This window comes from Alnus glutinosa, chromosome 2 (assembly GCF_958979055.1).
Source record: "Alnus glutinosa chromosome 2, dhAlnGlut1.1, whole genome shotgun sequence".
NCBI classification, from domain to species: Eukaryota; Viridiplantae; Streptophyta; class Magnoliopsida; order Fagales; family Betulaceae; genus Alnus; species Alnus glutinosa.
Genome location: NC_084887.1, coordinates 33,787,199 through 33,922,897, shown reverse-complemented (window position 1 = coordinate 33,922,897; position 135,699 = coordinate 33,787,199). Strand labels below are relative to the sequence as shown.

The 135,699-nt window shown below is 37.2% G+C and overlaps 19 protein-coding genes across 24 annotated transcripts; 12 read left to right on the top strand and 7 right to left on the bottom strand.

Annotated features, from left to right (window-relative positions):
- Nucleotides 1-6,368: 6,368 nt before the first annotated feature.
- On the top strand, nt 6,369-8,573 carry LOC133859655 (pentatricopeptide repeat-containing protein At3g29230). Its single transcript, XM_062295136.1, has one exon. The coding sequence runs from the start codon at nt 6,474-6,476 to the stop codon at nt 8,283-8,285; it is 1,812 nt and encodes a 603-aa protein (XP_062151120.1). The 5' UTR covers nt 6,369-6,473; the 3' UTR covers nt 8,286-8,573.
- Nucleotides 8,574-9,157: 584 nt separating this feature from the next.
- On the top strand, nt 9,158-10,437 carry LOC133859654 (uncharacterized). The gene is made up of 2 exons (XM_062295135.1): nt 9,158-9,404; nt 9,502-10,437. The coding sequence occupies exons 1-2, from the start codon at nt 9,257-9,259 to the stop codon at nt 10,266-10,268; spliced, it is 915 nt and encodes a 304-aa protein (XP_062151119.1). The 5' UTR covers nt 9,158-9,256; the 3' UTR covers nt 10,269-10,437.
- A 4,822-nt stretch (nt 10,438-15,259) lies between these two features.
- LOC133859652 (uncharacterized) lies at nt 15,260-21,560 on the top strand. The gene is made up of 4 exons (XM_062295134.1): nt 15,260-15,933; nt 17,130-17,365; nt 17,515-18,265; nt 19,099-21,560. Exons 2-4 carry the CDS (start codon nt 17,132-17,134, stop codon nt 21,261-21,263), a joined length of 3,150 nt encoding a protein of 1,049 aa, XP_062151118.1. The 5' UTR covers nt 15,260-15,933; nt 17,130-17,131; the 3' UTR covers nt 21,264-21,560.
- A 687-nt stretch (nt 21,561-22,247) lies between these two features.
- Nucleotides 22,248-25,042, top strand: LOC133861230 (pentatricopeptide repeat-containing protein At3g63370, chloroplastic). Its single transcript, XM_062296966.1, has one exon. The coding sequence runs from the start codon at nt 22,354-22,356 to the stop codon at nt 24,784-24,786; it is 2,433 nt and encodes an 810-aa protein (XP_062152950.1). The 5' UTR covers nt 22,248-22,353; the 3' UTR covers nt 24,787-25,042.
- A 2,275-nt stretch (nt 25,043-27,317) lies between these two features.
- Nucleotides 27,318-30,000, top strand: LOC133859651 (probable mitochondrial saccharopine dehydrogenase-like oxidoreductase At5g39410). The gene is made up of 2 exons (XM_062295133.1): nt 27,318-28,028; nt 29,095-30,000. Exons 1-2 carry the CDS (start codon nt 27,357-27,359, stop codon nt 29,785-29,787), a joined length of 1,365 nt encoding a protein of 454 aa, XP_062151117.1. The 5' UTR covers nt 27,318-27,356; the 3' UTR covers nt 29,788-30,000.
- Nucleotides 30,001-30,284: 284 nt separating this feature from the next.
- Nucleotides 30,285-34,686, top strand: LOC133859650 (uncharacterized). The gene is made up of 6 exons (XM_062295132.1): nt 30,285-30,584; nt 30,694-31,183; nt 32,194-32,332; nt 32,458-32,519; nt 33,442-33,580; nt 34,145-34,686. The coding sequence occupies exons 1-6, from the start codon at nt 30,287-30,289 to the stop codon at nt 34,280-34,282; spliced, it is 1,266 nt and encodes a 421-aa protein (XP_062151116.1). The 5' UTR covers nt 30,285-30,286; the 3' UTR covers nt 34,283-34,686.
- A 1,189-nt stretch (nt 34,687-35,875) lies between these two features.
- LOC133859649 (probable ubiquitin conjugation factor E4) lies at nt 35,876-44,850 on the bottom strand. Its single transcript, XM_062295131.1, has 16 exons — nt 43,553-44,850; nt 41,893-42,097; nt 41,581-41,732; nt 41,220-41,490; nt 40,891-41,043; nt 39,857-40,060; nt 39,646-39,758; nt 39,419-39,533; nt 38,932-39,021; nt 38,617-38,820; nt 38,404-38,499; nt 38,120-38,242; nt 36,960-37,052; nt 36,650-36,814; nt 36,337-36,426; nt 35,876-36,248 (listed from the first exon to the last, which is right to left on the bottom strand). Exons 1-16 carry the CDS (start codon nt 44,404-44,406, stop codon nt 36,069-36,071), a joined length of 3,108 nt encoding a protein of 1,035 aa, XP_062151115.1. The 5' UTR covers nt 44,407-44,850; the 3' UTR covers nt 35,876-36,068.
- A 678-nt stretch (nt 44,851-45,528) lies between these two features.
- Nucleotides 45,529-52,849, bottom strand: LOC133861397 (phosphatidylinositol 3,4,5-trisphosphate 3-phosphatase and protein-tyrosine-phosphatase PTEN1). Its single transcript, XM_062297184.1, has 8 exons — nt 52,454-52,849; nt 51,087-51,404; nt 50,068-50,244; nt 49,307-49,420; nt 47,729-47,917; nt 46,989-47,225; nt 46,464-46,565; nt 45,529-45,802 (listed from the first exon to the last, which is right to left on the bottom strand). The coding sequence occupies exons 2-8, from the start codon at nt 51,363-51,365 to the stop codon at nt 45,650-45,652; spliced, it is 1,251 nt and encodes a 416-aa protein (XP_062153168.1). The 5' UTR covers nt 51,366-51,404; nt 52,454-52,849; the 3' UTR covers nt 45,529-45,649.
- Nucleotides 52,850-53,650: 801 nt separating this feature from the next.
- On the bottom strand, nt 53,651-59,727 carry LOC133860946 (cyclic nucleotide-gated ion channel 2). Its single transcript, XM_062296626.1, has 8 exons — nt 59,564-59,727; nt 58,705-59,359; nt 56,551-56,766; nt 56,091-56,407; nt 55,169-55,280; nt 54,767-55,003; nt 54,234-54,320; nt 53,651-54,153 (listed from the first exon to the last, which is right to left on the bottom strand). The coding sequence occupies exons 1-8, from the start codon at nt 59,599-59,601 to the stop codon at nt 53,665-53,667; spliced, it is 2,151 nt and encodes a 716-aa protein (XP_062152610.1). The 5' UTR covers nt 59,602-59,727; the 3' UTR covers nt 53,651-53,664.
- A 14,126-nt stretch (nt 59,728-73,853) lies between these two features.
- On the top strand, nt 73,854-77,348 carry LOC133859648 (uncharacterized). Of its 3 annotated transcripts, none has more exons than XM_062295129.1 (3): nt 73,854-74,071; nt 74,773-74,802; nt 75,975-77,348. In XM_062295129.1, exon 3 carries the CDS (start codon nt 76,088-76,090, stop codon nt 76,892-76,894), a length of 807 nt encoding a protein of 268 aa, XP_062151113.1. In that variant the 5' UTR covers nt 73,854-74,071; nt 74,773-74,802; nt 75,975-76,087; the 3' UTR covers nt 76,895-77,348. The 3 variants fall into 3 exon arrangements, with proteins under 3 accessions (XP_062151113.1, XP_062151114.1, XP_062151112.1); XM_062295130.1 differs by having other exon boundaries at nt 74,741-74,802; XM_062295128.1 differs by lacking the exon at nt 74,773-74,802 and having other exon boundaries at nt 73,855-74,071.
- Nucleotides 77,349-78,755: 1,407 nt separating this feature from the next.
- Nucleotides 78,756-83,453, top strand: LOC133859647 (uncharacterized). The gene is made up of 6 exons (XM_062295127.1): nt 78,756-79,276; nt 80,279-80,428; nt 81,305-81,563; nt 81,651-81,869; nt 81,962-82,104; nt 82,955-83,453. The coding sequence occupies exons 1-6, from the start codon at nt 78,995-78,997 to the stop codon at nt 83,252-83,254; spliced, it is 1,353 nt and encodes a 450-aa protein (XP_062151111.1). The 5' UTR covers nt 78,756-78,994; the 3' UTR covers nt 83,255-83,453.
- A 5,890-nt stretch (nt 83,454-89,343) lies between these two features.
- LOC133859646 (uncharacterized) lies at nt 89,344-93,423 on the top strand. Of its 4 annotated transcripts, none has more exons than XM_062295126.1 (3): nt 89,344-89,510; nt 91,024-91,092; nt 91,246-93,423. In XM_062295126.1, exon 3 carries the CDS (start codon nt 91,293-91,295, stop codon nt 93,060-93,062), a length of 1,770 nt encoding a protein of 589 aa, XP_062151110.1. In that variant the 5' UTR covers nt 89,344-89,510; nt 91,024-91,092; nt 91,246-91,292; the 3' UTR covers nt 93,063-93,423. The 4 variants fall into 4 exon arrangements, with proteins under 4 accessions (XP_062151110.1, XP_062151107.1, XP_062151109.1 ...); XM_062295123.1 differs by having other exon boundaries at nt 89,344-89,756; XM_062295125.1 differs by having other exon boundaries at nt 89,344-89,870.
- Nucleotides 93,424-98,044: 4,621 nt separating this feature from the next.
- On the top strand, nt 98,045-101,655 carry LOC133859645 (EID1-like F-box protein 2). The gene is made up of 4 exons (XM_062295122.1): nt 98,045-98,203; nt 98,312-98,368; nt 99,651-100,417; nt 101,318-101,655. Exons 1-3 carry the CDS (start codon nt 98,190-98,192, stop codon nt 100,396-100,398), a joined length of 819 nt encoding a protein of 272 aa, XP_062151106.1. The 5' UTR covers nt 98,045-98,189; the 3' UTR covers nt 100,399-100,417; nt 101,318-101,655.
- Nucleotides 101,656-101,904: 249 nt separating this feature from the next.
- On the bottom strand, nt 101,905-104,328 carry LOC133860549 (cell division cycle protein 48 homolog). The gene has a single exon (XM_062296134.1). The coding sequence runs from the start codon at nt 104,326-104,328 to the stop codon at nt 101,905-101,907; it is 2,424 nt and encodes an 807-aa protein (XP_062152118.1).
- Nucleotides 104,329-106,134: 1,806 nt separating this feature from the next.
- On the bottom strand, nt 106,135-109,706 carry LOC133861669 (uncharacterized). The gene is made up of 4 exons (XM_062297454.1): nt 109,560-109,706; nt 108,216-108,283; nt 106,505-106,988; nt 106,135-106,397 (listed from the first exon to the last, which is right to left on the bottom strand). Exons 1-4 carry the CDS (start codon nt 109,687-109,689, stop codon nt 106,225-106,227), a joined length of 855 nt encoding a protein of 284 aa, XP_062153438.1. The 5' UTR covers nt 109,690-109,706; the 3' UTR covers nt 106,135-106,224.
- Nucleotides 109,707-115,069: 5,363 nt separating this feature from the next.
- LOC133860548 (uncharacterized) lies at nt 115,070-117,720 on the top strand. The gene is made up of 2 exons (XM_062296133.1): nt 115,070-115,075; nt 116,047-117,720. The coding sequence occupies exons 1-2, from the start codon at nt 115,070-115,072 to the stop codon at nt 117,718-117,720; spliced, it is 1,680 nt and encodes a 559-aa protein (XP_062152117.1).
- A 4,278-nt stretch (nt 117,721-121,998) lies between these two features.
- LOC133859643 (EID1-like F-box protein 2) lies at nt 121,999-125,615 on the top strand. The gene is made up of 4 exons (XM_062295120.1): nt 121,999-122,157; nt 122,266-122,322; nt 123,605-124,380; nt 125,278-125,615. The coding sequence occupies exons 1-3, from the start codon at nt 122,144-122,146 to the stop codon at nt 124,359-124,361; spliced, it is 828 nt and encodes a 275-aa protein (XP_062151104.1). The 5' UTR covers nt 121,999-122,143; the 3' UTR covers nt 124,362-124,380; nt 125,278-125,615.
- A 249-nt stretch (nt 125,616-125,864) lies between these two features.
- Nucleotides 125,865-128,288, bottom strand: LOC133860547 (cell division cycle protein 48 homolog). Its single transcript, XM_062296132.1, has one exon. The coding sequence runs from the start codon at nt 128,286-128,288 to the stop codon at nt 125,865-125,867; it is 2,424 nt and encodes an 807-aa protein (XP_062152116.1).
- Nucleotides 128,289-130,066: 1,778 nt separating this feature from the next.
- Nucleotides 130,067-133,667, bottom strand: LOC133861769 (uncharacterized). The gene is made up of 4 exons (XM_062297572.1): nt 133,521-133,667; nt 132,177-132,244; nt 130,466-130,949; nt 130,067-130,358 (listed from the first exon to the last, which is right to left on the bottom strand). Exons 1-4 carry the CDS (start codon nt 133,648-133,650, stop codon nt 130,186-130,188), a joined length of 855 nt encoding a protein of 284 aa, XP_062153556.1. The 5' UTR covers nt 133,651-133,667; the 3' UTR covers nt 130,067-130,185.
- Between the last annotated feature and the right edge of the window lie 2,032 nt (nt 133,668-135,699).

Below are 135,699 nucleotides of genomic sequence, written 5' to 3'. Positions count from 1 at the left end.
AAACTATACTACCTATTATGTTATAATTTTTATTTTTATTTTTTTGAGAATTTTACCTAAGGGTACCGAACTTTCACAATTTTTTAAAGAAGATACTTAAACTTCAAAACGTCTTAATTTAGGATATCAATTTTTTTGAAAGTCTCAATTAGGGGTCATCCGTTAAGATTTTTCGTTAAATCCTATCAAATTCTCAAAATTCTAATCCAACACCTAAATTTTAATTTTTTTTTTATAAAAAAAATGAGAGATATTTTGAAAATTTTGATAAAATTTAACTGAAAATCATAATGGAGGACTCCTAAATAAGACTTTTCAAAAGATGAATATCCTAAATTGAGACGTTTTGAAGTTCAAGTACCTTCTTTTAAAAAAAAAAAAAAAAGTGAAAAATTAGAAATAATTTTTCACTTCTTTCAAAAATATCAAATCAAAAACATTATTGTTATGAATGCATTCATGCATTTGGTGGATGACCATTTAGTTTCATCTATTGGAATTCTACACATTCATGTTATCTTTTAGAATTCCATAACATTCATATAATACATTGATGTAGCCTTTTAATTCATGTCCTATCCTTTCCTATTCCTTAAACCTCCCACTATGATTTTATGTCTATAAAAGGAAGTATTGGATACTTTGTAAAACACACAATTATAGAGAAGAATCATACATAGTTCCTGAAGAACTAGTTTCATATTTACAATCTCTTTATCTTGTCTTGTTATTTTCATTAATTTTACAACACGTTATCAGCACGAAGCTCTAGCCAGTTGTTGTGTTCTTTTGATCTTCAACATCAAAAGCTATCCGTGGGATATTCTTCAATCATTGTAAGCATCTTTAAGATTTAGAATCTTATTATCTATTTTGTTAATTAACATTCTAACATATGCTTAGAAATTTTTATTGTTTTAAGAATCATATTAAAACATATGAATCTTATGATCCATGTGCGATTAATATGAACTAAAATGTTATCATTTTATAATGCTATGAATATTGATGTTATGAATTTTAGAAATACTATTAAGAATGAAAATCAAATATCCCAGCAGGATCGTGATAAAGCAATGAATGAAAATCAAGCATCCCTGCAGGATCGCGCTAAAGCAATAATTTTTCTTCGCCATCATCTACATGATGAATTAAATAAAAATGAGTACCTTATAATAAAAGATTCATTGACCTTGTGGAATAATTTGAGGGAGAGATACAAGTACCAGAAGACAGTTATCCTCCCAAAAAGCTCATTATTGTTGGATGCACCTGAAGTTGCACTCTTTAAAATCAGCTCACAGTTAAAACTGTGCACTTATGATGATATATACCATATTTCATGCCTCGAATGTGCTCCTGCAGCAGCAATATCGAGAGTGTAATTTTACAAGATATTCTGAACTAATATCTTGTCTTCTAGTGGCTGAGCAAAACACGAGCTATTAATGAAAAATCACCAATCTCGTCCAACGAGTTCTACACCATTTCCTGAAGCAAATGGAACCTCATTTTGTGGTAATAAAGGAAACCATTATCGTGGACGTGGACGTGGTAGAATATATATATATATATATTATAGAGGTCAATGGGAACGTACTCATAATTCTTACAAAAGAAATTTTCATTTCCACCAGAAGTGGAACCACACTGAGGCGAAAGAATATAAAAACAAAGGTTTACAGAATAAGCCTACAAAGAACTATTAAGATTGATAAATGTTACAGGTGTAATATGAAAAGACATTTGTCGCGTACCTGCCGTACGCCTAAACATCTGATCGACCTATATCAAGCATCCATAAAAGAGAAAGAAAAGTGGATTAAAATGAATTTTGTTAATCACAGTAATCTTGTAGTAATATATATATATATATGTTTTCATTATGTTGTCAATTTTAATTTTATTTTGTTATTTTATTTTGATTAATGAAATTTAATATTTATTTTATTATGTATGGAGGTATGGGCCATACTAATGGAATGATTAATTCCAAAATGATTGGTGAAGATTTGTGTCTAGCAGACAGTTGTACAACGCACACAATTCTTAGAGATAAGAAATATTTTCAATACTTAATATTAAACAAAGCTAGTGTCAATACAATATCAGGTTCATCAAACCTAATTGAAGGCTCTGGAAGAGCAAATATTATATTGCCAAAAGGAACAAAATTTTGTATTGATGATGCTTTGTATTCTTCTAAATCTATAAGAAATTTAATCAGTTTTAAAGATATTCGTTTAAATGGTTATCATGTTGAAACCACTAATGAAGGCAGTGACGAATATCTTTATATTACTTCAATAATTTCGGGCCAGAAGCTCATATTGGAAAAACTGCCTGCTTTCTCTTCCGGGTTGTATTATACAACAATAAGAACAATTGAATCACATGTTGTGATGCACCAGAAGTGCTCTAATCCAAAAATGTTTATGCTTTGGCATGATCGTCTTGGACATCCGGGAACAATTATGATGCGTCGAATAATTGAGAACTCTCATGGGCATCCCTTAAAGAACCAGAAGATTCTTTTACAAAGTGATTATCCTTGTGCTGCATGTTCTTAAGGTAAACTTGTAATAAAACCATCCCCATCTAAGGTAATTCTTGAATCTCCATCATTTTTACAAAGAATTCAATGGGATATATGTGGGCCAATTCACCCTCCATGTGGGCCATTTAGATATTTTATGGTTTTAATAGATGCATCAACTAGATGGTCACATGTTTGTCTACTTTCTACTCGTAATGTTGCATTTGCTAGACTTCTTGCCCAAATAATTAGATTACGGGCACAATTTCCTGATCATCCAATTCAATCTATTCGGATGGATAATGCTGGTGAATTTACATCTCAAGCATTTTATGATTATTGCATGTCAATCGGTATTAATGTTGAGCATCCTGTTGCTCATACACACACTCAAAATGGTTTAGCTGAATCGTTTATTAAACGACTTCAGTTAATTGCTCGACCTTTGCTTATGAAATCAAAACTACCTATTTCTGCTTGGGGACATGCAATATTACATGCTGCATCATTAGTTCGGATCAGACCAACATCTTACCAAAAATATTCTCCTTTACAACTTGCATTTGGTCAACCACCAAATATTTTTCATTTTCGCATTTTTGGTTGTGCTGTATATGTTCCAATTGCTCCACCTCAGCGCACTAAAATGGGACCTCAACGTAGACTTGGGATTTATATTGGTTTTGACTCTCCATCTATTATTAGATACCTTGAGCCTTTAACTGGTGATATTTTTAAAGCACGTTTTGAAGACTGTCATTTTGATGAAAATATATTCCCATCATTAGGGAAAGAAAAGTCGTTGCCAGAAGCACGACAAGAAATCACTTGGAATAATTCGACGTTATCACATTTTGATCCTCGTACAAATCAATGTGAACTAGAAGTTCAGAGGATCATTCATTTACAGAGTATTGCAAATCAATTGCCGGATGCATTTACTGACAACAAGAAAATAATTAAGTCTCACATTCCAGCTGCTAATACTCCAGCAAAGATAGAAGTCCCTGTAGGACAATTAACTAATACAGCAGCAAATGAGTCTAAGGCACGCCTGAAGCGTGGAAGACCGATTGGTGCAAAGGATAAGATTCCCCGGAAGAGAAAAGCACAAGGAAATGAAATCGGCGCTCCTGAAGAGGCCTTACCCACAAAACAGGCAACGGAAATTGATCCATCCAAACTTTCTGTACAAAATTCTCCTGGAAAGAAATCCCCTGAAGAGGAACCTCTTGAAGAGGAATCTCCTGAAGAGTTACCCCCTGAAGAGGAACAGGTACCTGAAAATAATGAGATCTCAATAAATTATATAAGTACAGGAGAAATATTTGATAGAAATAAAATTGTTGTCGACAACATCTTTTCATTTAAAGTTGCATTTGACATTACCAAAAGTAATGATGATATTGAACCACAATCCGTCGAAGAATGTCGACGTAGAAATGATTGGCCAATGTGAAAGGAAGCAATTCAGGCAGAATTGAACTCACTAGCAAAACGTGAAGTATTTGGACCTGTAGTCCAAACACCAGAAGGTGTGTCGCCTGTTGGATACAAGTGGGTATTTGTACGAAAACGTAATGAGAAAAATGAAATTGTGAGATATAAAGCAAGACTTGTTGCACAAGGTTTCCTGCAGAAACCAGGTATTGATTATGAAGAAACATATTCCCCTGTAGTGGATGCAATTACATTTAGATTTTTGATTAGCTTGGTAGTTACAGAAAGTTTGGATATGCGTTTAATGGATGTGGTTACAGCATATTTATATGGATCACTTGATAATGATATATACATGAAAATCCCTGAAGGATACAAAATGCCTGAAGCATGTAATTCAAAATCCCGAAGTATTTATTCTATCAAGCTACAAAGATCTTTATACGGGTTAAAGCAATCCGGACGCATGTGGTACAATCGTCTTAGTGAATATCTATTGAAAGAAGGATTTGAGAATAATCCAATTTGTCCATGCGTTTTCATTAAGAAAACAGAATCTGGATTTGCTATCATTGCAGTTTATGTAGATGATTTAAATCTTGTCGGGACTCCAGAAGAGCTCACAAAAACTGCCACTTATCTAAAAAATGAGTTTGAGATGAAAGATCTTGGGAAGACAAAATTTTGTCTTGGCTTACAGATTGAACATTTTCATAATGGAATTCTTGTTCATCAATCAACATACACAGAAAAAGTCCTGAAGCACTTTTACATGGAGAAAGCTCATCCTTTGAGCACTCCAATGGTTGTTCGTTCGCTTGATGTGAAAAAAGACCCTTTTCGCCCTCGAGAAGATGACGAAGAAATTCTTGGTCCTGAAGTACCATATCTTAGTGCAATTGGCGCACTCATGTATCTTGCAAATTGTACACGACCTGATATAGCATTTTCAGTTAATTTACTAGCAAGATACAGTTCTGCACCAACTCGAAGGCATTGGAATGGGGTTAAACATGTTCTACGCTATCTTCGTGGAACAACTGACATGGGATTATTTTATCCAAAAGGTTCAAATTCACAATTAGTTGGATATGCAGATGCGGGTTTTCTTTCTGATCCGCATAAAGGTAGATCTCAAACAGGATATCTATTTACATGTGGAAGTACTGCTATTTCATGGAGATCTGTCAAGCAAACACTTGTTGCTACTTCTTCAAATCACTCAGAAATTATAGCAATTCATGAAGCAAGTCGGGAATGCATATGGCTAAGATCAGTAATTCAATACATTCGAGAAAAGTGTGGTTTATCCACAATCAAAGATAGCCCGACAATATTATATGAAGATAATGCTGCTTGTATCACACAGATCAGAGGAGGATACATTAAAGGTGATAGAACAAAACATATTTCACCAAAATTCTTTTATACACATGAGCTCCAGAAGAGTGGTGATATTGATGTGAAGCAGATACGATCAAGTGACAATTTAGCAGATTTATTTACCAAAACATTACCAACTGCAACATTTAAGAAGTTGGTGAATAACATTGGAATGCGCCGACTCAAGGATATTTCATCATAAACAATTGAAGCTCTTCATCCTGATGAGGGGGAGTAAAATGATTATGCTGATTGTACTCTTTTTCCTTCGCTAAGGTTTTTCCCACTGGGTTTTCCTTTGCAAGGTTTTAATGAGGCAATCCTAAAGCATACGATGACACACAAGAATAGTGTACTATTTTTCCTTCGCCACAGGTTTTTTTTCCCACTGGGTTTTCCTTGGCAAGGTTTTAACGAGGCATATTCTTAGTGTATGGTCATCCAAGGGGGAGTGTTATGAATGCATTCATGCATTTGGTGGATGACCATTTAGTTTCATCTATTGGAATTCTACACATTCATGTCATCTTTTAGAATTCCATAACATTCATGTAATACATTGATGTAGCCTTTTAATTCATGTCCTATCCTTTCCTATTCCTTAAACCTCCCACTATGATTCTATGTCTATAAAATGGAGTATTGGATACTTTGTAAAACACACAATTATAGAGAAGAATCATACATAGTTCCTGAAGAACTAGTTTCATATTTACAATCTCTTTATCTTGTCTTGTTATTTTCATTAATTTTACAACAATTATAACTTTTTTACACTTTTTATATCACATCAATAATTTTTTATTATTATTCAAATAAAAAAATTAACTACAAAACAAAACTTTTTCATTTTTCTATAAAATATTCTCAAATTTTATATCCATCATTATCAATCATTTTTTACTATATAACACAATTACTTACCAAACAAGCCCCTAATTTTTTTAAAATCACCTATAAATGCAGGATACATTAAAACGGCACTTCAATTCAAAATATGAAGCGCCGCCAACAACCAGAAACCGCCATATTTTCTCGCGTTTTTGTAAATATTTTGCCATATCCTATCTTCTATGCCAGCCCCAAAGTCTCAGTTACCCTTTTCTTGTAGTGTATGAACCCAATGCAAGTTTCCACGCCAATCCGAAGCCCAACATGGGTTTCGAGACGAAGACTCTTGGAAGAAAAGCTCTCAGACCTCCACAAGTGGAGCAACCTGAACCAGATAAAGCAAGTCCACGCCCAAATTCTCAAAGCCCATCTCCACCAGGACCTCTTTGTAGCACCCAAGCTCATAGCGGCTTTCTCTTTGTGCCGCCAAATGGTGTTGGCAGTCAATGCTTTCAATCAGATACAAGAACCCAATGTGCATTTGTATAATACTTTGATCAGAGCGCATTGTCAGAACTCTCAGCCCTTACAGGCCTTCGCCACTTTCTTTGAAATGCAGAGTAGTGGGATTTATCCTGATAATTTCACATACCCATTTCTTCTTAAAGCGTGTTCTGGGCAATCTTGGTTGCCTATGGTCCAAATGATTCATAGCCATATTGAGAAGTTTGGGTTTTGTTCAGATATTTTTGTGCCGAATTCGCTCCTTGATAGCTATTCTAAGTGTGGATCGGCGGGTGTTAATGCAGCGAGGAAGTTGTTTCAGGTGATGGGGGAGAGAGATGTTGTGTCTTGGAATTCTATGATTGGTGGCCTGGCGAAAGCGGGGGAATTGGGGGAGGCTCGCCGGTTGTTTGCTGAAATGCCTGAGAGGGATACGGTTAGTTGGAATACAATATTGGACGGCTATGCGAAGGTGGGAGAAATGAACAAGGCGTTTGAATTGTTTGAGAAAATGCCTGGGAGGAATGTGGTGTCTTGGTCTACCATGGTTTGGGGCTATTGTAAAGCTGGGGATATGGATATGGCAAAAATGTTGTTTGATAAGATGCCCGTTAAGAACTTGGTTCCTTGGACTATAATTATATCTGGGTATGCTCAAAGGGGGCTTGCAAATGAGGCGATTAGCTTGTATGATAAAATGGAGGAGTCTGGGTTGAAGTCTGATGATGGGGCTGTTATTAGTATTTTGGCTGCTTGTGCAGAGTCTGGTTTGCTTGGATTGGGTCAGAAAGTTCATGCCTCTATTAAGAGGACTAGATTTAAGTGTAGTACTCAAGTGTCAAATGCATTGATTGATATGTATGCAAAATGTGGTAGCTTAGACAAGGCATATATTGTCTTTGATGGGATAGCAAAGAGGGATGTAGTATCCTGGAATGCCATGCTCCAAGGGTTAGCGACGCATGGACATGGAGAGAAAGCACTTAAGCTTTTCTCTAGAATGAAACAAGAAGGGTTTAAGCCTGATAAAGTTACCTTAGTTGGTGTGTTATGTGCTTGCACCCACGCTGGCTTTGTGGAGGAGGGTATTCAATACTTCTACACGATGGAGAGTAACTATGGGATAGTTCCCCAAGTTGAGCATTATGGTTGCATGATTGACCTTTTGGGTCGTGGGGGGCGTCTGAAGGAAGCTTTTAGGCTTGTGCATAGCATGCCAATGGAACCAAATGCCATTATTTGGGGAACCCTTTTGGGGGCATGCCGCATGCATAATGATGTGGATCTTGCTGGGCAGGTTGTGGATCACCTGGTTAAATTAGAGCCATCAGATCCTGGAAATTTGTCTATGTTGTCAAATATATATGCTTCAGCTGGAGATTGGGATAGTGTTTCCAATGTAAGGCTGCAAATGAGGAATACAGGAATCCAAAAACCATCAGGGGCTAGTTCCATAGAAGTCGATGATGAGGTCCATGAGTTTACTGTTTCTGATAGATCACATCCTAAATCGGATAAAATTTATCAGATGGTTGGCAGATTGGTTGAGGACCTTAAGCAGGTTGGATACGTCCCAAAAGCATACCAGTAGGAGTCGGTGCAGATTATGGTTTCGGTACACTGTTAAATTGGTGCTTATATTGCTAGCATTCTCACTTTATGGGGCAGGGCACTTGTGTAAAGCCTCGTTTTGGGTAACATTTCCCCTTGAAGGTCCTGAAAGCTCTTCTATTTACCGGATGTATTTTGGCATGGATTGGTTGTACTTGCTAAGAAAACAATGAATGGTATGGTTGATTGTTCATATATGTAAATGCCATCTATTTTTATCCAGTTTTAGATATTCAAAATTGCTACTGATCATGCAAGATTCTTCTTCTTCTTCATACTGTTAAAATTCAAACCGTTTTAGATTAGTGCGTTCACTTCCTTATAAGCAGCATGAATGGCTGTACAAGATGACTCCTTGCATCACAGTGTAGCTCTAGCTGTAGGTGCTTAAATGATTTATGATGCTACTACATTTGAATTTTAAAAACGATTCCATTATAGCATTCATCTTTCACTTGTATTTAATTAATTTTTAACACTTGTGGACCGAAAGTAGACCCTTATCTTTTTTATTTTTTGCCTTTATCCTAACTCAGTCAGTACTGTAGTGGCCCCGGTAGACTGCCATGTGTAATAACATGAAATTTTTGCTTATTTTATTGAAAATTATACCATTCAGAAAGTTGGTGCATCAGTCGACAAGTAATTGAACAAGAAATTAGTAACTGGCTATGAGATTGACAGATCATCCGGATAGTGTTTGATTGATAATAAGGCTCACGCGTCATGATGTACACCTTTCTCCTGTTCAGCCATGTGTCGTTTTATCCACTGGCCCATACTTTGGAATCAGAAAGAGTACTATCCAACTTGGATGAGATTGAAGAACAGTACCCTGTGGTGCATACTAATCCTCCTTCCACACACATATATATAGATATTTGTCTAGCAACTTCTCTTATCCTCCACCATCTTTGTCCATAATTGAGTCTGACAGAAAGAAGTGAGGCCATGGAAGCTTGTTTTCTCAACTCAAATTCCTTCACCAAAACCCTAGAACTTTTTCCCCCAATCAAAGCTAGAATATGGGATCACCCAACGAGATACGCTAGGCAGCTTAAGGGCAGGAAATTTGGCACTACTCCATTTTCAATATCATGTAAGTTGTTCAATTTCTTGGATCCCGATCCGTGTAATAAAGCTGTCATATAATATTGATCTAGGTTTGTTTACATATATTGTTTGATTCTCCATAGGTTGTCGCATGGAATCGTCATCCTGGTCATCCCCAGATGACAGCAATTCTCTTATCAATGCTGACTGGCGGTCGTTTAGAGCAAAACTGGTAGCTGAAGACAGAGCATCAAGGTCCCAAGAGCCTCCCTCGTACGTTGATCCAGATAGTGTGGTGGATCATCATCCTCCTCCACCCATCACAATTGGAGACAAATGGGCCCACGCCATCCACGAGCCCGAGAAGGGCTGCTTGCTGATTGCCACTGCAAAGCTCGATGGTGTCCACATTTTCGAACGAACGGTTGTCCTGGTCTTGTCAATGGGGCCACTGGGCCCATCCGGGATCATTCTAAATCGACCGTCGCTTATGTCCATCAAGGAAACGAGATCAACGGTGGTGGATGTTGCTGGCACTTTCTCCGATAGGCCACTGTTCTTTGGAGGGCCTCTGGAGGAAAGTTTGTTTTTGGTGAGCACTAAAGGTAAAGGGGGGGATGTGGAGAGAAGTGGGGTTTTTCAAGAAGTAATGAAGGGGTTGTATTATGGGAGTAAGGAGAGTGTTGGGTGTGCAGCTGAAATGGTGAAGAGGAATATGGTTGGGGTTGGAGAGTTTAGGTTCTTTGATGGGTATTGTGGGTGGGAGAAGGAGCAGCTGAGAGATGAAATAAGAGGTGGTTATTGGACTGTGGCAGCTTGCAGTCCAAGTGTAATTGGGTTGGGTAGCCCAGCAGGTGTTGGGCTGTGGGAGGAGGTTCTTGGGCTTATGGGTCCTAGAAAAGTTTGGTGAACACCTCACCTACCATTCAGAATAATGGTTATGTGGCTCACAAGTCACACCCCAAAATAGGAGGGTTTGTCAGCATCTATCTTACTTTAGACATCACTGGTTTGTGTAAAGAAGAATGTGCAATAGCAGTTCCAAATAGATTGATATCCTGCTCAATTTGCTGACCAAATTGCAGTACATATGAGAGACTTGTTTATGAAATCTATCTGGTCGAACTTTCTCATAATACTGTTCAATTTGCTAAGATTTAATCGGTACCAAATACCCTTTGAAGAAGAAAATTGCTTTTCATCCAATGATTTTTTTAAAAAAAATAAAAAATTCTATTGACCATATGTATGATTAGCTATATCCTTCAATCTGAGATGCCAATTCACTTTCTTTTCTTTTAATACGACTTGTACCTAACTATGTAATTTACAGTTGGAAACCTGCAACTTGCTCATAAGTCATAAGTCATAATAAAAACAAGGCATTCAATGTCAAAAAGTAAATGACCTCCTCCACCACCCTAAGATTTGCCAATATGCAATACAATAAAGCGACAGGAGAGGAGTGGGGTTAATTATAACATTATAATAGGAGACACCCTCATGTTATAATGAACCGGCTCCTCTCCAGTTGTTTTCAATTGAAAATGATTCTGATCTAAGTTACCCCACGCCTTGCAGCTCATATAAAGTTTTTTTAAGAAAATTTTCTAATTCAATATATTAAATTGTTGTGTAGGTCCAAGACATTTGATTCTAAATCACATATTTTGTTAGTTATATACATACGAGAATCTTATTATATTTTGTGGAGTTGAAAACTCTGTTTTCGGATACGAACACAACAAAGAGGGAATCATCAGCAGAGTTAGTTGATAATGCGATCTTGCTAATAAGATGAAAGACGTCGCCTTCATGTTGTTTTAATGCTAAGTATGAGGAAAGAAAGAAGAGGAAAGTGATTCAAGAAATGCTAAAAATTATACTTTTATCTAATTATTTTTTCACCTTACTGACGTTGCAGTGCCAATTATCTATTTAAAAAATATATATATATAATAATAAGACTGTCACGCTAGAAAGATGAAATAATAGTGAAATAAAAAAGTAATTTTTAATATTATTATAATAAATTAAGTTAAAACAATTTTTTTCAACCCGATTTAAATAAAAACTTTATCCTATGTTGACCCTTACGAGGAAAGCAACAATCAGCGATTCAGCGTGCATCATGACATACAATGACAACTAAAGTAAAAGAAGTATAATATATAATTTTCAACTTTAAAAGTGAACAACTTCATCACCATGCACCAAAAATAAAGTGAACTACTTCATCACCACGCACCAAAAATTTAGTTAAGGCATTCAAACAGAAGTTTAATTAATTGGAATATAGAGTGGTTAATTCTTCTACGTTTATAAATAATTAAAAGAATGAGTAATTAATATAATATTGTTACGTCTAAGCCTACATGTTTAACTTTTGAATTAGTAATGTCCCAACATGTTATATCAATATGTTAGGTTCATATGCCTCCAGTGACGATAGTTTAACGGTCTCAAGAAATTTTTTATGAGTTTAAGCAAGAACTACCGACTACGAAGTGAGTTTAAATCTCGCAATGAGAATCACTTATTCCTTATTAGTATTAGCCACATTGATCTCATTGATGCTGTGGTATGGCTGGATTAGGTTATGACTCAATTGATCTTGGGAGAGCGTCTGTGGTTCTTTGCCATCTAGGTCCCTCCTGAGCAATTCTTACTGAGTATGTGCTACCATTGTAACACCCAAGTAGAGTAGCCACAATTGACCACCCCCCTTAGGATTTGACCCTTGATATTAATTAGAATGAATTATACATAACCTAAGGTTAAGCTACACAAGAGTAGTTTTTAAGTTTTTGTTTAAAAATTATTTAATTTTTACAAGCTGTTCATTAGCGTTTGAACAATATAATATATCCTCAAATAGAGTGATTGATAGTGAAAAGGGGTGATGGGCTAAAGAAGTATGCAATAATCATGATATAATTTGTATGTAATGATTTTATTATTGAAAAATGGTAGCTAGACATTATATACTCATGATATTATTATTATTACTATTTATTTTATTTATGAGGTGGATTTGATTTGTGTTATACTATGCATTTATGGAGACCCTATCTTGTATGCAATAATCATTATGGATCATTGCATTTATGCATCACACGTGGTAGATCAATTTTCATAATAATTATGCTTGTTTTTGTTCATTGACATTTTGGATTAAAATAGACAACTTACAAAAAATATAAGGATTCATTAGTTTATTTAATTGGACCAATTAACTCCCCCTTAGAGTTTAGATCCAGTAGGTTGTTACTTGTGTAGTCGGACTTTCCTCACACAAAATATCTCCTAAATTTCTTATTTGAATTGCATGATTTTAGGGATTTCAGTCTGTTCTAAATAAAAACATGAAAAAAAAATCATATTTAGTCCTTAAGTTTTTACATAATTTGAATTTAGTTCTTAAGTTTATAATTTCAAGAATAAGGTTCCTAGATTTTGCCAATATTTTAAATAGGTCTTTCTATAACCTTTTTTTCAAAATGAATGGTTATCATTCTTCACGTGTGTTTCAATTGACACACTAGTGTTCATATCAACATTTAACACCCAATAACAATGTCTATTATTAAGCTTTATTAAAGCAGATAAATCCTAAGTGATATCTATCACAGTTTATAGTTATCAAAGTAGCTTTGTATTTATCAAGAGTCCTACTTAGAGTTTATATTTGACTGTAGTTCTATAATAACAGTATATCTCGGTTGTATATCTGATCAGCTATCATAGCTATAGAGTTTCATTAGGATAGTATCTTAGTGTTCTATTAGGTTGCTATTACCTTGACAGCAACGCATGTAGAGTTAATCTCCTATAAGGACTGTGCTTGTATTTCCTATATATATGAATATAAACCACATTCAGTGGTAAGGAACAAAAGAGGTTTTTACACAGAAATTACTATAGTTCTATTAAGCTTCAAATCATCCGCTAAAAAAAAAACTTTTTTGTCATCTTAATCTACTAGATTTGTAGTGTTAGAGAAAAATCCATTAACTTTGATATTGAGATAGATTATGACGTGTCAAATGAGACACACGTGACAAATAGAGAATTGTTAACTTTGACGGTAAAATGATAGAGTACCAATTTAAAACTTGAGTAAAACTTAAGGACATTATTCTTAAATTGAAAAACTCAAGAACTAAATTCAAATAAGATGAAAACTTAGGGGTTAAATATGAATTTTTTTTCTAAAAAGATTAACAAATAACCCAAAGCGGGCACCAAAAAAAAATCTAAATTTTTTTTATTTTTTTATTTTTACGTCACATTAAAACAATTTCTTTTTAAAAATAAAAAATAAAAAAACTCCAAAACACATTATCAAATAGAAAAATGGAGGATATAGTTGAGTCAAAGGATGGGTAGAGAGAGAGAGAGAGACAGGAGAGAAGTGGGAATGAGTCTGGTGGAGGCAGACCCACCACGAAGGAATCACTTCAACTTAGGCCTCCCTTCTTCATCTTCATGCTTTTTTGTTCTTTTCTTACCTTTTTTTCTATTTTTTCTTTTCTTTTTTTCATTTCAATTTGATAAATGCTATAAATTATATTTTTATTTCGCAACTATCACACAATGGTGACGTGATAATTTCAATCAACAATTGAATCATTTTCGAGATTAGAAAAATGTTAGATTTACAACACCAATACAACAACTGCACAACAACCCCTCACACGAGGGTGGGTCCCATACACTGGGGCCCACCCTCATGTGAAGGGTTGTTGTTCAGTTGTTGTGATGATTTTGTATAAGAATCAAATCCCGATAAATATTTCGTTTAATAAAAAAATAAAATAAAATAATAAATATAAATGTTTTTTGGGTTTTAAAAACACAAGACCTCTATTGTAAAACTTAGCTGTCCAATTACAATTCCTTTGACTAATCCTTTCATTGTTTTCTTAAAAAAAAGGACGTGACAACATTTGATTTAACAAAAAGAAAGGATTTTAATTGCCCACCAACAAACCCATCAATTGAATGAAAAAAAAAAAAAAAAACCCCATCAATCATTAAACTAATTGTTTATTCATTTGATAATTATATATAAAATTCAGACGATTGAAAAGATTACTAAATCAAACATCAAATACAATTTAAAACACAAACGACAATCCAATTGTTTATTCACTTGATAATTACATCTAAATTAACGTTGACAGATGCTTCCTAATCCTAATCCTAATCCTAATCCTAATCTCAACCTTCCTCGGAGCATCTTTTTTATTTCTACATTTTTTTTTTCCCTCACAAATAAAACAAAATACACTGTGAATCCAAGAAGAACCCACTGGCACGCGCCACCAACCTTGAATAGCTCACGTCATGTAACATAGGTTACATAGGAACCTCAAAATCAAGATATTTAAAGATGACTATTCACCTGGATCGTCAGGTCAGTCATTTCAACCTTAATACAGTAAGTGTCAGTGACACGACTCGACTTGTATAACATATTCAATAAAACATTTAGTGTTGAGTTGACCTAACCCGACCAGCAGAAAAATGTCATTTTATACAAAGAAAAAAGAATTACACTACCAAAATTATATCTTATCTTCACAATTAAGGATGGGATTGAGGGTAATTTTTTTTAAAAAAATAAATAAAAAAATTTAGCATTTTAATTTATGAGGGTCATATCTTCACATGTGGGCTAGGTGGGTTGATTCAAAATTAACCTGTTTGTTAATCGTGTCAATTCGGTTCGACTCGAATCCTATTTTATTTAATCTTAACATATTAATTTAATATTGAGTTCGTATATTTATAAATCGTGTTAAAAATTATCAACACTTCGAAGAATGGTGGAGAATAATTGGCATGCTACACGCGCGTGGCTTTGAACGCTGACCGAAAAAATCCGAAGCAACGAGAGGGGTCAGCTACTTTCGGAAACTGTTAGGTTGTTGCTGGAGTAAACCCAGGTGCCAACATTTTCTAATGTACTTTCCCAATCTATCTATCTAATGCCGTGCCCAAAAAGCACGGAAGTGGAGAGAATCTAGAAATGTGAAAAAAGAATATAAAATGGCCATATCTTTCACATCCTCAAAAATTCAGAAAAAAGAGAAGTAATAATTAAATGCGAAATAAATCATTGCACTAAAGCCATTAGGTGAAGCAAAGCACGTTAGAATAATGGCGGAACACAAGTTGACAAATTTAGAAGTCATTGTTGTTGTTGAAGAGGTGTCATGTGTTGTTGTTGCTTTTGTGTAGAGAAGATCTCCTATCTGGGATGTGGGTTCTCTATATTTTCTTAACGGATTCTGGCCCAGCAGATCTGAATTCCTGTTTACTCTTTTGTCTGGAAATGATCTAAGCTTCTTCAATGGCTGAACACAGAGACCCTGCTTGTGTTATTGGCTCTATGGGGAGGTTACCTTTGTTTGTTGGTTCATGGGCTTTCTGGGTCATTCTGGTTTGGGATTACTTTGTCTTCTGTACTTTGGCTGTGCAAAATCATGGAGCTGGTTCGTTTTGTGGGTTGCTGTCCTGAATTTGGTGAATTATGGGCAATCTTTGAGAAGGGGTAGAAGAGGATACAGGTATCATTGGTTGTTCTTATTTATTTATTCTTTCTTTGATTTAATTGGGATAATTGGTATCGTTAATTTGCTATCACTGATTCACTGGGTTTTCATTTGTCTAGACTCTGGAATTTGATAGTGTTATTTTTTCTTTTTTCGATTTCATGGCTGACCCATTCTCTCTCGCTCTAAAATCTAAATTATCATTTTTTTTTCCCCTTTTTGGAGTTAAATTTCATTTTTTGATTTTTTTTTCTCCCTTCTAGGCTTCTATTATGTAGACTAGCCATTTCCGCAATATTCATGCTTTAGTCTTTCTTCATTGGGATTGAAAGGGTCTGTTTACTTTTCATTTTCGGGTGTGGCTTGATGTGTTATTAGCTAACTTTTTCATTTTCAAATGGGAATTAGACTCTTTCCATGGAATTTGATTATAAGAATTTGGATGACTCACATTGTGGTTTCTCATTGCAAATTAGAGCATTTTTGAATTTCTATGAATCGAGTTATCATGAACTATGGGTCCTGTTTACCACAAAAAAAAAAAAAGAAAAGAAAAAAAGAAAAAGAAAAAGTGAAACATGGCTCGAGCAGTTTGTTTATTGGGATTTCTCCATGAACACTTTCTGTTGGTGCTAGCTTTTTGGACATCAAGCTCTTCTTAACGAGTGCATGTTGTTCTCATTAAATGTAATACCATGATTCCCATCTTGTTCATTAACAACAGTAGTTCGGAACAACATTGAGTAAGATAATAGATTTTTCTTTTCTTTTCTTTTGTGGAAGATAGAGAGATTATCACGGAGCCTTTGTTTGAAGTTCTGTTAGTTAAAGAACCGTTGTATTCGATGGATGAATTTTCCATTTTTTTTTTTGTTTGAAGTGCATGCTCAAACTTTGGGCGGTGCCATTATTGTATAAGGTACTCTTATTTATTATCTGATCCATCGAATTACTAGTCTAAGTTGAAATAAGTTAAAAAGCTGATTATTACTAACGTTTTGTCAAACTTATATTCTTTTTGAAATGGATAAGTATATCCGAGTTGCAGTATGCACCTAATCTGACAAAGCAGTTCTGCTGGTTGTGTTGGCAAAACTGAGAATTTGGTTCTGTGGCTTCTTTTTTTTTTTTTTTTTTTGTAATTGGTATTTGGTAGTCAATTATTTCCTTGTTTCAAAGTTGATTAATGATCTTTCTTGAGTTTATTGCAGAAATGGGAACTGAAGTACAATCTAAGATGTTTCTGCAAGGATATTATTCCTTGAGGGATCTAAACAACAATGCTGGCAAAGGGAGCTGGCCTCTACATCATGAACAGAAAACATTGAGAAGTGGACAGTACCATGAAATATTCTTGAGAAGGCCAGAAATGGATGGATATGATGGACATGATAAGGAACTACTGAGGCAAACTATATTGAAGCATGAAACCATATTCAGGCAGCAGGTATGCCTTTCTAAACCCTTTTCTTTTGAGTTTTGAGCTGTGAAGTTTACATGTGATGCTTTTTGACTAATTTGAGAAAGGGTCAAAATATTAGTATCCATGCAGTATTGTTATATTTCAACTTATTTGTATGTCATGTTGTTGTCTAGCTCTGTGAGCTCCATCGTCTTTACAAAATACAAAGGGACTTGATGAATGGTATCAAAAGCGAGCCGCACAAACATCTGATACCAGCAGGGACATCACAATCAAATTCTTTTCTATCTGAAGATGAGAAAAAGAGGTGGCATGTTTCCACTTTGTCCTTGGATTCTAGTTATGGTAGAGCGTCCACAATAGGTGTGGATAGCATTCCATCTCATTTTAATTCTGAGAAAGGGAAGATCACGCAATCCAATTGTGGTCCTACCCAAAGTGGAGTAAGGCCGAAGCTTCAGAGAAGATTATTTGACCTGGAAATTCCAGCTGATGAATACATTGACAATGAAGGGGAAGAGCAAAAAGTTTCTGGAGACTTGGGAGTGCAAAGTTATCCTCCCAATGGGCCTATTGTTCATAAGAGGGATGGAAATTTGTCTATTTGCATTGGGGAGAGCACTTGCTGTAGTGTTGACGCTTTTAGTTCCAATGTGCATTTGAGGAAAGCCCCTGGCTTGACCGATCTGAATGAAAAAATTCAGGTTGAGGAATCATATGCTTCAGCTATTCTAGCCAATAATACCTGCTCCAAAGAGGAGATGCAAAGGCAGGATTCATCTGCCAGTGCATATTCAGGCTTCCAGTGTTTGGCTAAGGAATTCTCTCAAAATCTGCATAATGGAAGGGGTGGAGCAGTTAGCAATCTGCGTTTTGAGAATAAAAGCAAGCAACAAGATCAGTTATTTTGTACGTTTGAAGCTGGTAGGAACTTATACTTTGCTTTGAATTTGCTGTGTTGTTTTAATTTAATAGAAATCTTTACTAAGATCTGATTTTCTTGTTTAAGCATATTACACCTCATTTACAAGCTTCTTAATCTTTTCAAGTTATTGACTACTTGTGATACCCTTTTTTTCTTTTGAACTGATAATAAAGCAATCAACTGGTTCTTCATCTCCATATTAATCGGAAAAAAAAAGGACACCAAATAGTTGATAGAACAATGGAAGAAAGGAACACAGAAAAATAAGGTACATAGAACTCATACCTGAAAAATGATCTTCATTATTTTCCCATGTATGAGCAAAGAATTTATTGAGCATGATCATTTGTATTCTAGGAATGTGATTTAATATTAAGAGTCCTGGTTTGGCGATAATCTTAACTTACATGGACATGTTTGTACAAGAGTCATCGTGTGGTCACAATGCACTAAAATTCAATTTTCATGTGCTTTTGAGGCTCCCAACCGTTGTAAAAGAAAACTTCTTTGAGTGAGTTACCTTATTGAAGAAGTTGATTTAATGACAGCTAAAAGTTTTTCAACAGGAAAGTATGTTTGAGAGTATGTCTTGTTTATTGTCAATTTGAGGAAACTGGGTGGATGGCTTTTCATGTTTAAAGCCACCGTTCTTTCTTTCTTTCTTCTTCTTCTTCTTTTTTTTTTTTTTAATTTATTTTTTAAAAAAAAAGTATGAAAAAAGAATTTCCAATGCATGACTCCTTCATACAAATAGACAACAAATACAGAGGCCAGCAAAAGTTACTCTGTAAGATTCCAATTTAAACTAATGATTGATAGGCTCCCTTTTCAGGGAACACTGGAAGCAACAGAAGCTCGCTCGGTGGAAGTTTTCGTCCTGAAGATTTTCCTAAGCCTTGTGAATCATCACAAGTTGACACTATGAAAGCTCGTGACCCTGCAGCGTGTTTCCTTTCTGGTCAGAGTAAGACAGAGCAAAAGATAAAGAGGACAATTTTTGGTGTAGAAATCTCTGACACAAATCATGATTCATCTGTTGTGGCTTCCCCTTCACTTGGTCTGCAGACCTCACTAGGTCCTAAATCTGATGTGGCTAATTCTAAGTCATTTACTATTTCACCTTGGACAAAGCCTCCAGGTAGCTTGAGCCAGCACTTAACATCAACTCAAGGAAACCCTTGCTACAATACCTCTCCTCAGTCAAATAAGAGTTCGGTAACATTGATGCGAGGCCCTGAAGTTACTGGGGAGTTACTTATAGATAATTCGAAATCAATTCCAGATATAAGAGGTGAAGTATCCTACCAAAATGATGTCTACCTTGGTTCACAGTCAGTGTCCAGCGAATTACATGGTTGCCGGCCATCAGGTCAGCTTGGCTTTCCAAATGGTATCAATGATCTTGCTCTTGAGCAATTTCAGCAACACGAGCCTCAAAAATACCTTTGGGGTTCAGGCAGTATCATGGATGTGAAGTCTGCAAAGAAAATGAATATGGATGCAGTAGCTCCGAATGATCAATACAAAGTGATTTGTGAACAAAATCTTGTTTCAGTCGACTGGCCAAGGACCCAGGAGAATTCACAGGGAGCATCTTCTTGGCTAAGACCAATGTCAAACTTTAATGGTAAATATTCCAGAGAAAATGAGGGCTCTGGTCACAATAATTTGGGTTCCTGGCAAAACTATTCTCTGCAATCTGTCAACAAAACTGAAATGATTAATGGTCCATCTCAGAGGTTTACTCAGGACTCCTCATCAGCAACATGTGCTGATGATGCTGAGCATGGAAAAATTGATAAAGGTATCTGCTCAAGCAATATGAAGATTCTTGGGTTTCCTATTATTGACAAGCCTCATATATTGAAGGATCTTTCTTCTCATAGCTCCCCCTCAAAGCGTAGTTGTCTTGCTTCTGCAATTGATACTGTAAATGCTGGGTTAGTTATAACTGATTTGGCTCATGATCCCATGTCACCCAGATCTGGAGAGCAACTGAAAGAGAAGGATCAGGTCGTAGCAAAGGGATTGGATAACCATGGTGCCCCTTCTAGACATCAGATTGACTTGAATATTTGTGTAACTGAAGAAGAGGTTCTATCTACACCCTCTTCTCCCATTGCAACTCAGATAGATTTGGAGGTACCAGTAGTCATTGACACAAAAATAGTTATTACTCCTGCAGAAGGATCTCCAGAAAGCAAAACTAGATTTGCAACATTACAAGATGAATCTAGGGTGCCTTGTGAGGGACTTATCAGAGTGGCAGCAGAGGCTCTACTTTCCATCTCGTCATCTCATGTGCATAATCTTCCAGGCCATGCTGTAGATAATCTTCAAGAAAATGCTACTTGTCACCAGTCAGAAGCTTCACTCACCGATTCCCTCCATTGGCTTGCAGAAATAATTTCTTCATACAAGGCTGATGCTGAGAATGAGCCTGTAGAAGTTTCGATGGGTAAAGACAATTCTTTGCAAGAAGAGCTTATACCTGATGGGATTGATTTCTTTGAGTTCATGACATTAAATTTGACTGAAAGCAAGGTAGAGGACTACTGTTATAAACCTGAGACTTTGGAAAGCCAAAAAGATGAAAACACATTGCAAAGAAGGCCTAGTAGACGTCAAACGAGGAGAGGAAGGCAACGGAAAGATTTTCAAAGAGATATACTTAATAGTATCACCTCTCTTTCGAGGAATGAGGTGACTGAGGATCTCCAGATAATCGAAGGGTTGATTAAGGCAACTGGTGGCACTTGGCAGTCAGGTTTGGCACGCAAAAATTCCGTTAAGGGTGGTGGTGGAAGGGGGCGGAGGCGTTCAGCGGCTTCTAATTCCCCTTCTATTGCAACTGCAGTTTGCCTGCCCCAGGTTCAGCAACCTAAATGTATAGTGCTCGGACTTGAGGAAAGAAGCCTAACAGGATGGGGAAAGAGGACAAGGCGTCCCGCTCGACAGAGATGTCTGATTAATAATCCTCCTCTCTGCCTAAAATAAGTAAGAGGGAGATGCCTGTGTTATTAGGAAGTGCACTTGAGAAGGACTTGAGGCTTTTGCCATCAGCTTTCTAAGCTATGGCCCATGGGGATTTTACATTGTACATGTCTTCTTGGTCCTAATTATCTATATTCTGAGTGAGTTGTATGATTCAGCATAAATACTTTTGCATTGATTTTTTAGTGACAGATAGAGTTTGATAAGTCAAAATTGTAACGTAACCGAAAGGATTTTGTGAAAGATTATGGATGGATGTCTGCATACCTCCAGTTCAAGATTTTTAGAGTTGTCCAGATATTTTCTTTCAAATATTCAAGGTTGTTCCCTCGCTTCTCTTCTCCTTTCACTGCCTTCAATTTTCTACATAAACTACATTATGTTATTTTGTGTGCGCTTAAAAAGGTTCACTTGCTTAATGGACCATGGATGCTAAATAATACAGAAATTCGGTACCCTCAGAGAGGGGCTTGTGGAGCCCTCTTGTCCTGCCGGATAGATAAGTTTTACATTTTAAGCTGTTCGAAATAGGTAAATCTTGAAACTCTTTTTTTTTTTTTTAACTTTCCAAATTTTTATGTTATTCGGACAACCTAATAACATATCTTTATCTTATAAAACGCTTGTGGAATACAATAATATTTTCCTACTTCCTCTCATACCTGTTTCTACGGCCACCTTATCAATATCAACAACATTATAATCTAGAATTTTGCTTCTTGTCCTCCTAAAAGCTAATGACAAGAGTTCTTTGTTACTTTTCATTGCCAATAATACTTTGTTTTTAAAATTATCATTACATTTGATACGACCATTATTAATTTTAATTCCAATAATAATTTTAAAAATTAATGACATTTGCGAGAACTGTTTTAGCATTACTCTTTCAAAACAGTGACTGTGGTTGAATTAATCTTATTTCTAAATCCGTGCAGCATTTTTAGTCGCTGAATATCGACATTTGTACCTACAATACACCCTTTTCAGCCTACCCAAAATGCGCCTATTGACATTTGTACCTACAGACTACAGTGGTTCCAGAACATGGGACAAACCCAAATGGTAGCTTTCCCATCTGGGATTTATTTTCTCAATGCAGGAAGCCCTTCCCTCATTGATTATGAAAGTTTTTACATCTGGGTTTCGTTCACTGGTCCACAGCAACAACCCAATACTATCTACCAAAGCCCAAACCAGATTTTTCGTTAACACGAGTAGCAAAGAGAAACTCTCTCAATCTCCGCCTATATCAGAGAAATTTGCTTCTTTCTTGGATAATTGTTCAGTTGTTTTCACTTTAAGAAAACTCCATGCTTGCATTTTCGCTAAGGGACTGGGAGACAGTATTTTTCTGGGCTCTAAGCTCCTGAATTGCTATGCAAAGTTTGGTCTTCTAGCTGAATCTAGATGGGTATTCGACAGAATTATAAATAACAACCTGTCTCTTTGGAATTCAATCCTTGTTGGGTATTTCCGGACCGGTCATTTTGGTGAAGTTCTTAGGCGGTACTCGTATTTGAGAGAAAGGAAGATTGGTTTAGATAGTTCGGCCATTACATTTAGTTTGAAGAGTTGTATTGAGCTGGGAAGTTTAGAATTTGGGAGAGGGGTTCATGTGGATGCTTTCAAGTTTGGGTTAAATGCGTATAGGTTTGTGGGTTCGTCGCTCATAGGTTTGTATTGTAGGCATGGAGATATTGAAGACGCATCTAGAGTGTTTGATGAAATAGCTGACAAAGATGTTGTTGTTTATACGTCGATGATCACTGGGTATGCTCAATGCAGCGATCACCGTGGGTATGGGGCTTTCTGTGTCGCTCGTCGTATGCAGAATCAACAATTGGTTCCTAATCGGGTGACTTTGGTGAGCTTACTTCAAGCTGCGGCACACTTGGAAGCACTTGAAGTGGGTCGTTCCATCCATGCTTATAGTATTAGAAGAAGCATTGTTTGTTCAGATGAAGTCTTTGAAACTAGTCTTATGGACATGTATATCAAATGTGGGGCCCTAAGAACGGCTGCCTGCATTTTTGGGAAAATGGATTCAAAAACAATTGGTTCTTGGAATGCTATGATTGCTGGTCATCTTCAAATGGAGCAGCCCTTTGAAGCTTTCAACCTTTTCTGTCAAATGGTGCAAGAAGACCTCATGCCTGATTTGATAACTTTAGCCAATGGGATTTTGTGCTGTGCTACCTTGAAGTGTTTGCTTCAAGGCAAGAGCATTCATGGTTACATCATTCGAACTGGAGTCGACCTGGATCTAGTAGCCATAACTGCTCTGGTCGATTTGTATTGTAAATGCAATAGCTTAATCCAAGCCAGGGGATTGTTTGATAGTATGGAGAAAAGAGATGCTATTTCATATAATGTGATGATGACTGGTTATCTCCAAAACGAATTTGCTTTTGAAGCTATGATGACCTTTATTGAAATGGTTAAAGCAGGTATCAAACCAAATATAAGTTCCATTGTAAGTGTGCTTTCTGCATCCTCTGATCTGAAAGACATTAAAAGTGGTAGGTGTCTTCATGGATACATATTAAGACATGGGTTAGATTGGAACACTGAAATTGCCAACCAAACCATCTATATGTATGCAAAATGCGGTTGTATGGATTTTGCAAGGCAAGTATTTAACGGGATAAAATATAAAGACCTGGTCTCTTGGACTTCAATGATGATGAGTTATGTTTTTCATGGGCATGCGGATGAAGCCATTATCTTGTTCCGGCTGATGCAAAGAGAAAAACTGGAACATGACTTGGTCACTGTAATTAGTCTGCTTCAGGCATTTTCTCAGCTTGCATGTGTAAATTTAGCAAGGGAAGTTCAGTGTCACTTGTATCGAGTTCATATGGTCAGAGAGATACCTGTTATCAATTCTCTGATCACTACTTATGCCAAGTGTGGCAGATTAGATATGGCCAGAGAAGTGTTTGAGCACATGAGCAAGCGGTGCCTGACATCATGGAACACAATGATAGCTGCATATGCTATGCATGGCAGCTCTGCAGAGGTACTAAAACTATTTGATCGAATGAAAGGAGAAAAGGTCGAGCCTGATGAGGTAACCTTTACGTCAATACTCACTGCTTGCAGTCATTCAGGCTTGGTAGAAGAGGGTCTGCAAGTTTTCAGGTCCATGAAAGAAGAATATGCAATGATTCCATGTGAAGTACATTATAGTTGTATGGTAGATTTATTAAGCCGGGCAGGACAGCTTGATGAAGCGTATGCCATGGTTAAGCGCCTGCCATCCGGAAAAAGTACTTCTTCACTGGGTGCTTTGCTCGCTGCTTGTATAGTATATAGAAATACAGAGATCGGGGAGGTTGTAGGGAGGCAACTGCTGGAACTGGTACCTGAGAACTCAAGCGCTTATTCTTTGGTGTCAAATTTATATGCAGAAGGTGGGAAATGGGATGAAGTAGCCAGAATAAGAGCCATTGTCAAGGATAAAGGTTTGAAAAGGACTCCTGGGTGTAGTCTGATAGAGCTAGATAAGCAGGAACGTGCAATGTGAATCCGTCCTGAAAGAGATTAACCTTTAAATCTTCATTTTTTCAGATATGAGGCTGAATATCATTGATAAGTTTTTTTTTGATAAGAGGCTGAATATCATTGATTCTGATTTTTCATGGTAATTGGTATACAGTTGACATGTGAAGTTAATAGGTACAAACAAGCTAGTGATGAGAGTTCTTGTTGTTTGTAATCTAGCTGTCACAAGTCATTTTTATACAATTTTTCTCCTAAACTTGAAAAAGAGGAGGCAGCTCAAGTTTTCAATAATTATCTTCTTTCTCTGTCAAATCTTTGAGAGGAATGGCTGCCTCTGTTTCTTTGAGACATGTCTCGAAATTGTTGACCTTTATGTTACACATCCACATAAAAAATTTGAGAACCGTAGCATTTCTCAATTGTAAATAGAGGGGGTTAAAAAAAAAAAAAAAAAAAAAAAAAATTGAATAGATGGGGTGAATAACAACTATCCCCCCTAAACTATGGGTACATTTTGGTCCGCTCTAATTCATAATCTTTTACAATGAAGGCCTAAATTCGAGGGTTTTTTTTGTTTTAAATAATAATAATAATTTGTAATATCCAACTTCTTAAGAGTATCAAGATTAGCAGATTAATAGATGGATTGGATGAGTCAATGAAAATTATGAGATTGGTGTAAATTAATGGGAAATGTCGATCCAACCATACAAATCAATCAAAATTAGTGCACATTAATTTACAATATCTATCCCTTCCCAACTTACAAATTAATCATGAAATATTGTGTTGATGGTAAAAATTGGTAGTTTAAGGAGAACAATATAGATGAATGCTACACTTATACATTTTTTATTTTTACTTTTTAAATAAATAAATAAAACATATAGCAAACCACCCATTTCTTAGGTGACCGCGACCGCGAGCCAGGGAGGCCACCCCCAAGAGATGGTGGCTGGCCACCCTAGTCAAAGGGGCTGACTTGCGCCCATCCTGTTTGTTTTGTATTTAATTGAACGACATAAAATTATTTTCACATATTTTTGTTATTTATTTAAAAGAAAAATGGACAAAAGTTTTAGATTTAAATATTCATAAACTCAGATCTTAAATTGGACAAATTGAAAACTAAAGTCTAAACAGGTATGTTTTAAAATATTTTCTTTAAAAATAACAAAACTCAAGTAAATTATATATTGAGGCCTATCTAAAACTAAAACATTCAAAGATGTTCACATGAATACTTAATAATATTTTCGATAAACACCCCCCCCCCCCCCCCCCAAAACCGTGATCTTTACACTTACATGGTTTAGATCATTTAAGATATGACTATAGTCCATGTGATTAACTTTTATCATTAAATTATATATTATATTGATACTTATAAATATAATTATTTAATTATAGTTTATACTTCATAGATGTAGTTATATGTTGTATACCATCAAGTATTGTTACTTAATAATTAATATTGAATTTATACATATACATATATACTATATAAAATCACAATGACTATTTTTAAATTGTTACTTAATAAGTAATATACTACATAAGTTATTTTTTAATAATTAATATATTATATATACATATATTTATTAATTAGTATGTATATATATAAATATATACGAGCCGTTATACGAGTATGTTCACGAACTTTAAACAAGCCAACTGAATTTTATACGGATACGTATCGTTTTATGATATAATATTCTTGAAAAACAAAGTAGTAGTATAAATAATGAGAGTCCCGATTATATTTAGAGTTTCAGTGATTCTCTCTATTATCTCTCCGATTCTTTATTTTGATTCGTACTCTATTTTCCATTGGTGTTCTAATATATTTATTGAAATTTTTAAATATGAGTTTTCTTGGTACCGAAATATCATTTGCCATTCATATAAAGGATTTGTTTTTTGTTTATTAAAAAAGGATGTGCTTTTAAAGATCCAACAAGGGACGAGTTGAAAAATACAATAAAAAATAGCCAAAGCAAATTTTTTAACATGGTTATTTTGTTATAGTTCAAAATTGTAGTCATTTTTCTTTTGTCATTTGATTATTTCCCTGTGTTAATTTCTTTATTAGCCACCAAAGAGAGAAACTTGGGTAAAGATTAACGAAAATTAAAAAGGGATTTTGAGGTAGGAATTTTGAAGAAAGTTCATCGTAAAGAGTCATCGGAGAGCAAAGGTAGTAGTTGGCCGAAAGAAAATAGTGATAGTGAATAATTAAAATGATGAGGCTGCTGGAATAATTTTAAAAAAGTGGTTCACCAAAATAAAATAAAAAAAAAAAGTAAATTTTAATTATTTTGATAAATAAAATTTGATAAAACTATTAAAAATACTTATCAAACTATATCAAACTAAATAAATAAAGCGGTTCGGTTACTTATCAAAATAAATAAATAAGGCCGTTTGGTCGGTCCTTAAAAAAAAAAAAAAAAAAAAAACGTTTCCAATCCAAAATCTGCAAAACGGCACGCGCGTCAATACGTTTCAAAACCTTTTTCCTCAACATATATAAACCATTTCTGAAACCCCTTCTTTCCCAGTCACTCCTCAAAACTCTCGCAAGTCGCAACAATGGAAGAAAATCAAGACCCAAAACCCAACACTCCCCACTACGACCTGATCATTCTGGGAGCCTCAGGCTTCACAGGCAAGTACGTAGTCAAAGAAGCCCTCAGGTTCCTCTCCCACCCACCTCTCAGAACCATAGCCCTGGCCGGGCGCAACCCTACCAAACTCACCCACACCCTCCAATGGGCCTCGCACCCCAATTCCCCACCACCCATTCCCATCCTCACCTTCGACACCTCCGACCCACGATCCCTCCTCTCGCTCTGCGCGCAGACCAGCCTCGTACTCAACTGCGTCGGGCCCTTCCGCCTCTACGGCGAGCCCGTCGTCGCCGCGTGCGTCGAGACTGGCTGCGATTACTTGGACATTTGCGGGGAGCCCGAGTTCATGGAGAGGATGGAGGCTAAGTACGGCGAGAAGGCGGCCGAGACGGGGTCTTTGATCGTTTCGGCATGTGGGTTCGACTCGGTTCCGGCTGAACTGGGCTTGATGTTCAATTCGAGGCAGTGGGTGACGCGGGCAGTGCCGAACCGGGTCGAGGCGTACCTGAGCTTGGAGTCGGAGAGGAGGATGGTTGGGAATTTGGGGACGTTCGAGTCGGCGGTTCTGGGCGTGGCCAATGCGGATAGTTTGCAGGCCCTGAGGCGGTCGAGGCCGAGACGAGCTAGGCCGGCGGTAAGAGAATTTATCTTCTCAATTCTCATCTTGGTTTGTGGAATTCGATATGTGTAATGTTGTTAATGGTTATAAGTGTTAGCGTGGTTTCATTGCAGATCTGTTTGATGTTTAGCGGTTTGAGTTTATTGGCCTTCTTGGTTTTGATTGTTGGGTTCTTTTGGGGCTAGTTGTCGTAATTTGATTGAAATTAAATTGCATCAGATGATTATGAAATTAGACAAAATTGTTTACAGTGTTGAGATGCATTATCTGCTATTAAATTGATGTGTGGAGATTGCGATCTAACTGAATCATGTGTGTAGTTATGTACTTCATATGGCATTTGGTAAGGTCGCTAAAAAATAGTCTAGTATTGCATTAATTATAGGAGCATTCCTTGAAAAATGGCAGACACGGTGATGGCGAGTGCTGCAGGATTTTAGTGGCTTTGGAAGTGTGAACTTCTAAGAGAGGTTGGAGTAGCGGTAATGGTGGTCGTAGTGTTGAAGCTTTTGTTGGTAGAGGTAGTGGATGAAATGAAGCCATGAGCATTGATGGCTGTGGAAGTGATAAAATTGTGCCACCACTGCTGACACCATTGTACTGTGTAATTTGCTGACTTCACCACCGCCATTGCAAGTGGTAGTTATGGCAAAAGCTGTGGTGCAGCAATAGTAGTAGCTCCATGGTGGTAGTCTTGGTGCTTGTTTGGTGGCCATAGTGGCAGATAAGACTATAGTGATCACAGTTGTAAAGGTCTACGTTGTGATGGATATACTCATGAATTCTGCCTAGGAGTTTTTGAGTGGCATGGGACAATTGTAGTTTGAAATTCTCTCTCTCTCTCTCTCTCTCTCTCTCCAATCCTCGGTGAAGATAGCTGATAGTATTGGAGTAATCTGAAGATACCCAGCTAGAAATGATATAATTATTCTATCAATAAGCTTTTTTGACTGGAAATGACAGTCATTTTTCATTTCATTATGTAATATGTTTGTAAAACCATATGATGTAGATTTTTATCTCTTATTCTTTAAATTTAAGAAATGATGTACAGACTTCTGAATCACTTTACCGGTTGTAGGTACCTGGTCCCGCACCTCCCAAAGGACCTCTTATAGAGCACCAGAAAAAGATTGGGCTCTGGGCGGTAAAACTACCTTCAGCAGATTCTATTGTCGTTCGAAGAACACTTGCAACTCTAACAGAAAACCCCCACGGACTTCCAGGTGTTAATGAGGGTGTTGAACAGATTGAAAAGAGGAAGGCCTTCTGGTCAACTGTGAAGCCAGCTCATTTTGGGGTGAAGATAGGCTCCAAATCTTTGTTGGGTGTCTTCCGATTCATCACTGTTGGGATGTTTATTGGGCTTCTGGGTAAAACTGGTTTTGGGAGGTGGCTTCTCTTAACATTTCCCTCATTTTTCAGCGTTGGATGGTTCAGGAAGAAGGGCCCCTCTGAGGATGAGGTTAGAAGTGCTTCATTTAAGATGTGGTTTGTTGGGCATGGTTTTAGCAACAGCAGTCTCGTTTCACAGGGAAACATGAAACCTGATATGGAAATAATAACAAGAGTAATGGGACCTGAGATCGGCTATCTGACCACCCCAATAATCCTGCTTCAGTGTGCTCTTATTGTTCTAAGCCAACGACACAACCTACCAAAGGGAGGAGTTTTACCTCCGGGGATTGTATTTGGCCCAACCGATCTCCAAGAACGGCTTCAAGAGAATGGAATATCTTTTGATGTCATTTCAAAGGGTGCTCTTTCTTCTTGACCGGTGAAGTCTTCGTAACAAGACATGGAGCTTTTCTCATACATACGCTAGCCCGTAAAATAAATCGAAAATTATGCTCACCTTTCTCCTTTTGTTTATTATGATTATAGGTTTGGATGAAATCATGGCTCGTTTGTATCTTCATTGTTTTAGGACAATAATGTTTGAAAGATAAAAATAATATAATATCTAATTGAAAAAATAAAAATGAAATGAAGTGATATATCGTTTGCAAAGAATATCTTGCTTCTATTTTGTTAATGAAACTTAATTATGCCCATTGAAAAAAGCGTTGAGTTCACCATAAAATATTATGGATGGAACTGGTTGAAGAAGATAAGGATTCTCTCCCTTTCAAGTAAAATGGAGATGAAGATGAGTTATTTTATTATTAAGATTTTATTTTGTTATATTTAGATGCTGAGTAATTTTAGACGTATTAAAAAAAATAAAAAAAATAAAAAAAAATAAAAAAATAAAAAAAAAAACCTCTGCCATCATGGCTCAGAAAGGGCCAATAAAAACTCTGCCGTCAAAACGTCGTCGTTTTTACTATAGCACCAGTAAAGGCTCTATCCGGATAGCCCTCCTCGACCTTCCTGAGCCCCTCGCTCTGCTACTCTCATCTCCAACTTCTTGGCGCCAAACTCTCTGTGTCTCTGTGGTGCAAGCAATGAGCGCCGGCAAAACTTTAGCCCGTACATCTCTCTTCTCGCTCGAATGCAAGCTTCGAAGCACTCGCCCAACCTACTCCTCAGTCTCCATTCCGCCGCTCACTTCCTTCTCTCATCCTCAAGGTACTCTCTCTCTCTCTCTCTCTCTCTCTCTCTCTCTCTCTGTATATATATACACATATAGTTGGCATATTTTTGGTCTAATTCGTTTTCTACAATTTGGAAAAACTAGGGCTCAGAATCGCACCGTACAGAGTTCCTTCAAGATCTCATGCTTCTTTCACCGAAGGAGCTGCGCTTCAAATAGAAGCCACAAATCCAACCCTAGAACTACCCGATGAGGGCCTCTCAAACGACACCGTCGAGCACCTCCTGGCGAACCCCGACGACGTCGGGCGGCTCATGAAGATGGACCGCCTCTCCGTCACTCTCGACGGAAGAGGCGACTCCGTGCGGTCTGACCGCGGGTGGTTCCCGTACCTCGACCGTTACAGGTGCGGGACCGGTGAGTGCTTGAGCAGTAGCGAGGTGCTGGAGGCGATGAGTCCGCACATATTAGACGTGAGGAAGGAGAGGTTTCGGAATGTGGTGCGGAATCGGAGCTACTCCGTCTGCTTGGTCGTCGAAGGGCTGTGCGATTTCGGGAACGTATCCGCCGTGTGCCGGTCTGCGGATGCGCTCGGGTTTCAGTCGCTTCACGTCGTCTCGTGCGACTCGAAAAGGTGCAACGAGAATTGAGGTGAAATGAGAAAAGATAAAAAAGACTCGTTTCTAAATGATAATTTATTTATCTTTGGCAATTTTAAATGTTTAGTGCATTGAATTTTTTTTTTGTTAGCTGCGTTTTAAGTATAGTGGTGAGTTTAGGTAAGTGATTGTTGACGGTTTTGCGTATACAATATTTTTTGTTATTTGCTTTTGAATGAGAGAGAGAAATGAAAAGGGTTAAAAGCTTCAATTAAGCCAAGATTTAGGATGGGTTTGGATTTTTGTGTATTTCAAAAAGTGCGATTTGACGGCTTGAATTTAAAAGCGCACTCCTTTATTTGTGATTTGAAAAAAGCAAATTTTTTCACGTTTTCAAACCGTAATTTTCTAAAAAAACACTTCTAAACAATAGAGTTTTGCAATTTTGTTTAAGATCGCACTTTTGGCATGCGAAATCACAGGGTCAAACGGACTCTTATTCTCTTTCTGGGTTTATTTGTTTAGTGAGAATTTTTTAGACAAGTTATTTTTATAGCATTGATTGGATATTGTTTTCAGTGGGGGAAAAAAAAAAAATAGAAAGAAAGTGAAGCTTCGCTTCAATTGTATATTATGGTGTTAGTAGTTCTGGGCTGCATTCAAGTATCTCATGGAGATTGAGTCCTCAATTGTGTTTTTGTAGTTTTAGTTTTCGTTGTTTTGGATTTAAATCTTTAATATGTATTTGGGTATCCCATGACAGTATGATGGTTTGTTGTGTTTTATGTGGATTTTGATTGTAAAATTTGATCATTTAGAATGTGACCATTTGGAAAACTGGTAACCTTGAGCACTGATGCTGTGGTTTCATTCATTGAGTGGGTTGTGTGAACTGGTGCCTGTTTTAGATTTGAACTTCCTTTTGTTTAGATGACTGCCATTATCTTGTCGTGGTAGCCTCTTGTCAATTACATTTAATTATTGACTTTTTTGATCCAAAAATGTTTCTTTTTCTTTGCCAACACAATCTGCATTCTCATTGCAGGTATAGAGATAACCGCCATGTTAGCATGGGCGCAGAGAAATGGTTGGATATTGAACTTTGGAACTCCACCCAAGAGTGCTTTAAAGTTCTTAAATCGCGTGGTTATCGAATAGCAACCACACATGTGGGAATGGATGCGGTATTGATCAATCTTTTTCCTTTTGTGCTCTTTTTGTCGATGAAAAAGGTGCTTTGAGTAAATACTGTTAGTAGAGAAATCTGAGCCCATGTTGTGTTTGGCTGACTCTTTGGTGCTATGCCTAGGTATCCATATACGACATGGACTGGTCATGCCCAACTGCAATAGTAGTTGGGAATGAGAACAGGTAATTACCTTCTTTCCTATTAGCTGTTGTTCTCAAAATTAGGATGCGTATTATGATTTCATTTGGTTTTTTGGTTGTTCTCATGCTCATTATGATCAGCTAATGTTCTCTAGTTGATAACTACAAGTTGTATTGTGTTTCATGTTTTTATGCCCTCTGGAAGAATTTGAACCATCTAAAATAAACAAAAAAAAAAAAAAGAAGGAAAATTGATAATTACTAGAGTTTTATGTGATCTCTTATCTTCATAATTTAGTTAAAGCCTGTAGTCTTTTTTAAATGTATTTGTAGATTTGTGATAAAACTAATATCTACTCTCACAAAATATGAAAATATCTACTATGGCATTCTGGTGCCAGCCTGCAAAAAGAAAGATGACCTGCAAAAGATTTCTGCCTGACCTAGAGATAGTCATTTGTTACTTATATTTCTTGAAAATTGTAGAACTTGTTTGGTAACGTTTTTGGAAAGTATCTCTTTAAAAACAAAAATACACTCTTAGAAACCAAGCCTCATGAAATGGAGGTTATCAATTCAAATCTCCCATTCGTCCTTCCTTTGGGGCCAATTAATTATAAAAAATTAAAAAGTTAAAAGTTAACGAACGAAACACTTTTCAAATAATAAAACACTCAACACTTTTCAAAAAGCAAAAAACAAATCACACATTTTAGAAAGCATCCCATACCTTACAGGAATATTTTGAGAAAACACATGCTTATTTTTTCTTTGAAAACACTAAACATTAAAAAGTTTACCAAAAAATTTTCTTTTGTAGACCCCATAGACAACTCTTTTCAAATGTGGATCCCACCGGAAACACTTTCTCAGTTTTCTATCACATCAAAAACTCTTTTCAAATCAAAACGCTTACCTAATATACACGCAGTTTTCTAAATTTTGTGGCTAATCTCTCTTGCAGGGGGATAACTGATGAAGCCCTGGAGTTGTCAGAGTTGCATTGCAGTATTCCAATGAAAGGCATGGTGGACTCTTTCAATGTGTCAGTTGCAGCAGGCATCCTCATGCACCATGCTGTTTGTGACAGAACTTCACGCCTGGTAATGACTATTGCCTGCAGTACATTAAAGAAATTTAAACTGTATCTTCTTTTGGAAAATGATTCATGACTGCTATTTTCCTCTGTTTATTATCGTTGTATTCAATTCTATTCAACTTAAAGGAACCCAAAGGTTGATGCCTTGGCTATTGGTATTTTGTAAAGCTTCCAAACTGAAAAGTTGAAAACTCAATGCCTCATACAGGCTATTTGACCTGGTTAAAAGTTGTAATAAATTTGTTGCATCCAAAGGAGAAGCCTAATTCAGTTTTCTTCCTGTTTTAAATGGGTTTATGTTTGTACCTCTTACCAGAGCTTGCTGGAGTTGTTGCATTGTATGTCTTTTTAAAGTTTAAACACACTAGGGAGTGCTCAATGCTATATTAATCTGTTGGGATCATCACTAAGGGACAAATAAGAAGTTCATATTGGACACTAGTCAAAATAATTTTTTTTTTTTTTATGTCATCTAGTTACATACTAGCAAATTTTAAGTTTGCAGATTTTGCATATGCACCCTGTTTTCGATTTGCAGAAATTAATAAATGTTGCACGATATTTACAGGGCTATCATGGTGATCTGACATTGGAAGAAAGCCAAATCCTACTTGCAGAGTTCTCTCTGCGTCATAGCAAGAGTGCAATTAGCATTGCCCAGGAGTTTGCGAAGCGTAAGGCTACCATGTTTACACCTAAGCTTTGATAGAGAATCGGCAGTTCAACCATTTGCGAGTTTAAGAATTTATGCAGAAAATGGCTTCAAAAAGTGACACGAAATACGAAAAGAAGTCCTCTATAAGCCACCCACGGAAACAGAAGTGATTTGCTTGATTTATTTTTGTTTCGGTCAGCTGTCGAAACCCAGGTGAGACAAGGCTGTATGGCGGCAAACTTACTGGGAAAGCTTTGCCTTTAGTGCGTACTGCGAAAGATTCTGAGCGTGGGTCGAGGATTGCCCACTTCGGTTATGAATTTGTTTACAAGAAATGCATTTGTTGTTAATTGACTTCCTCCTATTTTCTTTAACAAATGGTAAATTGCATGTTTGGTGGTATGTGTTACACATTTAGTTATAATAATGCTAGATACTATATTTTTATCCTACAATTATGCAACAATATTGTAGTGGCCTTTCAAATCAACCATCGGATCTTTTTTGTTATTTAACAAGGATTAATCAAAGGATTAATTGAGAATGTCATGTCAGTCTTGTTAGATGAATGTCGGATTGAACGGTAGTATTTAGCATTTCTTATTTTTCAAACCAACCTAGGCGGCTACAAGCCCAAAACTCAGAGAAATGCTAAATATTAAGTAAAATTTAACGAATTGGTCTTGCGCGCTGATATGGCTGTGGGACAAATGAATGCTCCCTCTTTTATCGTCCATTTCAAAAAATTTAAGATATTGAAACCCTATCCATCTCCTTCTCTGTTAATCGATGCTACCTCCAACCACTACGTAGGGTGATCGTGACCACTGGATTTGGTGTGAAACAAGCCAATGACTTCGTTTTTGTGCATACTAGATTTGCAACTTCACTCTCGTGCATATTAAATTTGGTGTAGTCAGTTCTACACCAGATTGGAGTGATCGTGGCTACAAAATCTTATTAGCGGGAGGTGTCTCTTGGAGCAGTATGACTACCCTTAAAGTTTAATGGGTGATAGGTGGCTTTCGGAGTAGTACGACTACCTTCTCAAAGTGTAAAACAAATGGGTGGTCTAACCATGCCGAAATAATTTGGATTTTTTTTTTTTTACCTTGCGCGTTACATCACATGAACTGTCGCCTCAATTTAGCTCATGTAACAATCACATCGCACTGTCAAATCAGCTCGTAAGACCTTGAAGTAAAATAGAAAGTTCGTTTAGCATTTCTCAATCCCAAAACAGGAAGGAGTACAATAAGGGAAATGATTTGTGGGAGACGAAAAACCGTCCCCCACCCCCCTTTTGTGTTTTTAAATAAAAAAAGATAAAAAAGTGTCCTTAAATTAAAAAGAGGGAGTTGGAGGATGTTTTTTCGTCCCCATGTATCGGCTCTCGTACAATAATGGATCCACTATCGTGGTTGCAACGAGTATATATGTTCACAAAGCCTGTAACATGAAAGTGTTGAGAGTTGGCATCATCCCCAACAATTTAAACCGTCTTCATTTGGCTTTTTGAACAAAAAATTAACTATGACAAAGGAGAAGTGATTTTGGAAGAAATGGTTGTCAAAGCAAGGTTACCTCAGAATATGGTGCACAGACAAAACTTGTTCTCTGACCCCAAACCCACCAAGAGCCAACTTTCAGAAACTAAAATATTATCATGAAATCCATAATCGGCTTTTCTTACATTGAATTTTTACAAAAAAATAATGTTAAAACTCTAAACATATAAATGCTGTGACTGGCATTGAGATAATTACAAATCCACTTTTCCACCGTCTCGATCCCATCATAGGAATCTCCAAAATTCAGAATCCTACACCACTCTGTCCTAATCGATTAACATTTCACTATTCGTGGTTTGTATTGTCGCCTTGGTGCTCTCCTTGCTAAGGCGTTTCCCATGCTGCTTCATTTCCTGGGACCTGATGAACTCTTCAATTCTTCCCTTCAATTCATTGTTTGGAATCAGCATGTCCGCAGTAAGGTGGGAACGGTTGAAAGGGTCAGTCTGCACATCACATCAAACATATCACCATACACATTATATATATATATATATGAGAGAGAGAGAGAGAGAGATATGCAGATATACATACATTATCACTAAGAAGATGCCTTTGAATGACAGGTCGGTCTACCGTCATCCCTGAAGAAGGTAACTTAACTGGATCCTTCATCAAAGTGTACTGCCACAAAACAAAAACAAAAAAACATAATCACATATCAACAAGTGGTGGTTGGGGGAGGGGGGGGGGGGGGGGGGGGGGGGGGGGTGGGTGTTGGCGGCTTGGGTTCAAAAAATGGATCACATGTGCAATTGCATTTCAAATCCTGATATGATAATCGTGTATTACCCATCAAGTTGTCAAAAGAATGACAGAAATCTAACGCAAAAATAAGTAGACATACTTGAATTGGGTCAAGGAATTCATCAGGTATCTCTCCAAGAGTAGCTTCAGTGTCCATTGCCTCAGAAGCTGCAACTTCGGCCTTGGCACCTAGCTCAATAAATTCCTGTATTACTCTCCCATCTTCACCAATTCTTCGAAGAACATCTGCTGCCGCACTAAATAACTGGAGCAAGCGCCAATTGTCAAATTATTTTCAGCCAACCATATGATTCAGAAGAGATGGAGAACCAAAAACATCTCTTACCGAGTCTAAACAATAACTGTCAAATAAAGAGTAGTTAATGAACTCTTTGCCGCAGCTGAATTACCTGTTCATTGTATGATCGACCATCTTTTGATATAGCAGCAGGGAAAATATTTTCCGTATCACCCTTCGCAAGATGAACATATATGTCGACAATCTACAAATAAACCATTAAAAGTCGGTGCATGAATTTCTGGCCGGCTATAAAGCATTATTACGTAAACATTTTTGTTCAAAATGGGAGTTGAGTGGCTGACAGAACAATGTCATTCCCAGTCAGCCTGTATATCAGCTTTCCATCACAGGACTAAGAATTCACAAAGTCTGCCATATTGGACACTAATCATTACACTAAATTTGATGTTCCAACAAAACACAACACAAAAATTAGTGTCAGATGACATGTCTACTACAGCTTCATTACCAAACTTGTATTTTTTACTTCTCATCTTTTTGTTTTATTCAAACCACCATGAGATTGCTAATCCAACTGTCCAATCCACATGGAGAGGAAAAGAAACAAAATAACTGATATCCCTATTCATACCCAAGAAAAGAAAAAGCTACTGATATCCAATTTTTTGACACAGTCAAGCTCAATCTCTTTCAGTCCCACCCAACTTCTGCATATATCAACAATGACAACCATGTTGCCTTGTCTATAGATTTGAAGGTCAACCAGAAAAATTCAAAACCAATAAAGGGCCTATACATATATTAATTTGCACACATAGAAATCAGTTTACAGCAAGCTCAAAAGTTTAAACCACGTTTCACTTTACACAAAAGCTTCAAAACACAAGATGGTGATCACAACGTTAATTGGTAATCACCATTCTAGAATTCACTGATCTGTTGAGCCCGCTAAATTCAATCTTGGATGCAATTCAAATTAAAGTTAAAAAAGAAAACCGATTTACCCTTCGAAAATTGAGATTAATCAAACCCATGATACAACGGGTTCTTTACTGCATACCTATATTAGATTTAATTTAAGGTAAGGTCAGACCATGCCAGGTTTTATTATTGTCCGAGTTTAACCTAACCAGACACCTTAAACACCTTAATAAGCACAAGCAGTCAGACCTCATTCTGTCAAATTGGTATTAAAACTACAAATCCACCGAGTATAACCCAATTATTTGGCTTCAAATATATATCTCCACTTAATAAGATAAATTAAGTTTAACAGAAGAGGAAACTTAAAATCTACTTGATACCAACCTGCTTAAGCAACTGTTTTGGACGGAATTCATATTTTTCAGGATCTTTCAGAGTAAGAGATTTTCTTTGGGGACCCACAAGTTGAAACAAAAAATAATTGAGCATGCTGGCCACTCTCTCAACCTGGAGAGAGAGAGAGAGAGAGAGAGAGAGAGAGAGAGAGAGAGAGGGTCAGCAATTGCTGTAAAGAATTAAGAACGCAAAACTTGACAGAAACACAATTTTGGCCACTGAAACCATTGGGGATAACATACATAGGTAGTAAAGAAAGGAAAAGTTGTTACCATCTCAGGAAGTAGGAAAGGAACTGTAATCTGCTCCGAAGTAAATGCCAGCATACTCACATCCTCATTTGCCAACTTCATATCAATCCGGATAATCTAACAATAACAATACCCAGGAATATCCATTTGTTAGGTACTCTAGGTTCATGACTTATGCATATAAATACATACGTATGTGTTATGTATATCATAGAAGAAAAAAGTCAAACTGACATTCTCTTGGGAGTGGAATAGTCGGGTTCTCTCCTGCCTCTCTTGGGCTGGTCTTCGCTCCCATTCTGCAGTATTTGACATCTCGGCTTCCAACTCTTTCAGTTCAAGAATTTTGTTAAGACTTTCATCAAGAAGATAGATGCTATCATTAATCAGGAAGTTTAAGAAAGTCAAGTAGACACCCTTTTCCTCCTCCTTGGCAATCTGATATGGTATAAATTTAAACCAGCAGTCAAAGACAGACACATACATGTGCGTGCACACAAGCAGAGAGAGAGAAAGAGAGAGTATATCAGTCCATGAAGAAGGCTCTACCTGTCTCCAAGCATTACGATGACTAGGGACCTGCCACAGGTATTCGAGAAGTTCGGCAATATTGTGACGGATGTTAAACTTGTCATAGAACTGCACAGGATAAAAAACAAACAGGTCAATCAACAACAGCTTCCTGTACTCCACAACAGCGAAAGATGGATGAGACTATGAATGCACAAGAAAAGGTAAATGTGGGCCTCCAAAAGCTAGAATGAGGAAAGGATCTTTAGCCATTGGTCAGAGCTGGCTTTGTGACACAGTCCCCAAAGCTTTCTAACGATACATTTTCATCAATCTACCCTTCTTGGCCAGGTAATAGTTTGGGAAGGCCGAGCTGGACTGGAATTTGTTTAGGGGGCCACTACTAATAAAATGACAAGAAAGCCTATAGTTTTTTTTTTTTTTTTTTGCTCAGTTTTTTGGACCCCTTGCAATTGTCGCTCCAACTACCTCTATACCCTTAAAACATGAATTAAGTGGCAATCACCTGCGTGTGAGAACCAGTGAACTCAATGTCAACATAGAGCTTCAGAAGATTCTTCACAAGATACTCAAGGGACAGTTGGTGCCCTTCAAATAGAGTAGCTGTAACAGATGAGCCACTGCACATGGAATAGACGAAATGCCACAGACATCATTATTAAGTTAGAAAATTTAAGGGGCACTTAATAATCTCTCTTTCAATTAAAAAAAAAATGAAAGATGACAAATGACCTTCTACGTGGCATCCAGCAGTTAAGCACTTCAACCATCTTTGCTCTGAGATAAGGGTTTCTAATAAAATTTGGACTTGCCATGAACATGATAATAAAGTTCATGAAGTCATCCTGCCAGGCAACAACGAATACTTTATTATCGAGCGGAAAACCTTCTGGAGAGAAGGTAGAGAATAAGTCAGAATAAAACTTTTCAACTAGAAGTCTACCAGCAAGACCCCATCCAAAGCTTTCGGAATCCGGGAAGCAAAAATAAGCAATTCCATGGCATCTTCCAGAAAATGCTCTGGCATACACGCAAACTCCATTGGGCAAGTGGATGGCAGAGGCATCTTAAATCCACCAACCAGGCCAACCAACCAAATCACCACTAACCGGTAGAAAGAAAGAGCATTCTGAATAAGTGCTCCATCCTAAGGAATAAAATATATTGTAAGGGTCACTAGTGTCAATAATCAGAAGAAAAAAGTGCATTTAAAGCTTTAGATAGTTCAACAAACTAAACTGACAAAGATACATTGTTGAAAGCACCCTTCAAATCACCAAAAGGAAAAGAAAAGAAAAAGAAAATGAAATAATTTTTGAAATGGCTTTTGATTCAAGGTAGTTACTTCCGAAAAGGGAAAAAAAATTGTGAATAAAAACAGAGACATCATCTGATAATCAAGTGTATGATAAAAGAAATATGATAGCACATGATGCATCCACACTTCATAAATGCAGCAAATGATCATTATTTTTAATAATCCTTTGCCCAAAGTAATGAACTACTTTTAGAAAGAAGAGAGAGAAGCCTTGAGTGGAATATTAGAGAAGGACAGGAAAAATAGGAACAACTGTCAATTAAAAAGAAGAAGAAAAAGCTCGAACTAAGATGTAGAAGCTGGGATCTAGCAAAACTGAAACTCAGAGGCTCCTCGGTTTGGCTCAAGTGCTGGCCCGGATTGACAACTATTAGGGGAACAACAAATACAGTCCATCAAGAACGTGATGATCACAGGTTTTCTCCACAGTTGAAAAGAATGCCAACAACTAGAAGACACATTGACCCTCCAACTTATGACACTAGGATGCCACCTTCCACCACAATGGATTCAAACCATTGGTCTCCAGACCATGCTCCACCAGAATATGAGTCAAACGAACTTCAAGGAGTAGCAGGATATCAAAATCATGGGTACTGCATGTATGTCTGCATGCACGTGCAGAAAGAGATAGAGAGATAGAGAGAGAGCTGACATACCCTCAATATCTGAGCTTCATAACAAAGCTTTTCCTGTGAATACAACTCTATTTCTTTCTCAAGGCGAGAAATGTCCAGCTCCAATGCTGGAGTAGGAGAATGCCCTTGCATGTCTTTAAGAGTAGAGAGATTATCTTCACACCTTTGAATGTCCTAAAATAATTTACATTACTTTCCATCAGTCAGTAAAAAACAGTACGAGTATATATGAAAAAATTCAGATCATAAAAGACTACAGTAAGTACTTACTCATTAACAATGACAACTAAGCCCTAACAAACTAATAATGTGGCATTTTATGTCTACTCATATAAAGCATGTATTATTACCTGAACTAAATGTTTAAAGTCAGAAAATGCTTTTAATAAACCCAAGTCGAGCACCCTTGCAGTCATAAAGAAGCATTCGCAAATAAATGGATATTTAGTTTTATCACCGCTTGATGCTGGCTTTGCATTAGAGGAGCCACTCGCACCACTGCCAGAACTGGTGGCTTCTTGAGATTGAAGCAACCGATTTTCACCATCAGTTTTCCCCAAATTAGTATTATTAAGCCATTCAGCAACTTCTTCTGATGATGCATGGAGAGCAGTCAACCGTCTGCAAAATCACCACAATGATTAGGAGAAGAGATATTTTTATATAAACTTAGAGAAGAATATCAAAGTCCATTAAACAGAAAGCTCTCACGTTAAATCCAGTCGGTTACTGTGAAATACATATTTGGGATCAATTTTATCCCTTTTTGTTAAGTTTGCGTCTAAAAATGGCTCGCACAGCCGAAGCATAACAGCACTGAGACTGACAAACATGCCTGAACTTGCACACGATAGAGGATCAACCTAAATGTGATGTACAGCGCAAGGTTAAGTTAGGAAAAAGAAAGTGACAATAGTACCAAAAATCATCCTTATCCATAGAAAAGTAGAGAAAAATATATAATAAGTTTGTTAATATATTGTGACTGCAACTTTAACAATGTTGTGAAAATTGGGGAAAAACCTGGATTTGAGCCCTCGACGAGTTTTTATTGATCACCTCTGCAAGATACTCAAGCACATTTTCACGGGTGTCCGTATTTTTAAGGAGTGAGAGAAGAACTTCTGCTAGACCATCATATAAGTTATTCATGACCGTTTTAATTGTGGCAAATGAGGATAATAAATCAGCCGGTCGACGAGTTGATGCCTCTGAAAAGCACTGCTGTCTGGTGTTTTACAGGGAGTAATAATGCATTAGTAACAAAGCATTCTTAAATATCCGTCCATGAGCAGTCCAAAGGAATAGGTTCACATGTTCAATAGGGATAAAATCCAGCAAGCATGAAATAATTTTCTGAACAGGAAGCGTTGGGGAAAAAAACAACTAGGAACATAGGATTTCATCCATAACTAAATCATCCAAAGGAAGCTGCAAAAATTAAGAAACAAGAATCAAAGCCATACTCTTCGCAATCACTAATCTTAACCCTCATTGATTGTATGGTTAGATTACATCCAACAGGAACAAACAACAGTACCACATATCACCCTTTTAGTTTTCCTCTTATTCCAATTTGAAAGCTAAGAGAAAATCACTTCCTTGCCAAAGGAAGGAAAAAAAAAATCTGTGGTCCTAAACTGAGCAAAAGAAAAATCCCATAAAAAAGACCCACAAAGATCGAAAGAGACTCACAAACTTAAACTCAGAACGGCATATAACACAGCAATGCAGTAATTTCATATCCTAGCTTTAAGATAGTATACAGTCAACACCTTGTTCTGATAAATGGATCAATCAACTACACACAATAGAAGCTACATTAAAACCAACATCAATACATCAGAGAGCAAATCCCCTGATATCATCACCTACTGTTCATTTGCATGAAGGAACCTAAACCAATATCAATAACACTCAACCATGCCCTACAATTGCTATAATAGTGGGCCTCCAATTAGCTCAATAATGTAGTTTGATCAGCTCACTTCAGCCCCTAATACTGTCACCAGAAGCTAAAGAAGTTTCAACTCACAAGCCTTTGCATTCAACCACCATTTTAGAGCTCCTACCTAGACTATGACCCAGAATGAGCTCAGATCCAGTGTATATAAACAGATGAAAATGATCTCATTCTAATGTTAATTTCCCCTCCTCTTTTCAATCCACAACCGAGCTGCAGTTTAGCCAAATCAGTAAAAGGCTAAGCAGATTGAGAGGTTGAAGAAGTGATAAAAAAGTTGTACAATATTAAACATCCATCATTTCTTAATTTAGTTTTTTTTTTTTACTGACAGGCACACTAAATACATGTGACAGTGTCCTAATTTACAGACAAAGCAACACATGCATTATCCATAGACTCCGATAGCTGTTCAGAAACAAAGAAGCAAAGGGGGGTAGAAACCTATAAAGTTGAGTCATTTCCTCTTGCTTTTGGTTCTTAAAAAAAAAAAAAAAAAAAGGCATATTTTAATTAAGCCAAACAGCTGCCTTATGTTCAATCAAGTAAAACTTCTGTTCTCTACAACACTAAACAATCAGAAACCAAAGATTCTAAAATTTGATTCTTCTCTCTTCCTACATATCCTAGCCACCACACCAAACCAAGTTAAAACCGTGATAACAAAAATAAAATTTCAACCAACAAAAGCCCAAGCACCGCACATGAAAATCCACTCACCCCACATCAGGCTGGCTCTTGAAAATGGCATGATCAGGCAGAGCACTAACATGAAAAAACGGCCCCAATATGCTGGTCATCTCAATAACCCGGCCGTTCAAATACGCGCCTTTGGGAATCCACCACAGGTGATTCACCAACGATTTGGCACCAACCGGGAAGCTAACCAAATACAGCAAAGCCCTCAAAGGCTGCTGAAAGTTCCCGAGCGCCGAGACCTTGAGCACACTGCCCCTCAAGTCCTCATACAACCCCTTCAAAATGGGGTCCAAGCTGTCGAAATCCGAGTCCCTAAAGAACTCCTCCAAGAACCCAGGTGGGCACTGTGTCCCCGCACTGCTACCACCACCTCCGAACCCGTCCACCGAGCCCCCAACCTCAGCGAAAACCAGCGGCAACAACGGCGAATTACCAGAACCCGACTTCGAATTCGCATTTGGAAACAATTCGGGGTTCCCCAAGTGAATCCTACAGTACGAGACCGCCAATTTCTTGGCTTGCTTCACCACCGACTCCATATCGGACTTCACGTTCTTGTCCTTCATGGAAGCTATCTTCTTGCCCTCCTCGTAGGCTCGCCGATAGCACCCAACAAGATACTGGAATGGCGGTTCGGTCGAGACGAAACTCCCCGAGAGGCGATCGATCAGGATCCTCTCCATCAAGTCCCTCGAGAGCCTCAGCTCCTTGCTCTCGCTCAGAATCTCCGCCGCGGTCATCTCCAGGTAGACGACCCGGGGATCGGACGTTGATGATGATTCGGCCGAATCCGTCAGCGATACCAGGAAGATTTTCCGGAGGATTATGTCCTCGATTTCCTCCGCGGACCTCTTTTGGGGTTTCGGGGCCGCCATAGTGGGCAAAAGGGTTCTCGTTTCTCCTCCGTTCGAATGGGTGAAATTTTCTCGCGAAACAAACAACTAGAACCTGAGTTGAATACGGAGTGTTAAACAGAACTAACCACAAATCAGGTGGCAATATTTAAAAAGAAAAGAAATACGGGTTTTTCTTTTTTTTTTTTTTTTGGGGGGGGGGGGGGGGGGGTTATGTTTGGGTGGGATTTTCCCGGGAAACAAGCAGATGGGTATGTGAATTTGCTGGTGAAAAATGTTGGATTAGTAGGAAAAAATCAGGGTGTAGAGGCAGTGTGTGTTAATTGGGAGGTAGGAGGAGTGGACCGTGGTTTGGTCGTCCACGACTTCGTGGAAATCCTGATTACACGTTCAAGTAAAAACTAAGAAAACAGAAAAAAATTGATTCAGGTTTATCAGAAACGGAAAACGGAGGAGAATTTGATAATTCTACTTTGGACGCCTCTTTATTCAAGTTATTCCAAACCAAATTACTTGGCTCTCACTCCATTATACAGATATTTTCTGTTTTAATTAATACATTAACAAAATATATTTTTGACGAAACAACTTTTTTGCATAAATTAGAGCTCACTTTCTTTCAAAAAAATAATAATAAAAAAAAATTAGAGCTCACTTATTATTTATAAAATTTTAAGATACTTTTTAAAAATAAAGTGGTCGGGTGGCCGCCGTAAGTGGAGGAAGGGTGGCCATTGAGCTAACCACGCGACTTCCTTTGTGATGGTTAATGTGATCGTGTAATCGCCTTTCAGTTGATTGAAGTAACTACACAACCATTCAGATTTAGTCGGGGCAGTTGTACAGTCAACCATATTTCTTCTTTTTTTAACTCCTTAATTTTTTTTTAAAATTTTTTAATTGTTTTTTATTTTGAAGGAAAAAAATGGTATTTGCGAGAAGGTAATAAGCATAGCTGATATGTTGTTATTATTATTATTATTTGTCAAAATGGTGCACTTATTGAACGACATCTTATTGAAGTGGTTCAAAACGAAACAATACCTTGTAATTGTCGTGCAATAACATTTTTAAATTTTATCTTTTCAACAAAAAAATAATAATAATAATAAATTAAAAATTAGACAATAAAACAGTCAGAAGAATAAGAACCAGAATTAGAGTCAGGTTGTATTTTGCTATAAGAATACATCATTGATCGAATGGGCCACCTTGTGAGAAGAATTTACAATATCATCTCTTTATACAAATTTGTGTTAAGAATTCAGAACAAGTCATCACTTTCAACATCATCATTAGATGTAGTCCCTGACGAGTTCTTTGCATTAGCAGGACCAAATAGCAACTCCAAGCAGAAAGCAGGGCCACAAATTGATCTTCCCTTTTTCCCAACTTTATCCAAATCCCCAACAGTGAACTGTAATATTTCAGAAACTGTAAGATAACTGAACTAATTAAGTATGCCTAATCAATAAATTGAAATGTTTTATGAAACTCTTATATAGTTGTAACCAAGTTTTGAATCTGAGAAAGGCATTCTGTAAATTCAAAGTTACTCCGCCAGAGTATTTTTCAAACCGGTTGACCCATTATGATGAATGTTCCTAGAATCCTAAACTATTTCTCATTCTAGTTAAACGATCATTTAGCGGTGCCGACACTGTGACGCTCCACATCGCTTGGGTACGGAAACATAGATGTGATTATATGTATATTCGCACCCTTTTTGACATAACGCGTTTTAAAATCGTGATGGCCATGGACTTCCCATAACTCTGTAGTTAAGCAAGCTTATGCGAGAGTAGTACCAGGATGGACGACATCTTAAAAAGTTTGGTTTGGAAAAGCCAAAAGCAAATAATATTGTGTCGTTGAAGTTTGGTCGTTACAGAAATATTGTAGCGGTGTGAGCTCGGGCTTTAGAAAAGCAAAGAAGAAATGCAGGCAGAATTCTGTGACTACAGTCCTAAGTACTTATCAAAGGTGACTATAGCTCTTCCGTATAGATTAGCATTCTCTTCTTATTATAGAAGCCAGCAGAAGCTGATAAAGAACTGTGTAGAGAACCATAAAAGTACCTGAAACAAGCCGTTCCTAATAAAAGCTGTGTTGAAGCAACAATAGAAGAGACGCCCTCCAAACATTTTTTGGTAGAATGTGACACGCACATCTCCAGTAACCTGTTCAATTAAATGTGGTCAATATCAAGACATTGTTATGAAACAAGTGGATAAGGATACAATCTTACCTACACTCGCACAACATCATGAAAAAATTTCAGAATTTTGATAAGTTCTCAAATTATGAGCACTTGCATTAAGCCCATGTGGCATAGAGAGTCTCAATGCTCTCCAAACTTATAATGAACCAAAAGATTTCAGATATAAGTTGGAGTCTATCTTTTCTTATTTCTTCTTTCACATGTACCAAGCTCTCCAGATATATATATATTTTTTTCTCCAATCATTATTAAATTACTCAAATTCTGGCTTTATGATTCTTCATGATCACAAAATAATGATAATACTGAACCCCATATATATCACCATAAGTCATACACAAAATATGTGCGTCTCTATATGTATAAATCATCAATTACTTACTTGTAAAGGTTTATCGAAATAATGATCAAGACATGGCTTCTGGTAGATTATAGGATTTTCAGTGTCCATTTGGACTACAACACGTGGTTCTTCTAACTCTGATTCCTTCCCTTCTTCGTCACGTTCGATGAAAGAGAGATAATACCGAGGACTGTGAGATCTTTGATGTCCTTTCAGAATTTGTCTGCAACAACCCCGCGAGACTTCAATAAATGGACGGTACAGCTGATTGGGTATCTGTCAACAAGGGTAAAAAAGTTCTTAGCAGATAGATAAATGAAGCAAACCAAATAATATCCAAAACATATTCTGACCAGCTAAAAAATTTGAGGAACAAAATCAAGAATTGTAGCAGGAAAAACCACGAAAGAAAAACAAAAGATAGATAACAACAGCATGCGCTTTTCAAGGCACATTGAACAACTTATGTTGCATCAACAAACTAGATAAAAACTCATACCCTAGTTATGAAATAATGAAATAAGAAAGTGACAAGTCATGCCATTTTCCCTAGCTGTTGAATTTTCAAAAACTTGAAAAGCATTAATAAGGATATGAGATGAAATAATAGCATAGTTCATTCAACTTAATGAAAACAAATGAAGTCTTAAGGAAGTTTTCAGAGTATCAAGATTTCCTTGTAATCATTACAAAACGAGTTGTGTGTGTGAGAAAACCAAATCCAAGTCATTATAAAGCCCTTCTCTCTCTAAGAACTCAACTCGTTGAGATGGGCTTACCTCTTGCAATTCTGAGACCACAAAGAAGATTGTGTCAGTGTCAACCAAGTCATGAAGTCGAATCCGCCGCAATTCTCTGCTCCATGGCTTAGGTAAATTCACATTTGGAGGTCCTTGATTAATTCCCGTAGGAAAAGAAAGTACATTTTCCCAGTATCCCACATAACGACGTTGGCTTGGTATAGAAACCTGTTCAATACATACAAAATAATGCCCTCCTTTATTATTTATAATCAGAAAATATCCATACCATCCATTAAAAAACGTTATTAGAAACATACAAAAAATTATGCAAAGCTAAAATACTGAAATTGGCATTTTCTTTCAATGAAGATGTTATTCTGTTTGCAACTTGGACATCTCCTGATATATCTCATATCAAAAGTCAACAAAAAGTTTTGGTTTTGCTCTACAGGCCTAACACCATGTTTTTTCTAATTGGCATGTTCTCAACTGCAGTTAACTGGCTCCTCTAGCTTTTATGGATCTTATCACTAAATTCTTTATTAACTATAAAAGAATACATGATAAATAGATCAATAGATTTGTACTAGATAGCTTTTGTGACAGATCTTGTATTGCCAGTCAACTCTGTGTAAGGGCAAACTCTTGATTTTAGTGACATTACATTTCTATGTAAAGGCAAACTTTCTTTAAAAGAATACTGTGACCAAAATCATATGCTAGCATGGCTTTTTTCTGATATCTCAAACAAGAAGCTATTTGGTCTTCCCTCTTGCAGCAGCTTTTAATCATGCTATGGTTTTTCTTACTGGTGCAGTTGCGGACTTCATTGAACACAGCAAAACCATAATTGGTTTTGGCATCTCGTTCGCAGGTGGTCCTTTCTTGTCTTTCCACTGGTCCATAAATTAGGGACAGATCTAGGGATTAATCATTCAGAAGACCAACTTGAAGGAACTCTTCAGTCTTCATTGTCTCATTGATGGGGCTCTTGTCATAAATGTCAAAACTATGGGGAAGGGGGAAGGGGTGAAAGCTACTTCTTAGTGGGAAAAATATGTAAAATGAAACCAAATTTGTTATGAATGCACTCTAGAAACATGCACAGATAAAAGGAAAAGAACCAATTCCCTAGTAACATCATTTCAACTTCTTGTATATAGAATTAACTGCAAAACCATACTTGACTTAAAATAATGAAGCATAATGGATCGCTTATAATCCAATGAATCATAAAGTATCGACAAACATCCCAAATATTTCAAACAACTTTGAATAAGTTCTGCATCTGAAATGTCCCAGAATGACAATATTATATAATTGTTTCCTTCTTCAAACATCCATATTTTTGCACAGCTCAAATTATTTTCACAAAATTTTCGAATTATTAACTGTGCTTTACTGCCAAATTCATACATCTCAAATCATTTCCTCTGTCAAACAATTCCAAGTTCCAAAATTTTCACCAACCAGGTCATCCTGGTTTTCAGTGAATGAAGGGGAGCTGATTTTCAAATTATCAAGCAGCTGACATTGCATTTCACTACCACACAACATCACCATAACTATAACTTTGGCATCTCAATTTTTCGTGTTATACCTAATATAACTTACTCCTTCGTTATTGGTGGTCCGTCTATCTGCATATAACTGAAGAGCCTCATCTGCTGACATGCCAGTATAAACTAGATAGGCGCATACCATTAAGCCAGTTCGACCTTTACCTGCCTGCAAAACTGTAGTGAGGACCACCAACACTGAGACCAAAACAAAACATATTGGGTTGCTAAACAGATACAAGCAAACTTTGCACATTATATTTCCGTAGTTATTATGAAATCAAGAGACAGTAAGATTGCATTGTGCAACTTTAAGGAGAGCATATCCATCGTTACACCAGTAAGGAAAACAGACACATGGGAATCATATACCTGATCTTTCAGTAAACAAATGAAAGTCTCTTTTATAACTTGACATAATGTAATTAACATTCAGGAGGTCCTCACCCAGACGAAGCCAAGTTTAAGATATTATAATAAACTGAAGAATGATCAAGATATTCGTGTTAGATGCTGAGCAGCTAGGATTATTAACCAGTACACTTCTACAAGCATCATAAGTTGATTATTAAGGTAATTGAATGTCATGAACCCGTTTCTGAGAACTAGAAGAAATAGGCTTATAAACGTGAACCAGTCTATATGTTGTGCTCAGCTAAGTGACTAGTAAAGCTGTAATTGAGCATATATTAGTTGTAGTTCTTATATAACATTGATTGAGCTCTAGATGGAGAAGATGAAAACTACAGAAAATTGTAAAAACTAATAGATAAATGACCCTCTTCAAAATTTAAATGGCAAGTTTGCAACTAATACCATGCAGTGTACAACGGCAATATTTTTTGGGTCACACGATAGCCATGAATACACACTTTCACAGAAAATCTTAATCAATTGGAGAGGCGGAACATGGTTGTCATCAAAAGGATATGTCTCCACACGGCCATGAAAATGTGATGGATCATAAGTTTCCTCTATACAGAGATTGTAGATCTGCAAGATACCATTAAAGCAACGTTATATAATTACAAAAACACGCGCACGCACATGGAGAGAGAGAGAGAGAGAGAGAGAGAGAGAGAGAGTAGTATAATGCCAAAGGTTTGACAAGTTAACAACTATATGCAGTATGTTTGAAGAAAAAAAAATTATGAGCAACATTAGTGATTGAGGGGACATCCATAAAATTAGAGCAGAGCATAGAATAACATAGCTGTTATATGGGAAAGGAAAGGGGTGAAACAAGAAAGTGTTCTGAGCATTACATCTAGGAGTACCCTGTAATTTATGTAATGAGCATTGACCAGGAGTAAAGCGATAGCAAACTTAGCTGAATAAATGATATAATGTTGAGGATATAATATAGTTTTATCATAAGAATAATAGAAAATTTGACACATATAACATGTGGAAAAACCAAGAAAAGGACTGTTAAAGTGAGTGACATTGATGCTATATCCAATATGCTGTTTTGTTATATGACAAGCATAATGTGACCAAGCTGCAGGACCTAGGATATTGCCATTCACCCACTAATTTATGAATTGATCCCCAGGAGTAATAGTTGAAAACCTGGAAGATTCTTTTTCTTCCGCATTCCTGACTGATCCATTATAATATATTCCACAACTCACAAGGAAAATATTGTTCGGAAGAGGAAGGGGGTGGGGGGTTTCAAATTTCTCTTATTGTATATATTACAGAGAAAAGAGTTATTTACATAAAACTACTAATATGAAATGATACAGCCGCTGGATTATCACAGATACAAAAAGAATGGATAATCAGGGTACGTGAGCTGATATAGTAGATGATTCAGGGTTGAAAATGTGCACCTTATAATACACTTGATGTCTCATGTCGAGCACAGACTTGACCTGCCAGAGAGGATTACGATACATTGCTCTCATATGTTCTGCAGGAAACGACATTGCCAGCAAACGGTCTGTGATATATGACATGTCAAGATCATAACCATCAACAAGCATACGCCTTCGTTGCTTAGATACCAAGTTACGGAGATAACAGTTTTTGCTGAGATAATTAACCAGTTGACGTTGAAAACATAGGTCTTCAGCCTTCCCTGGCCCCGGCCTTGAAGATTTCAACCCCATTTGGCTGATATGGCAAGCAACTTATAGATGGTAGGTTACCTGTCAAAAAAAATTACTAAATCCATAAATTATGAACTGCAAGTGCAAAAACATTAATCTCTCCGGCTTTCCACTGCTATCAATATTTTTCTAAAAGTGAGCTTTACGCTTGTTGATACATTTTGAGCTATTCAACTGCTCTTTCTTTAATGTTAAAGAATAGAATAGAGTTGTAGCAGAAAAAAAATGCTACAGTTATTGAACGTATGAGAAGCTCTACATTGGAAAAAGTCAAACAATTTGATGAACCTGGCCGACAAATTCCAGGGGATGTTAATCGCTAACGCTGTCACAGAGCATGCTGATGTGCTCTGCATCCTTTCTTGTTGAAAGTTCTTTATTAGGTGTGGTATACATTGCAGAGTCAAGAAACATTAACACCCATGCCACATGAACATATTTGAGGAGATATAGCAATCATTATCAAATTGTGGCTGATCAAACCACTTCTAAAAATGATTCAATTCTTCGTCTTCTGTTTGATGGGATAAACTACAAACTACAATTTGAGGGGTGGGTTCTTACATGTTAATGAATTTCAGTTGATTTATCTCACACACAAAAGAATTTCTAACCAATGATTATAATATACCACAGGCTTCTTCATAGTGGCAAATATGCAATACCTTGAAGAATCAAAACCACCAGAAGTTCAACTGTGAAACACCAAAATTGCTTCACATTTCTAATCTATCCATTATATCTCAATCTCTCCAAGCAGATAATGTCATTGCTATGATCATACAAAAAAAATCGTCAAAGAAATGACGTAGTGCTAAAATTATCACCTAGAGTTGAAAATTAATCCAATATAACTCTTATTTCAACAAAAACTTCAATAAAACCCAAATTTCAACAAAAATGCTTTCCTTGGTTCCTGAAAAGAAGCTCAGCAAAAACCAAATATCATAATTTTGAAGCATTGTTTAAAAAAATCTAAAACTTGTCATGTTTCAAAACTAGCTTTATCAGCAACCAAACATAGAATAAGGTTAATGGGACTCAACAAAAAAAAAAAAAAAAAAAAAAAAAAGAAGGGAAAATTGTACCTGAGCTGAACATGAAGCTTGTGAATCACTAACTTTGAAACACCCCCAACCGAAATATATCATAACTGTTAGAATATGTATTCTGAATATATTCTAACAATAACAAATGAAAAAATAGAAAACAAAAAACAAAAACAAACCAAAAAAGGAAGATTGAAGCAAATTCTAGGGCACCAGATAGGAAATATTATAAAAAAATTTAGGAAACCCTAGAAAGTGCTTGGTGTGGAAATGGGAACATTGGTGGGGTTGGGATGAGGAAGTCAGGGAGGTGTAAATGAGTTCCATTTTTGTGGAATTGGATCGAAGATCCAGTGCTAATTTTAGAGGGTTTTGCACCATTTTCCCTCAGCCCCAAATTTACAGCAAATCTGGCCGATAACTTAGGCCAGTCTATACAAATAGATATGAAAAAAAAAAAAAAAAAAATATATATATATATATATATATATATCTTTTGAATTATCTCTTTCAAAAGAGTGTGCCTCGACCGTTGGAATGGCGGGGACTTTGGGGTTGTCCAGCTAACTGACATTTTAACGGCTTTTTTTTTTTTTTTTTTTTTTTGTTAGTTAAGATAAGCGAAAGTAGGGAAAAATATAATTGAAAATGCTATCAGAAAATTTTGTTGAAGTGGCCGTCTAGCTAGTTCTGATCATATGAATCTTCTAGGCTAGCCCCACAAGGATATTAGAGACTAAATAAATGGGGGCAATCTTCTATCAATCATAGGTCAAAGGACTGTGCCGATGACTCGTTCGAGCGATTGAGTATACACATATAAGTGTAAAAAAGTTTTTGAATTTCATATCGATTGAAAAGATGTTATAAATATGAGTGATATATTTAACATTGCCGATCATAAAATAAATTAAAAATATTTTGATGCCATTTTCAACGTCTCAAAGTCTTCAAAAATATTTTTTTGATTGGAATTATTAATTTGAACAAGTAAATTAAAGTTATTATGTCTTGATCAGAATGGGTAATGGGTATAGCATTTCTCTTGCTAAACGAAAGGGGTGAATGTTTTTATTTACTGTGGAGTAAGAAGTAATTTTCTAACTCTCATTTTTTTTACATTCGACGGACGCTACTTCAATGGGGGACTTTGGGAGTGGACATACACAAGATTTTATTGTGGGATCTTATTGACCAATGGGTGGACCAACCGGGGTTAAAAAAACAAAACATAAATACAGAAAATGATTTTATTCCAGATGGTCGTGTGGCCTTATTGACATGAACATGGCAGCATACTGCCGGAGCCTCCGGTCAGGGCCTCCATTTTCAGTGGCGACAGGAATCATTGGACCCCTAGTCCTCATCCTGTTCCTGCGCCAAGCTAACTGTATAATGACAGAAGCCCATGTTCGCCAATTAGACGAGTAGTATCTTGCAGTTCGCTTCAGTCTTTCATTGGCAAATTTGTAGCGGAAGTGATCGGTGATGTATCTCAGGTGATCGGCGTCGAGCCCAAACGCTTCTGTAGATTCAACGCAAATAAATGTTGCCGATGAGGCTGGAAGCCTGTCTATAAATGGGCGGCGAAGGCAATAGGAGAGGAGCTCATCCCCTAAGAAGCCTCCGGGTTCGAGCACACTTGTGGCCACCATGCCTTTGCTCAGGCTTTGGGTACGTTTTACACGTCCACGAACGATGAACATTATCCTTAATACAGGATCTCCTTCCCTGATTATCTGTACGTTTCATGAAGATATTAGAGAGCTAAAACAAATTTATACTATATATATAAAAATATATAATTATAATTATGCACCTTTTCGTCTTTAGAGAAGACAAGAGGCGTCACCCGATCACAGATGTTGTCAAGAATAAGATCATCCAAGTTGTGGAACAGAGGGACCTATCAAAATTGAACGAAAAATTAGGACTAGTTTAATTAGATTAATACAATAAAAATTTTTTATTTCCACTTTTATGGCTATCAAGTGACCCTTTCAACAGGTCGTCCTCTCATAGATTCAAACTAGGGACGTGTCTGCTCTAATACCAAATGCTATATACTGTACCTAATCAGTATGCCGGCCAAAAGATCCAGAATTGATGGAACGCAAAAAGTTAGACGTTAAACTTTATCTCATACTAGATCGGCCCAATCTAGCACCCTTATCCCAAATTAGGGCCCACCAGTAACCTGATTATTTTTAGGCAAGATGTTCAAACATTATGAGGGTCCTTTATTGCTTGGACAAGGGACCTTATGATAGGACTTGCATGTCAAATTAATGTCATTTTTGATTGAATTTGTTCTGGATCATACTTGGCAAAAGAGATGGCAATTTTTGTTACCTTCTTTATGAGGTCTAGGCAAAGATGGCGCTTAATGTCCCTTCGAAGCCCTTGGGGAAGGTCTTTGATCATTTCCATCTCATCTTCTCCTCCCATGGTTGCCCATTTTTGGCGTTCAAAATGGCGAACTCTCTGTCTCAGCCGAGATGGGAGCTGTCTCCGCCTCATCCACCATTCCATATCTCGACATCTCAGCTGCATTTTTCTCTTCTTTGCCATGACAGAATGCAAGAACACCTTGACGTTCAGCAGCAAGAGGGTCCGATCCCTCATTGTTAGACTATATATATATATGCTTTATCAAATTATCTCCAAAGTTGAATTAATTTGCATGTTCAAGAAATAATGATGTTGTTTCGTATGCTAACTCGTATTAATTAGTACATTAATGCATGTACACACCTGGATGTTCCCTATCAACAGAGTGAAGAGCATCAGTCCGCTAAGCACAGTGATTATGCTGAAAATCACTTCTAGCCAGTGACTTGTAGGCTCAAGATCGTTGCCGAAGGTGCTGTAAATGTAACCATGGCATCAAAAAACATCTTAAACTAATCTCAAGCAAAATCCTATCTCAAAATTATTCCAGGAGCGCGCATGCAGCTTAAACATCCCCAGTCGTTTTATCTTTTTTACCACTGAAACTTCACTTACTCCCGAACTATCGGCATTTTTACAATGTCGATATCCAAGTAATTTTTCACTTTTAATTTCACTCAATTTTTTGTTAAAATACGTACTCAAAATGCCCCGTGTGAAAAAAAGAAAGACAAAAAAATAAAAATAAAAATAAAAATAAAAATAAAAATAAAAATAAAGGTGAAAATGACAGTGACCCACATAATTTTCACTTTAAAAAAGGGGCCATTTAGGGCATCGACATTAAGAGGGAAAATCTGGGGGTACTGATATTGCAAAAATTAAAAGTTCGAGATTATGATCGCACAAAAACGTTGATACTTGGGGAGGTATAGGTGAAAATTTTCCTTTTTATCAGCTTTATTTTTTTTTTAATAATTAGTAATTTAACATGATATCAAAACAAAAATATTGAATTTCAACTTTATCTAAGCTTTTATAACAACAGAGTTTTCCTCTAAACTGGGTCAGAAGAACTTCTTCCAATCCAATCTATAAAAATGTCATGTGTCTTTTTACATGTAAAAAGCATACGTTTTTTTTTAATTGCAAAAATAAAGTTGAAAGAAATTTTATTAAAAATGTTACATGCATGACAATGTGACATTTTTATAGATTGGATAAGAGAAATTTCCTAGGATCTAGTTTGGAGGAAATATTTTCTCCCTTTTATAATATTAATTACCTGAGTGTCATTAAGCCCCAAAATATGGGATATAGGATCTTAACAGCCAGTGAATTGCTAGAAATGACCGGAAGAGCCCACTTGTAGATGCCATAACTGAATGGCCCATTGACATCTAAGCACAGTGGCTTTCTGACCATTGTTGAGTTACCACCACATGGATCTCCTACCATGCCTGTAGGCAACTGGAACTGGTAACAAATCTCCTCCGAGCAAGACAAGGACAGAGTACTGCAGTTTTTCCTTCCGTCACACTGTTGCCGGAGGCATGATGCCACACGCTGTATTGCAAGGACATACCAGCATCCTCCGGCTACCTGCTGACCCACAAAAGAATGATTTAGTAGGGTTCAAATTGGTAGTGTCCGTTAAAGTATTAATCGAATGATTAAATTAAACGTAAGAGAATGGTGAAGTTATATATACACAAAGGTAGATAAAATTAATTAAGTAGGCTTACGTGAGATGCAATGAGGTAGGCAATGAGATTAAGGCCAAAACCCCACCAAATGGTGCCAAAGACATAACCTGTGACTTTTTGCATTCTTCTCATCAAGGAAATGCTGTGGTAGACTTTGGGGAGGAATTGGAACAAGAAAATCAATAGAAGTATTGTCATTATCACTTTAATCTTATCTTCTCTTATCAGTTTCGGTACTACTAACCAAAATACAGCCTGCAAAATAAAGAAATGTGACAGTGTGATCAGCAAATTAATTAAAGACAATCTTGATCATCATGAGACTTGTTTGCCATCCTGTACGTACGTTGGCCTGGCATCCTTATGTTCAAGCACTGAATAATCTAAAAGCTACTCTAGTATATATATACTTCCATTGAGCTGAAAAAGCTGCTTTTGTCAAGCACTTTATAATGTACGAAAAACAGGAAGGAAACATGCAAAATCAAACGCAGACAGAGCTTGATAGTTGATATAGTTGATAGTTGAAACCCATCTCGCTGAGTCACTTTGGCCGCGACCAGACCAATCTCTTTTTTCATTGTCTATCACTCGTCTACTATATGGCCCATGAAGATGGAGGAATAATATTAGACTTGTTTGGTAAATGTATGTACATAATAAAGTAGTGGGTTATTAATTTTGAAATTAGTAAAAAATAAAATAACGATGTTATATAAAGGAATAAGAATAAAAAATATTTTAATGTTAATTGTTATTAAAAAAATATTAAAAAAAAAAATTGTAAATAGTGACCGACCACTATTCTTTCCGCTGCGGAGCTCGCCAAACAACACCAATATATCTGTGACATTTATGTCAAGCTTTTCATCATGGTGTCCTCTTCTGTCGTTTTTGGGACTCTATCATCATGCCATCGTGCCAGAACTCAACAAGGACATGACAGCAAATTAAACCAAAAAAATAATAATAAACCTCAACTTCAACATGGACTGCTGTCCTTTTATATCACAGCTAGTATAATATATATATATATATATATTCTTGAATTATAAAATAAATTATTTCGTGGTTGATATTTTATTTTATTTAACGATACATTCTGAATATACTATCACATTATTTAAAAGTTTTAAATAATATAATATTATATATACAGTTAAATAAAACAACATAAAATTTTAATCTTTTTATAATTTGGCCTAAAATATTTTTTTAGAAATTTTATTTTTCTCTATTTTTGAGTTTTTAGTGTAAGGTCAAATATTCCAGAGGTGTAAAAATGGTGTAGCAAATTCGGTTGCAAGCAAATCCCTATCATGTTTTTTTTTTTTTTTTTTTGGTGATTTTAGTTAATGGATGTGTTAGTTGCACAACATAAAAAAACATAATATTTACGCAACAAAACACATTTGTAGGACCATGCATGTGCATATGGACCCACATGCATTTGTATTGTTGTGGATCTTTATATAGTGCAAAAGATTATTTTTTTTTGTTAATCATGACTACAATTCTGACTTGTTTTCAATGAGTAGTTCAATCGGTTAGCGGACATCAGTAGTTTTCTTTTTCTAGACATGATTAAAAAAAAAAAACAAAAAAAACTCTAACGTGGTAAAAGGCACTTTTTACTGCGTACGATCGATCCTTAAACCAAAAAGTTAGCCTACCGTACTGTAACGGTCTGTAGAACTGGAACACGTGAAAATCATGATGGCAGTTTATGTAAATGTAGTTGAAAATCATGAGTAACATCGTCAAACAAACTCTGACGAGGGCATAGACCCCATTTTACTACCTAGGATCCTTAAAAGTTACTACTGCACGGAGTATCTACCAGACTGTAACTAATTAATGAATAGAACTGAAAGAGCAAGATATGATAAACGTGCCATTATCATGGCAGTTTATGTAAATGTAGGGGGAAATCACGGGTAACACTGTCATACAAATTTCAGGAGGGGATTGAAGATGAAGAGAGTGAAACGAAACTGTTAAACCTAATGGCCTTTGGCCTTCCAAGTAGTAGACATCTCATACGATGTAGCCCAAGAGTTTGAACTTTGAAATTCTTTTTTTTTTTTTTTGCAATAATTCTCTTAAATTAATCTTGTTGGATAATTCTTATAATTAAAAGGATAAAAGGCGGAAAAAGGAGGAGAAGAAGAAGAAGAAGAAGAAATGGCTGACCTGAGGCACTGGTAGAATGACGAAGGCGTCGAACCAGAAGCCCTTGAGGGAGCGCACGTAGTGGGAGGCGATGGCACGCGGGTCCCACACGAGCTTCCCGCAGCCGACCACTAGCGACTCCCTAGACACGTACGCCAGCCGGAATTGGAGCCACAGGTGGCAAAGGTGTACGGCGTCCACGCAAGTGCGGAGAACCGTCACGATGGCCGCCAATCCACCGTCCATGTAGAGACACGGGGCCCCACCCCGCCCTATGGACAGCGCGTAGAAGAACAGCGGGTCCACCGCCAGGGCCATCCCACGCGCCAGCAGGAAAGCCCGGTTCCACAGCTGCACGCGCTTGCTGCGCGGGTCAAGCACCCGCCCGAACGGCCCTGAGGGCGGGCCCCTGGCGTTCTCCTGTTTCCGGGTCGGGGTTTTGGCGTCGGGTCGGTTCCGGATGGGGGCTAGGTACGAGCCGGCCGATGCCTCCCACTCGGGCTGGTGGGCTCGGTCGCAGCTGGTGGAGTGGAACACCGGCGCGCCCACTTGGGTGCAAGCGTAGCATTCGACGGAGGTGGAAATAGGGTTGTCATCGTTGCTGTTGTTGCTGTGGCTATTGTTGTTGTCGCTGTCGCTGTTCGAGGAACTCTTGTGAATGAATAACCCGAAAACTCTGTGACCACGTTAAAACCAGCGAAGTTAGAGAATACGAGAAAGTGCAATATTATGTATATATATATATATATATATATAGATAATTAAACGCAAATTCAACGTGACCTTGATTGTATATATTATAATATAGAAAAGAAACTGATTTTTTTATGATAAAAAGAGAGAAAGGATAAGAAGAATAAGAAGAAGATGGAGGGGGGACCTTGAGAGGAAGAAGTGGAAGTTGGGCAGGGAGGGCATGGTTGGAACAGTGAAACCATGGGAGAGGAAGGAGAGGCGGGGTGGTGGAGAGAGAGAGAGAGAGAGAGAGAGAGAGAGAGAGAGTGTTTGGAAGGATGATATATAATAGAAGAGTGTCAGGTAGCACATGAAGAGGAGAGGGTGGGGGGAGAGGGGGGGTCCTGGTTTTACGAGTACGAAGAGGCAGCCGCTAAAGGAACGTGGTGGAGGTGGTGGTGGGGTTCTTTGTCCGGTGAGGCTGGGCCCACTGCCGGTCTAGTGAGTAGTGACTACTGGGGCCAAGGTAGAGTTGGACCACTAAATAGCTCTTAACTTCATTTGTAGTTTGCCGTTTTCTTCATTAAGATCGACGTGTCAACTGGCAAGAATAAGCATAAATTACATGTTCAGTCCTAAAGGTACATTTGCATCTCCTTGGTTTTTTGTTTTATTTTTCTTTTTGACATTATCAATGGAGTTTCATTCATGGATTAATTTTATTTGAAAAAATTATGCGATGGATCGATTACATTATGCATGCATGATTACAGTAAGCCCCTCAAATAGTTACCAACAAAATCATCAATCGATCATTCAATATCTTCATGGAAGAATATGTTTTCCCTTTTGCTTAGACAAGAGATAGGATTTACCCAAGCATATGACAGTAACTTTGTGTAGGGCAGTGGGCCCCCAACTCAGCCCATACATACCGGCCAGTACTGCTCGGCCCAACGAGGTGTCGAGGTCCAATCCCAACACTTTGTATTTATTTAGTTTTTTTTTTTTTTTTTTTTTTTTTTTTTAAAACTACACTTAGCACTCTCAATCTCTACTAGCCACCATTGTTTAAATGTTCTCGTAATTAACTTTCAATTTTCCATACCATTGTGGTTGCAATATCTCTCTCTATTAGCATTTTTCATTAAGTCAGACGGTAAGCACATCACGTGACGCGCTCGTGATGTGAAAATGACCAAGCTTGGCGTTTAACCCACTGCGTGGTCGTAAGTCATTTTTTTTTTCTGAATTTGTTTGCCTTTTTTTATCCTTTTTTTTTTCTTTTAATTTTTAATTTTTCTGATATTTGGCCTTCTTTTTTCGTTTTATGGATTTTTTTAAAAAAGAATTTAATGCATGAAATGTCCAATATTATCCATAGTACTACGTAATTGCATGATTTCAGCCTTTCAGCTAGCCTTTCAGGTGTCAAAAAGTGCTTGAATAATGAATTAAAAGTTAAAACTATATTATATATACTCTAAAACTAAAAAGTTGTTTTATTTTCATATATATATATATATTCATATTCGATCATATCTATGGAACTTTAATTGATTGATTTCAAAAATCAAAAGGATGTGAAAACATGAAAGAAATTGGTGTGACCAGCTACCTAACAGATCGATATCGTGTCTGTAAGTACGTACTAGATCAAGGAAATTAATTATCGTGGCTCTAAATTAAGGAAAAACATATCTAGATAGTCTTTTCAATGCGAGCTATTAATTTTATATTGCGATAGCCGGTCCTAGAGAGAAAAAAAATAAAAAAATAAAAGAGGTGTTTGAGGAGGATCGGAGGGAGGCGGTACGTTTGAGGAGGAGGGAGGCGTACGCCGTACAATGATGCTTCCCTCCTAGTCTTTTTAGGGCTGTTGAAGTTTTTTGTTTTTTCCCTTGACTTAGATCCAATAGAGTTTTTGTTCTCCTAATCCTTCTAAAGTTATGGAGCTTTGGGTCTCCTAGTCCTTTTAGGGCTATGGAACTTTGTGTTTTTATCTTGTTTTTGGTTTCTTTAGACATGCAATAAAGCTAACACGAGACGTCTCGTAGGGAAGCGGCATCTCCATCTGTGTCACCGACGAAAGTTTGGCCGAGCTTTATTCTTCTACATCTACTTTTGAGGCCAGATCAATGCTTTTCCGCCGGTTCCTATAAGACACGCGCAGTTTCTCTTCTGACATCGTCTTGTGTTGGGTGCTTTCTGTAGTTATTTTTTTCTCTATTTTTTTGAGTAGTTTTTGAAAGTCTGTTTGATAAATTTGCAGATTTTACTGTACTTTTTATGTCTTGTTTGCTAGATCAGCCATCTTTTCTTTGTTAGAAGTGCTTTTTGTTAAAGCGTGACTTAAACATCTATTCTTGATCGATGTGCAGTACCCAAGTCAGATTTTTTTGGCTTAGTGTCGATGTGCCTCTATTTACTGTATTTGTGTAGGGTGTTGATGTGTCTCTATTCATTGTATTTGCCATCGGGTCTCTTCAAATTAATACATGGTAGTTCCGATTATTTTGTTAAAAAAAAAAAAATATGAGTTATTAATTTTAATATGTATAGTTAAGTTATTAATTAAATGATGTACGAACATTATGTATTATTAAAATAACTTATCAAAATGTCAATTTCCTTAACCACCTGGCCGTCATCATTATTTTCACTTTTTCAATTTTCAATGTTGAGTAAACCTCACGCTTCACCTAAGATTAATCACAAACACACGATGACAAGATGCAATTATCATTTCACCTCTCTTCACTCTTCAACTTGCAAGCCATTCTTTGGCAACCTCTATCCACAGGGATCATCAAAATTAATTGAAATGCTGGCTTGGACAAAGCGGATGGGCGAGTAGGTCTTGGGATGATTGCATGTACGTGACGACTATAAGGGCTTGTGCTGATCGACTGTCGGCCTGTAGTATTACTCTTCAGCTTGTTGTGGAACCTATAGCCACAGAAGCAATGGCTGCTTTAATTTATATGCCACCATATTCGGTGGGGAGATGGGTATTTGTTTTTTAGGTTATATTGGAAGGGGTTGGTTTACAGATCGTGAAGGAAGCCAATTATGCTATACCCTGCTTCAATAGTTTTGGCCATTTTGTGAAAAATATCAAACTAAGTTTAAGCTCTTTGAAGACTTCTAATATTACACATGTCAAAAGGGACGCCAATCTAATTGCACATAGTTTAGCCTAGAGAGCTACTACTTATGACTTATGTCGTAGATTTTACACGAATGGAAGAGATTCCTTATGTAATATACGGTATTGTTTATAGAGAACTCAGTATCTCTGCTTCTTAGTTCATGATTTCAGTTTTTCTGAGAATTATATATATAAATGCGATTATGTTCAAAAAAAAAAAAAAAAAAATTAAATCAAGATAATTACCCTAGCTTTGCATCAAATTAAAAATGTTGTGTTAGTTTACCAGCCACGTGGTTACCATTTCCCGGGCGAATTCTGGCTTGCCATTTTTCAAAGCAATGTTTTTGCTTTGGATCCTCATGCATGTATTTGAAAATAATAAAAAATATATATATATATATATATGTAGTTAAGCTTGAGCAAATAGTGTGTTCTTTTGTCTTCAGGGAATGCTTGCGAATATATACCTATTTAATATAAATCAATTATATTATGACTGAGAATGTGAAAAGCGAATATAACACGAACATTATACAAAATTAGAGATTTGATCACATTTGTTATAATAATGTTCGAATAAAAAATACCCATGTATTGATAAACGATTTGGTACCGTCCGGTAGCATTTCTCTTTTAAAACGAAAACCAAATCATAGTTTTGTTTGGGGGAAAATTTGTCTATCTTCTTCACATGTGAACAGTCAAGACTCAAGAGTTGGAAAACATCCTCGTATGTAATCATTTTTTCCCATTCAATTAGAACAAAAAAAAAAAAAAAAGCCTCCTTCCTCCTCCGATCCCAGGCTTTTTCTGTGCATGACAGTGTGATCGATCCCAAAGTTTTGCGAGTAAGTGGTGGAAGGTTCCTACAACTCGAGAAAAAAGAAACCGTACGGCGGCAATATGTTTTTGTTAAGGCAAGAGGATCACGATTAATTAACAACAATCCAAAAAATTAAACAGTGGGAGTGGACATGTGTAATTAACTAGACGCCACAGCTAGCAAAAGGAAAATAGAGTCGGGGGTCCCAAGCTAAGGAGTAGCAATCACGGAAATTATGAACACAATCATCCAAAAACTTTTGAACATATTCCAAGATTCTCTTCCTGCGTGGGAATGCATTGTTTCATTCATCCACAATTTCACCAACACCTTTTTCCCCCAAACTCCACCTGACGGGCTGATTCGATCGATTCACTGTACGTGCATGTTTGGTATAAAGTAGGGTTCTTTTTTTAAAATCAAAAGGGAAAAAGCAAATTACAGAAGGAGATTATTAAGACATCGTTCAACTAGAAAAAAAAAAAAAAAAAAAAAAAAAAAAAAAAAAAACTAGAAATAATTTATGGTATATTAATTATTAACGCTTAAGATGTCTTTTCAATATGGGACTCAAACCTTTCATGTGAGGCTATCATCGCATTGCTACGATCCCCTCAAACAAAAAAGAAACTTTCTATCAATTTTAGCTAGGGACTCCCTCCAAGATCACTTAAAGGTGTGGGCTACGTACGTGAATTTGTCGGTGCCAGGCACCTTTATACTTAGAAGAGAATATGAAAATAGAAAAGTTGAGGAGGGAAATGGAGGCTAGGCAGTATTTAGAGGCAACAAGAATCATTTATGGGAACAACTCTGTCATGTCTCAAAAGCAAAAACGTGATGCACGGCAATGCATCTTAATTATATCAATTATTTTTTTTATTTTTATTTTAAAAAAAAAGGTTGGCTTTGAGAGATCTTAAAGTCATGAGCAAAATAATTGGTACTCAAAAGGATCAAATATTCCTCTGTTGAATCTTAAGTGGGACACTGAAAGGGAATTGCCTGTTCTTTTTACGATTTCCTACTCCGCTGAAATCTCTTCTTTATATCTGATTGCATGTTCATGACTCATGACTGCGCTCTACTCACTATGTGGAGATGCCTAATTGTGCCAATCACTTTCTCTTACGATTTGCCTTGCCTTTGATCGATTTTATTTTATTTTTATTTTTATTTTAAAAAAAAAAAAAAAAAATTCACTTTCTTCTTTCAAATTGTCATGCCTTTTGTGAACTATGATTTCTAAACTATTAAAAGTTGCAATATATGGGTGTTTGATGTTTTTTTCCCTCCTAAGGTTAGGGTTTTTGTTAACTCAAATAGCTAACAAGGAAAATATATTTCCATTGTCTTTTTACACTTACTATTTATGATTATATTGTGTTCACCCATTTCTTTTTTACATTTACTGTCTATGGTTCTTTTGTACATATGCTATCTATGACACACTAGCTTGCCTATGTAGGTAGCCATGCCACCAAAGACAAGACCAAGGTTGTCACAACTTTGTAGGATACCAGTAGCTAGGACAAATGAGACACATGATACAACTGAGACAAAGAGTCCTAGTGAACTACAAAATGAAGATGCTTATATACCAACAGTCATGCAACCTCATGATGAATCTTTGTTCCTGTTGAATGTAGATTTGTCCAATAACCCTCATTTGTTGGAGCTTCTTGGTACGTCTATCCCCTCGACATGCCAATCCATCGACACGCCAAAAGCGTGTGTGCACCCGCAAACATCCACACCCTCTTCTGATGGACATGGACAACCCTCCACTCAGTCGACTCAGTTGCAACAGCCGCAACAATTACTCCAAGGATAGGTCTACACAATTGGTACGTATCAGGTGTTATATTTTATTTTCATTTCTAGCATTCTCTTTGATTTCATTTCTAGCATTCTGCACTAATTATTTTGATGATTTATACCAAATTGCAAATAAGGACGGGGTAAGGAATGTGAGGACAGTTGGCGGTCCTTCGCAAATTTGGCAGATCCCTAACGGGGAAAGGGTAGTGATTAATTTTAATAACTCATTCCAACCAACGGGCCCAGACAATGAAAAATTCCGCAAGATTGCAGGAAAACTTGTTAGAAGTAGAAAGTTTGTAGATATTCGAACCAAAAATTTGAAGAATGTCCCACTACAAAAGAAGGAAGAAATTTGAAGCGCCCTAATGGTATGGAATATATATATATATATATATATATATATATATATATATATATATATAAAGTTTAACTTCTTATTTCTAATATGTGATTCTGTATTGCATATAGAAAAAGTTTTGCGTCGAGACTGGTAAACTGCTTAAAGATATTAAAAGGGTTGCGCGCATTCATGGATTTTGCAAAAAAAAAAAAGGAGAGACTTCAAGCATTCCGTGAAGCAATCATTGCAGATTCAACCAAGTGAATCCCTTGAGGATGTAATGGCTACGACACCAAATCTCTACCTACTCGATGCGGAAGACATTGAGTTTTGTGTTGAAATGTGGTTGACAGAGGAGGATAGAGTGAGACAAATTCACATAGTAATATTTTTTTTATACATATTTAAATTTATCTACATATTAGTGATAGATATTAATGATGTAGGTAAGGGCTGAGAGGAACAGGCAAATTCGTAGCTTGTCAAAGTTTACTCACACCTCGGGTTCAAAGAGCTACGCATGACTTGCCTATGAGAAGGTACATTATATTTTATGCAATTAAATAATGTATTTTTTTTTTCACTCTATATAGTTACATGTAATTTGGTATATGATTTAATTGTTTTTGTAGGAGTTATTGAGTGGATATGCCCCCTGGAGAAAAGAAATTTTATAGATACTCACACAAAAAAGGATGGCACCCCTATGAATGATGAGGCCGTGGAAAAAATTGTAACTTTATTCTATTGATGCAGTGTTTTAAATGAATTACCATTTACGTATATTTTTTACAGGCTTCATTAATTATTTTTTTGTTAACTTCTAATAATATGTAGGCAAAGATGAGGGAAATAGTGTCACAAGAGCCTCCAAGCGAATCAAATGTTTGTACACAGGGGCCAATTTATACCATGGGCTCCGGACGACACGTATGCACAAGTCATGGGGGCGGAATACTCGGGGCGTATACGCGGAACGAGGCTCGGGCCTACACCGAGCAGATCCAGATCATATACATCTAGGGCGTCTACATCTTCATCCAATGAAACTGAACTTCTGAGCAAGGTTAATGAATTGCAAGCTCAAATGTTGCATATGCAAACAATGCATCAGAATTAGATAAGTGAAATAGGTAGGATGCTCCAAGTTTATATGGATAGAGGTGAGAACTCAATTGGAATGCAAGATCCTGCCACAGGATCCCCACCTGTGAGGCCCAGATCATCAGTCGGTAGTCGACCGGGTATAATTGTCACATTATATACCATCCACACCATACCTATTAAGGGAAAGCACTAAATAACGTGACAGATGATGTTCTATAGGTGCACAAACTGTGATGGAAGACGATGACGCTAGTGTTGGACAACTAGGCGCATAGATAGCAAGAGAATGATCTTTGGTAAGCAAAGGTCATGCATTAATAAACTTTCTTTATTTTACACATGTGTTGCCACCACTATAATCTATTCCCTTATGCTTGCACATTGGAATTCCATCTTGTATGTTTCTTTGTAAGTGTACCGGTTTTATCAGATAATACATACTTGACTTGTCCTAATTCTTCATTTATATTCAGGCTCCATGGAAATGTATAGTGAAATGGGTATCATGATTTGGAAAACAATAACTGACATGAGGAATGTGAAATGTAATTTTGGATCTTCAAGCTCATTAATATTTTCCTTGTTTAAAGATATGGTTAATTTGGATCTTCAAGGAGATCATTTTGTCATATTTTGATTTTCATTTTTTGTATTAGCATTTATCCAACTTGAGTTATACATCGTGTTAGTTATGTTATCCTTAATGTAATTTATGTTGCTTCCATGATGGCAATGTGACTTCTACTTACATATATTGGTTATGGATAATTGGATATGTTCCCTACCGTTGGTGTTGTTCTAAATTCTTTTATTTTCTTATCTAGGGAGATGCTGACATGCAGTGGATTGGACAAAATTTGATGGAAGAAAGAATCTACCTAGTTGATATTTATTTTTGATGTTTTGTTCAAGCCTTCAAGGGTGGAGATTATATGTACTCTTAAGGATTTTGCATCATTTTGACCAGTTGTTCTTAATGTTGGATTATAATTATATGACAATTAAAATATTTCTGTTATTATCTTAATTAAGGTACTTTTCAATATATCTTTGCTTGTTTGTGGTTGACATGCAAATGCTCTAAGTAATCTTCTATATGAAAAATAATAATAATAACACAATACAGGTTATCAAACATTTTAAATAGAAATACCAAATTACGGTGGGCATTTTAAACCAAATTAGCGTCGTTTGTGTTGCGACGCATAACAAGCGTTGCCAATTAGTGACGTTTATAAGTTATACAAAGCTAACACTGTTGCGTCGTTTACTCCCTAAGCCCCGCTAAATTCGCACGCTTTTGGATGAAGCGTCGCGAATTAATTTTCTCGACTAAAGTATGGCGGCATAACACAAATGTTGCGAATTAAATGTCGCTAATTAGTTAGTGACGCTTTTAGACCATTTAACGCCGCTAATTAACAGTTTTTTTTGTAGTGATATCTCTTATACTCCAATAAAATTTATATAAATATAAATTTATTCTTAATAAAAAAATCAAACAAATTAAAAATATTTGAAAAAAGGGCAGCAGTTTCCATGGGTTTGTGTTTTCTTACTCACTTTTTTTTTTCTTCCTGTCTTTTCTTTTTCAAAAATATTTTATAAACCGAGGTATTGTGATCATTTTTGTTCATTCTGTTAGAAGTTAACAAAAAAATCATAATGGGAGGTTGAAACATCGAACACCCATATTGTAATTTTTGATAGTTTAAAAGTGATATTTTAAAAATCATGATAATTCGAGAGATTAAGTGAAATTTCTGAAATATATATATATATATATATATATATATATATATATATATATATATAACTTTTTTTCCTTATTATTTTTTGTTTTTCTTAATTATTTTACCGCTCCTAAATATGCTAACCGGATCCTCTCCATTATAAAGGATAGGAATCCCATCCCACTACTTTAATTTGAGATGTCCCATTTTATCGTAGGTGTGTCTTATGCAGCATGGAGGGCCACCATGTTTGGTTGTTGACAACTTGACGCAAGAGCTTTTGTGGTCTTAGAGAGGCTCACGAAGCAATATAATTAAGCAAGTTGCGTGCCTCGACCCCAATATGCTCCCCGGGCATTAATGATCGTCAAGTCTCACATCTTTTAATTATTATATGAAACTGAATTTTATATATAATTATAAAAAAAAAAATTAAATTGTTTGGTTTTTTTATAATTAATGATAACGTACACATATATAGTTAACACTTTTCATGTGTCGTTACAAATTACATCAGGGCCACCTAGGTGTTGGAGCAGTACTGCACGACGTACGTGGCCCAAACGAGGACATCAAGTATTTAAGAAAGAAGATTGTAACACTCCAGTCCTATATTAAAAAAATGAATAGTCCACATAGAGTGACACTCTTGAATGCTAAATTTCACGTTCTTTAAGTAAAATTGAACTTTATAATTGATTGATTATAAGAAAGTTTCAAATTGATTAGTCATTTTAAAACGATAACGATGATATAATTAGTGTTTTTTCGTTACAAACCTCATAAAAAAGAGGGGTTGCATAATCTATTTGTCCCGAACATGTAGGTTTTGCATCATGAACTATTCCGAGTTGTTGGGTGCCGTACGTAGTCGATCTACTTGGAGCTGCCCAAATTTGAACAGCAAAATTAACCAGTTGGACCACCTTGTAATATTTGCAACTTGCAAGGTCTTGAATTGACTTTCCGTTGTAAGAGACCAAAGAGAACTACGGCACTATTATTCGAATAACCCATATTCATAGGGTACGTACGCCAAATATTACGTCCTAATCATGCCAGAGAGACTACTGAAAATGTTGAATAAATACACTTAAACCACCTATAAAAATTAAAATAAACTTAAACGTAACCCACGTGATTTATTTGTGATTTCAGAAAACTGTTTTCATGTCCTCTTTATGTAGCTTCACATGGAAAATAAGTCCAAAACTAGACATGGGTGTGTTTGTGCCCTTCAGAAAAATAGTTGTTACCTTTTATTAGACAACATGAAAATTTAGAAAAATTGTAATTTTTAATTTTTGAAATAAAAAACAGATACGTACGGCCGGACGGTTAATATCAATCCTAAAACCCTATCTGCATTTGTACATGCATGTATTAGTTTTTGCTTATCGTGCTTGCACGTGTGAATAACAGATGCAAGCGGTTAATATCCGACCGCATGTACACCCCTATCGTCATGTAACGTAAAATATCTATTGTACCCCCATCAAATGTGTAAAAAATATAATTATGTCCTTAGATTTAAAAAAATAAAAAATAAATTTGATGTAGGAGTATAATAGACATTTTACGTCTAAATGCGGCGCATTCTTTGTTGAATTTAATAAAATAATAAAAGTATAATTCTCCCTTACTGTTTTTTTTTCTCACTCCCTGGATCATGCATACAGCATACGACATGTTGTACTAGGCATAAATTGCCAAAGTTGGGTAAACCAACCTTCTCCTGCCAAATGGATCATTGCAAAACGTATCCACCTAATGAATGTCTCATGCCACGTATTCTGAATTTTTTTCATTTATCGGCATCATTGCCTTGCCTACCCCTTGGTCCCGCTAAAATTTGGAATTTTGGGGGTAAATGCAATAAATGGACAAGAAAACGGTGCATATATACATGGCAGATCGACATCTGTTCTCATCTAACTCGCCTCTGCCTCACATAATATGCAAAACGACATCACTGTCTTTAATCATGTGGGCCTTTAGATAACGGTGTGGTCGTTTTCAATTTTCCGTACCCTTCATGTCCCGTACCACGTCTCCCCTCAAGTGAAGTTGAAGCAACTTGCCATCACGTAGCAATCAACCAAATTTTGGTTAGGAATGCTGGATTTGATCAATAATTGATCCGGCGAAGCCCACCGGCGCCACCGCTTTATTTGTTTACGCTCTTTTATTCTCTCTTTTGTTTTCTGTTTTCAAAACGTACGCTCGGATATTGCTGTTTTTATCTTTATGTTACACCCGAACACCTCTTGAAAAAAGGTGTAGTAAACCGAGCCGTAAGAATTTTCATATATTTTAAGGTCAAATGTCAATTTCCTCCGACTTGTTTTGGAGAAAAAAGAAAGAAAAAGCTTTATCTTAAAAGGTACGTGTACGGATTTTGAATAAAAAAGAAGCACGCCAAATTTTTGATAAGATTCGATCTTGCCTTGTTATTATCATGTGAGTGATCATATTTGTCATTTGGCAACAAGTTCAAATCCTGTTTAAATCATCTTGATAAAGATTTAGAGGACAGGTTCTGATCGTCTAATCAAGATATGAATTTCTATTATAAACTTTTGAAAAAAAAAAAAAAACAAGAATCTTCAGATATATATTAATATATATATATATGCCCTAATTAAGACATTGAGAAGAAGCTAAAGCTAGCTGTCCAGAAGCTTTCACCAACAACGTATGATTCTTTCAAACGTGGTTATCACATAAATTGGGACACTGGAATGGGACCTTTTTTAATTAATTTGTAGCCTTGGAAATATACCTGCCACTATCATGCAGGGTACCCCTCCAGGTTAAAAGTGCTATGCTTTGGAGTATTCGGGGTTAATTGTGAAAAGAAGAATGAAAGGCAAGGTAAAAAATAAATAAATAAATAAAAAGAAAAAGAAAGGAATTAAAGGCAGTAATATTTGATAACCCTAAAACAAAATAATCCTAATTATAGGATTTAGTTTTATTCCAAACTTAAAAATCACATGCTTTTAACGATAAACGTCAAATTAATAAACTGATTTGAAGGAATTGCTTAGTGATGTAGGATGGCAACCCCCTATTTTGGGGGTGTAAATAAATGAAGACAAGGGCTCTATTTGAAAACCACTTCCCCCTCCCCTCCCATTCCTTTCACTTCAGGGGAGAGTAAGGGGGTTTTCAAACGGGGCCAAAAAGTATAAAAAGAAAGATTTTTTTTTCAATTTCAAGACCCAACCAATTTTTAATTAGGAATCCCGTTCAAACATAGTGCGACCATAAGTTTTTAAAGCAATTGCCGAGACTTAAACAACATACGTACAAATAAAGGATTTTGACATAGAATCATGATCCTAGCCAATTGTCATCCATATTTGATTGACAATTGTTTAATTGAATTTTTCGTCTTTAATTCATTTTGTTGCCTTTAAGATTTGAGATTTTGTAGTTTTTTCCTTCTTAGATGATTTAATTATTTTTTTGGTTCTAGTTTTCATCTTCAGGAGCTCTAGGTTGCTGTTATAAAAAAGACCAATGAATATATTGTAAAAACAACTTTTTATAATGAAATAAATGAAATTCTAGTGTTGGTTTAATTTCTGACGTGGCCCGTAAAAATGAATTAAACATGAAATTAATGAATATAAGAATATTCATATTTCGACACGATCTAAATCCGATCCGATGTTAACGTCATGACCATGTATTAAGACACATACATGCATAAACATCAATTATTGATCGACTTTAGTGTCCCTCTATAATATTCCTCTTCCACTGAGGTGTCACACCAGGATTCTTCTGGACACCATCCCCGCCCATAAACATGTTAGGCTGTCCATGTTAGCCCTACCAGCAGCTGGAAAGCTTTGAAGTTGAAGACAAAAGGAGCTACTCGAGGACAATTATTTTGGTACTGGTGGAAGTTCTTGGCAATGGGGCAAATTTTATGTTCATGATTACGTCCTATTTTGTCATGGACTGTAATTTCTTACAAAATATTTTTATATTAATGCTATTAAAAAAAGCATGTGAGAAGCATATGCTATTAAAACAATACGTGTTTCTCACATGCTAAGGGACATATGTCAATTTTATATGTGGGTTGTATGAAATTTTCAATAATCTAAATTGTAAGAAATTTCTATCCTTTTGTTATTACATTTATTATTATTATTTTTTTTTCATGTTATGACTTTTTCTTAACAGTAATAACTAATATATGATAAATATTAATTATTAGGCATTTGTGGGCTTGTTATAAGCCCAAATGCCCATTTCTGGACCTCATTTAGAACTGAAAATTATACATTAATGGGGCCTTAACATCAAGAAAATATCCAAGGTTGTTGTTAATGGGCTTTCTTACACAGCTTCAGCCTTCTTTAGCCCAATTCCCAATTGCTTTCTAGCTACAGTCAGCACTTTAGCTTCTTTATAAATTATTTTAACACAAAATATTTATCTTTACTCTCTCCTCTTTGTGCCTTTCATCGGAGATTGTATAGTAATTTTGTAAAAAAAGTGAAGGTACGAGTAAATAAGTTGCATTTTGTGAAAAAATAATATCTTAATAATATAGGGAAAGATAATGATAATTTTGTTAATTAAATTTCGAGAAAATCAAATAGAATATATTGTGAATACTCTAAGGGTGGCATATATTTAATGCGACACATCTAAGACACAAAATTGCCCTATGAAGTTACAAACTAGGGTGGTATGATGTATCTCATGTTTTTGGGTTTGGTCTATGATAATTTATAACCATCATTATTTTCCGTAATTTAGTGTATTAAATTAGCATTTGTCGTTAGGGCATATAACTGTGTTTGTTAATGCGTTTTAACTTTTAAGGGCATTTTTTTGTTTATTATTTGAAAAAGTATTATAACGTGACAGAAAGGTAAAGACTAATTTTGTGTTTTAAGAAATGTTTTGTGTTTTGTATTTTTGATAATTTGTTAATGTTTTATTTTTTTATTTTTTATTTTTAAAAACCAAGACATAAAACAAAAAGTTTAACAAATAGAGCCGTGACTCTCACGTAAGTTTTTTAATAGGTTTAATCGAACATGCATTTTTCACATGTAATATTAAAAATTCATGCCAAAATCATGTATTTTAAGAACAAATATCAATTTAATAAAACTAAATTAAAGGAAAAAAAATTGTCAATAAAAAAAATCGTTTGATATTTGCAGGACCAAAACTAGAACAAGAAGAAAGAAATTTTAAAACTATTATTAAGATACGTATCTCTGAGCTTAACAAGGCGACAAATTTTTTACTATTGAAATATAAATATTATTAAATAATAATAAAAATTATAACAGGTGGCGAAACCTCATTTCTTTTCCATTTTCATCACATATAATTAGATTAAATAATTACGCCATATTTTAGGAGCCCGAGACGGTGTGGCGAAAGCAAAAACGGCGCCGTTTGGCTAGTTTCCAACAGACAACGACGTCGTTATCAAGTGACATAAACCCGGAGCACGCCATGCCACTTGGTGAACACAGACAATATAAGAGCCGAGAGCTCCACGACGATCAACTTTGTTGCGGCGATAAGGAAATCCAAAACCAAACCCCAAATCTCACTCCCAAAGGAAAGGGGTTTTCCTCAGAGCTTTGAGCTCTCGGCAACAGCCCAGAGTCAGAGCTCAGAGCTCAGAGTTTAGAGAGAGAGAGATTTGAGGGTTTTGGTTCTGAAATCCCGTTCTTCCAACCAAATCGGTAAGATCGCCTCTCCATTCTCTTAACCCCTTTATTCTTTAAGCTTTTGGGGCCAATTACTATTTCTAATTGTGATCCATATTGTACGGATCGGTTGCGACTTTCGTTTTACGCTCCATTTTCGACCTGGACTTTTAGGGCTAGGTTTATAGCTTCGATTTTCTGTGATTCTTTCTTCCGTTTTTCTGTATGGATTTTGGCAGGAAAGGGTAGTTTAGAGAGACTCATTAGGGATTGGGTTTGATGTTGAAATGGGTATTCGTCAAAGCGGACCCGGAAGTGTTTTTTCACTGCTTGTGAGGAAGGACTGTTTCAAAGCTTGACGCTTTGGTTAATTTGTGTCAGTTTGAGAATTAGTTGTTGTTCTATTTGAATTGGGAAACTGGGTTTTGATGTGAAATCAAGGGCATCTTTTTATTTTTTTAAATAATATTTCTAGGGAATTCTTTCAGTCACGTGTATTGTGTAGGTATGATAATGTATGAGGTTAATGATAACTGGTTCAAATTCTTTTTAATAGAGGGGAATTTATGATGCAATAAAAGTTTTGTTGGATGTTGCTTGGGTTTGTGAATTTTCAGATAAAACAACTATTTTTGTTGCCTAGCTGTGAGTTTAACTAGGACGACCTCGTTTGATTAGAAATTGACTGAGTTTTCATTGAGATAGGTCGGTGTCTAACTGAGATACATCTTTGTCAGGAATATTTACATCCTTGCTAGTGCATTAAGGTGAGTTGCTTTTAATTGATCGTACTATAGATTTTCTAAGCAAAGCAGAGATATATTGATGGACTTAAAGCTCTGAGTTTTTACCATGTGTTGTGATTATAGTTCAATAAGTTTATAACTATATTTGTGCATATCTGTAAACTTATGTAATTATTGAGGAGATGCAATCATGATATATGGTGTTTATCTTTGTTGTCTGGATGAGCTAGTTTGTGTTCATTTGGGTTATTAACTTCGTTTTTGCTCATTTTTGCTTGCATTTTTATTTTTTCATAAAGCAATGTTATAACATGACAGGCCTGGATTTGATTTTCTATATTCTTGGGACTATAAGGCTGCATTTGTTTTAATGTATGTAAACTCATTTGTGAGGGAGAATGTTTTCGGTCGAAAATATTTTTAGGACAAATACCTGATTTTTCATTTGTTTGGTTTAGACCCCGAAAAAAATATTGAAAATCTTTTTGTTGTTTGATTGGTACAAAAACTCAAAATTGCTAGAAAACGACAAGTATTGCCATAAACAATAAAACACACACACCAACAGGGAGGGGGAGACGTTGGAGGGTGATAGCCAGATGAGGGTGGCGCGAAAGGGAAGTGGCGAATGGATTCCTTTGTGGGAGTGGGTATCGTCGTAAGGGGGGTTGGGACGGGGTAGGGGGGATGGCGAGCGAGGTGAAGGGGGGGCAGTTGATTTCTTCAATGGGTAGGTGGTGATGTAGTTTGGGGAGAAGGGGCTAGGAGAGGGAGGGGAGACAAGCTCCACTAAATGGCTTACACCTCTTGAGAGGCGTAAGCAATTTTCCCCCTTATTGTGGCAAAGTTACTATTGACCCGAAAGTTATTTTCTGTTGACCAGTATTTTCTGCCCGTACCAAACATCAGAAAATAGAAAATTTTTTTTCTGGAAAACATTGTAAGCAGAAACAAACACAGCCTAATAAAAACAATTATCTCAATTTTGAGAACAAGTATTATTAATATATATTAGTTGCCTATGCCATTTAGTTAGGATGAAGACTTGGTTGAGTTGTGTCGTTATAGATATATATTTCTATCAAATTTCAATGTATGTGTTAGTTGTATATGAAGCACCAGATGAATGTTTTACTAATAAGCTGCTGAAAAGGTGATTTGCTTGATGAATTTACTCTGTGTTTTTCTTTCAGGGGAAAAGTGCTCTCGGCATTCATTATGGTAATGGGAAACCTTAATTCAGGGCTTCTGTGAGAAACTTAGCCAATGATGTTGGTTTTTTGGTTATTCTCCATCTGATATTAGAATGTGGAATTTTGCATCCAATTGCATAGCTGGAAGTGTTGGACTGAAAAATGATTCTCTAAACCCAACCCATGCTGCTTCTGAATGCTCTGATGATGAGGCTTCTTCTACTGCTAGCAGAGAGGAAGGTCTAGAGTGCCCAATATGTTGGGAATCCTTTAACATTGTTGAAAATGTACCTTATGTTTTATGGTGTGGCCATACCCTTTGTAAAAATTGCATCCTGGGACTGCAGTGGGCTGTTGTGAAATTTCCCACTTTACCAGTTCAGCTTCCGCTCTTTATATCCTGCCCATGGTGCAATCTCTTATCCTTCCGTCTGATTTACAGGGGAAATCTCAAATTTCCTCGAAAGAACTACTTCCTACTCTGGATGGTTGAGAGCATGAATGGTGAAAGAGCAAAGTCCAATTCTTCCTTCTCTAGGGATCATCAGTCAGTCTGGCCAGCAAATGGAAATTTACCAATGGGAAGCCAAGTAAACCATGGTAACCTCAGGAGAGGACAACATATTCGTCATCCAGAGCCATCAGGATCTAACCATAACCATGGCCATCGCCATAATCACCTCAGTATGGAGCTGATACATTCTTCACTTCGGAAGTCACTGGTTTTCTTTGTTCATTTGACAGCCAAGTTCCCATTGGTTGTTATATTTCTTCTGATTGTCTTATATGCAATACCTGCCAGTGCAGCCATCTTGGCACTGTACATACTTGTTACTGTTCTGTTTGCCCTCCCATCATTTCTCGTACTGTACTTTGCATATCCTAGTCTGGATTGGCTTGTGAGAGAAATCATCACTTGAGATACATGCTATTTGTTTCTTAGTTTGCAAATTGCAAGTGCTTTGAGTTGAAGTTTCCTCCTATCAAATGGCACTTGTCTATGCAAATATCATCAACTTGATAATTCGACGACTTTTCACTCTCTAAGGCTGCTCCAAGTTCTTTCCCTTCAAAGCCCCTCAATCCCAGATTCATCCAAGTCTTTCATTTTCAGAATCATTTCAGCTCTTATAGAATACGGTTGGTGTGATGGTTGTTATATTGTGTTCTGGAATTTTAAAGTGTTGGTTGCATCCAAATCCGAATTTCTAATTGGCAAAGGCATGGTGCGTTGTGGATATTCAGAGCTCCTGTAAGAGTGCAACTGCAGTATGTAATTAGTACGGGGGCTATATATGAAAGCTCTGAGTACTTGTTTGTATGGAAAAATTCTACATTATGGTTATGCGATTAATTACTAGTTGTTTGTCTTAAGGTTGATTCGGGATCAAAGCAATTTAATATGGTCATCTAGTCTTAACTGTTAGTTGTTTGTAGTCACTGGCAGTGTTCTTTGCATTATTTGCAGTTCCTGATTGGCCTTGCGTTTGTGGATGATGGCTTACTGGATTGGCCCCATCTTCTTGTACAGTGAAACTTAGTCCAGCAGATTTTTTGCTTTGGAAATCTGTCTTGGGGTCTTAGAATTCAAAGTTCAGTGAAGATGTTTTTATGTTCTATAGTTGATATCTGGTTTGTCTTGAGCAGGGCTGAATAATCTGTCTATATTCAATGCTTCTTCATTGCAAGATGCGGCATTTCGGCAGGCATGTCCCCTGAACAGTATATCTCTATTATGGATCCATTTGGTAAATCTTTACATTCAGCTTTATAAGGTTTGGGCTACGATCCAGGATGTTGGTTAATTGGTTTTAGATCTTTTCGTATATGGGGAATTATTGGAACCGAGACGGAGAATCTTAGCACTTTATAAATATCTGTATTAACGGCACGTGGCTGCACAGAGCTACATGTTTAACATCTTTTATTTCATTATCTTTTACTTATTCTCGCACTAATTTACTGGAGAATAGAAAAATTTAGGGTGCTAAAAAATGAGTCAATATTTGCAGGAAAGCAATTTTCTATATACTGTGGATTTGGGTTCTCCGTAGATTCGCTATTATATCTAAACTCATGGGGAATAATGGCTGACTGAACCATATTGCGTACGCAAAGGAAAGAAAGCGTCAATTTGGTAATGTACACATAAGTTTTTTTGTGATGGGTCATGTCTATCTTAAGATTGCTTTGGGGGTTGGGGTTTGTAAATGAAGAAGATGATGTTGGGTTGGTGGTAGGCTATTTGTAAACGACGAAGAAGAAGAAAAAGAAAGGTGATTTGCGATTTCAGTGAAGTGGGTGATTTGTAATTTTGTCTGGGTTCTGCTTTGAGAGCAAAAGCCATTTCGTCTAGTTTGATTTCGTCTCATTTGGAAAAGTCATTTCGTCTGGGTTTGACTTTTTTTTTTTTTTTTTGCGAAATGGGCAAGAGCCTCTGATTTGTTTGATTTCGCCTGAATTTGCGAAATGGGTCATGGGTCTGATTTTCCTTTAAATAAAAAAATTTTAATAAGATTTTTTTTATAAAATAGAGAAGAAAGATAGATAAATGATTGAATGGAGAACCTTTGAAAAATGACTAGTAAAAGTTAGCAAAAGAAGGTTTTGATTAGCCATTGAAAATGTTTTTAGCCATTAAAATATAAATGATCACCTAGCAGTTCAGGTAACACTAATTTTATAAAATATAGACCGTTAAGTAAGTTTATAAAAAAAAATTATAATAAAAGCTATGGCCAAGCATTTTCCGTTTGCAAAAGGCACTTGATCTTGAGCAGAAAATCGGGGTTATAGAAAGTTCTGTTGTTTTGGACCGTTTCTTTTCTCTTTCTATCATCCACAATAAATCCAAAATCCTCTGAAAATCCATGTAGGACATTCCAACATGGGTCCAGGGTCCTCCACGTGTCACAAACATAACCAGGAATTGCAACCTTGGATCCTGCTATATGCAAAAACTCTAACAGCTGGTAGTTAGTTTATGGTAATGAAGTAAACAACATACAAGGTTTCAAGAAATGGTTGCAGCAATTGCTGTTTGCTCCCAGAAATCCACTATCTTGCAGAACCCGGTCTGTCTCAGAGACCCAAATTCCAGTTTTCTCGGTGGGTCCTTAAAGGGTCTTTGCTTACAGCTGAAACCCAGAAACAAGAGAAGAGATTCCATCAGTTTAGTGGTTGCTTCAGCAAGCCCTACCGCCACACCCACAACCAATGGCAGTGGCAGGTTTTATTTCAACATCACTGGGTTTCCTTTCCCTCTTGGTCCTTTTCTCAACAGGCGCACTATTAGGACCGAGGTCAGCTTCTTTACCTTCAACGTGACTATTAATTTTAATGTTCACTTGGGTAGCTTTATTAATTTCTTCTTTTTTTCTTTGGAATTACCTCTTGTTTGTTTCCAATGGAGAATTTCCTAGGATTTTGTTTGTAACGGCTTGTTATAGGATTTCTTATGAAAGAGAAAAATTATCATTGTTACCAAGATGGCTTTGTGCATATTCCTGTGATTGATGTTGCTCTATGTATTATACTTATTCTTCATATGCCTGCTGAGTTAGAGAAAGTGATTTCTATTCTCTTTCTTGGTTACTACTTGTCCGTGTAAGGCTTGCTCAATCGCCAGATGGTGTGCTAATTTTCTGTTAAAACACAGAATCAAGCTTTGTTATGGAGAATTTGTAATCTTGAACATGCAGAAATTACTTTTATAACTCTATAATGATGGTCTTAATATGCAAGCCCATAGTAATAATGCTATGTTTGACTTCCCGTCTTTACCTTGTTCTTTATGGAGCTCAAGTGTTGCATCTACCCCTCCCCTCACCTCACCTCAAAAAAGAAAAAGAAAAAAAGCCTCACTCTTAATCTGTAGATATCTTTTTATTTTTCATTGTTTTGAGGAATCTTTAATGGTGGCCTAGGATCTTGGTGTACTTTAGTTTTTCTGTATGTCTAAGAACTATAAAATTTTCTCTAGGTTGGTAAGTTCAGCATTTTGAGTCAGAATTCAATCACGTCTTTGCAATCTCGATCAGAAATCAAGTCGTACCGGGGAAATGAACAAGAAAAAAAAGGAATAAATATACCTAAAAGAAAGCTTGCTTTCTTTCTACTCCTATGCTTGAATTTTCAAATACTAGGTTGATATTTCACTAAGCGTAGAGAACAGTCCAGTTTCGAAGTGCACAATAAATCTTGAATTGAATATAAAGTAGTTATATGATGATGTAAAATGTAGTCAGAAGTTTTGGTTGTTCATACACTAACTAACCTCTCACTTATATCAATATCCTTCTTAGGCTGTGAAGGGCTGCATATGGCTATTCGAACAGGAGCAAGCATTAGGCTTTAGCAGTGTCTCAACAAACATTCGAATGACAGTCATTAAACTCAAATCTGGAGGATTATGGGTCCATGCCCCGATTGCTCCAACCGAGGAGTGTATTCAGGTTCTTATCTTATTCTTCAATTTTGTCAATGTATAATATGAATACTTTTAGGACAGTATTCGTGGCATCTGAAAAGCACATGCATGTCTATATTATTTCCTTTCCATGCAAATTTTGGCTACTTGTAATTCGTATCTCTTGAATAATTTTTTATTTTTTTAATTTCTTTGACACATGCTTATTATTGCATCTATGGGTTTAAAAAAACCACCCCCTTTTGGATTTATTGTTTGGTTTGATTACTGCATTTTTTGTTGAATAAATTTCAACACTTAAAAGGGATCATTTATTGTCAAATCATTCCCATATTGGATGGTACAGGTCAATCTTTTATGGCTGCCTAAGAACTCCACCTTGATAAATGGCAACAGAGTTATGTAGCATGCCCAAATATATGACATAAGGCTTTGTGAAGTTGGAGTTGCTTTCAATACAGTATAGATAGAGTGGAAGAAGATCAAATGTGGTCACATATCCTGCATTAAAAGCGACATAGCAAGATCTTAAATGCTTATATGGGCATCACTTACAAAAGATTTCAAAAGTGTCTCCTTATTTTCCTCCAGAATTATAATGGTATCTTCTCTACTCTCAAAATGAAGGAAAGGACTTCCAAAATGCAATAAAACCAGCCCCTTAGGCAATATCCACTCTAAATAGTCTGTAAAGAAATATCAACTGGTCTGGGAAAAGTGAATCATCTATATGTACGACAAATGCAAGTTCTTCTTCCTTGCTTTGCTCAGTATGTTATTGTAGTCCTTTTTATCTTTTTTCAATCTGAGTTATTTTTGTCCTTGACTTCTGAAAATTCTGCATATTCTTGCACTTCTATCGACTGACAGTGTCTTCAATGATCTCTTCATCTCTTGCCAGCTTGTGAAGGAGTTAGGAGCTCCAGTAGAATACATTGTTCTGCCTACTTTTGCTTATGAGCATAAAATATTTGTTGGACCATTTTCTAGAAAGTTCCCCCGGGCTCAGACATGGGTGGCCCCAAGGCAATGGAGTTGGCCCTTGAATTTGCCACTTGAGTTTTTCGGGATTTTTCGTGCTAAAATCTTGAAAGATGAGGGCTTGTCAACCCCATGGGCCGATGAGATTGAACATAAAATTCTAAGCTCACCAGAAGTTGGTAATGTAACTGATGCATCAACTACCGTAGACTTGTCTTCATGAATCTCAAGTACTGCTAAATTGATTTGCTTGTGAAGTATTTCAGGAATTGGGCCATATGTGGAGGTAGCATTCTATCATAAGCGTTCAAGAACACTACTTGTAACAGATGCCGTAATTTTTGTACCAAGGCAGCCACCAGAGTGCATAAGCAAAGAATCCTTGTTAGCATCAGCAAAGAATGGTTTGGCTGTCAAAATTCTTAGTAAAGGAAAGGAAGTTCCTGAGGAACCAGTCGTTGACAACAACAAGAACCGTCAAAAGGGTTAGTAAGTGAAATTGAGAAAAAAATGCCAAAGCAACTTAAGTGTATGTACCTATCACAAAGGATTAAGATAGAATTGATTTTTGGTGCAGGGTGGGAAAGAATGGTTCTGCAAATCTTGTTTCTTGGTCCATCAAATCTGTTGGAGCCTAAGGCTAGCTTTGCTCAAATGTCTCAAAAGCTGATTGTTTCACCCATTGTAAAGACATTGGTCTTCAGCAAAGTTCCTGAAAAGGTAGATAAACTGGTCTGATTTTTTTTTTTTGGTCCCTGGGCACCCTCCACCTGGGTGCTCTTTCATATAGGTTTGGTCCCTCTCCTGTGTGCTCCTTCATATAGGTTTGGTCCCTCTCTTGGACAAAGAGTGGTTAGTATGGTTATCATAGATACCAAATTTAAGCAGAGAACGGTGGTTTAGATGATGATTTGAACCTTTGCATTCAATATAAAACCATTGAACTACCACATGTGCTTAGATGTTGTATACTGTGACTTAATGGTAACTGAACAAACCAAAAGACGTATATACAAGAGGGCATCTGAAGTTGGATCAGGATCCTCTAGATTTTTTTAGAATATCTTCACGATGGATTTCTTGAAATCTTTGTTAAATCACTTACACTTTTGGGATAGATGGTGATTTAACATGGTATCAAAGTCAAAAGTCATAAGTTCGAACCTTGTCTTCATCAATTTAATTTATCATTTCCTATCGGCTTAAACTTCTAGGATATGTGGTGATTTAACAACCTTCGTCATTGCTTTTAAATTAAATTGTTCAGATTTTCCATATCGACATACAACTAAGTATGACGCAATAAATGAAGGACAAACAAAGGATCTTCGAAAGATTGTAAATACATTAAGTTAGTATAAGATCTAATCTTACTGCACTTTCCTTTCTGTCTCATTATTTGGTATTTTGAACTTCCCTTGAATGTTTTTCATGAGGACGCGATAAATTATAGTAGTGGAACTAAATTGAGTATTGTGACCAAGTTTTTAACAGTGATTTTAAAGTATAACTATCTTTTTCATTGAAACAAAAGAAGTATGATAATCATATGTGCTTCTTAAAAATTCAGGTCAGGGATTGGATTGACAGTATTGCACAGGACTGGAGGTTCAAGAGGATAATTCCTGCTCATTTTGCTGCTCCAGTAAATGCAGGCAGATCTGATTTCTTAGCGGCATTTGCATTTCTTGATGACCAGTTGGGTGAGCGATACGGCACTTGGCCTTCACTCTCCCTTCTCTTTACATCACTTATGGGAAAGGCTGCCAGTTACTTCCCTCCAGATGACATGAAGACCTTATCATCCCTTGATCAGTTTTTAGTCTCGGTGGGAGCCGTGAAGAAGACTGTTTCTGGCCGGAAACGATGACACAGCATGACATGCAATTTTGTTTGTGAAGATTGCTCCTCTTAGATTTACAAACACCTGTACCCTTAGGTTATAACATGCTATTTCCCCAATGTCTGTTTCTGAAAATTTGGGATGAGAAAGGCAGTTCAAATTCCCAGTGTTGGACAAAAATACATAGTAAAAAACATAAAATTGAAAAGAAAATGCATGTGTCAAAGAGTGTTTTGTTTGTGAAGGGAAATTCTTCTTTACAAATATGGTCCTCTAGGTGTCCCATAGTTTTAACTTAGCAGCTAAGAAAGAATAAGAGCTGTTCCTAGGAGCCCTACATTGGTTCTTTCTGGTAGGGGGCCCTGTTTTCTTGTATAACTGGCCATTATTAAACACACAAATCTTATGGATATTCCCTGCACGATTGCATACAAGACCCACATAAGCTGATCTTGGGCCCTTACTGCTTTAGGTTGTGTCTTAATAAACTTCAACCAACTTTGGTAAGCAATTTACTCTAACATGGGAAGCTTCTCTTTTTCATTTTCTTTCTCACTTGTTCTTGGGTGATGTCTACAGAGCAATTTAATACGTTGATGAACACGGATTTGGCTTAGATGCTGTAATTTTTTCAATGGTCAAGATCTAGTTTCAAGTGTCTTATAAGAAAGAGAAAAAATGAAATTAGATCTTAACCATTGAAAAAACTACAACCTAAGCCTAATCTGATGAACACAAACTGCAATCATAATTGATAATAATTCAACAGCTTTGTTTTTTTTTGTTTTTTTGTGGCATATCAAATTACTATACACTCTTGAATATGAAAAGAAGCAATTATGGAATCTTGAATATTTGTTAAAGATCAGGTGTGTTTTAAGAATGAACCAAACAGGGCCCTATGCACATAAGCCTTTGCCCTCCAGATAACGAGTGGAAAAGTAAACATTCAAATGGGAAAATCATAATAAACCTACCACTCTATTGAATGCAATTCATGACCATTTAACTTTCGAATTGGATGAGACATGAGAGCATTGATTTTCTTGATCATAATATAAACCTACTTTTGGTTGGAGGGTCATCCTCCTCAACAAAATTGGGCTACCAAATACATTGACGTTTTTATTTCGTTTTTTAATTCCGCTGATGGGCACGGCACGTCCATATGCACATATAACATAAATCAATGGGAAATTGCTAAATCCATTCCTATTCTTTGATTTTGACACAAATTAATCTTTAGGGTTTTAAAATGAACAAATAACCTTCACGTGGTATATATGCACATGTAACAAATAAGTCTTACCGTACAAATTTGGACCATTTTTCGACAATGTCATTATAAAATTACAAATTTACCCTCTAGTAACAATTTATTAAAAAAAAAAAAAAAAAAAAAAGAAAAAGAAAAGCATGAGACCATAGCAAACCATTTCAATTATCGAATCTGAGAGTGGTTGAACCACCCTTGAGGCTCTGGAGTAGTTTGGCTACCCCCTCAAGATTATAGGGTAGCCAAAGCACCATTATAACTTAAGTCAAACCTTTTAATTTTTTAAGGATAAATTTATAATTTTATAATGAACGTGCTGAAAAAACTATCGGAATTTGTATGACTTATTTGATATATAAGCATATCATATAAAAGTTATTTGTTCATTTTGAAACCCTAGAGTTTATTTATCACAAAATCAAATTATAGGGACCAATTTAACTTTTATTTATTTTATTTTTTTGTTTGTGTGTGGGTGTGGCCCTGGACCCTATATGAAAGTGGCTTTCTAAGAACATGCGAGATCTGAAGGTAGGAGAGAAAGAGAGAGAATCCAAGGAGATTTTTCCAATTACTATTATACTATATTGTCTCTTTCCTCCTTTTTCTGCTTATCTTGGTACCATTTGGCCATGACTTTGTCAAAGCTTTAGGGCAATGCCTTTCTATCCTTCCTGCTGCACCCACCTTCTTTTTCTTCCTCAACCCTAAATGATTATTAAAGAAGACCACTTTCCCCCCTCCGCAAAGGAAGCTTATAGCCTCTCCTTGGAAACCCCACCTCTTCCTTTGTCATCATCCTCCAAGTTTCTGAAATGCTAACCACCAAAACCTGCCAAGAAATTCCGTTTTCTTGGGTGGTGGATTAATGATATTATCCCAAAACCTTCCAAAAAAAAAAGGGAAAGAAACTAAGTGGAACAGGCACTAGAAAGTTGAATGTCTGACTTTCATTAGCTGAAGCTCTTTTGTGTTTCCCAACTTCCCCATTCATAATGATAATGATTATCCAACATCAAGTCAATTGGAACCATTTCAAGAGTGGATGGGATTTCCTACCATGAAAATTTTTGACAATTTTCTCTCTTTCACGCTACTTGGAATAGAGATATTCATCAATTTTGTTGTTCGCATTGCTAGTAAATTGGACAAAAGATATGAGAAAATCGTTATAAAATTTATATGTCTAAGGAGATCTCGAACAACCCGCCTTCTATTCAGGCAAATGGACTTTATATGAGCTAATAAGTTGGACAGTAAATATCAGAGAGTCCTTATAAAACTCAACAAATGGACCACATCTGAGCTATAATCACGTTTGTTGTTCCTGAATGGCAAATCACTGAAAAACTAGATCACTCGATAGGGTCCTCTTGTCCAATTACTTAGGCAGGAGATTGTAGAAGATCCCAATCTGTTCAAGTATTTCTTTGAAGTCTTATTTATTAAGTACAATAGATAGTTAAGAGTTATGAACCAGGTTATCATTGTTAAATAAATTAGTATGAATGGTAATGAAGCCACTTAATCATAACATTATGGTTTACAATCTTATGTCGGCAAGTTAACAATGTTCAAAGTTTTCAAGACGATGGCTGCCAGGCTATATGTCGGTAAGTTCCTTAGCTACTTTTCTTTTTTCTTTCTTTTTTTTTTTTTATTTTTTTCTTAGATATTGAAACTATTTTTCTTTTTATATATTTATGGGAAATGCTACTCGTTAAGCCGAGAATAGGCGCAACCTCTATTTAATTACAATAATTTTTTTTTTTTAAATTGGGTCAGAAAAAAATTATTTAATTCGGTCTATAAAACTAACATATATCCTTAGATTATGAATCACATGTTCCACTAAAAATGTAATACGCTTTAACAACATACATCGAATTAATAAACCCAATTAAAGAATTTATTCGATTCTAATTTGAAAAATAATATTTTGTCCATCTTTGATTGTTTGGGCATAAAATATTTTATGTATTTTTGGGTGTTTGGTACAACCGAAAAATAATTGTCAACGAAAATCATTTTCAATTACCGTAAAAGCCTATTTAATTTTTGAAAAAAGATTTAAATAATTTTTTAGATTTAAACTTTTTATTATTACATACAAGTTTGTAGAAATCCGTCACCACTGGGCATTAGAGTTTGTTGGTAGCCCGAATCTACCGCCGAAAGTTTCAGAATTTTGGTATCCGATCGTCGAATTCCAACAAAACAGGCCGGAATCCAGCTGGTGCTGGAATTTGGCACTGGCTTGCCGGAATTCAATGACATCCGGTATCATCGCTGGATTCCAACAACTAAATTCTGTCTAAATTAGCAGGAATTTGGCCAGTATGGCCGAAATTCAGCTAGTTTGCCAAATTTCGGCCACCTTTATGAAATTCAGCCAACTCAAATTCTGGCAAAATTTGCTAAAATTTGGCCCTTATGGCCGGAATCCAGCAGTATTGTGCGGGATTCTGACTATACTTTGTACATCTAAAGCATTGGAGTCCCTAAAATATTTTTCATTTGGGCAAGTGAGTTTGATTTTAAAATTTTAAATAATTTTCATGTAAAAAAGAGGTGTGACTTGGAGCTACATCAACCAATGAGATCCCTGTTCCTTGACGTTATGCCTTGAGAGTTGAGAGTTGAGAGTTGAGAGAATGCATTAAAAAACAGAAAAAACATGACTCACATAATCTAAGTTCTGGTTAACTTTTGAAATTGCTATTACAAAATGTCACATTTTGCAACCGACCAAGAAAAAAAGATTTAAGTATTGATAAGAAACGTTATCCATGATATGTTGCTTTACATTTAATACACACATATATATGGTAGGACATGATTTCATAAAAAGTCGGTCCACATGAATGAGAGAGAGGACCATCAGCATGTGGTTACAAAATCCAAATTATCATTGCCAATTATGATAATCATCATTTAGTTTGGGTTGAGTATACAACTTGCGACGGATTAAATTCTTCTATAATTATTTGTTTAAATTTAAAGAATTTAGAATGATGATCGTGAGAGACCACTTATGAGACTTACTTGACCAAATAAAATTAGATTGTTCAAATACTTATCCGGTCAAGTAAGTCCCATAAGTAGTTTCTCACAATTACATGTCCGAATTTTCTCAAATTCAAGCAAATAATTTTAGAGGATCCCGATCTAAATGTAAGTGTAAAACGATTAAAGTTTACATTGGAAAAATTTAATAAATATGAACATGAGAGCTTTTGGATTAAATAGTGTCCCTAGCAAATGGTATCAAAGCCAATAATGTTGTGTGGTATGGTGGACACGGCACATACATGTATAGTGTCAAGTTATTTAAAAATTTTAAATAACGATTCGACATATTTACCATATGACAATATATAAACCTATTAAATACGTAAAATACAATTCGGACCATAAAATGAATCATCTTTTTTCACTTAAAATTAAGAGGATCTTGATCCAAATATAAAAGGTTTGAAATAGTGATTTTATTGACATGGTTAAGATTACTGGAATATAGCATTAAGGAAGCATTTCTCATATATAAAATACAAAGAGATTATTCAAAGTTAAAAACTATAGATAATTATATAGATATTATCTTTTGTTACATTAACTATATCTCCTTTAATTTAAGATCCGAGGTAATTCAAAGTTAAAAAAATTAGAGATAATATCTTCTGTTACATTAACTATATTTCTTAATCATGAAGGGAAGTTTATTGTTGAAATATATATAGTAGCTTTCTAGCATTAATCTATAGCCCATTAATTACAAAAAATAACAAGAAAATGAGATGCTTTCAAAAGATTAATATATATATATACACACACACACACATTACTTAGGGTCCGTTTGGGTTTGCGATTTTAAAAAGTGCGATTTAAAATCACGATTTTAAAATGTGCGATTTGAAAAAAGTGATTTTTAAAAACACAGTTAAGCGTTTGGCAAAATCGCAAATTAGCCTTTAAAATTCTGCGGTTTCAAAAAGCACAATCTTACCTGCGATTTGAAAAAACAGATTTTCTACGTTTTCAAATCGCAATTTTTAAAAATGCAGTTTCCAAATGATTTATGTTCTGCGATTTGGTTTAAAATCGCACGAAATCGCAATCTCAAATGCACCCTTAATCATGAAGGGAAAAAGTGTATTGTTGAAATATAGTAGCTTTCTTGCATTCTATAGCCCATTAATTGCAAAAAAAAAAAAAAAATAACAAGAAAATGAGATGCTCTCAAAAATTAAAATTTAATTTTAATTCCAAAATGACTTTTCAGATATGTCATCGCTCATCGCATGTATTTCGTGTATATCAAACGGGCCCTAATCTCACGACATTTTGTACTTCACGATAAAGACGACATTGACCCTAACAACATGTTTAGCACCACGTATTTGAAATGGTCTTAAATAAAAATATTAAAAAGGATCTTGTTCAAAAATAAATATTTTTTTTTAAAAAAAATATTTTAAAAAAAAAATTATTTAGCACGACAAAATTAATTGAAAAGTTTTGAGGGTTTTATTTTATTATAAGTCTTTTACAAATTTACGTGTAATTTATACGAGTTCTCGCATGTTGACTGCCACAATACTTGTAATAAAAAGCTATAATATTCTCAAAAGAATGAGATGGAAATTAAATTTTTGTAAATAATTTGAAAAAATCTCCCTCAAACCCAAAGGGGCACATTTATGAAATGTTAACATTATACCATTTCTATCTATAAAAATAATAATAATAAAATAAAATTATACCATTTCAAACGTGCCCTTTACTTCATAAATATGCCATATTTTAAGATTCTTAACCCTTTCTTCAGTTTCGTGCGGGAGCCGATTCTCTATTTCCCACACTTTCCTTCTCTCTCTCTCTCTGTGTGTCTTTCTTGGATTCTGTAACAAACGCACAGAGCAGAGAACAGCCCAGCCAACCAGAAAATAGAAAGAAATTAACACCAAACAGAAAGAGTTGGTTGCACGATCTTCGAAGCAATCCCACGTACATATTTCTTTTATGCTTTTTTTTGTTAATTACGAAAAAAGGATCTTACACGCGAGCACGCAGCATTCGTTCATTCATATATTTCGGTTTGCTTTTTCTTCGCTTTCTGGTTAAGCAGCCTTTATCTGAGGGGAACCCAAATAGGAGGATAAAAGAGAGGTGTGTGTCTCTACGCTTTTTCAGGGCCATTGCTGAGCCTCCTAATTCCCCGTATAAAGCCAATTTGTTCTCTCAGAATTTTAGGTGGGTTTTGGTTCTTTTCCCCCTTTACACACGTGGGTCTGCTGAAAATTGAGGTTTCGATGGTGGACTCGGGTGTAGAGAAAGCTTTGGCTGAGTCTGGTTTCTGCTCCATTGGTTTGTTGTTATGGGTGCGTGCGTGTTGGCAATCTGTCCTTTGTGGGTTTTGGTTGTGGAATGGTTGTTTCGTGTGGTATTTGAGGGGTTACTTAGCTTTGACGCTTGCTATGAGACGCTGTTTTATGCTTTTTATTCTCTTTAATGATGTTTTGATGTGGGATGTGCTCGGTTTCTGATTTCTGGAGATGGGTTTGAAGAACGATGAGAGTTTGGGAATGGACTTGCCTTGTCTGGGTGATATTGTTGTTTGCTCACAGTTCTCATTGTTTGGTGTTTGTTAAATTAGAGATTTTGGAGTTAACATTACTTGTTTGCTCCCTGAATGCAAAGCCGGAATGCTTACTTTTGTTTTTGTTTCGTATGAAATTAATTCTATATCTGTGTTTTTTTACCTGATATTTGTAATTAGAAACGAATCTGGTGATGTTCAATTCAATTCCAATTGGATTCTTTTATTTGGAGAATGATATCTGTTTCATTAAACAAATGACGTTTGTGGAGCTATATATATATATATATATATATATATGTTGTTCTGTAGGGGACTTAGAAATTGCACAAGTATGACGGATCCTCTAGTTCGCTATTATTTGCCTGCACTGAAAGTCTGAGAGGATTGTATTTTTATATATGACCATATAATTTTGGTTGTTATATGGGACTTATCGACAGTTGAGGAGTTCTTATTTCGATTTAGTTGTTAAGCGATACCATTTGTCTGTTTGTTTTGTTAATTACAAGAACTAAGTGAATATTTTGCTCTTCATCGGTCCAAAGAGATTGGACAGAACAAAATTTGAATGAAAGAGAACCTTGTAAATTGCCTTGCTAGAGCTGTTTGATCTATACCTTGTAAATTTGTTTGATTTATATGATATTTACTTCAGAAGTGAGGTACAAGAAATCATTTATTCTTTTTACTAGTGTTCTGGGAAATTTTTAAGCCATAACAGAGAAGTAGTTTTGAAAGCTTGTGCATTTTTTTTCCTACTGTAAATTCATAATTTTATCATTATTTCAATTGGTGTCTAATCTCCATCAAAATTCAGAACATATTATTTCATATAATTTATATCATCAGTTATAGTATGCTTCAGTTTCAATTGATCTTAAAAGATATATGTAACGTTTCCCTTTTTCTTGTTTTCAGGTTGAAGATCTTGTGGAGATATTTCTTGCCTGAAGTTTTCTATACTACAAAATTTTAGAGACAATCTTGGTATGTTTATTTATACTGCACTGCTACATCTACTTCTTTTATTTATTTATTTTTCTCTTTCTTATCAATCATAACTTGTTCATTTAGTTCAGTTGATTTTGACTCGTACTATTCCTTTGCATCAACTGTAATATTCCTTTCGATGACTTTCAGGTTTTTCTCTTCTGAGTTTTGTTCTGTATATATCTCTTTCCTATCTGATGGCTGAGGAAGGTGTCAATTTACCTTTGACCCCTGAAATAACTAAGTCAGATGGCAATAATTTGAGAAGAAATTCTACGGGAAAAGCAAGTTCTTCAAATGGTGGAGAAACTGTTCTTCCTCATTACCTCAGGGCTTCTACTGGTTCCTGTCATGATTTTTGTAAATATGGGAGGAAACATGCATTAGAAGCAAAGGCAAGAAGCCACATACTGAAGAGAGTTGTAAAAAAAACCCCTGACACGGAATATCTACTAGTCAGTGTAGATCTGCCAGGGAGGAAGAAGACGCCAGTGGTCAAGCTCAAACCGTCATCTGACTCCAAATCCCATGAGTCTGATATCCCTCAGACCATTAAGCAGGAAGTGCCAACACAATTACCTGTCAGCAAAAATCCGACAGAAAGTAAAGTTCTGGCGGAGAGGAGAAAGACATCAGGGGTCAAGTTTAAATCTTCCCCACATGCGAAAACCCGCACATATGATCCCCCGAAAACCATGACGCGGGAAGTGTCATCTTCTGAAAAAGTGGAAGTTTCTTCGAAAAAAGGTTCATCAAAAGCTAAAAACTTGAACTTGTCTATGAAGCCGGAATCTTTGACAGTGAAGCCAATATCTTCTCCTAAATTTTCAGGAGGTATAAGTAGCCTAAGAAAAGGTGATGTCAAAATTGGGAAGCGGGAAGTGTCATCATCTTCTGAAAAAGTGGAAGTTTATTCGAAAAAAGTTTTATCAAAAGCTAAAAATTTAAACTTGTCTATGAAGCATGCTACTTCTTTGAAGCCAGAATCTTTGACAATGAAGCCAATATCTTCTCCTAAATTTTCAGGAGGTATAAGTAGCCTGAGAAAAAGTGATGTCCAAATTGGCAAGACGACTGGGACATCCAAAGTAGCTGTAAAGAAGGCCCTGCCTTCCCCAACAGCCTCATTGTCTTTGGAGTCTTCTGTCAATCGTGTTGCAGGATTAAATGAAAGAAAGCACAGGGATTTGAAAGCTGTGTCCCCTCTTATGAATAAGAACAAGATCCGAGAAGCTGAACCTAAGCAACTCAACAATGATGAGGTTGTGGAGAAAACCTTGTATGTCATCAAGATGGAAACTGAGAACAAAACTTTGGAATGTGATCAAAATGAAGGTTTTGCAATTGAATTGTCACCTGCTTTACCCTCATCTCCGAAGTCTTCATCCCTCCCAAATGCTCCTTCTTCTTCATCCTATGAAGAAGAATCTCAAGAGGAGTCTGAATGTATGATGAGTGAAGCAGAATATGACTCATTATCAGAAAACAATGTGGAAAACATAGAAGAAGCAGACTCCTCGGAAGAGGGATACGAAGGGAGGCCCACAAAGGCTGGGATGGTTTGTTCTGAAGATAAAAATTGCCAACCGTTGAAGTTAAAGTTCAGGAGGGGGAAGGTGGTTGATGTTCATTCTGTAAATAACAGTCCAAGGAGGCTCAAGTTTAGGCGAGGGAAACTGCTAGGCGAGGACCAAAATGTCAAGGCTGATACCCGAAGGAGAAGCTTTAAGAGGACAGAAGGAGTTGACGGTGACACGAACGGTTCCGAACCTGGTTCACAAAAAGTTGTTTTGAGACATCAAGATGTGCAGGGGAAGAATGCTCAGGGTTTGTTTAATAATGTGATTGAAGAAACGGCAAGTAAACTCGTTGAAACCCGGAAGAGCAAGGTTAAGGCCTTGGTCGGTGCTTTTGAAACTGTGATCTCCCTCCAAGACAAAAAACCTTCTGCAAACACTGTAACTTGAGTTAAAAAGGAACCTTTTATTCATTGACAATCCATTGGTTTCATAAAAGAGTGAGAGGAAAATAAATCTAGAGCTTGTAATGGAGAAGTGAGTAACAAGCCTATGGAGCTGCAGCAGTTCATAGAAGATTGCTACAGTTAACATTAGAGGGTCTGGGTGTAGAGTTAATGTGGAGAGTCTTGTGGTGTACTGACATGCTTCATATACATTTCTGAAGGGTATGCTGCTGCTTGCTTTCTTTTTGAATTTCATACCTAATGTGATCGATTTGTGCGTTGTGAATAAAATCTGTATAATCTTGATGTTATGTAGTTTGAGTGGGAAAATAAAAATCTATACAACTATGAGTCATTTAGTTTTATCTTCTTCCCTTTTTACTAAGAATTGAGTCTATTTGTAGTTTGTTAGGTGTTGCTTTTCCTCCTTCCAATACTATGACTAATCTAGTCTTTTAAGGTTACTTAATTTTTTCAAGATTGCTTCTTTTGGTGGTCATTTCCATTTGTTCAGCATTGGTCCAAATTTGTTCGGGCAGCATGTATTGTGCATGCTGTTGAGATTCCTAATTTACATGTGTGGCATCATCCCCTGTCCAGGATGCACCAGCTGGGAAGTTTTACTCTCTATAGACCATCGTTAGAGGATTTGAACTTCTCGTGCCCAAGCATCTAGCTCACTTTATTTGCACCAATCTCTCTCTCTCTCTCTCAAGTGGGTTTACAGCATCACGATGCTTATGTCCTAGTTAGGGTTTCATGAGTAGAAATGCAACAATATCCTCTCTTGCAGTGCCATTTGCATGAGTAAGACAATTTTCAATGCTGTTTGCGTAATCTCAGATTTTGAGTTCCCTGAAGTAAGTTTCAAGTGCCATAATTCATAGTCACAATTCCTTTTTCTTTTTCTGAATAAAAGGCACGGGTTGCCTCCGTGAGACTCGGGACATATCTGGGTATACTTTCTGAACAGTGGCTTCAATTTGTTCGAATGAGTTGTTTCTTTCACTCCTTTATGCATGACTTTTGAGATATGCTGTGCGGATGGAAACAGAGTTTGTTGATTTATTTTAGGTGAGAGGGTCTCTTATGACACAGCTTAAAATGGCAGGATATTTACAATTCTTGTTTTTTCCTTTAGCATATGCTGTGTGCTTTTCCTTTTCTTTTTTCTTTCATTTCCTGAATATCCAATAGAAAACAAGAGTATAAGAAAAAGAAAATGTTATATTTTGAAAACTGTGTTGGTGGATGAACAAATGGGAGTGAGCTTATGCAGATCCATTGCATGATAAATCTATCAACTTTCCTGTATCCTTGGAATGTTGTAGTTTTGTCTACTATGAACTTGAAATTTTTTTAAGCTTTTGTTTTAGTTCAAACCACTCTTTGCTTGACAGTAATATGTTACCAGTTCTGAGTTTTATTCTGTTTCTGTTGTTGATGTATCACTTTCCAAGTACTTACTGGATACTGGTACATCCTTCTAAGCTTTTCTCTCCTTTGTATATGTTAATGAATAATGATCTTCTTATCAAAGCCCTAGTCCTGATGGCAATTTTCATTCCTCATCTTAAATATTCTTCTAGTCTAAACTGATAATTCTTAAACAAGGGAGGAAACATGCTATTGAAGTAAAGACAAAGCTCGTCATTCCCCCCACCCCCCTCCCAAAAAAAAAAAAACACTGCACTAAAAAAATAAATAAAGAAAAGGCTTAAATATATTTTTGGTCCATATCTTGTACTTTCCTGTTTTCTGTTTGAACCGTTTGGCAACCGAGTGGAATAAGGTTTTAGAAAAAACCCACCCGCCTGCATAAAACCCGGATTTTGACCCAAGTTTTGAGAAAATTTAATGCTGTTTTTCAGATTAATGGTGGGACCCACGCGCAGGAAAAGTTGACTAAAAAACGCGTGGGTCCCACATTTAAATAATAAAATATCAATAATTTTAAAAAAAAAAAAAAATTAAAAAAAAAAGCCACCCCCCTTGGGGGAGGCCGCGCGGCCTCCCCCGAGTACTGGGGGTGGCCGCGCGGCCTCCCCCGAGTACAAGGGGTGGCCGCGCGGCCACCCCCGACCCTTGGGGGAGGCCGCGCGGCCTCCCTCGAGTACTCGGGGTGGCCGTGCGGCCACCCCCGACCCTTGGGGAAGGCCGCGCGGCCTCCCCCGAGTACTGGGGGTGGCCGCGCGGCCTCCCCCGACCACTGGGTTTTTTTTTTAATTTTTAATTTTTAATTTTGATTTCAATTATTTTTTTTAAAAAATATTATTTATTTTTTTAATTAAATAATTAATATATAATAAATTATTATTATTTAAATTATTATTTCACACAACTTTTCAAAATACCAATCATTATACACAACTTTTTAAACTTCCAATCATTTTTTACTATTAAAATATAATATTTTTCAATCTCAAAATTCAACACCCAAACACAATTTTTTACCTCGATATTTGTAAATAGAATTAGAATTCAATTTTAATTCTAAAAATTCAATACCCAAACGCACCAGTCCTTTCATCTATATTCTGTCCCAAAATTTAATGGTCTGCCACGTCAAAGTTATTCGGTGTCCGCGACTTGCCTCCAATGTCATGCCAATATTACTTGAAAAATATTAAATTAAATTAAAAAGAAGTATTTTTCTTTTTTCTTTTTTTTTTTCTTTTTTTTTTTTTTTTAAAAAAAAGATAATGGCAGGGGGAGATCATCCTCGCCGTCCCCCTCCAGGGGATCTTCTCCAGGGTGTCGGGGTGAGTGGACGGGTGGACTCTTAAGTTTGATAGCATTCTTTTGTTCTTGGAAAATTTTAAACTCTCACAAGTACGATGATACAGTTTTTCTCCAGAATTTTTAAATTTAGGCCATTAAATTGATTAGAATATATAAAATTCACATGTTTTTAAGGATAGATTTCAATTTAATAGACTGATTTAGAAAAACTATTTCATAAGTTGATTTTTTTGAGATGATTTATTTTTTAATTTGTTTCGTAGCTGTAAAATAACAGCTATAACTATAAGCCAAGGACTCAAGATGTACAGCATCCTTTACAAATTTCGTCTTTTCTGGATCTCTCTTTACCTGGAATAAAAAAGGTTGATTCTTTTCTTTTTTCTTTTTTTTTTTTTTAATTGCATCATTAGTCCATATAATATGTCATAATTACAAATCACTCCCTATAATTTAAAAAATTTATAGATGGTCATTGTGGTAAACTGTAATTACAAATCGATCCTGAAGTTAAATTCTATTACAAAAATTGATAGATTATGTTAAATGCCATGTCAGTGCTACATTAAACCAATAAAATGACGACACGTGTCCATTTGAATAAAAAATATAAATTTATTAAAAAATAAATAAATAAACTTATTTAAAAATTTAACAAAAAAACACAAAACGTAGCTTTTCACCGATTAGAATACTTCCAAATTATCTATCTGAATTTGAGAGAATTTGGACATGTGATTGTAAGATACCACTTGTGGAATTCACCTAACCAATTAAAAATTAGGCTGCTCAACTACTATCCGGTCAAGTGGGTCTCATAAGTGGTCTCTCATAATCATTAGGTCAAATTCTCTCAAATTTAAACAAATAATTTGAAAAGATCATAATTTACTGTAACCAATAAAAAAAAAAAAAGTAAAAAGAGTGAGAAGTCAAATATATAACAATAAAATTATATTTCTTTTCACATTGCACAGGATCAAGATGTGAAGTTTTTCGCTCATCTTGTGGAGTGTGAAAGAAATGTAGTAGCAAGGCCTTTTTTCTTTTTTTTTTCTTTTTTTTTTTTAACCGTGGTAGTAAAATGGCTTAAGAATATAAAATAGCTAATTAAGAGATAAACAATTATCTTTCGCATTGCAACAGGTTTTATTGTAATATATATATATATATATATATATATATATATATATATATATATATTCTCTTTCCCCCCTCTCTCTGTGTGTATGAAACAATTTTCTTTCAAAGATGGACCACCTTGTACAAAGCTTGGAGGCTTGACTCTTGAGTCCCCCAAAAAAACATTTATTAAAAAACAGTTGTTTTTTTTTTTTTTTAAAAAAAATTATTATTATTATTATTATTATTTTATGAAATAGACTAAAAAATTATTTTATTCCACTTTTTTTTTTTTTTTTTTTTTTTTTTTTTTCAATTTCGTCCCCTCACTCAAAGTTTTGGTTCTCCCTTGAGCATTACTCGTAGGAAATTACCTTTTTATCTTTCCAAATTAATGTGACTCTCAAATTGACAATTTTAATAATCACATTATTTAAAAAGATAAAAAGATCGCCCATAGCATTACTCAATTTAAAAATAATAATTAAAATTTTGAATCAGATTCCTCTCTATTTGAAGTGAAAGAGAGATAAATTATTTTATAGTCAAAATTAAATTTTAGAGAAGGTAAATACGTTGCCACGTCTATTAAAATTTTAAATAACGCAATATCATATACATAATTAAATACAATAAAATATGTTTTAAACCATAAAATTGTTTCTTATATATTTTGAAGTTGAAATTGGTGAGGATCCTATTCCACCATCTAATCTTAAAAAATACAAAAAAGCAATTAAAAATAAAAAAACAAATCTAATCAATCTTATAAGGTACGCTTTGTCTTAAAAAAAAACAACAGAGCGGATAATAGAAAAAAGAAAAGAAAATAAAATCTGTGGACAGGGTAGCCAATCAACATATGCCACTTACACGCAAAGAATCTTCTGCACAGAATTGACTTCTGAAAATGTATCTCTCAGGTCCCGACAAAACAATTTAAACTTCAACAGTAAAAACACTGGTCATCTTCTCCGAAAATGACCCCCCACTACACGAATGCCAGGTCAGACTCTAAATATCCGCCACCTAGCCAGTCATCCCAAACTTCCAATCGTGGCGCACTGCCATTCGTCTTTCCTCTAAAATCCCGACTACTTTGTCACTCATACTTTCCTTAGCAATATATTACATTTCTTCTTCGATGTGGAGGGCATGCCATTCCTCTCCTCAGACGCTCCCAGCCCTGCGTTTCGCTTGCAATGCCTCTCTGTAACTGTGTTTTTTAGTTTACGAAACTGCCCCTACCCATAAAGCAAATTTCCCGATGCTTCCTTGCGTGTAATTGTTTTTTTTTTTTTTTTCGCTTCGTTTCTCTTTTCTGGGTTTTCCTTTGCTTTTTTCTGTGGTTTGCTGACCCTAAGTCTCTGTTGAATTTCGTCTGCGCAGAGTTGGGGGTTTTCTAGGGTTTTGGGACTGCGCGGAATGGGGGATTCGTAAGCTCAGGTGAGAATTTGGGTCTTCGATTTCGTTTTAGTTACGATCTGGTCCACTCTCGGATTCATTGCATAGGTTTTGTTTTGGTTTTGTAAAGGTCTTGATTTTCGTTCTTCTTTTGTAGAATGGAGTCGAGAACTATTGTGGGTTTTCGTTGAAACTGATTTGCTGCTTAAATTTTTAGTTGATTTTGTGAAACAAGTTGTGTAAGTTTGATGTGGAGTGCATGCAGATCTGGAATTTTAGAATTGACTGGCATGCTTTGAGAAAAGTCAGTGAAATTTAGTTAATTTTCACGTGACTGAAAGTGATTTGATTATTGGCAATTAACATATGCCTTTTGCTTTAAATTGTTTGGATTTTGTTTAACGAGTTGCAACCGAATTCTATTCGAAATGTATAGCTACCCATATCATTATACTAGTTCAGCCTTTCTTCTTTTGATAACCCACGTTTGGGCTCTTGAAAATAACGTAATTGGTGGGCTTTGTGGAATTTGAAGAATTTTCAGGTGGGTCCTAATTCTACTAAGATGTTGAATTGTTACATTTTACTTACTGAATCATTGCTTACGCAAGTAGAAGAAGTAATATATGTGCGAGTTAAGTGAATGTCATTGCACTATATTGCTTAAAAACCCTTTTAAGCTCTCATATGCCATAGTAATCGGACTTTGATGGACTTTCTGTTTTAGATCTAAATTTTATTGCTTAGTTGGGAATACTTCATTGTACAAATTGAAGTGTTTATGGACTGCAATTTATGTCGACATGGATATTGAGGTGATTTTTTTTCGTGTATATTGGAGAAGTTTCTAAGGTAGTGGAATAATAGCCATATGGAAAAAGTGACACCAATAGTGTACCAGGGAAATGTACACTACTTTTGTAGATACAGGCAATATTTTCCATTTCTTTTGTTTTTGTGCACTTGACAAGGGGATGAGGAAATTGCATTTGTGTATGTATCGACTTTGAAGCTTTTGAATCAGCTTTCTTGAATAGCACGTTTTACTTGCATTTCAGCATACTAAGAATGGCCTCTTGATCTAATTACGTTTTCTGTGGTTGAGATGTGACTGCTGGAACTATGCTCTTGCCTTTTAACTCTAGTGTTAGAAATTTTGTTATTCTACTGGAATTCCTCCATCAAGATCATGATTTTTGATTTTGCTTCTTGTCTGTAGTGCCTGGATGAAAACTTAGCCACCAAATGTCATCAGTTTGAACTTTAACTAAGAGAATTTTTTTTCTTGGTATGTTTGACAAGGATTTATGATATTTGTTAATAGGTGGCTGACAATGATTCTAACAAAGCAGTATCGATGCATACACTCAGCAAGCTGTCGATGCACAAAAGGCCATCTAAGCGAAGATGTGATATTCCTAGTATTTCAACATTTGAACTGGAACCCTAAGCTAATTGCTACTCTGTCCTGTGTATGCAAGTGGTTTGATGATCTTGCAAAGAGAGTACTATGGAAGGAGTTTTGCCGAACAAGAGCACCAAAGATGATGCTTGATCTGCAATCTAGTGGGAGTCACAATGTTGATGGGAACTGGAGAGCACTGGGGAAACTACTTATTTACTGTTCAGGATGTAAGAAAGGTGGCCTGTTCAATAGCATTCAAATCCCAGGCCATTTTGTTTATAGGACCCGGTTCTCTAGGACCTCAGGGAAGAGTTTTCTTTTGCCACAATGCAGAACAGATGTTTTATATGTGTCTGACCCTTGTGAACATCTTGATCAAGGGGAAGAGGGGGATGTGGGATTCTTCCGTGGAGTTTTCAAGTCGTTCTCAATGTCAAAGGTGCGGAAGATGCTAATCAAAAGGGGGGCCCAGCTTCATCCAACAGAGGTGTGCCCTTATTGTAAGGCAAAGTTGTGGAACATGCTGCAGGCTCAGATGATACCACAAAGTGCCAGCTGCAGGTTGGGTGCTTATGAGGATTGCATTGAGTATTATGTGTGTCTCAATGGACATATGCTTGGGATCTTACCTTTGTCTGATTCAGAAGAGGCATCTGAGTTGGAGTGATAGTTGGAATGAAACTCAGGTATCCTCTTGCACCAAGTATTTCCATGTTCTGTTAGAACTTTGGGAAGATCATGGAAGTGATTTTTTTAGCAGCACATCCACATCAATAAGCTTACTTTGCACTTTGCAGCAATATCAATATTTAACCATTCTGAGCACATTTTTAGTCATCTATAGAATTATACCAGACTTTCCCAACCCTGCTTGGCCAACTTTCACGTAGGCGTGTGTTCTTCATGGAGGCTAGGCAAGTTGCATGGGTTTTTATGTGCTTAAGTAAGCTTTATGTGTGTATACTAACTGTATAACTAGGTAGTTGTGAGATCAGGAACAACAGCTCAGACCGTATTGACTTGAAATTTTGGTTTTGGGCATCAAGTATGTTGAATTCCAATAATGATATTTTTACGCATCACTTAGTCTCTGAATAGCTACTCTATTAGTTTAAGACACAGCACCTTCGATGACAAATACTGCCTTGATTTAAAGTTAATCATAGCTTATGCTTATGTATGTTTGTCTTACCCTTCCTCTGTTGTCAATTTTGAGTATTGCAATTATGCTAACCTCTTATTGGAAGCAAAATTTATGTCTAAAACATGTCAAAGTTTATCCAGAAGATTTTTTCTTTTCTTTCTTTTCTTCTTCTTTTTATTTTCTTTTCGTTCTTTTTTTTTTTTTTTTTTTTTTTTTTTTTTTTTTTTTAATTTACTTAGTCAGTTTTACTTGAAAGGAATCATGTAGCCAACCCCAATTAGTTTGGATTAAGACAGCAGAGTTGAGTACTAGACTTCTATACTCCTTTGCTGCTGCTGTTTCTATCATATATGTGATATTAGGTAGTTTTTGTGCTTTCTATCATATCTGTGAAAGGGTTATTGGTTAATATTCTAACAAGACATATCCTTTCCTTGGACAGATTTCTAATCATTGAGCATAAAGTTGGGAAGGTAAAACATGTGATGAGCCTTTTGTTCAACTTATTTGGTGGAAGTTGGAACCAGAACATCGCAATATCATATGGACTTTCGAGTCTGCTGCTTCAGTCTGGCCTGGCCTTGCCAAATTTTTCCCATCGAAAGGCCAAAAACAGCTGCTAACCTTTTAAATCGTCCATTACATAAAATGTTAATGTGGAAACCATGTAATACCCGTGTACTGTACATTTATGTTCGATCCGTATATGTATTTGCAGGGCAGATTGGTTTGTGCGCAATAATCTATACACACTGGTTTATGATAAACTAGTTGCTTTAATTGCTTTCTTGATTTTCTCTACACCCTGCCTTAAAAGAATAGGAGTCATTTCATGGTTTGTAGAATCATTAAAATTAATGATCGTATAAACCTTGGAACTCATAACTCAACACTAGACAATCTATTATGCCGAATACACTTTTTATTTTTTTTAAAGGATGCCGAATACACATAATGGAATTGGAATGTTCTCAGGCAAAAATGGGGAAAAATCAGCAAAACTCAACAAATCTTGAAAAGCCCGAGGCTCTACTTATTATATTCGTTCAAAATAATATCAGAAACAACTGGCTTGACTAGCCCATTACATGGTTCTATTAGAGAAAACTTAAAATCAGACCCTAAGCCCCTGGGGCTGGAATGATGCAAGGTTCTTGCAAAGGCTTGGTACTTGCGGATGTCCGCCTCACTAACACTCCTCCTGGCGTACTTGAGCGACTCCTCAAAGTGAGCTGCCTTGATCTCCGACACTCCATTATCAGCAACCTCCTCTTCCATAGCTTCAGGGTTTCTTCTTCTTCTCTCCAAATCCTTCTCTATGTCCTCTCTTATAGCATACTTGCAAGCCCTCTGGCATATTTCCGTGATGTCAGCCCCACTGAAGCCTTGTGTAAACTTGGCAAGAGCTGCAAGGTCAACTTCTTTGGATATGGGTGATTTTCTCAGACAGGCTTTAAAAATCTGACGCCGCGAACTCTCATCCGGCAGTGGGATGTAAATCAACTGATCAAGACGCCCTGGCCGGAGAAGTGCCGGGTCAATTATATCAGGCCTGTTTGTAGCCCCAATAACAAAGATAGTTTTCTTGGATGATAACCCATCCATCTCAGTCAATATTTGGTTCAGAACCCTATCAGCAGCACCGCCAGCATCTCCCACACCGCTCCCTCTCTGAATGGCAATGGAGTCGAGTTCATCAAAGAACAGGACACATGGTGCTGACTGGCGGGCCTTGTCAAAAACATCCCTAACGTTGGCCTCACTCTCTCCAAACCACATGGTAAGTAGCTCAGGACCCTTAATACTAATGAAATTGGCTTGGCACTCGTTCGCAATAGCTTTGGCCAGCAGAGTTTTTCCACAACCAGGAGGGCCGTAGAAGAGAACTCCTCTGGAAGGAGACATGCCAAACTTTTCAAACTTTTCCGGATGCTCCACCGGGTATTGAACCGTCTCTTGGAGCTCCCTCTTGACGCTCTCAAGGCCACCAACGTCTTCCCAGCTCACATGGGGCACTTCCACAACTGTTTCGCGCAAAGCAGAAGCAACGCTGTTTCCAAGAGCCACTTTGAAGTGCTCGTTTGTGATAGCCATGGAGTTGAGAACCTCGGCATCAATCGTTTCATCCTGATCCATATCAATCAAGTCCATCTTCTCTCTAATACATTGCAGCGCAGCCTCGGTGCAAAGAGCTGCAAGATCAGCACCAACGTGCCCATGAGTCTCCTTTGCTACTTTCTCCAGCTCCACATCTTCCGAAAGCTTCATGTTCCTGGTACGCACCCGAAGAATCTCAAGACGACCGACCTCATCCGGAACACCAATGTCAATCTCTCTATCAAACCTCCCGAACCTTCTCAGCGCCGGGTCAATGCTGTTTGGTCGATTCGTAGCGCCAATAACAATGACATGTGCGCGAGAGTTGAGCCCATCCATGAGTGTCAGCAGCTGGGAAACAATCCTCCTCTCCACCTCCCCGTTAGTCTTATCACGCTTGGGAGCAATGGAGTCAATCTCATCTATAAACACAATGGAAGGAGCATTCTTCTCCGCCTCCGCAAACGCTTTCCGCAGATTGCTTTCGCTCTCTCCAGCCATCTTCGACATGATCTCCGGCCCATTGATACAGAGAAAGAAAGCACCGGTTTCATTAGCAATAGCCCTTGCAATCAGGGTCTTCCCGGTGCCGGGAGGCCCGTAAAGCAGAATTCCTTTGGGGGGCTTCACACCAATAGTCTTGAAAATCTGGGGATGCCTGAGAGGCAACTCGACCAGCTCTCTTATTTGCGCTAGTTGTTTCCTAACGCCGCCAACATCTTCATATCCAACCTCGTATAAGATTCTCTCCTCGTCCTCTCTCTTCACAGGCTCTCCTTGACAGTAGATTTCCGTGTCAGGCGCAACCAAGCAGCATGGTCCAGGGTCCGTCTCCATGACCTTGAACTCCGAGCTCCTCATTCCGCCTCTCACAACAAACAAATCGCCTTTCCTCAGCGGCCGAAACGAGCCTTCAAAGTAAGGCCTTAAATAGGCGTCGAAGAGGTTCCCGGTGAGCCCTTCGACGGAGTCGTCGAGGGGAAGAACGTGCACTTTCTTGCCGTCGTAAACGTTCGGGCATTCGTGGACGGAGACCATGTCGGCGATCCTGACTCTGAGGTTGGACCTGATGACCTTGTTCATGCGGACCCTCGACTTGTCGCATGCCGAGTCCGCAACGACAACGCAGACGGTGTCCCTCCGAAGTTTGCCCCTGATCAAGACCATATCGCCGTTGAAGACGTTGAGGCTTTCCAAGGTTTCTGGGTGGAGTGCGACGACCGAGTTGTCGCCGTCCTGCATGTCGTCCACGGCCAGCCTGTTCGGAGTTTTCTTGGGCTTGAACATGGCGGCGCAAGTTTTCTCGTCTCTTTTCCTTTTGCGAGAACTCATGGACTCCTCTGGGTCAGTTTTCATGGTGATCGGATTCTAAACAAAGACGCAAAGAAACAGAAAGAAGAAGAAGAAGAGCAAGAAAGAGCAAGAACAAGAGCGTGCAGTAAATTAATTTGGCATCTGATGTGAGGTATTTATATACAGGTGATTTTTCGGACGCTTTTACCTTTTCCTAAAGGGATAAGGAAAACTCTACGGTAAAACTTGGAATTTTTTTTTCTTTACAATTCCTTGGGAGGAAAGGAAAACGAAGTCGGTAAAGGAAACACGAACAACAATTAGCGTGAATTTTCCTATTTTTATTTACTTCTGAGAGCGTTTTGATCAGTGATTACCACCTCCTGCCTGGATATCTATTCTTTTATTTTTTAATTTTTTTAATTTTTTTTTTAATTACCCTTGCTCCTTGTTATTGGGCAGGGCGCCCAGCTCCCCAGCCTGAGCAAGTTGCTCAAGTAAGAAGGAGAACTTCTGCTCGGGCTGGGGCTTCTCTTTCACTACTCTACAATTTTTCATACCTTCCTCATTGAGCAAGGAATTGTAGGAAATCCAAATCCGACAATTCCACCTTAAATTGGATTTTTTTTTTTAAAGGCAAAATCAGTAATAAAGATCTCAATCGTCGTCGAATATCTCTCTTTTTGTACGTCTAGTCACCTCTCCCTGTTGTGATTCTCAAGTATTTTTTGTTGTTGCAGTAGGTGTTGCTTTAGGCAGAGCTATCTTGAGACTACCCTTTCAAACCACAGATTTTGGCGGCCTTTTTCTTGGCTAGTGACAAGAATCCAATAGGTTAAGCCTTATATTTGGCCTATTAGTAGTAGATCTTAAGATTTTATTGCAATGTATTGGAATTTTTTTGGGTTGCCCTACTCATCTTTTTTGCTTTTCTTTCATGTACTAAAATCCCTTTTCCCTTTTCCTTGTATTTGCTAGAAAAAAAAAAAGAAAAAGCTATCCAAATTTATCTTAAAGATCTCTAATAAGTAGGCTGCTTATTCAAAAATATTAACTACAAACTTCAAATACTAAGTAAGCAATATTTCCTTTTTTATTATGTGATTTGGAAGGCAGACAATGATAATTCTTTCATATCTTAAATAATATTTTGATTTTTTTTTTTTTTTTTGTTGACTTTCTTAGAAGGACAAATTTCCTACAAATTAATTTGTAAGAAACTCCTACAAACCAGTATTTAAAAGCGACATGCATTCTTTAAGCTATTAAAAAAGCACGAGAAAAACACATGCTATTAAGAAAAACATATAATTCTCACATGCTAAGGGACATGTCACTTTTAATGGTTGGTTTGCAAGAAATTTGTGTCCTTAAAACAATAGTTGATTATAAGAAAAGGCAAAAACATTTGTTACACACACTCCAAAAATTGCTGACATTTGCCACATGCATTTCGGCACGTGTACGGACACTGTACACGTGTTGATCAGGTTGCCACATGTAAATCGCCACGCGTGCGACTCGTGTCAGACCTGGAAGTCACTAACTGCACATTTTGACACGTGTATCTTAATACACGTGTCAGATTAGACACATGTATTGTAATACACGTGTATTACAATACACGTGTCCAACTGTCAGACACGTGTATTTCAATACACGTGTGTATTTTGTGTTTTTTTAAAAAAAAAAATTCCAAATTATATTTTTTATTTAATTAAATAAAATAAAAAATACAATTTGAATTTTTTTTTCAATTTAGTTTTGTTATTGTCTTTTTAAATTTGTTTGGGTTAATTAATTTTTTTTTTAAAAAAATATACTTATTTCCGACCACAAATAACGCAATATTTATTTTACCCAAAAATATCACAAAATCAAATTACATAAACCAATAATTAATAACGTATTTGTTAACTATGCAAATCTTTACAAACAAAAAATAATTACACAAAATATCTACAAATCCGAAGGGCGTCCCTGCGAAGCACGAGGTACCGTCCCAGACGTGTTCTCGCCAACCGGCGATTGCTGCACAAGGGATGGTATAGCGGGCGAAGGTGTAGCGACAGGGGAGTGCTGGCTTAGCCGTCGTCCAATAGGCGACAACGTACCAACCGTTATCGCATTACCTGCAAATAATATAGACAATTAAAGTATATAATATTACTTGCAAAATTAAAGGGGTAATGAAAACAAATTGAAATTAATTTTGTCCTATACACAATATAAATCATACCTGCAGATGCACTACTAACTGACGACGTACTACCTACGTTTGCAGGTGAAGACTGAGCACCAAGACATGGTTGTGATATTCCCATTGAGGACATGAAGACATCGAACTGTTGCATGCGTTGCTCCATGGCGTCGAATTGTTGCATGCGTTGCTCCATGGCGTCGAATTGTTGCATGCGCTGCTCCAACGTGTCATTCCTCTCTCGTACAGCCCGTAGCTCCGCTTGAATTTTTTTCATCTTCCGGGCATGTTCGGCCCAATCCCGAGACGTGCCCTCAGATGGTCTCCCCTGTGAGCGAGGCCTGTATGAGAAATATGTCCCCCGAACAGGTGTAACGTTCGGCCCAACCTGCCGAACCCTCCCCGCGTACTCAGGCCTCCCAACCACCTGTTTGTACGCGTCGTTAGGTGCCCAACGCACCGTGTCTGCTGAGACGCTCTGCGTGGCGGCTGGATCACTGGATAAACTCTGCATCATCCTCTCCTGTACGTCGTCAACATGAAATACTCATATACTGAATAATGACATATCACACACATAATTTAGAAATATTAGTAAATTAGATCAGTAGCATACTCATAAGACCCGTGTATCTTATGTGTATATGCTATGTACACCATAATTTCACAAATTTATATAGTTAATAAGATGAGTTTTTTTTTTTTTTTTTTTTTTTTTTTTTTTAAATGAACACAAAACTAATTTTATTTTTTTTAATATATATTTGGAAAAAAAATAACAGTTGGCCACGTGTAGGTAGACGCGTGTATTTTATATATGTGTCCAATTGGGGTGTTTATACAACTAGCCACGCTGTCAAAAAGATACGTGACTAATTGGACGCATGTCTACAGTAACCGGTACTATAGACACACGTCCAATTGTAGGGTTTTTTGTAGTGACGCTACTCACCAGTCATATTCATTATATATATATATATATATATATATATATTTTCCACTTTTCAATATGAAAATAAAAGGTAACATTGTAAAGTTGAAATATATAAACGAGAATTTATATGCTACTGATTTTTCTAAAAATTTGTGCATTTTCAACGGGAGAAGATAATAATTAGAATATAATCTTCTTTTTTTCTTGAAAGCATGGGAGGTGGGTCGCGGGATACCGACCACCTCCTTAAGATGGGGGTTCCCTGCAAGCCGCTTCCGCGGGGTTGAGCGTGGATCACCTTAGAACCCAACCACCACCTACAGAGGGGATTTTTCCCACCGTCACCCCACCCTCCTTTCTTGTTTTAGGAAATATGTTGATATGGAAAAGACGCACACGTAACAACGTTTTATAATCTTTGGTTTTTTTGTACAAGTGAAAAACAGGCCTAATGGCAGGTGAACGAAAGAACTAATCTTATAAACTCCAAAAAGCCCAAAGAGCCAACCTTATCATTTTCTAAAACCCCGAAGAGTGTTTTAATAATAATGAAAACCATATAGACCATGTTTGAATATAACCAGTATGCAGAGAGGATTCATAAGTGGAGCATGGCTTCACCTTTGCCTTTTGACTTAAGAAGGTTTATATTTCCGACCCAAAAGATAAGTTGGTATTAGGGAAACTCAAAAGCATCAAAATTGACCAAAACTGAAAAACAAGAAATACGAACAAAGATCACAATGAACTGCATGCATGATACTGCGATCCACTTAAGTATAAACAAGGATAAAAAGTATATTCATAGGATCATACATCCTGCAAAAGCTCTGTTTCTTCTGCTTCAAAGTCCATACCTGCAATGCTCATCCGGCCGATGTTAACTGCATAATTTAGTTCTCAAATAAGGGACGACAGGCATTTTAATTTTCAAGATATAAAATTTTGACATTAAATCACAGTATAAAAGAGCTGTACATAATGAACAGAAGCTTTAGTCTACTGCTATTAGAAGTATACTGTTGTGGCCCTGTGAAACCAAAGGAAAGGCAACTGAAGGAAAAGCTCAAGCTCAAGCTGGCGATATGGTGTTGTTGCTGACCCGCTGAGTATAGGATAAAGGATGCGCAGTAAAATTTGTTCTAATTCTGAAACTATGGGGACATGCTACTACTGCAATTATTCTTGCAATTCTGATCCTAGAAAAATAATGCGCTCCAAATATGACTTAAAAATCATTGCAGTGACCTGCATAGTAAAATCCTTTTTTTTTTTTTTTAATAGGTAATCAGAGAAATTATATAAAAAGCGTAAAGGTGCCCCTAAGCATATAGGAGGTATACAAAAGAACACCAAAACAGGAAAGAGGAAGAAAAAGGAAAAAACCCGCAAACCCCAAAAACATGAGGAAACCCAAACACCCCAACAGGAACCAACCCAAACCTGCATAGTAGAATCCTATAGGTTGCACCCAAACAATATCCTAAATCAAGTTTCATGTCTAGCTTCAGGGAATTTAATTGTCATAGTAATCAACATATGATGTCTGCTTCCTTCGGAAAAGTCAAAATGAGTTGATTTTAAGAATTTCAACTGAGTTGCATTTTTAGCATAGCCACTCTTACAAAGGCTATTGTCTTTTTGCTAACATGAAAAATAAGATAAAAGAAAACACAAGGGAGAAATTCATTTTAGTCTGAGAAACAATTCAGATGTCATTTTAAAGGATGAAGTTGAAATCTGGCAAGCATTGATATATATAGGCAAGCCAAAACCGTCCTAGTAGCTATAAGAAGTTAATTTTTCCCTATATTCTCTTCTAAACATCCCTTATGCAATTATATTTACCTAATCTATCTTTCTGTTCCAAAATGGTCAAAAGCATAGTGGCTAGAAGCCTAGAAGTTCACATTACTTAGGAGTCTCACACATGCTAGTCGTGCACTGCACAAATGACTGAAGTTAGAGTGGACAATAAAAACCAACACACTACGAGTTGATAACAATATTTAAACAGCTGTGTGTCAAGAAACCAAGCAGGTAGGAGAGCCTAGACCATTGCCTAGATAACAGAATCTTTTCCATACAAGTTATAAAACAGAGATTCAGAGAGAGAGAGAGAGAGAGAGAGAGAGAGGAAAAAAAGACTGCATCACATACCAATAGCGTTTAGTCCAGCTAATTTAGGCATAAACTGCCTGATATGATCTTCTGCTGCTTTCTCAGCTTTCAGTGTCTCACACACAAAAGAAACAAAAATCTTGTTCTTCCTTTCCCTTTGCTCAACCATGCCCACAACATCCTTCTCCCACCTGCCTCCACATAAACATGAGCATGGAAAGGGATTAGTTATTCACATGCAATTATGATCCATGTTAACGAAGTAAGAGATGCAATGAAAAGAGAAGAGGACTTGGGATTTATTATTAAAGATAGAATTTTTTTTTTTTTTTTTTGATAAGTTAAAGATGGAATTTTAAATGATTTCAAACTTTTTTTTTTTTTGATAAGTAATGATAGTTTTATTGAAAGCGTAAGGCGCCCCTACGTACACTAGAAGTATACAACAGGAAACACCTAACTAGAAAGCGAAAAAGAAGCAAGAAATTCAGCAAAGCTGATAGATAAAGGGTACAAATAAGCCATCGACCAGACATACAAGGTATGGAGAAACAACTCTAGCACCTCCTCTAGGGAGCTCTCTAGATTCTCAAAACACCTAAGGTTTCTTTCTCTCCAAATACACCAAAAAAGGCAAATAGGCACCATCTTCCAAGAAGTAGCGCTCCCAGATCTCCCAGACTTCCACCAACAAGCAACTAAGTCAAGCACACTCCTAGGCATGACCCATGAAATACCAAAGCGGGAGAAAATGTTGTTCCATAGAGCTAAGGCCAGATCGCAATGCAGAAGAATATGGCCCACTGATTCCCCATCCCGCTTGCAAAGACAGCATCTATCCACAATAATTATGTTCATCTTCCTAAGATTGTCCAAGGTAAGAATTCTGCCTAGAGCTGCAGACCAAGTGAAGAAAGCTGCCCTCGGGGGAGCCTGAGACCGCCACACACACTTCCATGGGAACCGAGTACCTCCAGCACACATCATAGAACCAAAATATGACTTCACCCTGAACACACCTTTCTTGGACGGGACCCATTTAAGACAATCTGCCATCTCAAAATTCACCTTGGTAGAGCCCAGCACCTGGAAGAAAGAGGCAAAAACATCGACTTCCTATAAAATATAAGGATTTGTGTTTGTGCTGCCTTACCGAATGTTGGTAGAGGCTGTTTGTATATATAGAGAAACTAGAACATAGTTACATGAGTTTAGGAGACTACAATTCTGATAGGAATGAAACACTACAATCTAATCTGAGTATTTGAATTCAAAATATTATCTTATCACTAGTTCCTATAATCTAGGTTTTATCTTTATCTTCATCTTGAGCGCGCATAGAATTAGGAACTTTATCTCGAGAAGACATATCTAGCTGAGGGGTAGATATGTCTTTAACATGCCCCTGCAATCTTAACGGTATAGGGAGAACGTTGAGATTGGAACGAAGGAAAGCAAAACGTGCGGAGGAGAGAGGCTTGGTGAGAACATCCGCTAGTTGATCCTTGCTGGAGATGAATTGAATGCGGATGGTCTTCTTAGCAACCATGTCTCGAACAAAATGAAAGTCAATTTCGACATGTTTTGTTCGTGCATGGAAAACTGGATTTGAAGATAGGTAAGTAGCTCCGATGTTGTCACACCATAGTGTAGGAGGACGTGTAAAGCTGAGCCCAAGTTCAGAACATAGAGACATAATCCAGGAGAGTTCAGCTGCAGTGTTTGCTAGGGATTTGTATTCGGCCTCGGTGCTGGAGCGGGCAACAGTGTGTTGCTTTCGACAGCTCCATGAAATAAGATTTTTTCCAAGGAAAATACAATATCCACCCGTAGAGCGACGATCATCTTGGTCTCCAGCCCAATCTGCGTCGGAATAGGCCTCAATGGAAGCTGTTGGGGCACGGTAGAAGTGAAGACCATACTGAACTGTTTCCTTGAGATACCTTAAGAGTCTCTTTACAGCCTGCCAGTGTAGATCCGTGGGATTATGCATGAATTGAGCAAGTTTGTTCACACAGAATGAGATGTCCGGTCTTGTGATGCAGAGGTATTGCAATGCGCCCACTGTGCTGTGGAATAAAGTTGGATCAGAGAATAAATCACCTTCAAAAGCCGAGAGGTGAGTAGAAGATGCCATTGGACAGTTGATCGGTTTGGCTTCAATCATTTTGGTCCTTTTGAGAATGTCCAAAATGTACCGATGCTGAGACAGAATAAAACCAGTGGAGCTTGGAAGAACTTCAATTCCTAGGAAAAAATGGAGTTTCCCGAGGTCTTTGACAGCAAATTCCTGTTTCAATGTCTGTAAAAGTGTAGAAACTGCAGATGGTTTAGATGATGTGATTAGAATGTCATCTACATAAATGAGTACTAGAGTAGTGTAAGCAGCCGACTTATAGATGAAGAGAGATGTGTCTGATTTGGATCCATGAAAACCAAGCTCCAATAGTTTACCACTAAGTCTGGAGAACCAAGCTCTTGGGGCTTGTTTGAGGCCATATAAAGCCTTTGTGAGTTTACAAACATGATCTGGAAACTGAGGATGAGTAAAACCGGGAGGCTGAGACATGAATACCACTTCAGAAATATTCCCATGAAGGAATGCATTTTGTATGTCAATTTGATGAATCGGCCAGCCATTGGACAGAGCAATTGATAGAACAATGCGTACCGTAGTAGGTTTGATCACAGGGCTGTAGGTTTCACCATAGTCAATGCCCGGTTGTTGATGAAATCCCTTAGCAACTAGCCTTGCTTTGTACCTTTCAATCGATCCATCAGCCTTCCGCTTTATCCGAAAAACCCATTTGCAGCCAATTATATTAGAAGCTAATTCAGGAGGAACCAGGGTCCAAGTCTGGTTCTGTAGTAAAGCATCAAATTCGGTGTTCATGGCAGCTCTCCAATTTTTATCCTTCACAGCTGTAGAATGACAAGTAGGCTCAATCTCATCAGTAGAGGACTCGGCAAGCAGGGCTCTCGGGAGGGGGTACCGAACTCGACCATCTGTAAACTCTCTAGGCTTGGAGATGTTATTTCTAGCACGAGTAACCATGGGATGAGAAGAAGTAGGTGGAACTAAAGGAGGAGTTGAAGAAGCTGAAAAATCAGCTGGAAGTGGGGAATCAGCAGAGCTGGAAGATGCTGAAGAGAGGGACTGCAGTGATGGAGAGTGCAGAGAGGGAGAGGAAATTGGAGAGGAGGGCTCTAGGACAGGTTGTGGGAGCTGTGATGCTGACTGTGGTAGGAGAATGGGCAGGGAGAGCTGTTGTCGAGTATTGCAAGAATTTGACTCAAGGGAGGATGAGGGAGGAGTATATGGAAAAGTAGATTCATTGAAAATAACATCTCTTGAGATGTAGAGGCGATTTGTGGGCAAGTGGAGACATTTGTAGCCTTTGTGAAGAGGACTATAGCCGAGGAATAAACAAGGGACAGAACGTGGCTGAAACTTGTTTGAATTATATGGACGTAAGTTGGGCCAACATAGACAACCAAAGGTGCGTAAGAAGGAATAATCCGGAGAACATTTGAAAAGTGTTTCAAATGGAGAATGATTTTGTAGAACTGTGGTAGGCATGCGATTGATTAGATAGCATGCAGTGGAAAAAGCATCATCCCAAAATTTGAAGGGTAAATGAGCATGAGAGAGGAGTGCTAGACCGGTTTCGACAATATGTCGATGTTTTCGTTCGATAGCACCATTTTGTTGGTGAGTATGTGGGCAAGACACACGATGCTGAATGCCAAGTTGCTTGAGTAGGTTATTGACAGGACGGTATTCACCACCCCAATCGGATTGAATTGCTTTTATTTTGGTCATAAAGAACCGTTCAACATATAATTTAAAAGTGCAGAAAACTGAAAGAACATCACTCTTTAAGGATATTGGATAAAGCCAAGTATATTTGCTATAAGCATCAAGAAAGGAAACATAATACTTAGCACCAGACCTAGAGCTAACTGGGGCTGGTCCCCATACATCAGTATAGATTAAATCAAGAGGACCATTCGCAGAACCGGAAGCTGAAGAAAAAGGGAGTTGCTTGCTCTTTGCACCAAGGCAGGCAGTGCAAACAGTGGAGTCATTTGGAGAAGCAACTGGAAGCTGAAAACGAGAAAGGACATGGCGGACAACCTTCAAGGTGGGATGGCCCAGCCGGGAGTGCCATTGAAAAGCAGAAACACGTTCACCCACCATGGCATGACGGGGATGTTTATTTGTGGGAAAAAATTGATAGAGTCCATGTTTATTCGGCCCGTGGAGGAGGAGTTTCCCCGTGCGACGGTCCTTTAAGAAAAAATGGGAAGGATGGAATTCAAAGAATGTATTAGTATCTTTGGTGAATTTCTGAACAGAGATGAGGTTCTTGGAAATTTGAGGAACATGCAGAATATCAAGGAGATCAAAATGAGAACTAGGAGTAGAGAGTCGAGTTGTACCAATGTGTTTGATTGGGAGCCCCTTACCATTGCCAATACGGATTTGATCGGAGCCCAAGTAGTCTTCAGCCTTGATATTCAAATTGGCGAGATCAGATGTCAGATGGTGTGTAGCGCCAGAATCTGGGTACCAGTTCTGATCAGTGCTGCTGGATGGGGCAGAAAGATAGGCCTGAGCCTGAGAAGGCTGTTCTCGAGTGTATGCCTCATTGAATCTATTGTAACAATCCAAGGCAATGTGACCATAGCGGTTGCATACCTGACATAAGGGTCGGTTGGAGGAGGATCCACGGCCAGATGAGGGTCCTCGGCCTCTGCCACGAAATGGCCTGGAAGTGCCAGAGAAGCCACGGCCAGAAGAATGATTACCGCGGGAACCACGCATGCCACGGTTTGAGTGTGGAGAAGAGTTGCCCCGGGAGGCAAAGTTTGCACCAGCAACAGAGAGATCAATAGAGGCTTGATGCTTCTCTAAGCGCATCTCATGAGAGAGGAGATGGCCGTAGATTTCATCCACAGAGAGTGGTTCGGCTCTGGTTGTAACAGAGGTTACAAACGGATCAAAGTCAGAGCCGAGTCCAGCTAGAAGAAAGGACACCTTCTCAAAGTCATTGAGAGGTTGACCTACGACAGCAAGAGCATCACACAACGTCTGAAATGTGTGGAAGTAATCAGCGATGGAGGAAGATCCTTTCTTAAGAGTCGCCAATTGATAATGCACCTGCATGGTGCGTGCCTTTGTCTGAGACGTAAAGAGGGTCTCCAAGGTCGTCCATGCGTCGCGGGAGGTGGCACAGCGAGTAACATGGGTCAGCATTTTTTCCGAAAGAGCTGAGTTAATAGCTCCGAGCAGCAGTTGATCTTGCATGCTCCAATGGAGGAAGGCCGGATTGGGAGAAGTGGTGGAGACACCATCTTTGGTGGATGTCACAGTGGGAGGAGGGCAGGGTGTGGAACCATCAACATAACCAAATATGTTGCCGCCTTTGAGGTGTGGAACGATCTGAGGCAGCCAGACCGGATAGTTATCATTGGTGAGTTTGATAGGATTAAAATTGGTGAAGGTCACCAACGAAGGTGGTTGTGGAGGTGGGCTAGAGGCAGACATGACCGTAACTTGGGAAGAGAAAAAAAAAAAAAAAGGAGAGAGAGGACGTGAGTCACTGTTGTGGCTCTGATACCATATAAAATATAAGGATTTGTGTTTGTGCTGCCTTACCGAATGTTGGTAGAGGCTGTTTGTATATATAGAGAAACTAGAACATAGTTACATGAGTTTAGGAGACTACAATTCTGATAGGAATGAAACACTACAATCTAATCTGAGTATTTGAATTCAAAATATTATCTTATCACTAGTTCCTATAATCTAGGTTTTATCTTTATCTTCATCTTGAGCGCGCATAGAATTAGGAACTTTATCTCGAGAAGACATATCTAGCTGAGGGGTAGATATGTCTTTAACACTTCCCAATCATGAGCCTCTCTAATAAAGCTCACGTTCTATTGAATGGACCAGCCCAAACTCTCCAAATTATCAGCCACTGACGCATCCTTCACCCGAGCAATGCCAAAGAGATCAGGAAACACTTCTTTCAGAATCGAATCTCCACACCACAAGTCATGCCAAAATCTAATCCTGCTCCCATCCCCCACCTCCAATCTAAGGAATTTGGAGAATTCTCCCAACCTTTCCTTATAAACTTCCACAACCCTACTCCAAACGCCCCAGCAACCTCTCGGGAGCACCACCCACCCCACAAACTTCCATACTTGGAGTCCACCGCGACTCTTCACCAAGCATCTCTATCCATGCCAAATCGCCATAACCATTTACCTAGCAATGCGCGATTGAACTGAACCAACTTCCTAAAGCCAAGCCCCCCATTCGAAATTGGAGTACAAACCTTCTCCCAACTCACCAAATGGTATTTAAAATCTTCACCCATTCCACCCCAAAGAAAATCGCGTTGCAACTTCTCAATGCGAGAAGCAACACTCACCGGTATAGGGAACAGAGACATGTAGTACGTAGGTAAGTTAGAGAGCGTACTCTTGATAAGGGTCACTCTCCCTCCCTTAGAGAGGTGGAGAAACTGTTCTTCCTCATTACCTCAGGGCTTCTACTGGTTCCTGTCATGATTTTTGTAAATATGGGAGGAAACATGCATTAGAAGCAAAGGCAAGAAGCCACATACTGAAGAGAGTTGTAAAAAAAACCCCTGACACAGAATATCTACTAGTCAGTGTAGATCTGCCAGGGAGGAAGAAGACGCCAGTGGTCAAGCTCAAACCGTCATCTGACTCCAAATCCCATGAGTCTGATATCCCTCAGACCATTAAGCAGGAAGTGCCAACACAATTACCTGTCAGCAAAAATCCGACAGAAAGTAAAGTTCTGGCGGAGAGGAGAAAGACATCAGGGGTCAAGTTTAAATCTTCCCCACATGCGAAAACCCGCACATATGATCCCCCGAAAACCATGAAGCGGGAAGTGTCATCATCTTCTGAAAAAGTGGAAGTTTCTTCGAAAAAAGGTTCATCAAAAGCTAAAAACTTGAACTTGTCTATGAAGCCGGAATCTTTGACAGTGAAGCCAATATCTTCTCCTAAATTTTCAGGAGGTGTAAGTAGCCTAAGAAAAGGTGATGTCAAAATTGGGAAGCGGGAAGTGTCATCATCTTCTGAAAAAGTGGAAGTTTATTCGAAAAAAGTTTTATCAAAAGCTAAAAATTTAAACTTGTCTATGAAGCATGCTACTTCTTTGAAGCCAGAATCTTTGACAGTGAAGCCAATATCTTCTCCTAAATTTTCAGGAGGTATAAGTAGCCTGAGAAAAAGTGATGTCCAAATTGGCAAGACGACTGGGACATCCAAAGTAGCTGTAAAGAAGGCCCTGCCTTCCCCAACAGCCTCATTTTCTTTGGAGTCTTCTGTCAATCGTGTTGCAGGATTAAATGAAAGAAAGCACAGGGATTTGAAAGCTGTGTCCCCTCTTATGAATAAGAACAAGATCCGAGAAGCTGAACCTAAGCAACTCAACAATGATGAGGTTGTGGAGAAAACCTTGTATGTCATCAAGATGGAAACTGAGAACAAAACTTTGGAATGTGATCAAAATGAAGGTTTTGCAATTGAATTGTCACCTGCTTTACCCTCATCTCCGAAGTCTTCATCCCTCCCAAATGCTCCTTCTTCTTCATCCTATGAAGAAGAATCTCAAGAGGAGTCTGAATGTATGATGAGTGAAGCAGAATATGACTCACTATCAGAAAACAATGTGGAAAACATAGAAGAAGCAGACTCCTCGGAAGAGGGATACAAAGGGAGGCCCACAAAGGCTGGGATGGTTTGTTCTGAAGATAAAAATTGCCAACCGTCGAAGTTAAAGTTCAGGAGGGGGAAGGTGGTTGATGTTCATTCTGTAAATAACAGTCCAAGGAGGCTCAAGTTTAGGCGAGGGAAACTGCTAGGCGAGGACCAAAATGTCAAGGCTGATACCCGAAGGAGAAGCTTTAAGAGGACAGAAGGAGTTGATGGTGACACGAACGGTTCCGAACCTGGTTCACAAAAAGTTGTTTTGAGACATCAAGATGTGCAGGGGAAGAATGCTCAGGGTTTGTTTAATAATGTGATTGAAGAAACGGCAAGTAAACTCGTTGAAACCCGGAAGAGCAAGGTTAAGGCCTTGGTCGGTGCTTTTGAAACTGTGATCTCCCTCCAAGACAAAAAACCTTCTGCAAACACTGTAACTTGAGTTAAAAAGGAACCTTTTATTCATTGACAATCCATTGGTTTCATAAAAGAGTGAGAGGAAAATAAATCTAGAGCTTGTAATGGAGAAGTGAGTAACAAGCTTATGGAGCTGCAGCAGTTCATAGAAGATTGCTACAGTTAACATTAGAGGGTCTGGGTGTAGAGTTAATGTGGAGAGTCTTGTGGTGTACTGACATGCTTCATATACATTTCTGAAGGGTATGCTGCTGCTTGCTTTCTTTTTGAATTTCATACCTAATGTGATCGATTTGTGCGTTGTGAATAAAATCTGTATAATCTCGACGTTATGTAGTTTGAGTGGGAAAATAAAAATCTATACAACTATGAGTCATTTAGTTTTATCTTCTTCCCTTTTTACTAAGAATTGAGTCTATTTGTAGTTTGTTAGGTGTTGCTTTTCCTCCTTCCAATACTATGACTAATCTAGTCTTTTAAGGTTACTTAATTTTTTCAAGATTGCTTCTTTTGGTGGTCATTTCCATTTGTTCAGCATTGGTCCAAATTTGTTCGGGCAGCATGTATTGTGCATGCTGTTGAGATTCCTAATTTACACGTGTGGCATCATCCCCTGTCCAGGATGCACCAGCTGGGAAGTTTTACTCTCTATAGACCATCGTTAGAGGATTTGAACTTCTCGTGCCCAAGCATCTAGCTCACTTTATTTGCACCAATCTCTCTCTCTCTCTCTCTCTCTCTCTCTCAAGTGGGTTTACAGCATCACGATGCTTATGTCCTAGTTAGGGTTTCATGAGTAGAAATGCAACAATATCCTCTCTTGCAGTGCCATTTGCATGAGTAAGACAATTTTCAATGCTGTTTGCGTAATCTCAGATTTTGAGTTCCCTGAAGTAAGTTTCAAGTGCCATAATTCATAGTCACAATTCCTTTTTCTTTTTCTGAATAAAAGGCACGGGTTGCCTCCGTGAGACTCGGGACATATCTGGGTATACTTTCTGATCAGTGGCTTCAATTTGTTTGAATGAGTTGTTTCTTTCACTCCTTTATGCATGACTTTTGAGATATGCTGTGAGGATGGAAACAGAGTTTGTTGATTTATTTTAGGTGAGAGGGTCTCTTATGACACAGCTTAAAATGGCAGGATATTTACAATTCTTGTTTTTTCCTTTAGCATATGCTGTGTGCTTTTCTTCCTTTTCTTTTTTCTTTCATTTCCTGAATATCCAATAGAAAACAAGAGTATAAGAAAAAGAAAATGTTATATTTTGAAAACTGTGTTGGTGGATGAACAAATGGGAGTGAGCTTATGCAGATCCATTGCATGATAAATCTATCAACTTTCCTGTATCCTTGGAATGTTGTAGTTTTGTCTACTATGAACTTGAAATTTTTTTAAGCATTTGTTAGTTCAAACCACTCTTTGCTTGACAGTAACATGTTACCAGTTCTGAGTTTTATTCTGTTTCTGTTGTTGATGTATCACTTTCCAAGTACTTACTGGATACTGGTACATCCTTCTAAGCTTTTCTCTCCTTTGTATATGTTAATGAATAATGATCTTCTTATCAAAGCCCTAGTCCTGATGGCAATTTTCATTCCTCATCTTAAATATTCTTCTAGTCTAAATTGATAATTCTTAAACAAGGGAGGAAACATGCTATTGAAGTAAAGACAAAGCTCGTCATTCCCCCCACCCCCCTCCCAAAAAAAAAAAAAACACTGCACTAAAAAAATAAATAAAGAAAAAGCTTAAATATATTTTTGGTCCATATCTTGTACTTTCCTGTTTTCTGTTTTAGTCCTTTCATCTATATTCTGTCCAAAAATTTAATGACCTGCCACGTCAAAGTCATTCGGTGTCCGCGACGTGCCTCCAATGTCATGCCAATATTACTTGAAAAAAATTAAATTAAATTAAAAAGAAGTATTTTTCTTTTTTCATTTTCATTTTTTTTTTAAAAAAAAAAAAAAGAAAAAAGAAAAAAAACAAAGACAATGGCAGGGGGAGATCATCCCTGCCGTCCCCCTCCAGGGGATCTTCTCCAGGGTGTCGGGGTGGGTGGACGGTTGGACTCTAAGTTTGATAGCATTCTTTTGTTCTTGGAAAATTTTAAACTCTCACAAGTACGATGATACAGTTTTTCTCCAGAATTTTTAAATTTAGGCCGTTAAATTGAAAATGTGCTTAGAGTATGCAAAAATCACATGCTTTTAAGGATAAATTTCAATTTAATAGACTGATTTAGAAGATTTTTCTCCCATCGAATATAGAGAAAAACTATTTCATAAGTTTGATTTTTTTGAGATGATTTATTTTTTAATTTGTTTCGTAGCTGTAAAATAACAGCTATAACTATAAGCCAAGGACTCAAGATGTACAGCATCCTTTACAAATTTCGTCTTTTCTGGTTCTCTCTTTACCTGGAATAAAAAAGGTTGATTCTTTTCTCTTTTTTTTTTTCTTTTTTTTTTTTAATTGCATCATTAGTCCATGTAATATGTCATAATTACAAATCACTCCCTATGATTTAAAAAATTTATAGATAGTCCTTGTGGTAAACTGTAATTACAAATCGATCCTGAAGTTAAATTCTATTACAAAAATTGATAGATTATGTTAAATGCCATGTCAGTGCTACATTAAACCAATAAAATGACGACACGTGTCCATTTGAATAAAAAATATAAATTTATTTAAAAAAAAATAAATAAACTTATTTAAAAATTTAACAAAAAAAACACAAAACGTAGCTTTTCACCGATTAGAATACTTCCAAATTATCTATCTGAATTTGAGAGAATTTGGACATGTGATTGTAAAATACCACTTGTAGAATTCACCTAACCAACTAAAAATTGGGCTACCCAACTACTATCCGGTCAAGTGGGTCTCATAAGTGGTCTCTCATAATCACTAGGTCAAATTCTCTCAAATTTAAACAAATAATTTGAAAAGATCATAATTTACTGTAACCAATAAAAAAGAATAAAAAAAAAAAAGAAGTAAAAAGAGTGAGAAGTCAAATATATAACAATAAAATTATATTTCTTTTCACATTGCACAGGATCAAGATGTGCAGTTTTTCGCACATCTTGTGGAGTGTGAAAGAAATATAGTAGCAAGGCCTTTTTTTTTTTTTTTTTTTTTTTTTTTTTTTTTTAACCGTAGTAGTAAAATGGCTTAAGAATATAAAATAGCTAATTAAGAGATAAACAATTATCTTTCGCATTGCAACAGGTTTTATTGTAATATATATATATATTTACCCCCTCTCTCTGTGTGTATGAAACAATTTTCTTTCAAAGATGGACCACCTTGTACAAAGCTTGGAGGCTTGACTCTTGAGTCCCCCAAAAAAACATTTATTAAAAAACAGTTGTTTTTTTTTTTTTTAAAAAAAAAAATTATTATTATTATTATTATTTTATGAAATAGACTAAAAAATTAGTTTCTTCCACTTTTTTTTTTTTTTTTTTTTTTTTTTTTTTTCAATTTCGTCCCCTCACTCAAAGTTTTGGTTCTCCCTTGAGCATTACTCATAAGAAATTACCTTTTTATCTTCCCAAATTAATGTGACTCTCAAATTGACAATTTTAATAATCACATTAATTTAAAAAGATAAAAAGATCACCCATAGCATTACTCAATTTAAAAATAATAATTAAAATTTTGAATCAGAATCCTCTCTATTTGAAGTGAAAGAGAGATAAATTATTTTATAGTCAAAATTAAATTTTAGAGAAGGTAAATACGTTGCCACGTCTATTAAAATTTTAAATAACGCAATATCATATACATAATTAAATACAATAAAATATGTTTTAAACCATAAAATTGTTTCTTATATATTTTGAAGTTGAAATTGGTGAGGATCCTATTCCACCATCTAATCTTAAAAAATACAAAAAAGCAATTAAAAATAAAAAAACAAATCTAATCAATCTTATAAGGTACGCTTTGTCTTAAAAAAAAACAACAGAGCGGATAATAGAAAAAAGAAAAGAAAATAAAATCTGTGGACAGGGTAGCCAATCAACATATGCCACTTACACGCAAAGAATCTTCTGCACAGAATTGACTTCTGAAAATGTATCTCTCAGGTCCCGACAAAACAATTTAAACTTCAACAGTAAAAACACTGGTCATCTTCTCCGAAAATGACCCCCCACTACACGAATGCCAGGTCAGACTCTAAATATCCGCCACCTAGCCAGTCATCCCAAACTTCCAATCGTGGCGCACTGCCATTCGTCTTTCCTCTAAAATCCCGACTACTTTGTCACTCATACTTTCCTTAGCAATATATTACATTTCTTCTTCGATGTGGAGGGCATGCCATTCCTCTCCTCAGACGCTCCCAGCCCTGCGTTTCGCTTGCAATGCCTCTCTGTAACTGTGTTTTTTAGTTTACGAAACTGCCCCTACCCATAAAGCAAATTTCCCGATGCTTCCTTGCGTGTAATTGTTTTTTTTTTTTTTTTCGCTTCGTTTCTCTTTTCTGGGTTTTCCTTTGCTTTTTTCTGTGGTTTGCTGACCCTAAGTCTCTGTTGAATTTCGTCTGCGCAGAGTTGGGGGTTTTCTAGGGTTTTGGGACTGCGCGGAATGGGGGATTCGTAAGCTCAGGTGAGAATTTGGGTCTTCGATTTCGTTTTAGTTACGATCTGGTCCACTCTCGGATTCATTGCATAGGTTTTGTTTTGGTTTTGTAAAGGTCTTGATTTTCGTTCTTCTTTTGTAGAATGGAGTCGAGAACTATTGTGGGTTTTCGTTGAAACTGATTTGCTGCTTAAATTTTTAGTTGATTTTGTGAAACAAGTTGTGTAAGTTTGATGTGGAGTGCATGCAGATCTGGAATTTTAGAATTGACTGGCATGCTTTGAGAAAAGTCAGTGAAATTTAGTTAATTTTCACGTGACTGAAAGTGATTTGATTATTGGCAATTAACATATGCCTTTTGCTTTAAATTGTTTGGATTTTGTTTAACGAGTTGCAACCGAATTCTATTCGAAATGTATAGCTACCCATATCATTATACTAGTTCAGCCTTTCTTCTTTTGATAACCCACGTTTGGGCTCTTGAAAATAACGTAATTGGTGGGCTTTGTGGAATTTGAAGAATTTTCAGGTGGGTCCTAATTCTACTAAGATGTTGAATTGTTACATTTTACTTACTGAATCATTGCTTACGCAAGTAGAAGAAGTAATATATGTGCGAGTTAAGTGAATGTCATTGCACTATATTGCTTAAAAACCCTTTTAAGCTCTCATATGCCATAGTAATCGGACTTTGATGGACTTTCTGTTTTAGATCTAAATTTTATTGCTTAGTTGGGAATACTTCATTGTACAAATTGAAGTGTTTATGGACTGCAATTTATGTCGACATGGATATTGAGGTGATTTTTTTTCGTGTATATTGGAGAAGTTTCTAAGGTAGTGGAATAATAGCCATATGGAAAAAGTGACACCAATAGTGTACCAGGGAAATGTACACTACTTTTGTAGATACAGGCAATATTTTCCATTTCTTTTGTTTTTGTGCACTTGACAAGGGGATGAGGAAATTGCATTTGTGTATGTATCGACTTTGAAGCTTTTGAATCAGCTTTCTTGAATAGCACGTTTTACTTGCATTTCAGCATACTAAGAATGGCCTCTTGATCTAATTACGTTTTCTGTGGTTGAGATGTGACTGCTGGAACTATGCTCTTGCCTTTTAACTCTAGTGTTCGAAATTTTGTTATTCTACTGGAATTCCTCCATCAAGATCATGATTTTTTATTTTGCTTCTTGTCTGTAGTGCCTGGATGAAAACTTAGCCACCAAATGTCATCAGTTTGAACTTTAACTAAGAGAATTTTTTTTCTTGGTATGTTTGACAAGGATTTATGATATTTGTTAATAGGTGGCTGACAATGATTCTAACAAAGCAGTATCGATGCATACACTCAGCAAGCTGTCGATGCACAAAAGGCCATCTAAGCGAAGATGTGATATTCCTAGTATTTCAACATTTGAACTGGAACCCTAAGCTAATTGCTACTCTGTCCTGTGTATGCAAGTGGTTTGATGATCTTGCAAAGAGAGTACTATGGAAGGAGTTTTGCCGAACAAGAGCACCAAAGATGATGCTTGATCTGCAATCTAGTGGGAGTCACAATGTTGATGGGAACTGGAGAGCACTGGGGAAACTACTTATTTACTGTTCAGGATGTAAGAAAGGTGGCCTGTTCAATAGCATTCAAATCCCAGGCCATTTTGTTTATAGGACCCGGTTCTCTAGGACCTCAGGGAAGAGTTTTCTTTTGCCACAATGCAGAACAGATGTTTTATATGTGTCTGACCCTTGTGAACATCTTGATCAAGGGGAAGAGGGGGATGTGGGATTCTTCCGTGGAGTTTTCAAGTCGTTCTCAATGTCAAAGGTGCGGAAGATGCTAATCAAAAGGGGGGCCCAGCTTCATCCAACAGAGGTGTGCCCTTATTGTAAGGCAAAGTTGTGGAACATGCTGCAGGCTCAGATGATACCACAAAGTGCCAGCTGCAGGTTGGGTGCTTATGAGGATTGCATTGAGTATTATGTGTGTCTCAATGGACATATGCTTGGGATCTGCACCCTCTTACCTTTGTCTGATTCAGAAGAGGCATCTGAGTTGGAGTGATAGTTGGAATGAAACTCAGGTATCCTCTTGCACCAAGTATTTCCATGTTCTGTTAGAACTTTGGGAAGATCATGGAAGTGATTTTTTTAGCAGCACATCCACATCAATAAGCTTACTTTGCACTTTGCAGCAATATCAATATTTAACCATTCTGAGCACATTTTTAGTCATCTATAGAATTATACCAGACTTTCCCAACCCTGCTTGGCCAACTTTCACGTAGGCGTGTGTTCTTCATGGAGGCTAGGCAAGTTGCATGGGTTTTTATGTGCTTAAGTAAGCTTTATGTGTGTATACTAACTGTATAACTAGGTAGTTGTGAGATCAGGAACAACAGCTCAGACCGTATTGACTTGAAATTTTGGTTTTGGGCATCAAGTATGTTGAATTCCAATAATGATATTTTTACGCATCACTTAGTCTCTGAATAGCTACTCTATTAGTTTAAGACACAGCACCTTCGATGACAAATACTGCCTTGATTTAAAGTTAATCATAGCTTATGCTTATGTATGTTTGTCTTACCCTTCCTCTGTTGTCAATTTTGAGTATTGCAATTATGCTAACCTCTTATTGGAAGCAAAATTTATGTCTAAAACATGTCAAAGTTTATCCAGAATTTTTTTTTTTTTGTTTCTTTTTTTGTTCTTTTTTTTTTGTTTTCGTTCGTTTTTTTTTTTTTTTTTTTTTTTTTTTTTTTTTAATTTACTTAGTCAGTTTTACTTGAAAGGAATCATGTAGCCAACCCCAATTAGTTTGGATTAAGACAGCAGAGTTGAGTACTAGACTTCTATACTCCTTTGCTGCTGCTGTTTCTATCATATATGTGATATTAGGTAGTTTTTGTGCTTTCTATCATATCTGTGAAAGGGTTATTGGTTAATATTCTAACAAGACATATCCTTTCCTTGGACAGATTTCTAATCATTGAGCATAAAGTTGGGAAGGTAAAACATGTGATGAGCCTTTTGTTCAACTTATTTGGTGGAAGTTGGAACCAGAACATCGCAATATCATATGGACTTTCGAGTCTGCTGCTTCAGTCTGGCCTGGCCTTGCCAAATTTTTCCCATCGAAAGGCCAAAAACAGCTGCTAACCTTTTAAATCGTCCATTACATAAAATGTTAATGTGGAAACCATGTAATACCCGTGTACTGTACATTTATGTTCGATCCGTATATGTATTTGCAGGGCAGATTGGTTTGTGCGCAATAATCTATACACACTGGTTTATGATAAACTAGTTGCTTTAATTGCTTTCTTGATTTTCTCTACACCCTGCCTTAAAAGAATAGGAGTCATTTCATGGTTTGTAGAATCATTAAAATTAATGATCGTATAAACCTTGGAACTCATAACTCAACACTAGACAATCTATTATGCCGAATACACTTTTTATTTTTTTTAAAGGATGCCGAATACACATAATGGAATTGGAATGTTCTCAGGCAAAAATGGGGAAAAATCAGCAAAACTCAACAAATCTTGAAAAGCCCGAGGCTCTACTTATTATATTCGTTCAAAATAATATCAGAAACAACTGGCTTGACTAGCCCATTACATGGTTCTATTAGAGAAAACTTAAAATCAGACCCTAAGCCCCTGGGGCTGGAATGATGCAAGGTTCTTGCAAAGGCTTGGTACTTGCGGATGTCCGCCTCACTAACACTCCTCCTGGCGTACTTGAGCGACTCCTCAAAGTGAGCTGCCTTGATCTCCGACACTCCATTATCAGCAACCTCCTCTTCCATAGCTTCAGGGTTTCTTCTTCTTCTCTCCAAATCCTTCTCTATGTCCTCTCTTATAGCATACTTGCAAGCCCTCTGGCATATTTCCGTGATGTCAGCCCCACTGAAGCCTTGTGTAAACTTGGCAAGAGCTGCAAGGTCAACTTCTTTGGATATGGGTGATTTTCTCAGACAGGCTTTAAAAATCTGACGCCGCGAACTCTCATCCGGCAGTGGGATGTAAATCAACTGATCAAGACGCCCTGGCCGGAGAAGTGCCGGGTCAATTATATCAGGCCTGTTTGTAGCCCCAATAACAAAGATAGTTTTCTTGGATGATAACCCATCCATCTCAGTCAATATTTGGTTCAGAACCCTATCAGCAGCACCGCCAGCATCTCCCACACCGCTCCCTCTCTGAATGGCAATGGAGTCGAGTTCATCAAAGAACAGGACACATGGTGCTGACTGGCGGGCCTTGTCAAAAACATCCCTAACGTTGGCCTCACTCTCTCCAAACCACATGGTAAGTAGCTCAGGACCCTTAATACTAATGAAATTGGCTTGGCACTCGTTCGCAATAGCTTTGGCCAGCAGAGTTTTTCCACAACCAGGAGGGCCGTAGAAGAGAACTCCTCTGGAAGGAGACATGCCAAACTTTTCAAACTTTTCCGGATGCTCCACCGGGTATTGAACCGTCTCTTGGAGCTCCCTCTTGACGCTCTCAAGGCCACCAACGTCTTCCCAGCTCACATGGGGCACTTCCACAACTGTTTCGCGCAAAGCAGAAGCAACGCTGTTTCCAAGAGCCACTTTGAAGTGCTCGTTTGTGATAGCCATGGAGTTGAGAACCTCGGCATCAATCGTTTCATCCTGATCCATATCAATCAAGTCCATCTTCTCTCTAATACATTGCAGCGCAGCCTCGGTGCAAAGAGCTGCAAGATCAGCACCAACGTGCCCATGAGTCTCCTTTGCTACTTTCTCCAGCTCCACATCTTCCGAAAGCTTCATGTTCCTGGTACGCACCCGAAGAATCTCAAGACGACCGACCTCATCCGGAACACCAATGTCAATCTCTCTATCAAACCTCCCGAACCTTCTCAGCGCCGGGTCAATGCTGTTTGGTCGATTCGTAGCGCCAATAACAATGACATGTGCGCGAGAGTTGAGCCCATCCATGAGTGTCAGCAGCTGGGAAACAATCCTCCTCTCCACCTCCCCGTTAGTCTTATCACGCTTGGGAGCAATGGAGTCAATCTCGTCTATAAACACAATGGAAGGAGCATTCTTCTCCGCCTCCGCAAACGCTTTCCGCAGATTGCTTTCGCTCTCTCCAGCCATCTTCGACATGATCTCCGGCCCATTGATACAGAGAAAGAAAGCACCGGTTTCATTAGCAATAGCCCTTGCAATCAGGGTCTTCCCGGTGCCGGGAGGCCCGTAAAGCAGAATTCCTTTGGGGGGCTTCACACCAATAGTCTTGAAAATCTGGGGATGCCTGAGAGGCAACTCGACCAGCTCTCTTATTTGCGCTAGTTGTTTCCTAACGCCGCCAACATCTTCATATCCAACCTCGTATAAGATTCTCTCCTCGTCCTCTCTCTTCACAGGCTCTCCTTGACAGTAGATTTCCGTGTCAGGCGCAACCAAGCAGCATGGTCCAGGGTCCGTCTCCATGACCTTGAACTCCGAGCTCCTCATTCCGCCTCTCACAACAAACAAATCGCCTTTCCTCAGCGGCCGAAACGAGCCTTCAAAGTAAGGCCTTAAATAGGCGTCGAAGAGGTTCCCGGTGAGCCCTTCGACGGAGTCGTCGAGGGGAAGAACGTGCACTTTCTTGCCGTCGTAAACGTTCGGGCATTCGTGGACGGAGACCATGTCGGCGATCCTGACTCTGAGGTTGGACCTGATGACCTTGTTCATGCGGACCCTCGACTTGTCGCATGCCGAGTCCGCAACGACAACGCAGACGGTGTCCCTCCGAAGTTTGCCCCTGATCAAGACCATATCGCCGTTGAAGACGTTGAGGCTTTCCAAGGTTTCTGGGTGGAGTGCGACGACCGAGTTGTCGCCGTCCTGCATGTCGTCCACGGCCAGCCTGTTCGGAGTTTTCTTGGGCTTGAACATGGCGGCGCAAGTTTTCTCGTCTCTTTTCCTTTTGCGAGAACTCATGGACTCCTCTGGGTCAGTTTTCATGGTGATCGGATTCTAAACAAAGACGCAAAGAAACAGAAAGAAGAAGAAGAAGAGCAAGAAAGAGCAAGAACAAGAGCGTGCAGTAAATTAATTTGGCATCTGATGTGAGGTATTTATATACAGGTGATTTTTCGGACACTTTTACCTTTTCCTAAAGGGATAAGGAAAACTCTACGGTAAAACTTGGAATTTTTTTTTCTTTACAATTCCTTGGGAGGAAAGGAAAACGAAGTCGGTAAAGGAAACACGAACAACAATTAGCGTGAATTTTCCTATTTTTATTTACTTCTGAGAGCGTTTTGATCAGTGATTACCACCTCCTGCCTGGATATCTATTCTTTTATTTTTTAATTTTTTTAATTTTTTTTTTAATTACCCTTGCTCCTTGTTATTGGGCAGGGCGCCCAGCTCCCCAGCCTGAGCAAGTTGCTCAAGTAAGAAGGAGAACTTCTGCTCGGGCTGGGGCTTCTCTTTCACTACTCTACAATTTTTCATACCTTCCTCATTGAGCAAGGAATTGTAGGAAATCCAAATCCGACAATTCCACCTTAAATTGGATTTTTTTTTTTAAAGGCAAAATCAGTAATAAAGATCTCAATCGTCGTCGAATATCTCTCTTTTTGTACGTCTAGTCACCTCTCCCTGTTATGATTCTCAAGTATTTTTTGTTGTTGCAGTAGGTGTTGCTTTAGGCAGAGCTATCTTGAGACTACCCTTTCAAACCACAGATTTTGGCGGCCTTTTTCTTGGCTAGTGACAAGAATCCAATAGGTTAAGCCTTATATTTGGCCTATTAGTAGTAGATCTTAAGATTTTATTGCAATGTATTGGAATTTTTTTGGGTTGCCCTACTCATCTTTTTTGCTTTTCTTTCATGTACTAAAATCCCTTTTCCCTTTTCCTTGTATTTGCTAGAAAAAAAAAAAGAAAAAGCTATCCAAATTTATCTTAAAGATCTCTAATAAGTAGGCTGCTTATTCAAAAATATTAACTACAAACTTCAAATACTAAGTAAGCAATATTTCCTTTTTTATTATGTGATTTGGAAGGCAGACAATGATAATTCTTTCATATCTTAAATAATATTTTGATTTTTTTTTTTTTTTTTGTTGACTTTCTTAGAAGGACAAATTTCCTACAAATTAATTTGTAAGAAACTCCTACAAACCAGTATTTAAAAGCGACATGCATTCTTTAAGCTATTAAAAAAGCACGAGAAAAACACATGCTATTAAGAAAAACATATAATTCTCACATGCTAAGGGACATGTCACTTTTAATGGTTGGTTTGCAAGAAATTTGTGTCCTTAAAACAATAGTTGATTATAAGAAAAGGCAAAAACATTTGTTACACACACTCCAAAAATTGCTGACATTTGCCACATGCATTTCGGCACGTGTACGGACACTGTACACGTGTTGATCAGGTTGCCACATGTAAATCGCCACGCGTGCGACTCGTGTCAGACCTGGAAGTCACTAACTGCACATTTTGACACGTGTATCTTAATACACGTGTCAGATTAGACACATGTATTGTAATACACGTGTATTACAATACACGTGTCCAACTGTCAGACACGTGTATTTCAATACACGTGTGTATTTTGTGTTTTTTTAAAAAAAAAAAATTCCAAATTATATTTTTTATTTAATTAAATAAAATAAAAAATACAATTTGAATTTTTTTTTCAATTTAGTTTTGTTATTGTCTTTTTAAATTTGTTTGGGTTAATTAATTTTTTTTAAAAAAAAATATACTTATTTCCGACCACAAATAACGCAATATTTATTTTACCCAAAAATATCACAAAATCAAATTACATAAACCAATAATTAATAACGTATTTGTTAACTATGCAAATCTTTACAAACAAAAAATAATTACACAAAATATCTACAAATCCGAAGGGCGTCCCTGCGAAGCACGAGGTACCGTCCCAGACGTGTTCTCGCCAACCGGCGATTGCTGCACAAGGGATGGTATAGCGGGCGAAGGTGTAGCGACAGGGGAGTGCTGGCTTAGCCGTCGTCCAATAGGCGACAACGTACCAACCGTTATCGCATTACCTGCAAATAATATAGACAATTAAAGTATATAATATTACTTGCAAAATTAAAGGGGTAATGAAAACAAATTGAAATTAATTTTGTCCTATACACAATATAAATCATACCTGCAGATGCACTACTAACTAACGACGTACTACCTACGTTTGCAGGTGAAGACTGAGCACCAAGACATGGTTGTGATATTCCCATTGAGGACATGAAGACATCGAACTGTTGCATGCGTTGCTCCATGGCGTCGAATTGTTGCATGCGTTGCTCCATGGCGTCGAATTGTTGCATGCGCTGCTCCAACGTGTCATTCCTCTCTCGTACAGCCCGTAGCTCCGCTTGAATTTTTTTCATCTTCCGGGCATGTTCGGCCCAATCCCGAGACGTGCCCTCAGATGGTCTCCCCTGTGAGCGAGGCCTGTATGAGAAATATGTCCCCCGAACAGGTGTAACGTTCGGCCCAACCTGCCGAACCCTCCCCGCGTACTCAGGCCTCCCAACCACCTGTTTGTACGCGTCGTTAGGTGCCCAACGCACCGTGTCTGCTGAGACGCTCTGCGTGGCGGCTGGATCACTGGATAAACTCTGCATCATCCTCTCCTGTACGTCGTCAACATGAAATACTCATATACTGAATAATGACATATCACACACATAATTTAGAAATATTAGTAAATTAGATCAGTAGCATACTCATAAGACCCGTGTATCTTATGTGTATATGCTATGTACACCATAATTTCACAAATTTATATAGTTAATAAGATGAGTTTTTTTTTTTTTTTTTTTTTTTTTTTTTAAATGAACACAAAACTAATTTTATTTTTTTTAATATATATTTGGAAAAAAAATAACAGTTGGCCACGTGTAGGTAGACGCGTGTATTTTATATATGTGTCCAATTGGGGTGTTTATACAACTAGCCACGCTGTCAAAAAGATACGTGACTAATTGGACGCATGTCTACAGTAACCGGTACTATAGACACACGTCCAATTGTAGGGTTTTTTGTAGTGACGCTACTCACCAGTCATATTCATTATATATATATATATATATATATATATATATTTTCCACTTTTCAATATGAAAATAAAAGGTAACATTGTAAAGTTGAAATATATAAACGAGAATTTATATGCTACTGATTTTTCTAAAAATTTGTGCATTTTCAACGGGAGAAGATAATAATTAGAATATAATCTTCTTTTTTTCTTGAAAGCATGGGAGGTGGGTCGCGGGATACCGACCACCTCCTTAAGATGGGGGTTCCCTGCAAGCCGCTTCCGCGGGGTTGAGCGTGGATCACCTTAGAACCCAACCACCACCTACAGAGGGGATTTTTCCCACCGTCACCCCACCCTCCTTTCTTGTTTTAGGAAATATGTTGATATGGAAAAGACGCACACGTAACAACGTTTTATAATCTTTGGTTTTTTTGTACAAGTGAAAAACAGGCCTAATGGCAGGTGAACGAAAGAACTAATCTTATAAACTCCAAAAAGCCCAAAGAGCCAACCTTATCATTTTCTAAAACCCCGAAGAGTGTTTTAATAATAATGAAAACCATATAGACCATGTTTGAATATAACCAGTATGCAGAGAGGATTCATAAGTGGAGCATGGCTTCACCTTTGCCTTTTGACTTAAGAAGGTTTATATTTCCGACCCAAAAGATAAGTTGGTATTAGGGAAACTCAAAAGCATCAAAATTGACCAAAACTGAAAAACAAGAAATACGAACAAAGATCACAATGAACTGCATGCATGATACTGCGATCCACTTAAGTATAAACAAGGATAAAAAGTATATTCATAGGATCATACATCCTGCAAAAGCTCTGTTTCTTCTGCTTCAAAGTCCATACCTGCAATGCTCATCCGGCCGATGTTAACTGCATAATTTAGTTCTCAAATAAGGGACGACAGGCATTTTAATTTTCAAGATATAAAATTTTGACATTAAATCACAGTATAAAAGAGCTGTACATAATGAACAGAAGCTTTAGTCTACTGCTATTAGAAGTATACTGTTGTGGCCCTGTGAAACCAAAGGAAAGGCAACTGAAGGAAAAGCTCAAGCTCAAGCTGGCGATATGGTGTTGTTGCTGACCCGCTGAGTATAGGATAAAGGATGCGCAGTAAAATTTGTTCTAATTCTGAAACTATGGGGACATGCTACTACTGCAATTATTCTTGCAATTCTGATCCTAGAAAAATAATGCGCTCCAAATATGACTTAAAAATCATTGCAGTGACCTGCATAGTAAAATCCTTTTTTTTTTTTTTTAATAGGTAATCAGAGAAATTATATAAAAAGCGTAAAGGTGCCCCTAAGCATATAGGAGGTATACAAAAGAACACCAAAACAGGAAAGAGGAAGAAAAAGGAAAAAACCCGCAAACCCCAAAAACATGAGGAAACCCAAACACCCCAACAGGAACCAACCCAAACCTGCATAGTAGAATCCTATAGGTTGCACCCAAACAATATCCTAAATCAAGTTTCATGTCTAGCTTCAGGGAATTTAATTGTCATAGTAATCAACATATGATGTCTGCTTCCTTCGGAAAAGTCAAAATGAGTTGATTTTAAGAATTTCAACTGAGTTGCATTTTTAGCATAGCCACTCTTACAAAGGCTATTGTCTTTTTGCTAACATGAAAAATAAGATAAAAGAAAACACAAGGGAGAAATTCATTTTAGTCTGAGAAACAATTCAGATGTCATTTTAAAGGATGAAGTTGAAATCTGGCAAGCATTGATATATATAGGCAAGCCAAAACCGTCCTAGTAGCTATAAGAAGTTAATTTTTCCCTATATTCTCTTCTAAACATCCCTTATGCAATTATATTTACCTAATCTATCTTTCTGTTCCAAAATGGTCAAAAGCATAGTGGCTAGAAGCCTAGAAGTTCACATTACTTAGGAGTCTCACACATGCTAGTCGTGCACTGCACAAATGACTGAAGTTAGAGTGGACAATAAAAACCAACACACTACGAGTTGATAACAATATTTAAACAGCTGTGTGTCAAGAAACCAAGCAGGTAGGAGAGCCTAGACCATTGCCTAGATAACAGAATCTTTTCCATACAAGTTATAAAACAGAGATTCAGAGAGAGAGAGAGAGAGAGAGAGAGAGAGGAAAAAAAGACTGCATCACATACCAATAGCGTTTAGTCCAGCTAATTTAGGCATAAACTGCCTGATATGATCTTCTGCTGCTTTCTCAGCTTTCAGTGTCTCACACACAAAAGAAACAAAAATCTTGTTCTTCCTTTCCCTTTGCTCAACCATGCCCACAACATCCTTCTCCCACCTGCCTCCACATAAACATGAGCATGGAAAGGGATTAGTTATTCACATGCAATTATGATCCATGTTAACGAAGTAAGAGATGCAATGAAAAGAGAAGAGGACTTGGGATTTATTATTAAAGATAGAATTTTTTTTTTTTTTTTTGATAAGTTAAAGATGGAATTTTAAATGATTTCAAACTTTTTTTTTTTTTGATAAGTAATGATAGTTTTATTGAAAGCGTAAGGCGCCCCTACGTACACTAGAAGTATACAACAGGAAACACCTAACTAGAAAGCGAAAAAGAAGCAAGAAATTCAGCAAAGCTGATAGATAAAGGGTACAAATAAGCCATCGACCAGACATACAAGGTATGGAGAAACAACTCTAGCACCTCCTCTAGGGAGCTCTCTAGATTCTCAAAACACCTAAGGTTTCTTTCTCTCCAAATACACCAAAAAAGGCAAATAGGCACCATCTTCCAAGAAGTAGCGCTCCCAGATCTCCCAGACTTCCACCAACAAGCAACTAAGTCAAGCACACTCCTAGGCATGACCCATGAAATACCAAAGCGGGAGAAAATGTTGTTCCATAGAGCTAAGGCCAGATCGCAATGCAGAAGAATATGGCCCACTGATTCCCCATCCCGCTTGCAAAGACAGCATCTATCCACAATAATTATGTTCATCTTCCTAAGATTGTCCAAGGTAAGAATTCTGCCTAGAGCTGCAGACCAAGTGAAGACAGCTGCCCTCGGGGGAGCCTGAGACCGCCACACACACTTCCATGGGAACCGAGTACCTCCAGCACACATCATAGAACCAAAATATGACTTCACCCTGAACACACCTTTCTTGGACGGGACCCATTTAAGACAATCTGCCATCTCAAAATTCACCTTGGTAGAGCCCAGCACCTGGAAGAAAGAGGCAAAAACATCGACTTCCTATAAAATATAAGGATTTGTGTTTGTGCTGCCTTACCGAATGTTGGTAGAGGCTGTTTGTATATATAGAGAAACTAGAACATAGTTACATGAGTTTAGGAGACTACAATTCTGATAGGAATGAAACACTACAATCTAATCTGAGTATTTGAATTCAAAATATTATCTTATCACTAGTTCCTATAATCTAGGTTTTATCTTTATCTTCATCTTGAGCGCGCATAGAATTAGGAACTTTATCTCGAGAAGACATATCTAGCTGAGGGGTAGATATGTCTTTAACATGCCCCTGCAATCTTAACGGTATAGGGAGAACGTTGAGATTGGAACGAAGGAAAGCAAAACGTGCGGAGGAGAGAGGCTTGGTGAGAACATCCGCTAGTTGATCCTTGCTGGAGATGAATTGAATGCGGATGGTCTTCTTAGCAACCATGTCTCGAACAAAATGAAAGTCAATTTCGACATGTTTTGTTCGTGCATGGAAAACTGGATTTGAAGATAGGTAAGTAGCTCCGATGTTGTCACACCATAGTGTAGGAGGACGTGTAAAGCTGAGCCCAAGTTCAGAACATAGAGACATAATCCAGGAGAGTTCAGCTGCAGTGTTTGCTAGGGATTTGTATTCGGCCTCGGTGCTGGAGCGGGCAACAGTGTGTTGCTTTCGACAGCTCCATGAAATAAGATTTTTTCCAAGGAAAATACAATATCCACCCGTAGAGCGACGATCATCTTGGTCTCCAGCCCAATCTGCGTCGGAATAGGCCTCAATGGAAGCTGTTGGGGCACGGTAGAAGTGAAGACCATACTGAACTGTTTCCTTGAGATACCTTAAGAGTCTCTTTACAGCCTGCCAGTGTAGATCCGTGGGATTATGCATGAATTGAGCAAGTTTGTTCACACAGAATGAGATGTCCGGTCTTGTGATGCAGAGGTATTGCAATGCGCCCACTGTGCTGTGGAATAAAGTTGGATCAGAGAATAAATCACCTTCAAAAGCCGAGAGGTGAGTAGAAGATGCCATTGGACAGTTGATCGGTTTGGCTTCAATCATTTTGGTCCTTTTGAGAATGTCCAAAATGTACCGATGCTGAGACAGAATAAAA

Coding starts and splice junctions, on each gene's coding strand:
- LOC133860549 (XM_062296134.1), bottom strand. CDS start 104,328: ATGAAAACTGACCCAGAGGAGTCCATGAGTTCTCGCAAAAGGAAAAGA.
- LOC133860946 (XM_062296626.1), bottom strand. CDS start 59,601: ATGCCCTCCCTGCCCAACTTCCACTTCTTCCTCTCAAG. Junction 55,004..55,168: donor TGTTGATAGGGAACATCCAG/GTGTGTACATGC, acceptor CTGAACGTCAAG/GTGTTCTTGCATTCTGTCAT. Junction 54,154..54,233: donor TCTTCTCTAAAGACGAAAAG/GTGCATAATTAT, acceptor TGAAACGTACAG/ATAATCAGGGAAGGAGATCC.
- LOC133860547 (XM_062296132.1), bottom strand. CDS start 128,288: ATGAAAACTGACCCAGAGGAGTCCATGAGTTCTCGCAAAAGGAAAAGA.
- LOC133861769 (XM_062297572.1), bottom strand. CDS start 133,650: ATGGTTGAGCAAAGGGAAAGGAAGAACAAGATTTTTGTTTCTTTTGTG. Junction 132,245..133,520: donor AGCTGGACTAAACGCTATTG/GTATGTGATGCA, acceptor TAAATTATGCAG/TTAACATCGGCCGGATGAGC. Junction 130,950..132,176: donor AAACAGAGCTTTTGCAGGAT/GTATGATCCTAT, acceptor GACGACGTACAG/GAGAGGATGATGCAGAGTTT.
- LOC133859654 (XM_062295135.1), top strand. CDS start 9,257: ATGGAAGCTTGTTTTCTCAACTCAAATTCCTTCACCAAAACCCTAGAA. Junction 9,405..9,501: donor TACTCCATTTTCAATATCAT/GTAAGTTGTTCA, acceptor GATTCTCCATAG/GTTGTCGCATGGAATCGTCA.
- LOC133859650 (XM_062295132.1), top strand. CDS start 30,287: ATGGCTCAGAAAGGGCCAATAAAAACTCTGCCGTCAAAACGTCGTCGT. Junction 30,585..30,693: donor TTCCTTCTCTCATCCTCAAG/GTACTCTCTCTC, acceptor TGGAAAAACTAG/GGCTCAGAATCGCACCGTAC. Junction 31,184..32,193: donor GTCTCGTGCGACTCGAAAAG/GTGCAACGAGAA, acceptor TTCTCATTGCAG/GTATAGAGATAACCGCCATG.
- LOC133861230 (XM_062296966.1), top strand. CDS start 22,354: ATGCAGGAAGCCCTTCCCTCATTGATTATGAAAGTTTTTACATCTGGG.
- LOC133859643 (XM_062295120.1), top strand. Junction 122,323..123,604: donor TGGGGGATTCGTAAGCTCAG/GTGAGAATTTGG, acceptor ATTTGTTAATAG/GTGGCTGACAATGATTCTAA.
- LOC133859645 (XM_062295122.1), top strand. Junction 98,369..99,650: donor TGGGGGATTCGTAAGCTCAG/GTGAGAATTTGG, acceptor ATTTGTTAATAG/GTGGCTGACAATGATTCTAA.
- LOC133859655 (XM_062295136.1), top strand. CDS start 6,474: ATGAACCCAATGCAAGTTTCCACGCCAATCCGAAGCCCAACATGGGTT.
- LOC133859649 (XM_062295131.1), bottom strand. CDS start 44,406: ATGGCGGCCCCGAAACCCCAAAAGAGGTCCGCGGAGGAAATCGAGGAC. Junction 41,491..41,580: donor AGTAACCGACTGGATTTAAC/GTGAGAGCTTTC, acceptor GTGATTTTGCAG/ACGGTTGACTGCTCTCCATG. Junction 36,427..36,649: donor AATTCCTTGACCCAATTCAA/GTATGTCTACTT, acceptor GTTTTGTGGCAG/TACACTTTGATGAAGGATCC.
- LOC133859652 (XM_062295134.1), top strand. CDS start 17,132: ATGGGAACTGAAGTACAATCTAAGATGTTTCTGCAAGGATATTATTCC. Junction 17,366..17,514: donor AAACCATATTCAGGCAGCAG/GTATGCCTTTCT, acceptor GTTGTTGTCTAG/CTCTGTGAGCTCCATCGTCT. Junction 18,266..19,098: donor ATTTTGTACGTTTGAAGCTG/GTAGGAACTTAT, acceptor CTCCCTTTTCAG/GGAACACTGGAAGCAACAGA.
- LOC133859651 (XM_062295133.1), top strand. CDS start 27,357: ATGGAAGAAAATCAAGACCCAAAACCCAACACTCCCCACTACGACCTG. Junction 28,029..29,094: donor CGAGACGAGCTAGGCCGGCG/GTAAGAGAATTT, acceptor TACCGGTTGTAG/GTACCTGGTCCCGCACCTCC.
- LOC133861669 (XM_062297454.1), bottom strand. CDS start 109,689: ATGGTTGAGCAAAGGGAAAGGAAGAACAAGATTTTTGTTTCTTTTGTG. Junction 108,284..109,559: donor AGCTGGACTAAACGCTATTG/GTATGTGATGCA, acceptor TAAATTATGCAG/TTAACATCGGCCGGATGAGC. Junction 106,989..108,215: donor AAACAGAGCTTTTGCAGGAT/GTATGATCCTAT, acceptor GACGACGTACAG/GAGAGGATGATGCAGAGTTT.
- LOC133859647 (XM_062295127.1), top strand. CDS start 78,995: ATGGTTGCAGCAATTGCTGTTTGCTCCCAGAAATCCACTATCTTGCAG. Junction 80,429..81,304: donor CAACCGAGGAGTGTATTCAG/GTTCTTATCTTA, acceptor ATCTCTTGCCAG/CTTGTGAAGGAGTTAGGAGC. Junction 81,564..81,650: donor TCTAAGCTCACCAGAAGTTG/GTAATGTAACTG, acceptor GAAGTATTTCAG/GAATTGGGCCATATGTGGAG.
- LOC133861397 (XM_062297184.1), bottom strand. CDS start 51,365: ATGGGGTTGAAATCTTCAAGGCCGGGGCCAGGGAAGGCTGAAGACCTA. Junction 50,245..51,086: donor GACATCAAGTGTATTATAAG/GTGCACATTTTC, acceptor GGTATCTTGCAG/ATCTACAATCTCTGTATAGA. Junction 47,918..49,306: donor GGACCACCAATAACGAAGGA/GTAAGTTATATT, acceptor TGTATTGAACAG/GTTTCTATACCAAGCCAACG.
- LOC133859646 (XM_062295126.1), top strand. CDS start 91,293: ATGGCTGAGGAAGGTGTCAATTTACCTTTGACCCCTGAAATAACTAAG.
- LOC133859648 (XM_062295129.1), top strand. CDS start 76,088: ATGTGGAATTTTGCATCCAATTGCATAGCTGGAAGTGTTGGACTGAAA.